Raw genomic sequence first — 137,559 nt, 5'->3', positions numbered from 1 at the left:
GTGCCCGCCACATCCGGTTCCCTCTAGGAACTACTAAATAAATGCGGCCACATCCTTGCTTCTGAGATGACCTTCTAATAGATGTCATGGATCTATCTCCCTGCTTCCAACAAGCTGAGTACAATAAAATCAATGTGGTATAAGCTTTCTTAATTACAGCGAAATCCCAGCCCTGTCTTCCGGAGGTTAACATCTGATCTCCTTGGTTAGAATTGGATTTGGAGTTTCCCTAAAACTCTTCAATCACAGCCAAGTCCGAGTTTGTGTCACTTCAATAGGTGGTTGGGCCTACTCATGACAACCCGTTTCTTTCCAGTTCTCCCCAGCATTTAAACGCGTTCACGTCGTTACCACAATCCAAGATTTAAAAAAAATACATTTTATGTGACAAGCCGATACACATGTATGTAAATACATTGAAAAGTTTCACCCCACCCTAACACCCATTCATTTCCTTTTAAAATGTTGGTCTTGGGCTGGGCAGCTCAGTCGGTTAAGCATCCAAATTCAGCTCAGGTCATGATCTCATGGTTCATGAGTTCGAGTCCCACATCAGGCTCTCTGCTGTCAGCGCAGAGCCCACTTTGGATCCTCTGTTCCCATCTCTCTCTGCCCCTCCCCTGCTCATGCCTGCTTTCTCTCTCTCTTTCTCTCTCAAAAATAAATAAACATTTTTTTTTAATGTTGGTCTTGACCCAGCAGTTTATATCACAATGTTTCACGATGCACGGTTTGAAAATTATGGGTCTCGTTTCTCCTTTATTCAAAATTTCACTTCTCAGACGCAGGTCTTTCTTTGCTCTGGTTCTTTCTGGTCTTTCTTCCAATAACTGGAGAGAGTGGTCGGCTCTCCACTTTCTCATCTTGAAGTCACTCATCAGTCGGCCACGTTTTGTCTCTGGCACCCCCCCTGCCCTGAAGCAGCCCTCCCTGAGGTCTCTAACAGCTTCCTTGTTGATAGAGCCCAGATTTTCGAACTGTTGTCTAACCCTGGGTTCCCAGAATCCTCTGGTGCTGCCAGCCACTTCCTCCTAAAAGCCTTCTCTTGCCTTGGCTTCCCGAAGCCGCATTCTCCTAATTGTCCTCCCCCATCTCTGCCGGTTCGTTGTCAAGATTCTCTTCCACTGCTACCCTAGGAGTCTCCTCGAGGCCCTTCTCTGTTGTCATTGTATATACTGTTCTTAGGTAGTTTCATGCTTTCTCATGTGGGATACCAGGGAGATCTCATGCCCTTCTCTTCGGTTCAATCTCTCTTCTTTGTATCCAGTACAAAACATAGGACACAGATGTGAAAGTAGCCAAACTTAAAATCGTGCTCACTTGAAAGCCTGAACATTGAAATCCAAAGTTTTGGTCTGCTTTTCTGCAGTGATACGTCTCCTCCGAGGTAGTAAGTTGCAAATGAGCCTCAGCGGCTACTCCGCATCAGATGATTAGCCCAAGCCCATCAGTAGCTTTCCCTGGCAACTGTTACTGCTCCAGGATTGGGCACGCCAATGACCTCAGCCACACAATCTAAAGGAAAGGACTGTATCTCATACTGGGCAGGAGGCTTTTCTCTTTCCTCCACTGGATGTGAGGAGAGAAGCATCACCAGGTAGCTACTGGCAGCTATCTTGGGACCATGAGGAGACAGGACAAAGCTTCAAGGAGGAAGGCTGAGTAGAACCTTGGACAGAACTTGGGTCCTTGATGGTATCTTTGAACTGCTGAATCAACCAACCTCAGAGCCTGCCTACCTCTGGCTCCTTGTTATGCTAGCTATTTCTTTCTTTTTTCTTAAAAAAATGAGATATTATGTTACTTGTAGCAGAATGCATCCTGATAGAGTCAGTATTTCAAAACATCTCATCACACCTGAACTCCAGACCTGTGGATCCAACTGCCTGCCAACTCTTCCTCTTGGCTGTTCCATAGCATCTCACACTCAGTCAGCCTAAAACTGACTGTCGTCTGGGCCCCCACCTCCCCCTCTTCTAATCTTCCCTGTTTCTGTGAAAGACCCACCATCTGCCTGATTTAAGCCAAAACCTTCGGTCCTCTTTGCTATTTATTTCCCGTTCACCTACAGTGTCAATCTCTCCTTGGGTATTCCAGAATCCACCCCCTGAATATTCCTCAAACCCACCCCCTTCTCTGCTCACTGTCACCTCTGGTGCGTTTCACTGCAACAGGCTCTGACCTGGTTCTCCACCTCCTTCTAGTGGTTTCTGCACACTACAGCAAGAGGGATCTTCTAAAAATGCAGATCTGAATACTTCACCTCCTGCTGAAACCCACTTTCTGTCCCTTTTCCTCGGGACATATTCTGAATGCCTCAATATGGCACGTAAGGTCCTCTGAGACCCAGCTCTCATTTCATCTTTCCAGCCTCAGCACTATTCCTCCTTCCAACCCTTCATTCCAGAATTATAGAACTAGTATAGTTCTGTACTGTCTTACCTCCTGGCTGACTTACCTACCGGGAAAGTCCTTCTCCTCTCCCTGCTTTAGCTGAACAACTCCTGCTTGCTCTTCAGTGCTCGGCGTGATGGCGTCACTTTTGGGAAACCGTGGCTGGGAACCCCAAGGCTGGGTGAGATGCTCTTCTTCATGTTCCCACAATGTCATCTTCTTTCCCAGTCATAGTACTCTTCACAAGGTTGGAACTATCTACTTGTTGGTTTCTCTCCCCCACCCCCAGACGGCCAGCTCCTTGAGAGCAAGGACTCTGGCTTATTCCTTGGCATGTAGCACTATAATTGAGTGAATAGGATTATTTTAAACTCAGAAGTGGATTTTGACTTGAAAGTGAGGGCAGGGTGGAATAGAGTCGGAGGGCAATGTAGAAACAGACGTTTTCAAGTGGAGGGCGTGGCTAATGTGTTGAGTAGGTTTAGGTGGGTGGCAGGGCCAGGCCAGTGGCAAGAGACCACTGAGGGAGATGATGTAACTCAGGCAAACGATAACAGTGGCCTGGACTAGGGGATGGGGAGAATGAAATAGACTTGAAAGAGTTAAGAAGTGGCATGAACAGAATTGGGGAGTAGGTGAGGAAAAGAAAGGGGCAGAAGATGAGGTGAGTTCTAATATGGCAGCAGAGGTTCTTGGTGGTGCCTTCTTCTAGAGTGGGGAACCCAGAAGGAAGAACATGATTGCAGATGGTGGAGAGGGAAATGAGGAGCTCTGTTTTGGACATGTTGAGTTTGAGGGGTCTAGGGCACACCCAGAAAGCACTTGGACATTCAGGGCTGTAGATGGCAGACAGAAGCCGAGAAGGAGCGGACGTAGAACTAGAAGTACAGATAGGACCATAGATGCCAACATACGGGATTCAGAAAAGAAATGACCAGAGACAAGGGGAAAATACTGTTACGCCCCCTCCCCACAGGCACCCTCACTTCCACAGACACAAATGCACTGGCGAGGTTTCTCTTGACAGCAGTTTTATTTGATTCAAAAGCGAAACTCAGACCCTGGCCCAGTCCACTGGTCATGGGATAATGGTAGGAGTAGACTCGATCGGGGGATTGCTGGCCTCTGACTAGGATGCAATAAGGGGCACATATAGGTCATATATATGTATGTCAGGGCAGGGAGAGGGCTGGCTGGGTAGCACTTGGCCACAGGCCAGGGAAGGGGTGACTTGTGCCATCCCCTAGACACATGCAGAGTGAGAGAGGACTAATTCAGTACTGGTGTTAGGGTCTGGGACTTAGAGTAGGCCTAGGGCAGGGTCAGGAAACTCTGGACCAATGGGTTCAGTAGCTGTGAGTCGAAGACTTGTCCAGCTCACTGCGCTGCTCCTTCTGGGACTCAGTCACCACCTGCTGGGGGCAAGGCATGTGAAGGGCACAAACCATTAAGCACCACACTCTTTCAATCTCCTTTGGGGTATGGTGTCTCCTTCTCCAGCAAAACCAGCTGAGGCTCCAGACTGTCCATCCACCTTCTCTATCTCCTTGTCTCTCGGCCACCCCAAGGACCACTAACCTACAATACTCTAAGATGCAGCCAGGCTGGCGCTCAGAAATAATATGTGCCATGATGGGATCCTGGGCTCAAGTGGCCCATCTCACCTCCCCATCCTGAGTCTCAATGGTCTTGATCAGAACCATCTTCCTGCTGTGGATGTCCTGGGGAGGCTCCACCTCAGGCACTGGAAAAAGTAGGATGAGGAGTGGAAGAGAGGAGGCTTGGGGTTTCTCTCCTCTTAAGCCCTCACTCCCATCTGTGGGGGGAGGGGAGTGGCAGGACATGAGGAGTGGGGTAGCATGTAGACCAGGACTCAGTAGTTCGTGGACAGAATCGATCCCTGAGCAGGGCCATAGCAAGAGTCTGGTCAGGGCAGAAGTGGACAAGGGGACAGGTAGATTGGAAGCCAGGCATGGGAGGAGACTCACCAGTCGTCTTTATACTTAAGGATGCAAAAGAATGGACTGGCACGGAAATCCTGGGAGCGAAGCCAAGTGGTCGGTTACTCAGCCCAAGCCCCTCCCCTTCCCTGAACACACCCAATCCCGACCGTCCCCTACACTCCCACCCTCCAGCAGCTTTGCCCCCCACCTGCTCTCTTCGCCCTCCAGCAGCTTCCGGTAGGTGGCGATCTCGATATCCAGGGCCATCTTGACATTAAGGAGCTCCTGGTACTCGCGCAGGTGCCGTGCCATCTCCTCCTTCAGCTGTCGCAGCTCCTCCTCGAGCCTCGCGGCGCCCGCCTGGTACCCGCCCGCCTCCAGAGCAAACTGCTCCTCCAGCTCCCGCAGCTGTCTGAGCAGCGCCTCGTTCTGGGGGGACCAGAGGGTCACCATTGGGGTAACAGCCTTCATCCTCCACCCACCCCACCCCTGCCCCCCGGGCCTGGGCGCGAAGCCTGGTACTCACCGTACCGCGGAGTCCGTCCACTTCGCATGTCAGGCTCTGTATCTGGCGTCGGGACTCATTCATCTCCTGCTTGGCTTGACGCAGGGCCTCGTGATTCCGGTTGGCGGCGTCGGACAGGTCCGCGTACTACCGCGCGCGAGGCAGTGCCGCTGTGAGCTGACGGGACGCGCCCTCCCCTTAGCGCCCAGCCTCCCCGACTCTCCCTAACCCTCCCGGGCTTTCGCACTTTGGACTTGTACCACTCCTCTGCCTCTTGCAGGTTCTTCGCCGCGATGCTTTCGTACTGCGCGCGGATGTCCCTCAGCGCCGCCGTCAGCTCAGGCTTCACGGTGGCCTCCACCTCGACCTGCTGCACCTGCTGGCTCTCCACGCTTACCTGCAGGTCTCGAAGCTCCTGCCGCCCAGGACAACAAGTTGTCGAGGTTGCGGCGCGGATCCCACGCGGGCCGCGCAGTTCACGCACAGAAAGAGAAGAAACACTCGAATGAACAGAAGGGGACGCCAGGGAGTGCAGCGCGCATATGACGGTGCGGTCTGCGCCCTGGCCTGCTCCAAGCCAGCGGCCAAGTTTTATGGGGTGCAGCTCCGCTGCTCGCCACCAGGTGGCGCAGGGGTGGGAGTCAAACCACCTGTAGAGAGGGGGTTGAGGGGCTGCGTCTGCCCAGCGAATCTCACTACTCTTGCCCAGGCAATTCCTCCTCCCCATTCGCCAGTCTTCTGAACCAGCGCCTGCCTTCCAGCTCCAACGAGACCGCCTGCTACCTTCGAAGCCTCCCCTGACACTCGGATCCACCTACCTCCTCGTGCAGCTTCTTGAGGAACTCAATCTCATCCATTAGAGACTCAATCTTGCGCTCTAGTTCCAGGCGGGACAGGGTGGCGTCGTCCACATCCTTAGTGGGGTTGGAAATGAGGGTTCAAGAGCCGGGAGGGGCTGCTCAGGCTGAGAAAGGGCCAGGACCTCCCTGCCTGTCTCTAGAGGTTTCTGGTCGCCTCCTCGCGCCCACAGATGCCACCCTAGTACAAAGGCGAGGGCAGAGGTGGGGAGTCGGAGTTGACATGGGGCCCGGGCTCACCTTGCGGAAGAGCACGAGGTTGTGCTCCGCATCCTCCCGCTTGCGCGTCTCCTCCTCTAACCTGGCAAGAAGAGTGGGCAGAAGCTGAATTGTAGGGTCACCGCGCACCCCAGGGTCTGGGCTAGAGGCTGCTTACTGTCCAGGACTCTGAAGAGGGGTCTTCATGCTGACAGATGGACTTGCCCACTATCTAACGGGCTGAGATGGTCAGATATAGTAACTCCCCCCTCCCCTCCCCTCCCCAGAGAGTCAGCAAAGTGGTAGAGGGAAGGCAGGGGTCTTAGAGCCCACAGGCGAGCATGCTGCCTGCACACTCTGGGGTGGATGAGGGGAGCCACGCCCTTCGGCGGCTGGTGGGGAAGGGAGCAGAGCGAGGAGCAGCCGCCTCGACGGCCGCCGCCCAGCCCCGGTCCTGCCCCCTGACCTCTGCTTCAGCGCCGCCAGGTCCTCCGCCAGCCCGTCGCGCTCCACCTGCACCCGGTCGCGCTCGCGGCCCAGCAGCTCTAGCTCCCTCCGCAGCTCGCGCAGCTCCTGCTGGCACAGCTGGTCGGCGCGCGCCGGCTCCTGGCCCCGGGCCTGGCTCAGCTCCCCGCGCAAGGCCGCGTTCTGCTGCTCCAGGAAGCGCACCTTCTCAATGAAGTTGGCGAAGCGGTCGTTGAGCTCCTGCAGCTCCTGCTTCTCGTTGCTGCGCGTGGCCAGGAACTCTTGGTTGAGGGCCTCGGCCATGGAGAAGTCGAGGCGCTCCGAGGGCAGGCGCAGGAGGGCGCCCGCGCCCGCCCGGGGGCCGCGGAAGCTGCCCAGGCGCACGGAGGAGCCAGGGGATGCCGAGCCCAGCAAGCGACTGCTCGAGAAGCGGGAGCTGGACGCGTAGGAGTAGGACCCAGGGGACAGTGAGGGCGGTGGCCCGAAGGTGCGGCGGTATGAGGTGGAACTGACGCTGGCTCGGAGGCCCGACGGGTGGCTCATGGTGGCCGAGGATGGGCAGTCACCGCTGGCAAAGCTGGTCCGGGAGCGGGGAAGGAGCCGCAGACCGCTGCGAGGCGGCTTTATAGCCCTGCGGGCACAGGGGGGGCACGGGCAGCTCCTCCCACTGGCCTGACGGCGGGGCTATGTGGGGAGGGGGATGCCCCACCCCTGCGGAGCTGCAGGAGCGCCGCACCCTCGCTCCTAGGTTTGCTGGCGCCCTGCCTAGTTGATTCCCCCTGTTGCAAGCGGGGAAGGAAGCAGGCCTGGCGACCACTGGCAGGCCTGGGCTGGGGGTCAGCACCCTCCAGCAAGCATCCGGAGCTGGAGCCCTGGGTGGGAGGGCCTGACTGGAGCTGGGGTTCCTGCCTGAGAGAGCTATTGAAAATCGGAGATCTACAAATGTAGAATCATTACACTGTCCACCTGAAATTAACGTTATGTCAGTTAAACCTCAGTTAAAAAAAAAATGGGGGGATAGGAGGACTGGAAGTTAAAGGGCAGGCTTCTGGCATATGAGTGGGGAGGAGATGGCCCAGGTAGATGGTGAGTTGGTCTGGCTTGGGCCCCAGGGCCTGTGCCTCCACTTGTCCCCTGAAGGCTAGGCTCTGCTTTTACCTGCTGTCAGCTACCCCTCTGCTACCACGCCCAGGGAGAAATGGGGGACGGGAGGGCAGGGGGAGCTGAGGGGGGTGGGAAGGGCTCATCCCTCCCTAGTCCCCAGGGCCCTGTGGAGGGCTGCTGCCTGGCGCCAGCTCTGCCGCTAATGGACTGGCCACTTCCCCTCCCCCTCCTCTGGACACTTGGCCAGGGGGTTGCCTGCTGATGGCTCAGCCTTAAAGACACAGCTCCCAAACTTGGACCTACACCAGGCCCCAACAGGGTGGGCACAGCAGAGGGGGTTGAGGGTGGCTGGGCCCAACTCTGGGTCCCACTCAGTCTGTGTCCTGCCAGAGGCTGAGCTGAGGGAGCTAGATGTATGCTGTCTGGCTTTACTGGATTCTCCCTTCCCCCAACCAACTGCTGCTCAGTCATGGGCCTTACGGGAACCAAAGCAATTCCTGAGGTAGGAAGGGGAGGGGGCTGAGGGGCCGCAGCTGCTGCCAAGGCTGAGAGATGAATGGACTGGCAGGAACCGGTTACCCATATCGAGAAGTTGCAGGTACCCAGGGATGGGTGGGGCTGGATGGGGAAGAGATGCGGAAAGAGAAAGTACTCATCCCTAGTGGTCCAGGGACTGAAAGAGGAGAGATAACGTCCCAAAGCAGATCTACAAGCCTGTGCACACACACAGATGCATATGCACGCTAGCCACATTACCTATGTGCACACACATTACACACACACAACCACACATCCCTTCCTGCCCTCCCCCACCCCCGTTATCGTGAAGGCTGATGTCTGGCCTTTGCATGTCTGCGGCTTCCAGAACTCAGGCACAGGCCGCCCCGGAGTGGATAGAGGCAGCTCAGATGGTCTGCAGGAGCCAGGGTGCTGAGGCCTGCTGGGTTTGCCAAGAGCCATGGGGCTGCTGCTGCCGGGGACTCCAGGGCTTTCCAGCACGGACAGGTCCACCTCGACTGGCCCTGAGGATAAGAGCTGGGCATCTGGGGAAGCAGGTTTGGGACTCCAGGCTGACTCTCTGGCAGGGGGGGATGAGGAGGGCGGCTCCTTGGCCAGCCAGCTCCTCGGCATTGCAGGGCAGAGGAGCCTCCCCTCCTTTGTGTGTCCTCTGAGATGGGCCAACGCCCGCCTGCTCACAACCCTACCGCCTTCCTTCGTCTCCTCTCCAGGCCCCTCCTTCCTTCCGGGCCATTAGTCTCTCCCTGCACAGCTGCCAGGTCCTTCTCCTTGATGGGTCTGGTTTGGTTGCCAGGGGAATGGGAAGAGGGAGGATGGGAGAGAGGGGACAGGATGGATAAACCTGGGCCTGTCCCCTCTGACTTCTAGGAGTGGGGTGGGGTGGGGTCCAGCCTGGGCTGGGGGTGGGGGCTTGGCAGCTATGTGTGGGGTGGGGGAGGGGTGATGGAGAAGCTTTGGTGTTTTCTGCTGCAACCCTAGGCTCTGAGCCCCAGCTGCCATTGGCCTGGAGTCCCACCAACTCCAGCCTAGGCCCTGCCCTGCCTCTGCCTGCTGTACCTAGGGAGCAAACTGGGAGTCTAAGCTGGTCCTTTATAGGGAGCTGCTGGTAGGTCTGGGCCTTTGAGAGTAGAGCAGAGGCCCCTTGGGCTGGGCCCAGGGAGTTCCAAGGGGAGTTCCCACCCCCTTGCTGCTTAAGCTCCCAGCTCACCACTCAGATGCCTCAGAGGAAAAGGGACCAGGACCTCCTCAGCAGGGCTCTGGGAGCTGTGGAGGGAGTAAGAAAGGCCAGGGCCTGGGTGGGGGAACTAGGCCTGCAGGCAAGTCAGAGGAGATCCCTACCCCTTTTTTACCCCTTACTCCTCCCCCCTTACGCCAGGGGGCGCCTGTGTGGCTTAGTTGATTAAGCATCTGACTTTTGATTTTGGCTCAGGTCATGATCTCATGGTCATGAGATGGAGCCTTACAATGAGCTCCGCATTGGGCTCTGCAATTCTCTCTCCCCCTCTCCCTCTGCCCACCCCTGCAACCCCCCACCATACTTAAGGAAGAAAGAAAGAAAGAAAGAAAGAAAGAAAGAAAGAAAGAAAGAAAGATCGAACGAACAAGCCAGCCCTGGGAGATCTTGAGGCCAGAAGAAAGGTAGGAAAGGGTCACCATTAAGAGCCAGGGTTCTGGGGGCGCCTGGGTGATTCATCAGTTAAGTGATCGACTCTTGGTCATGATCTCGTGGTTTCATGGGCTCGAGCTTCAAGTCGGGCTCAGCGCTGGCAGCACGGAACCTGCTTGGTATTCTCTCTCTCTTCTCCTTTCTCTCTGCCCCTCCCCCACTCTCACTGTCTCTGTCTCTCTAAAATAAATACACTTTACAAAAATTTGAAAAAAAAGAGAGCCAGGGCTCTGGCATCCAGCTGCCCAGCTTCCCATCTGATTCCAACATTCTGTGTTGTATGAATTTAGGCCTGTTACAATGTCCTTCCATGTCCCCTAGTAAAACGCGGACAATTGTAACTTCTACTGCATACTGCTGTTGGGAGGATTAAACACTTAGGATAATAGAATAATGGATGAAATGTAAGTTAGTTTTATTATTATCACGGATGTCTCAAATGATCTTGTCAGCTGCCGAATGCAGTGAGGTTCTGGATTTCTTTTGGATTGTCCCTACTAGTGGCTGAGAGCAGTTCTGGACCCAGAGTGGAAGGAGCCAAGTACCTCCTTGCTGATCTCTTCTCAATGTCAGGGACTCTGGACAGACCTGGGTTTGATCATGGCCTCCTCAAATTAATTAGCTGTGTGCTTTTGAGTTTGGGTGAGTGATTTCACCTCTATCCACTCCATTTTCTTTATCCATAAATGGGGACAATAAGAATCGTACCTACCACATAGAGTTGGAGGATAAACTGAGTTAAATATGTGAAGCACTTAGCACTTGGCACAGAATATGTGCTGTGTACGTAGTAGTCAGTGGTATTATTACCCCTCCCCCTTCCACTGCTCCAGTGAAGGCTTGGAGAGAAATGACAATCAGATGCATTCAGAGGTTTGCAAGGAAGGTGAGCAATGAAGTTGAGGTTACTGGCAAGAGTGCTACTGAATGACAGGCCACGGACTCAAAATGGTTCAGGAAGGGCGTGTGGGCAAGAGGGTGGGAGATTGGGAGAGTAAAGAGGTCCGGAGCTGGCCTCCCAGGCAGGGCCAGAAAACAGTCACAGTACAATGGAATTGAAAGAGGCACCGAGAGGGTGGGGAGTGGATGTCAGAGAGCAAGATGCATGAATTTGTGATTCTGGAGCTGGGGTATTTATGGATGATAAGACTTCCAGGGCATTTCTAAGGGAGTGGACAACTGAGGCTAAAGCCAAATGACGGAAAAGGTCATGGGAAAAGAGATCAGGCCACCAGCCTGGGCACTTACTAGCTGCATGACGCTGGGCAACTTACTTGTCCTCTCTGAGCTTTAGTTTCTTCATCTGTAAAACAGGAAAAATGACACCTTCCTTCCTGGGCATTGTGGTGTCTAGGTGAGATATTGTACATGAAGTAATTAGCACGTCATGAGGCTCATAGTAGGTGCTCAACACTGTTGATGGCCTTCTTCCCCTCCTATGTGACAGAGAGGAAGCTGAGACACGGGGGAGCAATGTCATAACCCTACTCACTTGTAACTAAGTGTCAGCTGGGGTCCCCCTGCCCTCCAGAGGTGTAGGACCAGCTCGACCTCCATTCCACATCCTGGGGAAAGTCCAATGTCATCCTCAAGATCTCTTTGCCTTCTTAGTGCTTCCTCTTTACACCCCTAGCTCCAAGTCCCTGCTGCCCCTGAATTGGCTGACTTTACAGCTGACTCTCCAGTGGTGTCCAGATGTGGAACTCAGTACCATCCCTTGGTTTCTGTGGTCCCCTTTCCCCACCACTTAGTAGCACTTGAAGCTCAGAGGGACAAAGTTGCCAGTCTGAGGTTGCACAGCAGGCAAATCGTGGCTCCCTCTGCTGGTTAGGCCCTGCTGATGTTCTGGGCTCTGGGCCTGTAGGAGCCAAGATGAACCTAGCCAGAAGGAGTTCAGCTCCACACCTCTCAAGCTGGGTTGTCTCCCAGGCTGGTCTGGCCACAGGGTCCCCACTGACAGAGTGGCTGCACCAGAGTGGAATCCCTTCCCCATTATCTCCCTCTGGGGACTCTGCTCCTCCCAGTTAGGGAGTATTCTGGGTATCTTTTCCATCCCATCACTTTTCTCACTGTATTGTATAGTAATAGGTAACATTTCCTATGTGGTATACATTTTACACACGTTATCATTTCTAATCCTCGCAATCACCCTACAACATAGGTACTATTATGATTCCCACTTTACAGTTGAAAAACCAGGCACAGAGTGGTTAAGCAATTTGCCCAAGGTCACACAGCTAGTAAACTAGCACTAATCTGTTTATAGGTCTGACTCCCCCATCCCTGATAATATGATCTTTGGGAAAGGGATCGAGTCTTAGTCACCTTTGTGTCTGTGGAGTATAGCATATGATCTAGGTCAAAAAAGTGTTGGTTAAATTGTGAAGGGAACTCTGAGGCACCTGAAAAAAAATCTTTCCCATGATAGGTGGTCTGGAAAATAAAGAGAGATGTGTTGCTGCCACCTTCTGGTCAGAAGTTAGAATGACATGCCTGCAGTCAATCCATCTAAGACTCCAGGTTGGTTCACCAACATTGGAATTTGGGGAATTCACAATTATTTCACCTTCTTTCTACAGCTAAGAAAAATTCATAAGGTTGTGTAAAATAGAATAGCAACACTGGTCTTAGGAGTTCAGAGCCCTGATTCTATTCTTCACCTGGTCTCTAGGAGCCTCCTCTGCACTGCCCCAGCAGCCCCCACCCCAAGCAAAAAGCCACGGAAGCAGGGCAAACTCTGTTCTCCGCCTGCAAACACTGCCCCCCACCCCAGCCCCATCTTCTACTATGTTCACAATCTCCAGTCCTGCCCCATCATAAAATCACGTCTCCATCTGCCTTCCTGACCTTTCCAACCAGCCACCCCTCAGCTGGAGAACAGGAGAGCAGCTTATGGCCATGGAATGCTAAGTGAATTTTCCCTCTCATAGCATGGCCTGGGGGCTTGACAGAGTCACCTGAGAGACTGTTAAAAAGCAGATGCCAGTGTCCAGTGCCTCAACCAGATCTTCTGAATCTCTAGCATCTGCATTTTAACAAACTTCCTAGATGATTTTTAATGTGCATGAAAATTTGAGTATTCCTGGATTAAGATTTTTTTCTTTAAATTGTCTATCTTTTCCCCATTTTATTTTTAAGAGTTTCAAACCCAGAGAAGAGTTGAAAGAACATTGCTAGAGGCCCCAATATACCCTTCTCCTGGACTTACAGTTGTCAGTATTTTGCCACAATTCCTTTGAAAGTAAGTTTCAGACATCATGATATTTCACCACTAAATACTTCAGCAGGCATCTCCTAAGAACAAAGACATTTGCCTACAGTACTATTTCCCCACTCAGGAAATTTAACATTAATACAACAATATTATCTAATATACAGTCCTGTTCAAATCCCCCCAGTTATCTCAAGGATGTCCTTCATAGCTATTTCCCCCAATCTGGGATCAAAGATCAAGAGTTGTATTTGGTTGTCACCTGGGCAGAGGAAAGAACCAGAGCATAAGGGGTAAGATTGGGATGAGCTTGGCATGTCTGAGGAATTAGAGAAAGGTCAGTGAGGCTGAGTGAGATGAGTGAGGAGGAGAGGGAAAGGTGAGGCTGGAGGCATGGGAGGGAGTCAGGGCACGTAGGGCTTTGTAAATCAGAGTAAAGAGTTTATAGCTTATTTTATTTTAATGCAATGAAAAGCCGTTGGAGGGTTTTAAGCAAGGGAATGACTTGATCTGATTTATGACTTTAAAAGGTCAATCTGAAGACAATTTCAGAATTGGGACATTCGATAATACAACAATTCCTAGACTTTTAAAAAAGTGTCATTTTTTTAAAGGGGGGGAGCATATGAATTTCCTAGGAAAATAGGAAGGTCATAAAAGATTACCACAACTTGGGGGCTTCAAACAACAAAAATTCATTCTCACAGTTCTGGAGGCTGGAAGTCCAAAATCAAGATGTTGGGAGGGCTGTTCCTCCAAAGGCGGTAGGGGAGAATCCTTCCTTGCCTCTTCCAGCTCCTGGCGGCTCCTGGTGTTTCCTGGCTCGTGGCGGCGTCTCTAATCTCTGCCTCTGTCTTCACATGGCCTTCTCGGTGTCTGTCTTCTCTTTTCTGTCTTGCCATTAAACTGGATGACCCGGCTAATCCAGGATAATCTCGAGATCCTTAACTACATCTTGCAAAGACCCTTCTTCCAAATAAGGTCACCATCACAGGTTCTGACACGTCGACACCTTTTTGGCGAGCTACCATTCAACCCAGTACAGTGGGAGATTGTTCTAGACAAAAAAAGAGACCGAGAGCTATAACAACTAAATGCAATGTACAAACCTAGATTGGATCGCAGATTCAGAGGGGGATAAAAAAAGCACTATTGGAGTAATTTGTGTATTATATGCTATGGAACGATTATTCTGTTTTTAGCTGTGAAGATGGGAATATGGTTGTGTAAGGGAATGTTCTTGTTCTCAGGAGGTGCCCACAGGAGCATTTAGGAGGGAAGTGTCATGACATCCCAGACCTTCTTTCTAGTAGGTCAGTCCCATTGTCTTTGACGTCCTTGTGGTGCAAGGCAGAGGCTCTAGTTACTGGGTGAGTGAGACCGGGAAGGAGCTGTTGCAGGGTTGGTCACACCGCTTATGAGAACAGAAACTGGGCCTCTTACCTTGGCCTCCACCTGATTCTGGGGTCTCTTGTAACAAGACTGTGCTTGATGAGAGTTTGTCCCTACTCCCTGGCAGAGGATGTGCTCTCCACAGTTGGAGAGCCCCTAGAGCAGAAACTCCTCTCCCCTCAGCCTATAGTCTCCACGTGGAGTTGGCCTTGTCAATCAAACATGGGTGCATGGGATATTCTGAACTTACCTCATTTCCTAGCAGTTCCCCCATGGGTTCAATGCCTTTCAGAGTCAGTTTACAATTGATAGGCCATTCACCGGTCAGTAGGTCCCTGAGGAGGAGACAGGGCCACCCCACATGAAAGGATGAAGGAGGTCAAGGCAGGGGTTCTTCCTGGGCCAGCTGATAATGAGCTCTGTAGTCTTGACAAGTCTCCTGCTCTGGTCCAACAGCATGATCATTAAGAACATTCTGTGCTGAGTTGATCCTAAGGCCTTGAGGGATGGCTGGGATTTGGATGGGTAAACTCCGGGGAACACGATGGAGAACAACAGAGACCCAGTAAGGACAGCCTGACTAGGGCCGAAGAGGTTTGTGGTACAGCTGTGGGCATCCTGAGCAGGTAGGGCTGGTTTATGGAGGGCAGGAAAGCTAGGCAGAGGGGTTTACACTTAAGATGGCTCTTGTTGGAGGCGCCTGGGTGGCTCCGTCGGTTAAGCCTCCGACTTCAGCTCAGGTCACATTCTCGCAGTTCATGAGTTCAAGCTCCGGATCGGGCGCTGTGCTGACAGCTCAGAGCCTGGAGCCTGCTTCGGATTCTGTGTCTTCCTCTCTCCCTGCCCCTCTTCCACTCGCGCGCATGTGCTCTCTCTCTCTCAAAAATAAACAAACATTAAAAAAAAAACAACAAAAAACAGATGGCTCGTATCGCATGGAAAGATGACCTAACCACAAACCAAGACACCTGGTCCCAGGCCTAGGCCAGTCACTGGGACTTGTCTTCCACATTGGTTAAAGAAAAGGGTTGGGTTAAATGATATCTGACATTTTTTCCAAGCATACATGCTGTTGAGTAGGGGACTCGGGGAATAAAGGAAGCATGTATTAAACATCCTTGTGGCTTTCAGAGCCCTGCTCCCCAGAAGCTTGACGCTGCTCCTTGATCGGGTGATGTGCCAAGATTCTCTGGAGGAGAAGGAGCAGCAGTGCCTGTACAGAGAGGGGAAGCGTGGGGAAAGCCGGGGCCCGTGTGTCAGGATGGAGCCAGGGCTGGAACATACACGCGATCTCATCTGTGGTCAAAGGATGCATTTTCAGAGGAGACCGCAGTCAGGTGGTCCAAGGAGGGCAGTGACTTCCCCAACTCTCTGGTGACTTCGATTACCCGAAAGGAGGTGTAGACTTTATGCTGGCCCACCTGGCAGACTCTGTGAGCCCTTCTGTCTGGCCTGCAGAAGCTTAGAGCCGGTGGAAAACTCTGGGATGCCGTAGGCACTCCTCCCCCACTTTCCTCAAGAAGATGCTGAGTGGTCCTCACAATTCCATGGGAACGAGGAGGTAGGCCCCCGGCTCCCAGCCCCCGCTAGAGGAGCCCTGGTTACCCCCTCTCTAACCAGGCACAAGCTGGAGCACATGCACGCGCCTGAAATGAGACAGGAAGGGGCTCCTGCCCATCAGGCCAGTCACCAGGAGGCTCTTTTGTGCGACCAGATCGTGACACTCTGCCATCCATCTCCCCCTACCTTCTGCGTGGAGAGGCCTAGTGACAGCTGAACAGTCAAGTTCAAAGAGTCTGATACCCGACAAACTGCCCTGCCTGCCCTCTGCCTGCAGGCCACACAGGCTCTCATCTGACAGCTGGGCCCAGCCGGTCCGAGCTCCTGGATCGGGAGCCTGTGGGGCTCGCAGCCAGCGAGGGCCATTGCCTGTGTCTGTTACAAGTTCTCATAGTGGGGCAAGATGAGTTTTCACAAAAAAATGTGCAACAATGTTACTAGCAACCAGAGGAAGAAATAAAATATTATTTGCATGTAAAAAAAAAAAAAAGAAGGAGGAGGGGGAGGAAGAGGAAGAAGAAGGAGGAGGAAGAAGAAGGAGGAGGAGGAGGAAGAGAGGAAGAAAAAGAAGTTTTGTCCCTCCCTAGGTGAATTCTGTCTGCAGCACACTGTGGTGCCGACACCTGGCTTGAGGGAAGGGAGGTGACCGAGCAAATGGAGATGGGGAAAGTGGGAGAGAGAGGGAAGGGAGAAATGGAAGTGGAGAGAGAAGAGGAAGGGTGAGGTAGAGAAGGCAGAAAGAGTAGGGGAAACCAAGGAGGTCAGAAAAGGTGAAACAATCTCACAGGCTTTTTCCTCTCGAGGACGCAAGGGCCTCCATGCAGGGGAACAACCAGTGGAGTGATCCCTATTTATACCTTGGAGCCCTCAGACTCTGGTTTGGTTCTTGTCCCAGGCATCATGCTCCAAGCTCCTTAGGCTGGGGAAGTTTTGGAACCGCCCTGGGATCAGAATCCTCTGGCTGGGCTTCCTGGGGGAGGTGATTCTTCCGGAGTGAGCCTCCTTGCTCCTCAACACCACCAGCAAATCAGGCTGCGGCTCCATTCACGGTTGCACCTTAAAGGAGAGAAGGTATATTTTCCAAACCTGCTGATGTTCTCTGTGTGCCTTCGATTTATGGTTTAAGTTCAGCCAAGACTCCCAGAAAAGATGGAAAGGAAGAAGCAGATCAGTTTGGTTGACCAGGAGCTGCAGGCAGAGGAAGGCCAAATGCTGAGGAAAGGAAGGGGGCATAGAATCTCTTTGCTCTCCCAGGGTTATGTTTGCACTGGCAGAGATATACATAATTAAAAGGATCTTAATATTTTTATTATTTCAATAGTTACATGCTCAGACAGCTCTTCCTGCCCACAGATCCTGCCCTCATGCTTGAATAGAATCACCCTTTTGCACTGAAGATGTCTCAAGAATTCTTTCTTGGCCGTCGGCCCCGGACCCCCATGACAGCTAAACCGTCATGGACAATCAACAATTATTAGAATGAAGAGGGTCCAACTTAGAAAAAAATCACAGTCTAATACCTCACTATCAAGAAGTTAGAGGGCGCCCGGGTGGCTCAGTCGGTTGAGCGTCCGACTTTGGCTCAGGTCATGATCTCACGGTTCATGAGTTCGAGTCCCACCTCTGGGAGCACGAGCCCCTCTTCAGGTGAGCTCAAGCCCTGCTTTGGGTGAGTTCCACTTCTCTCTCTCTCTCTCTTTCCACCCCTCGTGGGATTCTCCCTCCCCCCCCCCCCGCCCCTTGCTCACTTGCGCCCCCCCTCAAAAAAGTAAAATAATAATAAAAAGAGTTACATGCTCTAATGCTCTACCAACCGAGCCAGCCAGGCGCCCCTACGTAAGGCTCTAATATTAGAACACTTGTGGCAGGAAGCAATAGAACACCTAACTCAAAATGTCCCCAACAATCAGGGGGTTTTTAATCTCACATAATGAGAAAACAAGAGGCAGAGAAGTTTCAAGGCTGGTTAGTTCAGGGGCTCAATGTCCCATCAAGAACCCAGGTTCTTTTCATCTTTCGGCTCTGTCACACTCAGAGTGTTAGCTTTTTGTCCTCACGTTTGTCCCCTCATGGTCATAAGACTGCGACACCATCAGGCATCATGAGCTCACACAATTACATCCAAACATTGCAAGACAGAAAATCCTTTCCCTGCATTCCTTTTCAAAAGCAAGGGAATCTTTCTAAGAACATTGTCCCCCCCAACCCCCAACCAGCAGACATTACCTCACCCCTCATTTCCGTAACTGTGTCACATGCTGCTTCCTCACCAGTCCCTGGCAAGAAAACTGGAATTACCTCGATCAGCTTAGACTCAGATTCACCCTGGTGGTGGAGAGGCCCAGCTTCCCCTGCTGCACATGGGTGCCCAACCCCTGAACCAAACCAGGTGGTGTTAGCAGGTAAAACGACCAGCTGGGAGGGCTCTGGGGTAGATGTGCCATCGTGGCTGCTACATGTGACAATGCCTTCAGACAAGTAGCATATACTGCCTTGAATTAGGGTTGTGCCCGGGTGATCTGTGTCTACAGTCAGGGGGTGGGGGCAAGGGGAGACAAAAAAGCTAAATATATTCCCTATAGTACACAGCACAGAGACTTGCACCAATTAGGCTCTCCGAAAACAAGGAGTTCAGCTTAAAAAAGAAAATGATTGTTATAATAGTACAACCGGATGCGATTACCTTTGCCAAGGACATTTTAGTATTAGTTTACTGTCAGGCCAGACATCTCCTGTGAGCGAAATGAGATAGTTGATAGGAACAGAGCACGGGGAGGGAGGTGAAGGGTGACAGCGATGAGACTGAATTTGCACCCACCTACCCACCCTTAGTGAATTAAACTAATTTGCGAATGTAGACAAAACTCTTGTGTAATTAGGAAAGCTTTATATTCCGTTCTCATTTTATTTCAACGTTTATTTTTTTATTTTTTTTTATTTTTGGGACAGAGAGAGACAGAGCATGAACGGGGGAGGGGCAGAGAGAGAGGGAGACACAGAATCGGAAACAGGCTCCAGGCTCTGAGCCATCAGCCCAGAGCCCGACGCGGGGCTCGAACTCAGGGACCGCGAGATCGCGACCTGGCTGAAGTCGGACGCTTAACCGACTGCGCCACCCAGGCGCCCCCGTTCTCATTTTAAAAAGAGAATGAGAAAGAATTCTGGTGGTGAGATGAGTGCTTAAAAGCTTTCTCTGGGGCGCCTGGGTGGCTCAGTCGGTTGAGCGTCCGACTTCAGGTCATGATCTCACAGTCTGTGAGTTCGAGCCCCACGTTGAGCTCTGTGCTGACAGCTCAGAGCCTGGAGCCTGCTTCGGATTCTGTGTCTCCCTCTTGCTCTGCCCCTCCCCTGCTCATGCTCTGTCTCTCTCTGTCTCGAAAATAAATAAAAACATTAAAAAAAATTAAAAAAAAAAAAAAAAGAATGGGTTCACTGAGCTCAGAGAGCGGCCTGGATGAAAAAAGCCCCTTCACTGGGGAAGCTACAGCCTGGATAGTGGGAGCCAGCTGGCTTTGCCCCTCTGGACCTTCACACTGCCCCTGGGCCCAGGAACGGGGCTTCTAGAAAGCGCTCTGACAATCAACAGCATAACAAGATCTCCCTTCTGCAGCTGTGGCTCCAGCCAGTGCTCTGTGAACGGGCATCAGGCCCACACCACCCAGGATGTGGCCCTTGTCCTCCAGATCTGGAGTCACCGCCAGGCAGGTTTCTCTGGGAGGCCACCGGGCAGACTGGAGTGAGTGAGGGCTTTGGAGTCAGAGTTCTGGGGTCAAATTTCAGTTTGGCCACTTGCTCTGTGGCCTTAGGCTAGATACTTAAGCTCTCTGAGTTTCCGCTTCCTTGGCTGTAGAAACGGGTGTAACAATAGCACCTTGCAGGGTGTTGGGAGCTCCTACCCTGACAGAGCCTCCCCTTCCTCCTGCAGCCCCACTTGGGGTTGCCACGCATCTTCCAGAAGTCAGAGGCCTGAAGACAGGCTCTCTCCAAGTTCGAACCCACCTGGCCACCTCTAGACCAGCCCTGGGCTGTTTGACAGGCTCCCCCTGGGGCAGAGGCATTTGCCAGCTGCTTCCCAAACACAGGACGGACGAGTTAGACAGCCAGGGCACGTCCCTCACAGCCGTTCTCTCCTCCTCACCCAGGCTCAAACAAAGCAGCTATGCCTGGGCCCACTGGACCCACGGTGGCCAGCAGCCTCCAGGGGGCAGAAGTCTGCTCCTCTGGTCAGGTCAGATGAGGGCAGCCTAAGGCCTCTGTCCACGGAGGCCGGGGCCCTGGCCGATCTCGAAGGCTGCACTCTTAGGCTTTCTCCATTTATCCCCATCAAGCCTCAGCAGCATCAGCCACTGCAGCCGATCTGAGTCCAGACTTTTCCATTTGTGCTCAAGGGCAGATCAGATGATTGTCAGCCACAAAGCAGTGACCTAGACCTTGGGGTGTATTTGTTCTTGCTGCAGGCTAACTTCTATTCACTCTCTCACCAACAGAGGAGGGGAAAAAGAATCATCATTGCAAGGACAGATCCCTCCCCAACCACTGGCACTTTGCTCTTCCAATTCCCCAGGTTCTGTCCTACTGGAGTATTTTTTCTCAACTAAAATCTTCTCTCACCTTCTTTCATCCCCACACCATTGGGGCTGCTTAAAGGTTTCCAACCTTTTTCACATCTTGTCACATGCAGAAAATAATTTATCTGTAAAGGCTTATGGAGGTCATTAGAGGGCTCGTTCCTGGCCAGGGGTGATTGGCCCCAGGACCTTCAGGTTTCACAGGCTGGTTTGAAGACCTGGTAACCCCTAAACCCCGTTCTCAGGGCACTCTGCTTGGGAAACGCTGGCTTAGAGAATGGACCTCTCAGGTTCCATGAGGTGTCACGCTCGGCTGAAGCCAGATGATGTAAATCCACTCCTTCTCACATGTGAGTGTCCAGTTTCGTCCAGTGCTCCATCCAACTGTGGCAATTGGCAGATCTCCTAAATTGGGAAAAATATCCCGGTGCCCCTCTGGTGGCTGGGCTGCCTGGCCTTCCCAAGGTTCATTTTTATCCCAGACCCCCCCATGCTCTGGCTGCAGGAGGAATCTGGCCCATCAGATAAGTAGCAATAGCTGCCTTTGTGCTCAAGGATGGCACTTGGGCTGGCCCTTGCCCTGAAGGGCAAAAGACAGTGACTGCTCTCATGATAAAAGCTGTGAGACCGGGCCCACAAAGTTGAAACATCTTGGGGAAGCAGCAGCACGGTGCTCCCAGACAGAACCTGCCTATTTACTAGATGCTCTCCTCAAACAGTAAGGGGGCAGAAGTGAGCGATGTGTCAGGAGTAAACATCCCAGTGGGGAGAATAAAGAAGGCAACTGAGCCCCAGTGGAATATGGGCTGACATCACGGAGCAAAGGTGAACACACCCAGAGCTGTGTACCAGCCTCCATTTCCTCCCACTTGTCTGGCATTCCCACTCAGGCCAGCACCCAAGCCTTCCTCATGAGGCTCAGCCCTTTTCCATTGCTCAGTTCAACCTTCTAAGCCCCGCGACTGGTACCTGAATACCCATCACCACGCTCTCCAGCCACGCACTGTTCCTGCCTCTTCCTCCCCCACCCTCACCTCATAGGTCTCTCCTGCCCCCCTCAAGAACCACACTGCTCCTCACATGTACTTGGAAAAGGGTCCAAATTAGGGAATCTTTCCTCCGCAATCTTTCCCACACTCTGCAGATATTCCCCACGACATAAATTGGGTCAAGTACCAATACTGTAACAACTTGTGACTACTGTAATTTTGTCTCAGCCAGCTCCACTTTCTCTAAACAGTAACTTCTTAAAATACAGTCTTATTTGTCACTGCAGGTTTTGGTTAAGTATAGAATAAATCAGCATGATTCCATGCCCTTCCCACGTGACTCTAATAGGTTATTAAATACTGACAGCAACAGTTCTGGAAGTCTGGCTGGTTTCTTGAATCACTTGGCTCCCCCACTTACTATTATGTTACCTAACCCCTTGCTACTTCACACATAGTCACAGCAGACCAAGAGCAGAAGCTAGAAGCTTGTTAAAAAATGCAGGATCTTGGGGCACCTGAGTGGCTCAGTTGGTTAAGCATTCAACTTTTGGTTTCGGCTCAGGTCACAATCTCACAGTTTGTGGGTTTGAGCCCCACACCTGGCTCCACGCTGACAGTGAGGGTATGGAGCCTCCTTGGGATTCCCCCCGCCCCATACACACACTCTCTCTCTCAAAATAAACTTTCAAAAAGTTAAAAAAAAAAAAATGCAATCATCTTGGGGCGCCTGGGTGGCTCGGTTGGTTAAGTGTCTTGACTTCAGCTCAGGTCATGATCTCAGTTTGTGGGTTCCAGCCCTGGGTTGGCTCTCTGCTGTCAGCGCAGAGCCCCCTTCGGATCCTCTGAACCCTTCTCTGCCCCTCCCCACTCATGCTTTCTCAAAATAAATATTTTTTTTAAATGCAATATCTAAAGCTTCACTTTGAAGCTACAGATTTGGATCTACATTACCTAAAAAAAATTTTTTTTAAATGTTTCTTCTTGAAAGAGAGACACACACAGAGCGTGGGCAGGGGAGGGGCAGAGAGAGGGAGACAATCTGAAGCAGGCTCCAGGCTCTGAGCTCTCAGCATGGAGTCCAATGCAGGGCTCAAACCAACGAACTGTGAGATCATGAACTGAGCCAAAGTCGGACACTTAACCAACTGAGCCACCCAGGCAACCCTGGATCTACATTTTAATATTTACATGTGATTCACATCCACATTGAAATTTGAGAAACAATGGCCCAATCTAAGCCTGCTGCCTCATTTACAATAGGATTTTATCACCACTCATCAATCCAGGTCTTAAGTGAAACAGACAAGCCACTAAGCACAGTGTGTGGCACACAGAAGCCACTTGAAATGTTGATCAAATGACTGGGTAGACCATCTGCCAGCCTCCCCCATCCCCAACTGGCCTTAAATAAGTGAGGCTAGTACTTACTGCGATACAGAAGCCAGCTGGACATTTAAAATAGAAACATCACTTTTATTGACAAGTTAGGGCCACAGTGGACAGCTTCCAGAACAGAAATAAGACAGTCCCAAGACAACAGAGTATAAAATTGTAGAGGACAGGTTAATACTCTTCACCCTCATCCTCTCCCTCAGCACTATCTGCTCCAACCTCCTCATAATCCTTCTCAAGGGCAGCCATGTCCTCACGGGCCTCAGAAAACTCTCCTTCCTCCATGCCCTCACCCACATACCAGTGAACAAAGGCACGCTTGGCATACATCAGGTCAAACTTGTGGTCCAGGCGAGCCCAGGCCTCAGCAATGGCTGTGGTGTTGCTCAGCATGCACACAGCTCGCTGTACTTTGGCCAGGTCTCCACCAGGTACCACAGTGGGAGGCTGGTAATTAATGCCAACTTTGAAGCCAGTGGGGCACCAGTCCACGAACTGGATGGTACGCTTGGTCTTGATGGTGGCAATGGCAGCATTGACATCTTTGGGAACCACATCACCACGGTACAACAGGCAGCAAGCCATGTATTTACCATGGCGAGGGTCGCATTTCACCATCTGGTTGGCTGGCTCAAAGCACGCATTGGTGATCTCTGCTACAGTAAGCTGTTCATGGTAGGCTTTCTCAGCAGAGATGACAGGGGCATATGTGGCCAGAGGGAAGTGGATGCGGGGATAGGGCACCAGGTTGGTCTGGAATTCTGTCAGGTCAACATTCAGGGCTCCATCAAATCTGAGGGAAGCAGTGATGGAAGACACAATCTGGCTAATAAGGCGGTTAAGGTTAGTGTAGGTTGGGCGTTCGATATCGAGGTTTCTACGACAGATGTCATAGATGGCCTCGTTGTCTACCATGAAGGCACAATCAGAGTGCTCCAGGGTGGTGTGGGTAGTGAGGATGGAGTTGTAGGGCTCAACGACAGCAGTGGAAACCTGGGGGGCTGGGTAAATGGAGAACTCCAGCTTGGACTTCTTGCCATAATCGACAGAGAGACGTTCCATCAGCAGGGAGGTGAACCCGGAACCAGTTCCCCCTCCAAAGCTGTGGAAAACCAAGAAGCCCTGAAGACCCGTGCACTGGTCGGCCTGCAAAAAAAAAAAAAAGTTTTAATTTAGCCTTGGTGAAAGCTGCAATGACTTCTTTGAATCCATAATTACATTGATCAAATTTTTTTTTTAATTTTTTAAAGTTTTTATTTATTTAAGTAATTTCTACACCCAACGTGGAGATCAAACTCATGACCCAGAGATCAAGAGTTATATGCTCTTCCAACTGAGACAGCCAGGCACCCCTGATCGAGATATTTTTTAATCTCCTGAACAATATTTGCAAAGAAAGTAGTCATAAAGAGCTTCTAAGTGCTAAGATTCAGAGAAACTTTTCACAATTCCGGGGGGGGGGGGCAGAAATCTGCTAAACGGCTATTTAAAAATGAACTATTTTCATTTCCACAGGCAGAGGAATCGTGAGGTCTGGAATGGATGCAAGGCCCAAGTTTTAGCGACTGGGAAAGCAACCGCTGGTGCCCTTGCTGTGACTGCAGAACAAATATGACTTTTCAGCAGCTGGAGAGCTACTGAGGGCAGGCCTGGGACCACCAGCCCCATACAATAGAAGTCTTAGAAAGATCTGGCAGCTGCTTTCTGAGCTGGAGTAACACAGAATAGCCGAGTTCCAATGCACTGGTGTTGGGAGTCAGGCTGAGTCTGGATCCGGCTCTACCAGTTCCTTGCTGTGTGGCTTTGACCAAATTTATTTCTCAATCTCCGTCTTCGCGTTTACTGAGAATAGTAATCTCCATCAGGTCATTGAGAATTAAATGAGTACGTGGAACAGTGTTTGGCACAGTAAGCACTAGTTATCAGAGAGCCTATTGATTCTGAAAAAGGTGATTTACTATGATAGGACCATGAGACCTAATGTCAGTGGGGCTTTTCACCACTTAACTGCGCTATTCCAGTTAGCAAACTACCATTCTGTGAAAGCATTGATTTTTGACTTTTCAAAGTCTTCTGCTGACAATCCTCACTTCTCAGAAGTGCTGAGGGGTGCCTGGGTGGCTCAGTCGGTTGAGTGTCTAACTTCGACTCAGGTCATGATCTCGCAGTTGACGAGTTCGAGCCCCGGGCTCTGTGCTGACAGCTCAGAGCCTGGAGCCTGCTTCAGATTCTGTGTCTTCCTCTCTCTCTCTGCCCCTCCCCTGCTCATGCTCTGTCTCAAAAATAAATAAATATTTAAAAAAAAAAAAAAGAAGTGCTGAGATTTGTGGAATTCTCTACCAACCCCTCACTGTACTTCTCCTGTGGGTCCACACTCTGAGATCAATGTACAGGGCAGACTCTGGTCTACCAATTAAATCCACTCAGCCTCCTATGGACACAGTAATAATACTAAGGACAAATACAATTATTTTGGTAGTTAATCAACTTTACTCCAGAACCCTTGATGGGTTTTACTAGGTTTATTTGCCCCTAAAGGCAGGTCCTGATTTCCAAGTCAGTGCTTGTAGCTGAAGCTTGATTTATAAACATAGAACCATTACCCCAATTTTGCTAGGAAGGGTGTGATAAGCATCTGGAAAAGTATGAAGCTGTGAATGATGCAAAGTCATTCTTTTTAGACTAGACCAGTTGTGGCCAGGCTTAGAATGTGATTTTCTGGACAAACTACTCTACCAAAGCCTTTATTCTTGATTTTTGGTTAATTACTTACAAGCTGCCCACATGCCTCAGGAGTAGAGTCATCTGGATACCAGACTCTGAACATAAAATGATCCAGGGGCATCTGGGTGGCTCAGTTGGTTTTAAGCGTCTGACTCTTGATTTTGGCTCAGGTCATGATCTCACGGTTCTTGTGACCACGGTTCTTATGTTCGAGCCCTGAGTCAGGCTCTATGCTGACAGTGCGGAGCCTGCTTGGGATTCATTCTCTCTCTCTCTCTCTCTCTCTCTCTCTCTCTCTCTCTCTCTCCCTCCCTCCCTCCCTCCCTCTCTCCCTACCCCTCCCCCCACCCACATGCATGCTTGCTCTCAAAAATAAATATTTAAAAAATAAATAAAATGATCCTAACAGAACATTTACTTATCGACTTTTACTGATGTGAATACCGTTGCCTAAGATTTTTCTGTCACAGTGCCGGTTCACACGGGTCTGAGCTCTAGTGGAAAAGCAAGCATACTACTTTCTGTGAGTACATGTCAATACTTTCCAAGTTTCAAGGACGACACTAGCTTCCATAATAAGGGAGCTCCCTTGATTGCACTTTCAATGTTGTTGGAAGATTCCAGTGTCCACCATTTCTAGTCAGTGTTATACTGGCTTCTCATGCTCTGTACTTTCTGTATCAACATAAGGCACCAACCCTGATAGACATATTTTTAAAATACATATAAAATATAGATATACATATATTTTTTTAGGAGTTTGATCAATTAGTTACATTTCGGAGTCTGCCACCTTCTCAATGTGACTAAGATAACCTAAAAGGGGGCATTCTTAGCTTGAAGCAGGGAAGCTGCTTGATTAATATGAATAAGGATGTTTAATGGTCTTAAATGTCAAATTGCTACAGCTCCCTGGTTCTCACCTTCACTTTAGGTAAACTGCCCTGCCTTAAGCATTTGCCCAAGTCTGCTTTATAACACATAGAAATAGGCAATAGAGCATTTAACCCTGACCTAAATAGTTGTTCCATAACACAGGACCATCTGATTTAAAAAGTCTGGTTACCTGGGGTGCCTGGGTGGCTCAGTCAGTTAAGCATACGACTTCAGCTCAGGTCATGATCTCCGTTCATGGGTTTAAGCCCCACATCAGGCTCTGTGCTGACAGCTCAGAGCCTGGAGCCTGCTTTGGATTCTGTGTCTCCCTCTCTCTCTGCTCCACCCCCCGCCCCACTATCTCTCAAAATTAAATAAAATTTAAAAAAAAATTTTTTTTAAATAAAAAATTAAAAAAAATAAAGTCTGGTTACTTACTGAGCACTCAAAGGTTCATTTTAGGATACAAAGAATGATTCTTATAGTTTGGTCTCCCTTAAAACTGTAAGAGAACATTCTCATCTCACTTTAAATAAAACACTACATTGGGGCACCTGGGTGTCTCAGTCAGTTGAGTGTCTGACTCTTGATTTTGGCTCAGGTCATGGGATCAAGCTGTCAGAGCTGAGCCTGCTTGGGATTCTCTCCCTCTCTCTCTGTCCCTCCCAACTCACACTCTCCCACTCTCTCTCAAAATAAATACACTTAAAACTTATATATGTATATTAAATAAAACACTATGTTTACCAGTTTCCGAATTCGGTCCAAGACAAGGTCGATGATCTCCTTGCCGATGGTGTAGTGCCCTCGGGCATAGTTATTGGCAGCATCTTCCTTGCCCGTGATGAGCTGCTCAGGATGGAAGAGCTGGCGGTAGGTGCCAGTGCGAACTTCATCTGGAAGAGAAAAACAAAGCAGCCACCCGTCACTCACAACCTGCACACGCCTGCTCCACCCCAGGGTGTCAATGGAGCCCTCACGACAGACCTCCTGTCTCAAGAGCCCTGAGATCTCCCTTGGGTTACTGAGGCCAACTCACCAATGACTGTGGGTTCCAGGTCTACAAACACTGCCCTGGGCACATGCTTGCCAGCGCCCGTCTCACTGAAGAAGGTGTTGAAGGAGTCATCTCCTCCCCCAATGGTCTTGTCACTTGGCATCTGGCCATCGGGCTGGATGCCGTGTTCCAGGCAATAGAGCTCCCAGCAGGCATTGCCGATCTGAACACCAGCCTGGCCAACGTGGATGGAGATGCACTCACGCTGTGGGAAGAAGAAAGGAAAATGTCAGAATATGACACATCAGATGGGATGTTTAGGAATGACTCACACCTAAATGACTAATTAACTTTCAGGATAGAAAGTCACCTTTCTGGAAGCCACTCCTGCCCAGGGTTTATTTCACAAGCAACAGTCTTTGCTGACTAATTCAGAGAAAATGCTTTGCAAAACCAAAGATATGTTAATGAACTACTAGGCAAGACCAGAGATCAGACTCTTGCTTTGTAGTCACATTAGATATTCAAGGTCAGGTTTCTACCATTTTAGAAAGACCTAAACTGTTCCACAGCAATACATTTCCCCCAGCTCCTGGGAAATATGCCTGCCAATTCCTTAAAGGCATGCAAAATTCCCCCTTCCAGCTCTGATTCATTCCATGTGATTGTATAACTGTCGAGCTCATTCTGGTCCCTCTTTAATCCTATTCTTTAAAAGACAAGAGCTTCTCCCTCTCCCTTTAAAACCAGCTTAAACCAGCAAACTATAGCCATATGACTCATGGAAAAAATGCCAGATAAGCAGCAGTTAGCTGTATTTTAGAAACTGTGGTCAGAGGCAGCTTTTTAACTCTGTGGAAGAACTTAATCGCAAGGAAGAACATTTTTCCTTCACTATCAACAAATCTTCAGTAGGGGGTGGTGGTGGAGACACATGGTAATAAAAGCTGAAAGTGTCAACAAAACTTTACTAATAGCTTAAGAAATTCGCTGTTTCCTACCAAAACATACATACATGTATCTCTGGCACTGTGGAAAAGTCTATGGTGCCAAGAATTTAACGATATTGGGAAAATGTTTTCTTTTACTTGATGAACAAGATCATCTGTAAGTTACCAAATTCATTCCTGCTTAGTAAAATAAGGCCATGAACATAGAATCCATACCCCCAGATTTAAGAGGAAAACAGAAAAAATGGGTGTTTATTATATTTCATCATAAGTCAGATTAGCTACTTTGGAGATTGACAGAGGACTTTCAAAATTGATACCAAATATCTCCCATTACATTTTCCCCGAATAGGAGGGTTTCGAGTTCTTTGAAGCTGCTAACAGGAAACTAGTTAAAGAAAACTCAACACCGCTAAGATCTCAAAGGTCCTACTTTCATAACCGGAGATAATAAAAACCCCAATCACTCACAACCTTTGACTTATGGTCCCCTCCTTCCCACATACACTCATAAAACAACCATGGTCTTCTAACCACATCACTTGGCTCATTATGACCTGAGTCTACTCACCCAGGTCTAGGGCTATGGGAGAAAGGGGAGTTGTTTATTCTAATGAGTCCATGAGTATTTATAATTGCATCCTGTTTACCTTTAACTGGACTTTGGAAATTTTACAGCCTAAGAAAGCTGGAGAGATCTGCCCATGACAGCCCCAGGCCCAAGGAGATAAAGTTTTTGAGAAGAACCTTTCATTCTAATGAAGGGTTTCTTTGATGGATTTTTGAGCCCAAAAAACTTTCATTGGGCAGCAGTCTCAACAGCTTTCTCCTTTAGACTTTCGTCACTCTCCCCTGGCCACTCGGGGGATGAAGGGAGACACAGGTGATAGAGTCACTTAGTCTAACTTTCACTGGATAACCGGCCCCTGTCTCTAATTAAAAAACAAAACAACAACAAAAAATCCAAACTATTAACTTAGCCAGTGTTTGCCTAAATCATTGCTCTCCTGCCCTTTAAACAGTCCTACTACTTTCTGAATCGCACTTTTACCAGGTTTTTTTTGTTTTTGTTTTTTGTCTGCTTGGTGAAAAGCACTCAAGCAAGTTGTTACAGTCAGACTTAGTTTTTTAACAGCTGTGGTAGTCTCTGAAGAAGTGGCTGGTCTGTTCACTGTATCCCCTTTTCTTTAAAGATACTATTTTGAAACATTTGATACACAAATACTAGTTTTAAAGTACGGCTTATTTTAGGTTGACCTCCAACAGACCTTCTCCAAGAACACATTGTTAGTACTAGTTTGCTCAGAGGTTTTATACGAAAATACCTCTTCATGGACTAGTTTTTTAAAAATCTGGCTTAAGTACCAAGCTTCAGCTATAAACGTCCCACTAAGTTAACACAGAAACGCAAAATTAGACGTGACAGTTAAGAGTTCCCTTAAAAGGAGCAGCCTGTTCACATCTCTCAGGTGGACTGATGCAATTGGAAGCTCTCCCCAGGGACCAGCCACAGGTGACTCAGCAGGCAGTCACCGGGCGCTGGAGAGCGGGCGCAGGGAGCGTATGCACCTTGGGAGCTGGAGCGCACCTAGTGCTCCAGGGCGGTAGGTAGTGGGAAGGTGAGGTAGGTCACTGACGGAAATGGAGGGGAGGGATTTTTCGTTTCCACAAGTCCTTGGGGGGGCCGGTGTGAAGGCTTCCCGGTCTGCCTTAGGCTGTGGCGGGCCCTGGGGCGATGCCCTCTAGGATCAGGAGGGCTTTCCACTCCCACCAAGGGCAGTGTCCTGGCCGCGTTTTCGAGCCCGAAGAGGAGTTTGCGGGTGAACTCGGCTTTTCCAGCCTGGCCATCAGAAGCAAGTTTGCTCAGCTGCGTCCCACCTGCACCCGGGCTCCCCCGCCCCTTCGGACTGCTCTCACACCCACGCCACGTCCCAAGGACCCCCACTCACCATGACTAAGAATTGTAGGGTTCCTTGAGGCTGAAGGCGGCGAGGGGACGGCGAGAAGGCTCTCCCACTGACAGACTACCAAGGAGTCCGGGGGAGAAGTAGTAAGAGGTTGCGCCGCCGCGAGGGACTCTATATACCCCCTTCCCCGGCCACGTGGCCAGGGGGCGGGCACCTGGCCCCGCCCCGGCCGCCGCGGCCCCGCCTCCAAGTCCCGCGGCGCCGGGAGGGACACCCCGTCGCACCCTCCGGCGGAGAGAGGCGGGGCGCGGGCGCTGATTGGTGGGTTCAAAAGTTCAAACCAAACTCTTCGGAGAGAGCCAGATCTACGAAGGGAGGAGACGTCCTGGGGCCAGGGAAGGGCGGATGGGGCGGGGAAGAGGCTGGGGACTGAGACTGGAAGAAGGGAGGCGAAGCGGGGTGCGGGGGGCGTCGCGTGCAAAACCTCAGGGAAAAACGGGCGGAGTATAGGGAGCGCGGCCCCTCCCGCCAGTCTCCGGACCCTCGAGCGGCGGCCCTGCGAAACCCACAGCCAGTCCCCGCCGCGCACCTCCCAGCTAGGCGGGGCCTGGCCTGCGGGGCCGCCGCTTACGCCCTGCACAGCCCTGGCGCCGGCTCCCGTGCAGCTGTGGGATTCTGGAGAGAGAGGTCCTTGCGCCCCCTCCCAGCCCTTAATTACCACCAGCCGGCCTGAAGCCCATATTCTCATCTTTTTGCTTGTTTTTTTTGTTTTTGGGTTTTTTTTTTTTTACTCGTTTTCCCACATTCTTTTAAATGAACTCTTCGTCTCTAACAACAATCTTCCAGTTGGTGCAAAAGCAGGTTTTTCGGTTCGTTATAGTAATAGCTTCCATTTTTGATCGCTTACTATTCAGAGTAGTTGGTTTTTCACACTATATCAATCACATTTCATCCTTGCGACGCTGTGAGTTATCCGCATTTTACAGATGGGGAAACTAGGGCTCAGAGGAATTCAACAAGTTTAAGGCCACACAGCTAGAGTAATGGGGCTGCCCATAAGCCCTCATTACCTTGTACTGCCTCATGCTAAATATACCGTGCTGACCTTCCCTGCAATGGTTTACTTTTCAGAAGCAGCCTTTTCTTTAAGTTGTTATTCTTTCTCTGCAACTTCATCGTGTTATCTTAGTTCTCCACCATCTCTGGATGATAAGAGTTTATGGGAATATTCAGAGAACAAAAGTGACTGCTATACATAATAGAGGTTATAGGGATTTTCCCCGAAGTAGAAAAAGGCAAAATGACAGGAAAAACTGGGTTTTAGATACAGAATAGGCAGAACTCCAGATACACTCCAACTCACACAAAATGAATGCTGTTGGAAATATATGCAGAGACTCCTTTTCAAATTACAATACCATAGTTCCATCATTAAATGTTTATTGCGCACCTATTACTTATTGTGTGGCAGGATATTCTGAAAGTTGGAATAATTAGCATCTTGGTCTGTTGCCAAATATTTTACTCTTAATTAGTAAAGCATTTCACCTTTTTAATGCATTCCACAAATATATTCAGCATAGTTTCTAGGTTCTTGGGAATAGGTAGGTGAACAAAATTGACAGATCTCTGCTCGTAGAGCCTATGTTCTAGGAGGGATCGGGAAGAAAGACAAACAATGAACACAGTAAATAAGTAAATCATAAAATTCATTAGAGGGTGAAGAGTTGCTATAGAAAAATACTGAAGAAAGTGGAATGAGAGGGTGGAGTGGGAGAGGGGTTGTAATAGAACCATGATGATCATGGTTAGCCTTAATGATACATGAGATGTGAACAAAGACTTGTAGGTCATGAGGGGTTAGCCAAGTGGCTAAAAGCGAGCAGTTGGAGCCCAGACCCCCAAGCAAGAGTGAGCCGTTAGCGTTCCTGGAAGGAAGAGCAGTGAGGCCAGCTTGGCTGGAAGAGATGAATAACAGAGGACGATGTTGGAGAGGAAACAGGAGCCAGATCTTACAGCTTCTTGTAAGTTACTGCAACCTCTGTGGCTTTTACTCTGACATGGGGAGCTAATGTAGGGTTTGAAACGTAGACGTGACATGACCCGATTGCTTTTTAAATTATTATTTATTTATTTAATATTTTTTTCAGTGGGCTCCGCACTACGTGGAGCCCGATGCGGGTCTCAAGCTCAGGACCCTGAGATCAAGACTCCAGCTGATATCAAGAGTCCAATGCTCAACCAACTGAGCTGCCCAGGTGCCCCCGCCCCCCCTCCATGGCCTTTTTAGAAAAAGATGACTTTGGTTGTTGTGTTGAGAAAAGATTATAGGAGGGCACAGGTAGAAGCAGGAAGACATCTTAAGATGAGAACTCATTGCCATAATCCTTCTGAGAGATGAGAGAGACTCTGACCAGAGTGGTAGCAGAGGAATTAGTGACATGTGGTTAGACAGGACCAAAGTGATTTCCTAAAGGCTCACACGTGAGGAAAAGAGAAGCCAAGGATTATTCCAGTTTTTAGCCTGAATGAAAGACAATTTGCCATCAACAGAGGCAAAAGGCTGAGAACGGGGCAGGCTTAGAGGCGGTTGATACCAAGGGTTATTTTTGGTCATGTTAAATCAAGACGTTGTTGTCCATGTGGAGGTGGAGATGGCCAGGACACAGCTGGATATGAGAGTCTGGATCTCAAAGCAAAGAGATCCGGGTGGGGGTGGACATCTAAATGCCATCCTCAAGTCATGACCTTGGGTGAGATGTGAGTGGAGTGAGTGTAGAAACACGAGAGAAGAAGACCAATTTCATAGCTCTGGGAAAAGAGGTAAAACCAGTAAAGGACACTAAAAAGGAACAGCCGGTGAGATAGGAGGGAACCCAGGAATGTGAGGTCCTGGAAACAAGGAAAAAGGGATGATTAGCAGGGTCGAGTGCCACTGATAGGTAAGCACAGAACTAAAAAATGACCATTGGATTTAGCCAAATGGAGGTAATTAGTAGCCCTAATGAGAACAGTTCAGTGTGGCGATTTAAAAATAATAGGCATTTTATTTTTAGGTTATGTTTTTCAAAGGATTCATTAGCAAAACACCTTTATTTTTCTTTTCACTCTCTATCATCTCATATTCAAGCAGATAGCCCCTTGAGGGACCTCAATAGGCTTAAGGGCTTTGCAGGCCTGATTGCTCTGATGTGGGCTCTGATTTTTGTTTTCTTTTTCTAGCTGTAGGTCCTTAAGCCAATTTTGTAATCTATCTACATCTCTTCCCTTATAAAATGGGATAATGTATAACTCAGAGGTAGATACATTGTGGTGAGGATTAAATGAAATAAGTAATACAGAGCATATACACATAGCAAAGCTCTAAAATCGGTAGCTGTTACTGTTGGAGGTGATCGTGGTAGAGGACAAAATTAGAGATCAAGATGCATTCTCTTGCATTTTAAAATCATTTTAAACATTGGGATCTATATTTAACTTTATTGCCCCCTGCTGGATTGTTTTGGAGGGGGAAAAAAAGTCTCTTTCCTGGGTGGACAGTGAAAAATTCAACTTTTACGTAAACAGGTCTTTCTGAGTCTAAAAATTACCGAGAGAGAGAAGAGGCAGAAGCCTGTCTTACTTTCCAGTTGAAATGGTCTCAAATTCACCACAAACATGGTGAGTTAGTAACAGAGAGCCTGTGCTCTGCCACCTCTGGTGATATAACATTGGAGGGGGCACTTCTCTTCCTTGGGCCCCAGGTTCTCATGTGCAAAATGAGGGGATTGGACAGTTTCATTCTAAGGCCTCTTCCAGCCTTTACATTCCGTGATACTCTGACTTGAGGCTTCTGCTGTACGTGTGTCCCAAAGGGAGTAAAGTTGAAAACATGCTTCCTTCGGTCAGGGTCTTGTAAGAATCACTGGTACGTTAGATAAATACAGATGGGACTTTTGCTGGAGTCTTACAATACATTAGAGAAAGAAATGGCAGGGATGCCTGGGTGACTCAGTTGGTTAAGTGTCCGACTTTTGATTTCCGCTCAGGTCATGATCTCATGGTTGGTGATGTCAAGCCCTGTGTTGTGCTCTGCACTGAGATGGAGCCAGCTTGGGATTTCCTCTCTCCCTCTCTCTCTGCCCCTCCCTCCCTCACACTGTCCCTCTGTCTCTCAAAGATAAATAAATAAACATTAAAAAAAAAGTGGCATACCTACTCTGGCTCAGGAGAGCTTGGACTTCAAATCGCTGTTGTATAACATGTCCCCAAAACATTAGGAAAGAGGAAAGAATTCAGACAAAACCGAACCCTATCTTTTCTCAAACTCCCGGTTTCTATGCTAGGATACCAGTAGTGCTAAAGAATTGATTTTGTGTTCAGTTGCAAATTACATGTTACAATAATAATGGTATGGGGATATTTTGTGCTCTATAGCAATTTATGATAAAGTATTTTCTACTCCAATAGTGCCTTCAAAGATAAATTTTTAACAAAGGTATTCATTATACAACTGTGGGAAATAAGGTCCTGAGATGGAAATAATTTACCCTAAACCCAAGAGATGGTACTCAGAATAAATGCCTAAAATGACAGTTGCCTCTTTTCTTTCTAGGCCCTCCATGAGCCTGTTACTGGTTCTAGTTCACAAGGAAAGGAAGTCCTAGAAAAATCATTTAATGAATTTACTGTCCTAAGACAAGGATTCCACTAGTCTAGCAAGAAAAAGGAGAATTTTTCCCATTCCTAAGACCTCCAAAGGATAGCTAGGACTCCTTGAAGTTTAATTCAACCACCTTCTTCACAAGTGTATTTTAAATCTCAATTTTTTTAAATGTTTGTTTTACTTTTGAGAGAGACAGAGAGAGCAGGAGAGAGGCAGAAAGAGAGGGAGACACAAAATCCAAAGCACACTCTAGGCTCTGAGCTGTCAGCACAGAGCCTGATGCAGGGCTTGAACTCACAAACCAGGAGATCATGACCTGAGCCCAAGTCGGACGCTTAACCAACTGAGCCACCCAGGTGCCCCTTAAATCTCTATATTTTGAGGTGATTTGTTTTTTCTTCCTTTTCATTCCCCGGTAAATACAGAAAGGCAGGCAAGAGATTATCTTCTAGGTAATACATTGTTTTCTTTTATGGGAAAAATAACTCTAAGAGTCTTTAGCTTTCACTTACTGCTCCTGTTATCCTGCAAATATTTGCAAACTTTATAGCTTTCTTGAACATTCTTTCAAAGTTCTCCTCCCCTGGGATCGGAGCCATGTTTTGGACTTCTTCCCCTTCATCAGGACTCCTTATGCTGGCTGTGGCCAGGGAGATCACAAAGAAGACTTGCTTTCTTCTCAGGAATTTCACATTTTATTTTCACGCAGACATCATCTGGCTTGTTCTAATCTGCTTTACATTCCCTAAAAATACAGTACTTCTGACCCGTGGCCTCTCGGTAGTGACAAACCCAAACAACTGAATAGGTTGTGCTTCCCGGGTCTTTCCACTCCACGGACTGCAGCCAAGCCTGCTTACCTCGGGTTCTTTCCAATCTTTCCTGTAATTGGTCACCATTCCCTCTGTTTCCTGCCCTGCCCCCCCACCTTTAGGAGGGACTGGTTAAATTCTCTTCCAGAAGATTAAAAGGAACTACTGGACTCAAATTCTTCAAGTATCTACATTATTATTCTAATAAGTGGATCATATCCTGGAGTCTGGAAATCTTCCCTATTTATAGCAATGCTTATTTAATAATTTTATTTATTCATGTACCTAAAAAGCACCCAGGCAGCCCGAAGTGGAAGGCCCCTCAGAGTTTTCTTTCCTTTTGACTGTAACTTCTGGCCAGCAGCTAAGACAGGAGGGGATTTACTCGGAGACTGTGCCTCTCAGGATAATTTTTCCCCCTTTACTTCTCCAGGTTCTCTCTCTAGCTGTCCCCTCCCCCTCCTCCCAGGACACAGAACCAACTATTTTTGGGTGCACTAAGTATTGTTTTTTTTCCTACATGATCAGTATAGTAGTGCTTCAGTACAAGGGAATATCAGTGTATCTATTATAAGACTTACAGGCAAATCAGCCTCATGTTATTCAGGTAGTTAGTTTAATTTGGCTGAACGTGTTTGAGCTCTTCAAGTCAGTGGGCTTCTCCCTAATCTGAACTGCTTATGCTTTTGTGCTAATCCCCCTACTCAGTGGTCTGCCAGAGCCAATCCTTAGATTTTCAGAATTTTTGACAACCTGTCGGACCTGGCGTGGGGAGCTTGAAATCAGCAATGCTGGCTATATGTCCATCGTAGAAATAAAACAGTTGACTACTACAGATTAGGCTCTTATCCCCTCTCCCAGCCGGTTGTTAAACATCCACAGACACACAACTTGTAGCACGGCCCCTACCTCCACACTAGTCCAAATCAGACCATTTCCCTTAGTTCTTTTACTCCTGGCATAAAAAGGTTTTTTGTTTTGTTTTGGTATGGATTTTTTTTTTTTTTTTTTTTTTGTCTCGGAGCTTCATTCATTCTCTGGCTTCAGGCTGAACCCTCTCCTCACAGCCAACCAAAGCCAAAAACCCAGCCTGGTTTCTCCTCCCAATTCAGCTTTTTAGGGTTATGAAAAGGGTTAGCTCCTAGCCATCTGATCCCAATCAACTCATTCTTTCCTGATTCCTTCTATTTCTTGGGTTACAAAAGTCCCCAGATCCTTTACTGCCCCCACTCTCCCCCCCCTCCCCCCCCAGTATCTCCACCACCAGTACCAGTGTCACCATCACTCTGGGCTTTTGAAAATCTCCAGACTAAGGGTTTTCCCTGCTTTAACTTATTTATTCTGCACAATAACCCTACGGGGTAGGAACTCTTGTTACTGCCATTTTACAGAAGAGGAAATTGAGGCTCATGGGGTTAAGTAGCTTATCTAAAGCCACACACTGGCTCATTCTGTTTTCAGTCTGGTCTTCCTCTCTGGGAAACTCAACCCTTTCCTCAGGAGGTCGGTTTTAAGACTTTCATTTCTGAACCACTGTTTTCTCTCTAAAAACATTAATATGGGACCACTTTTATAGCTACGACTTTAATTATATGTTTATTTCCCCAAATCATCCAAACCTGGAATGATCCCCAAACTTTTCTTTTTTTTTTAATGTTTATTTATTTTTGAGAGAGAGAGAGTAGGAAAGGAGGAGAGAGAGGGTGAGACAGAGAATCCGTGCTGTCAGCACAGAGCCTGATGTGGGGCTCCAACTCATGAACCATGAGATCATGACTTGAGCCAAAGTCAGATGCTCAACCCACTGAGCCAGCCAGGTACCCCTTTATTTTTATTTGTTTATTTTTTAATGTTTGCTTATTTTAGAGAGAGAGAGAGAGCACCCAAACTTTTCAATTACAAGACATAATGAAGGAAGGAGGCTGGTATCGGGCTGTAATATATGTGTGCCTGTACTCAAAGCCTTTATTTTTATAGCACTTTGCTTTTTTGACCCTTTAATCCATGTACCTTTTTCCTTATCCTCCAACATATTTTGTTCCCATAGAGTCAGGAATAGAAGTTATTTAGAAATCCCAAAGGGCTTTGCTTCTTTCTGATAGATCAAGGGTTCCTCATTTTAGATTACATACTTCTTTGTTTTGGTAAGTTGTAGTCCCTGCTGACCTTGTAAATGGATTATGTGGAACAGCCTGTAACCACAAAAATCAACTTGCTTACCCTGTTCCTTCAGCAGCTCCGTTTATTTGTACCAAACCCAAGGGACAGAGCCCAGTTCACATATTGCGGGAAAAGAAAAAAGAGAAGGAAGGAATTCTTTGTGCTCAAAACAAAGAAATTTTACATTCAGAATGTGCTTTCTCTTTACACTGCCTGAAATGGCTGAATAGTAAACCAAAGTTGTTCCAAGGAAAAAAAATTAACCTGGAATGTAGGTCACCTAACAAGCTATGAAACCTGTTTCCCTGATGCTAGTTTGCTTGATTCCGTGGCAGGAGGGAGGAGGGGGTTGGTTCATGGCCTCTGGTCAAGGCCCAGCCTGCAATGGACAGAGTGTTTGTGTGCCCCCAAATTCATACACTGAAATCCTAACCTCCACTGTGATGGAAATAGGAAGTAGGGCTTTTGAAGGTAATTAGGTCATGAGGTGGAGTCCTCAAGAATGGGATTAGTGCCCTTATAGAAGGAACCCCGAGAGCTCTCTTGTTATGTGAGGATCCAATGATTAAATGGCAGTCTGCAACCCGGAACAGGGCCCTCGCCAGAACTCAGCCATGCTGGCGTCTAGAACTCCGACTTCCAGACTCCAGAGCTATGATCTGTTGTTTGTTAGCAGTTCAGTTTACGGTATTTTGTTAGAGCAGCCTGAGCAAAGACACAGCCTGCCCCCAAGCACATTGTTATGGAAGCCAAAGAAGACAAAGTCCAGGTGTCAGGGAAAGTAGTGGTTACTTACTTAGTAAGTAACAGAGTCATTCTGACCTCCAGAGACAAGGACAGAATAAAACACACCAGGAAAGACACTAAGTGTCTTTCTACACCAGGGAGGGTGTGGGTAGGGAGAGTAAAGGTTAGAATAACAAAATATTGAAGTAAGGACTTTATTGACTCCCCAGTGGCATGAGTGTAAACCTTCAGAGCCATAGGACTACTAGGAACCGGGAATTTTGGATTCTAGTGTGATTAAACAGCGTGCTTTGGCAAGGTCCCTAGCTGTATTGTATTTGAGTTTCCCCTTCTGCAGTGTGAGGACAATACCTGCTCTAAAACAGCCTTCTAGGGGCGCCTGGGTGGCTCAGTCGGTTAAGCATCCAACTTCAGTTCAGGTCATGATCTTGTGGTTTGTGAGTTCGAGCCCCGCGTCAGGCTCTGTGCTGACAACTCAGAGCCCGGAGCCTGCTTCAGATTCTATGTCTCCCTCTCTGTCTCCTTCTTGCCCACTCACTCTCTCTCTCTCTCAAAAATAAATAAACATTAAAAATTTTAAAAAAATAAGTAAAACAGCCTTCTAAATAGATTACTGGATTGTTACTTGAGAGATCTGGATACTACTTATAGCACAACTGAGTGGACAGCCTCCAAAGGTTCCTTATGTAGTTCAGTCATTTTATATACTGCTCTGAAAACATGAAGATTATCTAGAAATGCAAAATTACATTATTCTTTCTTTTATTCCATAAAGACCTATTTTGCCTCTAGTGTGTGCCAGGCACTGCACTAGTTGCTGAGGACAAGACAAAGCTACTCAAGGAGTTCATACTGCATTTGGGGAAGAGATACAATGTTGGCAGAAAAGTAAAGCCAAGTGAGAAGGCTAGAGAGTAACGAGGAGTGCCATCCTACCTGATGTGGCAGAGGTCTCTGATTTCGAGGAAGAACTGAGCCACGTAAGTGTCTGGGAGAAGAGCAGTTGAGGCCGAGGCAAAAGCTGAAGCAGTGTGAGGGAGGGAGAAAGAAGCAACAGAAGATAAAGTCAGAGATAGAGTGGGGCCCAGATTGTGTAGGTTTAGGGGCTGTGTAAAGAATTTGGCTTTTTCTCTGAGTGAGACTGCAAGTTGTTGGAGGGTCTAATCAAGTCATGGCACGATTAGAACTTTGTTTTAACAGGGTCACTCTGGCCTCTGTGCTTAGGATAGACTGTAGGGAGGTGAAAATGGAAGGAGGCAACCAGTTAAGTGGCTACAATAATAATCTGGGCAGGAGCCCAGGGTGGTAGCAGAGGAAATAGTGAGAAGTGGCCATTCTGAATAGGAGAGGAGTTTCTGATGGATTGGATGTGGGGAAAAAAGAAGAATCAAGATGGACTCCATGGGGCACCCGGGTGGCTCAGTCGGTTAAGCATCCGACTTCAGCTTAGGTCATGATCTCGTGGTTTGAGTTCGAGCACTTCATCGGGCTCGGTGCTGACAGCTCAGAGCCTGGAGCCTGCTTGGGATTCTGTGTCTCCCTCTCTCTCTGCCTCTCCCCCACTTGTGCTCTTTCTCTCTCTCTCAAAAATAAGTAAAATGTAAAAAAAACAAACAAACATTTTTTTAAGAATGACTCCAAGAGCTTGGGACTGAACAACTGGAAAAATGGAGTGCATACTAACATAAGGAACACTTTGGGAGGAGTAGGTATAAGGGAGATAAGAAAAAGGGAGATCAGGGTTTGCTCTGGACATGTTAAGTGTGAAACGCCTATTAGGCATCCAAGTGGGAACTGAGGTAGGAAGTGAACCAATATGTGTAAGGATCCCATGGTGGGAAGGGACCAAATCTCCAAACCCAGATCTTTAATAGCCCAGTGGCAGAAAATAACATGGAGACCCAAAACAAAATCACCACCATAAGTAAAGGAGAAGTCTAGGCTAGTGATGTAGTTTAAGACAAGGTCCCATGTACTTATGTGGGACCACAGGTTGTGCTCCTGGATAAACCAGATCTGGAGACTGGAAGCCCATTGGAGCCTAGCCATTCAAGTGTGTGTGTGAATTTGACCTGGGAGAGCTGGTTCTCTCTGTGCCTGGAGTGGGAACATAAGCACTCTGCCTCCCTCCCCGGCTTCCCAGTTTGGAACGTGTAAACCTCCTAAGGTTTTGGACAGTGTGTGAGCAATCCTAATAGGAGGAAGAGGAGCAAGCTTTGAGAGGTGTTTACACTGTAGAAATTGGTGTTTAATTGGATTGAGGAGTGAGGGACATGAAAAGGCTTTGAATTTTCTATCTCTGGAGCCTGGGCTGATAATGGAAAATACTGGAGGAGGTTAGGGGTTACTTCTGTTTGGTTTTTTTTGACGTGAGGCTGAAGTAAGATTGTTTTTAGCTTTCCAGCAGAGAGTTCTGGATACCTTCTGAACACACAAATAGCAAGGGCTAGTAAGTAAGTGTAAGTACGGGGGTCTGGAACTCAAGAGGAACTTAAAGGCACCATTGCTGTAGTGCTTATGGTGGCAAACACTAGTGACATTTCTATGTGATCAACCTTGTAATCCGTGTACGTTATACACATTAACCCATATAAGAAGCTTATTGTGTTTTCCACATTTACAAAGACACAGGAAATTAAGATAATCTCTCAACTTTCTCAAAGACTTCGACTTCTCACATCCTTCTCTGCCCCCCCCTCCGCCCCCGTATGATTTCTCCTACCCAACTCTTTTACTCACTTCCCAAGGCATACCAGCTGCTCCCAACCTCTTCTATATCCTTCATAGCAGATAACCTAGATTCCTAATTTAGTGATAGGATTAAGGGATCTAACCTGAGCTCCAACAGCTTCAATCCTATCCTCAACAAAATGTCTCGGTTTCTTTCTTGTTCCTGATTTTATCCTCCCTCTTGTCTCATTAGGGTCCCTTCTAATTTTATTAATATTAATCCCATGCACTTGTGCCCTAGTTTTTATTCCTGTTCACAGCCCCTGGGATCTTGCTTTATTCCTTTTCCTGACCCTTCACTCTTTGTCTACACAAATTACGACTAAACTACCATAGTGTCATTTCCTGCTTGAGTTACTACCCTGTATCTCTCCCCTTTTATTCACACTTGTGCTTTTCTTTCCAACCTCCCATTCACTTCTTAGCTCCAATAAACATCCCCACCCACAGCTCCCCCCATCATGATTTCAATTTTAAGCATCCCAGTGGCCAACGACCACCTCCACTTTTCCAGCAAGAGAAAGCCAATCCCAACAACACTTCCTTAAAGGGACTGACAAGCCATTGACCCTTCCACCTTTTCCTGTCTTTCCCCCCCTTGTGTCCTCCTTGTGTCTCTCCTTTTATGGTCCATCACTATAATTACACTCTTGCTTACACCTGCAACTCCCTTGCTCCATTTTCTTTGTTGTGCTCACTTAGCAAAACCTCAAACCTGGTTACATCTAACCCTGCCTACCCCGTGCCTGCAGGCATGGCTGTGGCATGCTGACGGAGCCATTTAAAATTCGTGACTAGAACCTCCAGTGGGCCTTACATTGCTCAGTAGTCAGAGTGTATTTCCTTAGCCTCCTCACCTTCTCACTCTCCTAAAAGTCTTTTTATATCTTCTTCACAACTTTCAAACACCCCAAATTTCCTCCCCATTGCTACTCTCAGTTCATAACCCAGTTCATAACAGCAATCAGAGGAGACTATCCACAAGCCCCCACCAATACACCTTCCTCATTAAAATACAATTTTCAAAAAGTTAAAATCACAACTCTTACAAATATAGAATAAACATAGGTCTATGGTTTATTAACTAAGAAACCAAAAAAAAAAAAAAATGGTAAAGCTGGTGCAAAGAACATCTGAGGAACAGGAGTTGATAGATTTCATCAGGAAATGTGTTTATAAATATTAGAATAAGATTGCTAGGTTAGATACAAAAGTGGTTAATGCCCTACAAGGCAAAAATACCCCCCCAAAATCATAACTTGTGAGGTTATCTTTTCTACAGGACAGAAATAATTTGTATTTCTGTCAGACAAGAACTGTTTGCATTGCTATAAGTGTTCTACAGAAAAAGACCTGCAAAATATCCTAGTCAACAGTAAATAGAGGGGCACCTGAGTGGCTCACTCTGTTGAGCATCGGCTCTTGATTTCGGCTCAGGTCATGATCTCACGGTTCGTGGGATCCAGACCCGGGTCAGGTTCTGCACTGACAGCATGGGGCCTGCTTGGGATTCACTCTCTCTTCTCTCTCTGCCCCTCCCCTACTCTCAAGTTCCCATGCACACGTAGTCTCTCTCTCTCTCAAAATAAATAAACATTTAAAAAAAAGTAAATAGAAAGTAAATAGAAGTCAAGCAAAGGTAACTACTCCAAGAAAATCAGGTAATCCCCAAGGGCCTGCTGGCCAGAGCACAGTTCTTCTCTAAAAAAGATACCCAGTAATCCTGTTCACCTATTTCCAAATTTGAGATGACTTTTCTTAACAATCTACCTAGTTGTGACTGTACCCATGTACAGTCTTGCCTGTCTTCTAGCTACTAAACTGTCCACACTCTTATTCAAGGCCAGCCTTTCCACTTGTATATTATGTCCCACCTTCGCCTACTCAGGCATATTAGTCTAGTGATTCTCTTTTCTATCTCCTGCCTCAACTTGCCCCTTCTATTCAATGTTTTCTTTTAGTATAAAGACATATTCTTCCATTTCCAAAACAACCTCTCTTGATTTCACTTCTGCCTGTGGCTACTATCCCATTTTTCTCCTTATCTTGAAAGAAAAGAAATATCTACAACCACTGACTCTGGTTTCTCTCCCTCCTTCCTTGACCCCAGTGGAATCAGCTTTTACCCCCCACCCCTTCTCCAACACTACTCTTGTCAAGGTCATCCATGACTTTGTATATATATATACACACACACACACACACACACACACACACACACACACACATATGTATCTATATATCTCCACCTTGGAATGCTTTCCAGAATTTCAGATCTGTATATCCAACTATCTGTGGGACTTTTCTGCTTGGATATCTAATCGATTCCTAAACCTAAGCTCCTAAACTTTCTGCTTAAACATGTTCCTTCCTTATCCCACTCAGTTAATGGCAGCTCCATTCTTCCAGCCGTCTGGGCCCCCAAACTGGGAGTTGTCACTGGCTTTTGTTCTTCTATCACTCCCATCAGTCTATCAGAAAATCCCGACTGTTCTACCTTTATTTTCTTTTTTTCCTTTTTTTATGTTTATTTACTTTTGAGAGAGAGGGAGAGACAGAGCATGAGCAGGGGAGGGGCAGAGAGAGAGAATCGGAAGCAGGCTCCGTGCTGTCAGTACACAGTCCGACTCAGGGCTTGATCCCAGGAACCATGAGATTACGACCCGAGCCAAAACCAAAAATCAGATGCTTAACCGACTAAGACACCCAGGCGCCCCTCCACTATAGCCACTATGGACCAGTGCCACTGTCCCTGCCTCTTCTACTCCTCCTGCCTATCTGCTGTCTTCTCCTGGCACAGCAGCCAGAAGGATCCTGTTAAAAAGTCAGATCATAACACTTCTCTGCTTACAGCCTTCTAATGGCTTCCCATCTATGTTAGCTGTCTCCATGATGGCTGCCATCAATTCCTTCATCAATTGCCAGACCATGATGGACATGCAGCCCAGTCAAGCTTGCTCTCTACCCAATGTAACCAATGATCTGCTTTCTGTTTCTATAAATTTTCCTTTTCTGGAAATTTCATACCAATAGAATCATATAATATATGGCCTTTTGCAGCTGGCTTCTTTCATTTACCATGTATTTGAGGTTAATCCATATTGTAGATGTATTAGTACTTCATTCTTATTGCTGAACAATACTCCATTATGTGAATATACCATAGTTTGTTTATCCATGCATCAGTTAATGGACATAGGATGTTAGCTGTGGGTTTTTGGTAGATGTCCTTTATCAGGTTGAGGAAGTTCTCTTCTATTCCTAGTTTGTTGAGAGTTTTGATCATGAATGGGTTGAATTTTGTCAAATATTTTTTCTGCATGTACTAAGATGATCATGTGGGTTTTGTCCTTTATCCTATTAATATAGTGTATTACATTAATTGATTTTAGGATTTTAAACCAACTGTGAATTCCTGGGATAAATCCTATTTGGCAGTGGTATGTAATCCTTTTTATAAGTGGCTGGATTCAGTTTGCTAGTATCTTGTTGAGGATTGTTACATCAGTATTCATAAAGGATACTGAACTGTAGTTTCAGTAGTGTCTTTGTCCAGCTTTGATATCAGGATAATACTGGCCTTATAAGAATTGGAAAGTATTCCCTCTTCTATTTTCTGAAATTGTTTGTCAAGTATTGGTATTATTTCTTCTTTAAATATTTAATGGGGGAATGCGTGGGTGGCTCAGTCGGTTGAGTGTCTGACTCTTGATTTTGGCCCAGGTCATGATCTCGAGGGTCATGGGATTGAGGCCCATGTCGGGCTCCTCACTGAGTGTGGAGCCTGCTTGGGATTCTCTCTCTCCGTCTCTCTGCCCCTCTCCCCGACTCATCCATGCTCTCTCTCTCTCTCTCTCTCAAATTAAAAAAAAATTTTTTTTAATTAAATATTTAATAGGATTAACAAGTGAAACCATCTGGGCCTGGGCTTTTCCTTGTGGAAAGATTTTTGAGTGTTAACTCATTTTTTTTACTTGATATAAGTTTTATTTGGGTTTTCTCTTTCTTTTTAATTGATATTGATATTTTTTATCTTTCTAGGGATTTTTCCATTTCATTTAAATTGTCTTACTGGTATAAAGTTGTTCATAACACACCCTTACAATATTTTAATTCTTATAAGGTAGACATTTATGCTCCCTTTTTTATTCCAGATATTGGTAATTTGTGTCTTCTCTCTCTCTTTCCTTGTTAAATCTAACTAAAAGTTTGTCACTATTTTCAAAGAACCAACTGTTGGCTCATTGATCTTTTTTTATTGTTTTTCTGTTTTTTATTTTATTGATTTCTGCTCTAATCTTTATTTCCCCTTGTCTGCTTGGCTTAGGTTTAGTTTGCTCTTTTTACGTTTTACTCTTTTTTTATTTCTTCCTTTCCTAAGATAGAAGCTTAGGTTATTGATTTGAAACTTTCTTCTTTTCTGACATAGGTCTCCTTCAAAGCACTTTTTAGCTGCATTCCATAAATTGGGTATGTTGTGTTTTCACTTTTACTCAGTTCAAAATATTTTTAAGTTTACCTGCTGGTATCTTCTTCAACCCATGGACTAATTAGAACTCTGCTTACTTTCCAAATACTTTGGGGTTTCCCAGACTCTTCTGTTGTTGATTTCTAATTTAATTCTACTGTAGTCAGAGAACATAGTGTGCATAATTTGAATTATTTTAAATTTATTGAATGCTTGTTTTATGTCCTAACATATAATATATTCTGGAGAATGTTCCATCTGTGCTTGAGAAAGATGTCTATTCTACAATTGCCAATCAGAGTTCTATAGATGTCAATTAGATCAAGTTCGTTGATGGTGTTGTTCAAGTCTCCTAGGTCCTCACCAATTTTCTATATAGCTGTTCCATCCTTTTTTGAGAGTGGGGTATTGGCGTCTCCTGTTTTACGTGCATGTATTTTGCAGATCTGTTGTTATGTACATATGTATAATTATTTTATCTTCCTGATGAGTTGATCTCTTAATCGTTATTAAATGTCCCTTTTTGTTTCTAGTAGCCTTTTTAAAACTTTTGGTCTTAAGTCTATTTTGCCTGATATTAATATAGTTACTCTGGCTCTCCTATGGTTACTATATCCATAGCATAATCTTTTTTCATCCTTTTACTTTTCATCTATTGACGTCATGAAATCTAAGGTGTCTCTTGTAGACATATTATAGTTGGATTTTGCCTTTTTATCCAGTCTGTCAACTTCTGTTTTTGATTGGGGTGTTTAGACCTTTCACAATTTATTGATGTGATTTGATTTACATTTACTATTTTGTTATTTGTTTTCTATGTGTCCCTTTTCTTTTTTGTTCCTCTCTTCCTCCTTTACTGCCATCTTTTGTGTTAAATAAATATTTTTAGTGTGCCACGTAATTCTTTTGTAGACTTTTCTTTTTTAATTTTTTAAAAATATTTATTTATTTTTGAGAGAGAGAGAGAGAAAAAGAGGGACAGAGAATCTGAAGTGGGCTCTGTTCTAACAGCAGAGAGCCCAATGTGGGGCTTGAATTCACAAACTGTGAGATCATGACCTGAACTGAAGTCAGAGGCTTAACTGACTGAGCCACCCAGGTGCCCCTCTTTTTAAAAAGTTTTTTATTTATTTTGAGAGAGAGAGAGAGAGAGAGAGAGAGAGAGAGCGCGCATGCGCGTCAGCAAGGGAGGGGCAGAGAGAGAGAGGGAGCAAATGCCTCCCACACTGTCAGCTCAGAGCCCAACACTAGGCTGAACTCATGAGCTGTGAGATCATGACCTGAGCCAAAAACCAAAGGCCAGATGCTTAATCAACTGAGCCACCCAGGTGCCCCTGTAGACTTTAAAAAAATTTTTTTAAATGTTATTTATTTTTGAGAGAGAGGCACAGAATCTGAAGCAGGCTCCAGGCTCTCAGCTGTCAGCACAGAGCCCAATGTGGGGTTCAAACTCACAAACTGGGAGATCATGAAAAAGCGGCCGCCTTTGGCTCAGGTCATGATCTTGCGGTTTGTGAGTTTTAGCCCCGTGTTGGGCTCTATGCTGACAGCTCGAAGCCTGGAGCCTGCTTCAGATTCTGTGTCTCCCTCTCTCTCTCTGCCCCTCCCCTGCTCACATTCTGTCTCTCTCTCTCTCAAAAATAAACATTAAAAAATTATAATAATATTATTTATTTATTTATTAAAATTTTTTTTTAACATTTATTTATTTTTCAGACAGAGAGAGAGAGAGAGCATGAACAGGGGAGGGTCAGAGAGAGAGGGAGACACAGAATCCGAAGCAGGCTCCAGGCTCTGAGCTGTCAGCACAGAGCCCGACGCGGGGCTCAAACCCATGGACCGCAAGATCATGACCTGAGCTGAAGTCAGACGCTTAACCGACTGAGCCACCCAGGCGCCCCAGTATAATATTATTTATATTAAATAATATACACATTGCTCATTGTTATCATATATATCACACACATTACAACCTATCAATATAGAATTAAAATTATTACCTTATACGATTTCATATCTTTTAAAGAAGCTTTTGTGAAGAAATAAGAAAATATATATTTATAGAGACTCTATAGTAACCTACATATTTTACCATTTCCAGTGCTCTTCATTTCCTCCTGTGGATTTGAATTACCATCTGGTGTCCTTTCCTAATAGCCTGAAGGACTCCCATTAGCATTTCTTGTAGGGCAGGTCTACTAGCAACAGACAAACTCCCTCAGATTTGTTTATCTGGGAATAAATCTCTCTCTCTCTTTCTTTATTTTATTTAATTTTTTTTAATGTTTATTTATTTTCGAGACAGAGGGAGACAGAGCACGAGTGGGGAGACAGAGCGCGAGTGGGGAGGGGCAGAGAGAGAGGGAGACACAGAATCTGAAACAGGCTCCAGGCTCTGAGCTGTCAGCACAGAGCCCGACACAGGGCTTGAACCCACCAATCGTGAGATCATGACCTGAGCCGAAGTTGCACGCTTAACCGACTGAGCCACCCAGGCGCCCCATCTCTCTCTCTCTTTTTAAATGAACATGAACACCTCATTCATGGTTTCATCTTTAAGTTTATTTATTTATTCTGAGAAAGAGAGCACACAAGCAGGGGAAGGGCAGAGAGAGGAGAGAGAATCCTAAGCAGGCTCCAAGCTGTCACCACAGACCCCGATGTGGGCCTCCAACTTAGGTCTCATGAACTGTGAGATCATGAAATCAAGAGTCAGATGCTTAACTGACAGCCACACAGGCACTCCTCTCCTTCATTTTTATTTACTTATTTTTTTGTTTATTTATTTTGAGAGAGAGAGTGGGAGTGGGAGTGGGAGAAGGGCGGGGGGGGGGGGGGAGAGAATCCCAAGTAAGCTGCACTGTCAGCACAGAGTCCCATTCAGAGCTCAAGCTCACCAACCATGAGATCATGACCTGAGCTGAAACCAAGAGTTGGATACTAAACCAACTCAGCCACCCAGGTGCCCCAACTCTCCTTCATTTTTAAAGAATAATTTTGTGGGATATAGAATTCTTAGGCGATAGTTTTTTTCTTTCACACTTTGAATATGCAATTCCACTGCCTTCCAGCTGCCATTGTTTCAGATGAGAAATTAGCTATTAATCATATTGATGCTCATTGTTACATGATGGTGGTTTTTCTCCTGATGCTTTTAAGATTTTCTTTTCGCTGTTAGCTTTTAACAGTTTGCATCTTGTATTTAGGTGTGGATCTCTTTGTAGTTATCCTAGTTGGATTTGTTGAGCTACTTGGATATGTAGATTAATGTTTTTAATCAAATTTGCCAAGTTGGGGGGACATAATTTCTTCCAAAAATTTTCTGACCCTTTCTGTCCTCTCCCATTACACACATACCAACTATGTAAGATGTCATCCCACAAGTCTCTGAGGCTCTGTTTATTTTTCTTCAATTTTTATTCTTTCTATTCTTCAGCAGGTAATTTCTGTTGATCTCTCTTCTAGCTCACTGATTCTTATCTTCTGCCATCTTGAATTTGCTTTTGAGCCCCTCTGGTAAGTTTTTCATTTCAGTAATTACTTATTTTCACTTCTAGAAATTACATTTTAAAAATGTTTAATATTTTCCTTAATAAGCACCTTTGTGGATTTGTTATTGTCCTATTTCTTTTGATTCTTTTTTTAAAATTATTTATTTATTTATTTATTTATTAAAAAAATTTTTTTTTAACATTTATTTATTTTTGAGACAGAGAGAGACAGCATGAACGGGGGAGGGGCAGAGAGAGAGGGAGACACAGAATGGGAAGCAGGCTCCAGGCTCCGAGCCATCAGCCCAGAGTCCGACGTGGGGCTCGAACTCACAGACCGCGAGATCGTGACCTGAGCTGAAGTCGGACGCTCAACCGACTGAGCCACCCAGGCGCCCCTCTTTTGATTCTTTAAACATGAGTTCTTTTAGTTCTTTGAACATATTTATAATAACTACTGTGATGTCTTTGCCTGCTGAATCCAACTTCTGGGGACACTTAGGGATAGTTTCTATTGACTTTTACTTTTCCTGGGTGAGTCACACTTTCCTATCTCCGTGCATATTTTATTGAAAACTAGATTTTTAAATACCATATTGTAGCAACTCTGGATTCTGATTTTCCCCCCTCAAGGCTGTCTTTTGTGTCATCCACTTAGTGGTTTGCCTGGGTTAAACCTACAAAATATGTCCCTCTGAGGTGTGTGGCTGCTGCTACCTCTGCTCAGTTTATTTTTATCTTGTTTTTATTTTATTTTTTTATTATTTATTATTTTTTAATGTTATTTATTTTTGAGAGAGATAGAGACAGCACAAGTGGGGGAGGGGCAGAGAGAGAGGGAGACACAGAATCAGAAGCATGTTCCAAGCTCTGGGCTGTCAGCACAGAGCCCGACGCAGGGCTTGAACTCACAAACCGTAAGATCATGACCTGAGCTGAAGTCGGTCGCCTAACCGACTGAGCCACCCAGGCTCCCCTCTCTTGTTTTTATTTTCATCTGGCTGCATAGGGGTCACCCTTGTGTCTAAGTAGCCCCATGGTCAGCAAACCATGGGATGGAAATTGTGCTCAAACACCTCAAGCCAATAAGGCTTCCGTCTTCTGATAATGAATTTGTGTGGGGAGAGGGGAGCACATTCAAAGTTCACGCTTTTACTTTTTACTTTCCACTGGGCCCTTTCAGAGCTCCTCTATTCCAGAATCCTCAAGGTCAGCCAGGAGTGTGGGGTGATCTTAGGCCCTCTGTTCTCAGCTGTAAATGTGCACAATCTTATCCAAGAATACACTTGCCCCGACCACAGCTGTAACCTCAGGTTAGCAGAACCACTGGCTCTCTCCTGCTCCAAATCAAGTGAGCCTACTTTGGCTGCGGCAGCAAGGCCGCTGGTCCTTATGGCAAAATCTCCAGGTGACTGGGCTGGAAAGTGGGAGCATCCCCAGGCAAACGTGCCACAGATTCCCACTGTTATTACTGAATTTCACCTGTGGCTCAAGCACAAACACTTCTCGTATTGTTATATACCTCTGACCGATTTCCAGAGTGCTAAAAATGGTTGTTTTCATCAATGTTTTCCAGCTTTGTAATGGCCTTTTCAGGGAGAGGATTTGCCCACCCCACCTCTTCACTCTGCCATGGCTGGCAGTCCCACCCTCCTCAATAAATATTTGAGGAAGAGTAAGTGACTAAACACTGTGTCATCTGTCTTCTCCCTCTACCACTCTACGGAAACTGTCCCATCAAAAATTATCAGTTGCCTTCCAGGCACTAAAACAGGTTCTGAGAAAGACAGACCTGGGTTGAATTCCAGCTCTGCCACTTAGTGACTGTGCACTTGGCAAGTGTACTTACCTTCTCCAAGTTTTGTTTCTCTTTCTGTTAAATGGCTAAAATAATGCCTATGGTGTTTGTGAGGACAGTGAGGTCTGAGTAAGCGTCTGGGCGGACACTTCAGGGTTCTTTCCAACAGTGTCTGTTCTGTTCAGACTGTGAGTCTGGGATGCCGCTTGACCTTTTTCTAGCCCTTACACTCACCGGACCCGTGATGGGTGGAAACACAGGATAAGTTCATGAAAATCCTTTGAGATGGGATCTATTATCCCACAACTATAAGGTATTATTATGCCTTCTTATGTTGTTCTCTGGGAACTTTTTAAAATCCCTCTCTCTGGGAAATTTTGGTTATAGAATTTCTAAAAATAGGGAAGCTACTGAAATCACTTCTCTAACTTCCTTTTATCCTGGACATTTTAACCATTATACTGTGGACATTTTCTGAAAGATCAGGACTACAGATGTAAATCTTTCTTAATATGAAACTCTCACATTTTCAGGTGTTTATTCCTCTAAGAACTGAAGAACATGCCCCCCGCCCCCACCTCCAAATCAGAAATAAAACATCAACTTGGGGGTTAAAGATGGAGAAGAATGAACATGGCCAAATAGAATGCTCGGAATTTGAAATAAAAATAGTGCGGTGAGGCCTTCACCATTTAGGGCCTTGCTGAAAGTTCAGTTTTTTCTGCAGGAAATCCATGTTTAAAAACAGAATATTGGGGTGGCTGGGTGGCTCAGTCGGTTAAGCGTCCAACTTCAGCTCATGTCATGATCTCGTGGTCTGTGGGTTCGAGCCCCGCATTGGGCTCTGTGCTGACAACTCAGAGCCTGGACCCTGCTTCGGATTCTGTGTCTCCCTCTCTTTCTGCCCCACTCCCTTGCTTGCGCTCTGTCTCTCTCTCCCTCTTAAAAATAAACATTAAAAAAAAAAATTTAAAAACAGAAAAAACAATTGTTTTTTCCATTGCTTAAAATCTCCTCCTTATTGGTATCCCTGTAATTAGAGATGCACTATTTATTATTCACTATTGTTACTTGTTTTTTTTCAACAAGGCTGCCAGCGCTCCACAGGCAGGGATGGTCCTTTTGCGTATCTTCCTTTATGCTTGCTATCACCCTTGCTATCACCTACAGTTGATGATAATGCTCACTGTCACTCCTTTACTCAGAAACCTTCAGTGATTCTCCACTGCACCAAAAAGTGGTCCTCAGACTTTTTTTGATTCCATGTGCTTATCAGTGAACCGATGCTTGCACATCCTCTAATACCCACATATAATTTATTTTAATATCGTACTACCACCTTCCATAAGTGATAAACATCCACCGATATAGGAAATTTAAGAGGATGACATAAAAATGGTATAAACAGAATTTGTAGTATTTTCTCTCTGTACCTTGTAATACTCCACTCTGGAGACCATTGGTCTGTGGGATAAAATCCAGGTTCTCTAAAACCACAGCCTTCAAACTGGAGTCTAGGTATCCTGAGAGTACAGTTGAGCCTTGAACAACATGGGTTTGAATTGCACAGGTCCTCTTCTATGCAAATTTTTTCCCAGTACAGGACTGTGAATGTATTTGCTCTTCGTTATGGTCTTCTTAATAACACTTGCTTTTCTCTAGCTAACTTTATTGTACTAATACGGTTCATAATACATATAACATACAAAATACGTGTTAATCAATGTTTTATGTTATCGGTAAGGCTTTTGGTCAAAGGTAAGCTATTTGTAGTGAAGTTTGGGGGGGGAGTTAAAAATTATGTGGATTTTCTTTTTTTTTTTTAAGTTTCTTTTTTTTTTTTTTAAGAGAGAGAGAGAGAGAATGCACACAGGAGGGGCAGAGAAAGATGGAGAAAGAGACTCCCAAGCAGGCTCTACGTTGTAAGCATGGAGCCCAGTGTAGGGCTCGAACTCATGAACTGTGAGTTCATGATCTGAGCTGAAGTCAAGAGTGGACACTTAACCAACTGAGCCACCTAAGCGGCCCATTTTTCTTTTTTCTTTTTTTTTTTTAAGTGTATTTATTTTGAGAGAGACAGACAGAGAGAGAGAATGAGTGGGGGAGGGACAGAGAGAGAGAGAGGTAGAGAGAATCCCAAGCAGGTTCTGCACTGATGGTGCAATTTGATGCGGGTTTCGAACTCACAAATCATGACAGCATGACCTGAGCCGAAATCAAGAGTCGGACGCTTAACCGACTGGGCCACCAGGTGCCCCACAAATTATGTGGATTTTCAGTGGCATGGTAGAGTCAGTGCTCCTAACTCTATGTTGTCTGAGGGCCAACTGTATATACTATAGACAGCACAGTATTAAGTGGCTCAATTTCCAGATTCTGAACTACAAAATGTACCCTCTCCTGAAAGTGATCTGCCTGGGAATGGCTGGCATTGAGCTGATTTCTTTTTTCTAGCCTCCCCTTCCCAATTGCTCAGGCCCACCCCTCAGCCATCTGAACTGTGCTTTGCCCCCAAACGAAGGGATAACATGGGAATGCACTATACTTGAGAGAGAATTTCTTGAGAGCCAAGTAAGAAACACTGACAGGGCAGCACCTTATTTCATTCCCTGGACAAATACTGGCAAGCCTCTGTGATGCAGACAATTCCTTGTAGGAATATAGTGTTTTTAATTTTTTTTTTTTAATTTTTTTTTCAACGTTTATTTATTTTTGGGACAGAGAGAGACAGAGCATGAACGGGGGAGGGGCAGAGAGAGAGGGAGACACAGAATCGGAAACAGGCTCCAGGCTCCGAGCCATCAGCCCAGAGCCTGACGCGGGGCTCGAACTCCCGGACCGCGAGATCGTGACCTGGCTGAAGTCGGACGCCCAACCGACTGCGCCACCCAGGCGCCCCTATAGTGTTTTTAATTAAAAAAAAAAAAATGAAGTTAGGGTGCCTGGGTGGCTCAGTTGGTTAAGCATCCAACTTTGGCTCAGGCCATGATCTCACAATTCATGAGTTTGAGCCCCATGTCGGGGATTTTCCCTCTCCTTCTCTCTCTCTGCCCCTTCCCTACTTGCACACATGCTCTCTCTCTCTTAAAATAAATAAACAAACCTAAAAAAAATGAAGCTAAACTTTAAGCCATGCAGGTTGTTTTTGCCAAATGATACTCCACAAGCAGAATGGGCTAGATCTCTGGCTCCATGTTTTTGATGAAAATATAAGCAAAGCACTTATCCAATACACAATACACTAGAAATGTCATCATTTGCAACTATTTCATCTTTTGATGAACGCTGCCCTACACTAACATTCCCAATATTCACGACTGCCCAGACTCTTTCTCGTCTCTTCTCCTGTCAGCCCCCTCAGGCTGCAGCCACACTACCTTCATGCTCCTGGGCACCCTTCCGGGTCTATGCCTGTGCTGTGTTCACGCCAGTTCCTCCCTTGGAAATACCCTTCCCTCCCATCTCCATGGGTTGAGTTCCTACCTAACATCTGTGTGATCTGAGGCACTAATTAGGTGCTGAAGATGGAAAATGAGCATAATGATAACCGTGACCCTGTTTTCATAGGATGTAAGAGTCTAGTATGGGTGACAGACAGATAAGCAGTGACGATATAATATTACAGAACTGTGACGGGGAGCCATGAGGGCACCCTCCCTTCACCTGGGGCTCAAGGAAGTCTCAGAGGAAGTGACCAGAAAGCCAAGACCCAGCGCTAAGCACAAGTCAGCCTGACATTTTGCAGGAAGGGGAAAGAAAAGGACTGATCTATGCTGACAGAACAAAACTGAGTTCAACCGACACTGTTAAGACAATTCCTCCGTGAAGTCAGGATTTTGACCTGGAGAGACACACTTACCTAACTGTAGGGTCCAGATAGAAATTCCTACGAAGTTCAATCTGTTTCATGCTCTTGAGAGATTGGTCACATTCTCTCTCTCTCTCAAAAGCCCAATTTAGAATAGGCCAAAAGTCAAGGGAGAGGTCATCCCTAGAAAAATTTTCTCTTGCTTTTTTCCAAAAACAAAAATATTTGAACCCCAGGCTCTACTGCTGGGGGACCAGGCAGCCTTTTTATATTAAGTTCACCAGAAATAGCGCAAAGTGAATACTCTTGGGAAGTCTGTTAAGAAAGTGACAGGTGGTTTATATATGTGGCTCTGCTCTAAGGATGGAGACACCCGCTAAACAAACAAGTTAATGAAGTAAGTAGAAACACAGAAGACACAACATTCCGTTTCCAGGGACTGCCTTGTGCCACAACAGAGGTAAGACGGTGAAGGCTTCGGGTATCTGGTTCCTCACTGCTCCACCTCTGATCCTGTCCCTCACTGTCCTGAGCCAGAGGCTGTGGAAGGACCTTCACTGAGCGATGTTCGATGCTCCACTTCATGCCATCACTCACAGTGCTGATTTGTTATCAAGCTATTCATGTCTATGAAAGACTCTCCTTTTATAGTAGAGGGCAGCCTGGGTGGCTCAGTGGGTTGAGCGTGGGACTTCAACTCAGGTCATGATCTCATGGCTCATGAGTTCGAGTCGTGAGTTCGGGCCCAACATGGGGCTCACTGCTATCAAAGGGGAGACTGCTTTGGGTCCTATGTTCCCCTCTCTCTCTGCCCCTCCCTCACTTGCATGCGCACGCACTCTCTCTCTCTCTCTTGCCAAAAATAAACATCTTTTAAAAACCGCAACTACATTAGTAGGAGAGAGGTGTGATAGATGTAGTATCAGCCATCAAATCTTTCCTATACTGGTCACAATTTGGTACCCCAAAACCTCTTTGTTGATTCAAAACATAAAAAATACGCAGTCTTGTTCTCTGATACAGTCCACCCAAGCATCATTGCAGTAGATTTTTATTTTATTTCTCATCTGTTTTCTTAGTTGTGTATCTTCTTCAAGTGGCCATGTGGAGGCTGAACATTTTCTCTATGAAACTACTCACTAGGGCAGTGGAATCTGGTAAGTCTCAACCATGAGGGCTTAGTCATTGAAGCACCAAAGGATGTCATTTTAAAACATTTACCGCATGTGGAAGTCACATGACATGGACCCGGAGGACGCACATAACTAGTTATGTTCCTGTAGACTATACTGTTGGTAAACCCACTTAATCTTTCAGGAAAACCATTATAAACTCACCCCAGAACACAAAAGTTCATTTGTGCTAGAAAGTTATCATCAAGCGCTGGAGGGTCAGAACTATGTGTGCTAACATTGTTCCATTAGAAATGTATCCTATCAGTGATACCACATTTTTTCAGATGGATGGGCCAACTGTAGTTCTGCTCTAAAACTCTGCTTTCTATCAGTCCCCCAAGCATTTTCTGATTATGGCCTATAACAAAGTTTGCAACAATGGTGAAAACAGGTCTGCGTGGAAGTTATGTATATAAATGCATTTGCAAATGGGTTTAGACCTTTGTGGGAAAAGGGCCTGAAGTCTCCTAAATAGAAAAATCTTCAAGTAAATCAGAACTGACTCACAACTTTGGAAAATGGTACAGGGCTTAGTGACCTTATATCAAACCACAGCCAAGGCCACATTCTAACACGTCCCCATTCCCAGATTAATTTTATTTCTGTCACCCTCTTCACCTTTGAAATTCCTTCCATTCAGCAAAATCAGTTCCATTCAGGAGAACAAATACATTTTGACTTCTGTCCCCGATGCCTCCCTGTGTGCCTTGATGAAAAATACAGTTTTAGTTTTCAGCCCTGCAACCTGAGAGATGTGCCGGTGAAATGAAATGAATCACCCCTCCTCTTTTCCCCCAAGCCCCAGGTTTTCCTAAGAGAACACTCATATAACATATGCCAGTACATTTAGGCCTGAGGGCTCCTCAAAACTCTGCCCATTTTCTTGCAGAGGATCAGTTTAGTCTCTTTTTAGATAAGCAGACCTGCATGTGAATGCTACCTTGGTGCCAGAGCTTTTCCTGGGTAAAAGGCCAGGCCTTCTTCACCTGCAGCCGACACCTCTCCTTCCAGGGCAGGGAGTTGCAGCGGCGCGGCGCGTCCAGCAGATGGAGCCGCAGCTGAATTTTCGTGAGCTGCTCTCTACACTGGAAGAATCTGGAATAAACAGGAAGGGGAATTTTTGTTTGTTTGTTTTTAAGCATTCTAAATTTCAACATCTATTGCCTTCTTTGTCGGGTCAGAGACCCTTTTTATTTAACTAGGTTGAAATGCGTTAGAAGTTTAAAAAAAACAGTGATTACGCAATCCCAAATACATGGTTTTTTTTAAGATTTCCACTCTCTCAGAGGACCCAAGCAGCAAGTTTTAAAGTAGCATAAACTATCATTAGAGCATAGTGTTTCAGAAACGTTAGTAGGCAGCCCTGGATAAAGAAATCCTGCCTCAGAAAATCACCAGAAAGGAGTGGCATGAGGAGGGAAGCCTCCCCAGGCCGCGGCGGAAGTGACCTCCGAGCTGGGCGGTGGCGGTCGCCGCGAAAAACAGCGCCGCCTGCTGGGGAAGAGGGAAACAGCTCGGATCTCCCCGGAGGCCGTGGCGTCGCCAAGGGGACCGCTTGGACCGAGCCAACATTCCAAAGTCCGTTGCGCTTAGGATGCTGCAGGATATTACCGCCCCCCCCCCCCACCCAACGAAACTGAAAGTAATGGGCACAGCCCGAGCAGCCTTTCTGTCGAGAAGGGAAACCTACAGGACCGTTATGGTTTTGGTACACAGTGTTTTAAAAGGCTTGACTGTTTTTAATGCTTCCTGAAGCTTAAAAGGATAATTGCTATTTAAGACCGTTCTAAAGAGTGAAAATAGAACCTGATAGAAGCTCTCTTTCATTTATCCTGTGCTGCTTTAAGTTATTTACAAAGTATTGTAAGAGGTTATCAGAAGCAAATTGGGAAAAAACGGGCAAGGGACTGAATTTCAAGGTGATTGTGCTTATCATTTCCCATAATGGCCCCTCATTTTTATTCCAGGGTTGTTGCAGTGCTGTTTCTTGAGTCCCTCCTCCTCTCCCCACTTCCCTTTTCTCTCCACTCATTTGACAGGAGCCTCTGCAATCATCTGCTTAGAACACGTCATCATCATCCACTGGGAGAGAGTTGTGGCACCACCTTTCTCCCCCTATGGCTGAAGCCCACAGAAGAAAGATGAGGAGTTGTGCTTCTGCGCTGGAGCCGCGCGACTGCCCGGAATTGTAACCTGCAAGATGATGCCCAAGTGCAGCTTCCCCCTTTTTGTGCCACATAGAACTGTATGCTGCCCTTCTTGAAGCTGATGCTTTCTCCTTTAGAGCCATGCCCTCCACATTGCCCAGATGATGTGCTAAGTCCCTTCCACTTGCAGAGATTCAGTGCATTAAGTGTAAAAACCACACATCTCTGTTTTTTCTTTTAGTAAGGGAGTAAAGACCCAGAGGTGGATGGTTTCATTTGGATTAGTCATGCTGTTTATTGGGTCCCTGTCCTCTGACATGAAAATTCCCATCTCCCATCGGGGTATAGCTGTCGGCATAAATTATAGGCTCTGGTTCAAAACAGGGCCCTCTCTTTTGTCCAGTAGCACCAGAAACACATTAATTAGGGACCTTGCTGGAACAGAAGGCTTCTCAAGGCTCCTGGAAAAGGAAGGTTGGGCCCCCAAGTCCTGTATGTGATCTCTTGGGCTGTAGCCTTCACAATCTGGATCCAACCAGATGAGCACTGAGAGCTCAGTGTTTGGAGCACAAAGAAGAGCAAAGAATATATAGTAACTTAGTGAATCAGGGACAGGATCCAAGAGGAAGCCTGACATTTGTTTATCAGCAGAGAAACAGAAGTAAAGGAGGGAATGTCTCCCTAAGTGCTACTGTGTTATAAAAGTGTCCTCTAGAGAGAGGCTACATGAACAGGGAAGCTGATAACATTAATACTGTGCAGGTAGGCACACATCTTCCCACATGGCCAGGACTGCTGAACCAAGTGGCCCTAAACTAATGGGCAGGGATACAGCTCTAAGCCTTTCCTGCGGCAATCCTCAGAGGGAGTTGGCTCAGACAAAGCAAAGCAGCTTCTCCCTCGGTTCTTTGTTCTTCCTTGGAAAATGGGCTCTCTCTCAAGTCTCATACCCCAGCTGCTTTCCCCTCTTGTACAAGGGCAAAATAAAGTAATCGCCAATAATGATTTGGACAGCATATTTTTGGAGCCCTGAACTCTGTGAAATGCAGGGTCGAATTATTTTTAGAACTCTAATGTGCTGTACATTTTTATTCTGGGTTCATGGGGGAAATTTTCAGAAAGGTGCCCCTCTTCAGCAAAGAAAAAGAGATCGCCTTCAGAAAGGGGTAGTGGAGACAGTGTTTTGAATCCCACTTAACCTAACAACTACGTGCGCTGCACCTTATGCTTAAGAATCTCTTTCTCACAGGGCTTATGATTTAATGAGCAGATTCCTTTGTCTGCTAAGAAATTCCTTCAACAGTAAAAAGGCTGTCTGGGAAATCACACCTTTTTATACGATAAGTGACTTTTTGCTAATAAGAATGATTTTAACATAGGTCCTTTAAAAGTAAAGACATTCAGAATGGTCTATCCCAGATTTAAGTGTGGAATTAAGACAAAGGATGCTTGTTCTCATATCAGAAATAGGCATGCCACTCCCCAAGCACTCAGAGCATCTGCTGGCTGGACTGATTCTTAAACCAAAAGCCACACATGACTTCTGTGCTTGACAACTGAGGTGGCCTTTTATGTCCTTTTGGAACTCCAGTCTGGGCCAGCCAGAATGGGTTCATACACACGACAGAAAATGGGCTCTATGGGTCCCAGAAAGTTTACTGGGCTGAGAAGGACTAGGCTGACGTTTTGGAAATATTGTAGGTTTACTTCTTGGGAATTTACTCCCCCAAATCAGTACTTTCAGGCCCTTTATGTGGCATCCTCAGGCTCTTTACAACAGTTCCTACATTTTTGGGATTTTATCTGCTCACTAAATATCAGCTATTTTGTCCAGAAGAACAGAAAAATCTGCATGTTTTTATTCACTCAAGACTTAGGCCGAGTAGAGAGCAGCTTCTCTCTGCCAGTTCCTGGTGACTTCATTCTTTCCAGCTCTTTCCAGAGGGAGTGAGAGCAACCCCCAGCCTGGAGACTGGCCCTGCGTTAGCAACTAATTTAATGCTCAAGTTCCACAGATGAGGCCCAGATGAGCTTCTAAAATAATCCTGGGGGCACCTGGGTGGCTCAGTCTGTTAAGCATCCGACTTGATTTCGGCTCAGGTCATGCTCACAGTTTGTGAGTTTAAGCCCCGTGCTGAGCTCTGTGCTCACAGCGTGGAGCCTGCTTGGGATTCGCTCTCCCCCTCTCTCTCTGCCCCTCCATGGCTTGTGCTCTCTCTCTCTCCAACAATAAACATTTTTTAAAAAGTAAAATAATTCTGAAGCTAGGTAAGGAATGAATAAGCAGGAGTTAAAGGAGTATGTACATATACCTTTGTAATTAACAGAAAAATTTGAGAAAGTAGTCACTGGGCATGTATATTCATACTACTACCCTGGGTTTATGTTATTATCTGTTACCCAGACAGCATATGACATCAGGCCTTTCATCTGACAGGTCCTTTCCTGTGTTAACCTGGTATATTAAGGTACTTCAGCTTAATAGCCATAAGTATTTTGAGGGCAAGAGTCCTGTCATGCACTTCGTTTATGTTTCACACAGTACCCAGCAGGGTATTAAGACATGCAGTAAGTGTTCAGGAAAGAGCTGCTTAAAAAAAAAAAAAAAAAAACAACTATGGACTAAAGAAATGATGAATGGCTGTGCTTTAATTCTGAGATTAGGCCTGCCTTTATTGTCAAGTCTGAGGAAACTCGACAGCATACTTTACAGACAGAAAATGGAAGTGGAGATATTTCAGCTTCTCTAGCTGATAACGGTAACAGCAGCTGGCTTTCCTACATGCCAGCAACTATATAAGTACTTCACGTACATTATCTCATTTATACTTCGCCACAGGCTAAGTTTACTATTATTACTGCCCTTATTTTACATCAGACAAAACACCACTAATCAATAGCCTCATCAGGACTTGAATCCAGAGATAAGTCAGTCTCCAAAATCCATGCCTTCAGGCACATTAACGCTCCAGAATATCTAATAACAACATTTTTAGCTCTATTTACTCACAACACAATATCTGAGGCGGGAGGGAAAGAGGGTAAGCAAACAGTTCATAACTTACAGGTCTCAGTCGGCTCAGTTTTGATGTTCCTTCCTGGGTGTTACCCATTCAATCCTCACAGCACTCTGTCAAGTATGTTACTATTCTCTCTTATATATAAGGAATGTAGCTCTGGAGAACAGGTGGGTTTAAAACAACAATGACAAAAATGCTAAAATTCAGAGGCTGAGAGGTAACAAAACTACTGATAGGTAACACCCTTCCTGCCTTAGGCCCTTCCCTCCACCCAGAGTGCTCATTAGGTGCTTGCTCTGTCCCCTTCCTTTCTTACTTGTTAGCACTCAGTGGGCTTAGAAAGCTTAGGCCCACCTTTACCTGCCCCATAAATACAAATATGGTTAATCGTGACTTGATGTGCCACTAAGTCATTTCAAAAGCAGAGGCAAGGTAGAAAACAGTAAAAGTGACAATGCAATGCCATGTGACAAAAAGAATGAGTTACGGGGCGCCTGGGTGGCTCAGTCGGTTGAGTGTCCGATTTCAGCTCAGGTCATGATCTCACAGCTTATGAGTTCGAGCCCCACATGGGGCTCTATGCTGACAGCTCGGAGCCTGGAGCCTCCTTCGGATTCTGTGTCTCCCTCTCTCTCTGCCCTTTCCCTCTCATGCTCTGTCTCTCTCTCTCTCAAAAATAAACATTAAAAAAAAAAAAAAAAGAGTTACATTTAAACAGACTGCCACAAAGCGATCTCCACCGGCATAAGAAGTTGAACAAAATAAGGGCAAATTACAGAATAAAAAATATGGCATGGTACCATGTATGTTTTTATTTTATTTTTTTTTAATTTTTTTTTTCAACGTTTATTTGGGACAGAGAGAGACAGAGCATGAACAGGGGAGGGGCAGAGAGAGAGGGAGACACAGAATCGGAAACAGGCTCCAGTCTCTGAGCCATCAGCCCAGAGCCTGACGCGGGGCTCAAACTCAGACCGCGAGATCGTGACCTGGCTGAAGTCGGACGCTTAACCGACTGCGCCCCCCAGGCGCCCCCCATGTATGTTTTTAAATGACACAAAACAATATGATACAGGGGCGCCTGGGTGGCGCAGTCGGTTGGGCGTCCGACTTCGGCCAGGTCACGATCTCGCGGTCCGTGGGTTCGAGCCCCGCGTCGGGCTCTGGGCTGATGGCTCAGAGCCTGGAGCCTGTTTCCGATTCTGTGTCTCCCTCTCTCTCTGCCCCTCCCCCGTTCATGCTCTGTCTCTCTCTGTCCCAAAAAATAAATAAATGTTGAAAAAAAAAATTAAAAAAAAAAAAACAAAAAAAACAAAACGATATGATACACACACACACACACACACACACACACACACACACACACATCTATGCAAACACACAAAGAAAACAGTTGGTTATACCCCAAACTGATAACTGATTTCTCTGGAGGGAGGACTAGGTCTGGGGTGAGATGGGTAGCACTGGCTGACTTTATCTTTTTTACAAGATAATTTATTCAAATAACATGCATGTAAAAGAAAAAAAAAGGAAAGATTAGAAAAGAAGTAAGTGATGCTGTTGGAGAAGAAAAAATTAGCAACATGCAGTAAAGTGCCAGCAGTGGTACAAACAAGGCAAACTAGCTTTTTTCATGTCCAGAAGACACCAATGGATTCGAAGAGAGTTCTCATGTTGGCATTATTATTATGAATTGGATGATTTTCAAAATGCAATGTCTCCAAACTCTAGCAGAAATACAGTGCATTAGACCTGGAGCCAGACAGCCTAAGTTCAAGGCCTGACTCTGCATTTCTCTGTAACCTTGGGCTAATTTCTCAGGGCCTTACTTTCCTATCTGTAGAGTGAAGATAACAGTAAGATACTTCATAAAGTGCTTCAAGGGTCAAGTGAGATATCACACCAGAAAGAATAGCAAAATCATGCAGACTGACACTTAGAACTTAGAAATTATGTTTGTGTTTACTACCTCTCCAGTCTTTCTCTCCCACTTTAGAGAATTCCGTTTTTCTCACACCTTTAAGTATGCCCCACACTGAGGCAGAGTTAAATGAACACACCATTGGTCTTCAATATAATATTTGCTGATAACAGGCCTCCATTATTTGAGGCTTTAGATTATGTACGTGCATAGTTTTTAAGCTTCAGTAATGTGCATCCGTGTATTTATTTTAAGGAATGTATTTCTTTGATTCATTTATAAAACATACCCTTTACCCGTAAAACCTACGTTTGATGCAAGGACTAAAATATCCAAATCAGAGACAGCATTTAAAGGATGAGCCAAAAATATAATTAATATTTTTTTTTTGCATGTTAAATGTGCTTATTTGTGGTCCTGCTAAAATTTCAAGCTGTTCTGAAATTTCGAGAATCCAATTACCAGCTTTATAATAAGGATTTCAAAAGTAATAAAAGAAACAGTAGCATCACCAATATAATTAAACACGAAGGAGAAACATGAACAAATTAATAAATATCAGTGCATGCACACAGCACCGCATGGTGCCCCGACAGCCCATGATGTAACTATTTTCAATTACAGCCTCACCTTTGAAACAGAGCCAGGTTCTCTACTTTTGCTGGATGTCCCTGTGTTAAAAAGCGCAGGGACCTGAAGATTTCTGGCGAAGTCAAGAAGGATCCAGTTGAAGTTGTTTTGCAGTTTGAGTTCGGAAAGGATCCATTTGAAGGAACCAGTTCCGAGCACACAAAGCGCACGTCCCTCCCAAGCTCCTCCACCCCATTAAACTGGGCTGTCATTTTAGAGCTGGGCGCCCATTGTTCACTGGTTCTACTCTAATTAGACTTGACAGATTGCTCTTTCTAGCTAGACTGGCTATTGCCAAGAACAGAGAGAGAAGAGGTGAGGCTGACCTTGTTATTATGCCCTTGGGATCAGTGCCCTGCCCCCCATCCTAGTCCACTAACACCGAAAGGTATCCCCAGCAGCTCAGATCTGTTCCCCCTCTCCTCCAGCCTGGTTCTTAAATGCCCCCTGGCAGTCTCCGCACCACTGACTTGTCTTTCAGTACTGTGAGATTCAAGCCCTTGTCTGTGGGAGTGGAAAAAGTGTGTTCTAATATTTTTCATATTAATCCTCTGACCCTTGTTGTTTTTTTCTTCAGGCCTGGTGGGGGAAAAAAAAAACAGACCATATTTTCTTTTTTTTTCTTTTATGATTTTTTAAAAAAGTTTATTTATTTATTTTGAGAGACAGAAGTGGGGTGGGACAGAGAGAGAGAGGGAGAGAGAGAGAGAGAGAGAGAGAGAGAGAGAGAGAGAGAGAATCCCAAGGAGGCTCCACATCATCAGTGCAGAGCCAGGTGCTGGGCTCAAACCCATGAATTGCGAGACCATGACCTGAGCCAAAACCAAGAGTCAGACACTCAACCGACTGAGCCACCCAGGTGCCCCCACAAACCAGCTTTTCTGAAGGGAAAGATACTGCAGTTCTGCCCAGGAGCCAGGAAATTTTTAATTTAATTTAATGAAATAGCTCTGGAAAGATTCGGGCCCTGACATTACCTACACGTATCTGAAACAAATCTCTTGCCCCACTGCCCTCAGTTTCCATATCTGTAAAATGCCATCAATAGTTCTTGAACCTTTGTCCTATCAAAAACATGTTATACTGGTATTATATAAAAAATAGATAATAAAATGGTAGAGCTGGAAATGATTTTAGAGATCATCTAGTCCAATATCTTCATTTGGAAGATTAAAAAACAGAGGCCGGGGTATCTGCATGGCTCAGTCAGTTGAGCATCTGACTCTTGATTTCGGCCCAGGTCATGATCTCAAGGTCATGGGACCAAGCCCCGCATCAGGCTCCTTTCTGAGCGTGGAGCCTGCTTAGGATTCTTTCTTTCTCTCCCTCTGCCCCTCTCCTCTGCTCAGACACTCTCTAAAAACAAACAAGCAAACAAAAACAAAAACAACACAGAGGCCAAAAGAAGGAGATGAGGGAGGTGACGTGCAGTGTCATGAAATTAGTTCTTAGACTTTAAACATCTGGCACTGAACAATAGCTTGCTAACTAACTTTGTCACTAGCCTGCCATCCTATGCCTAATAATAAACCATATTGGCCAGGAAAGCAACTTTCTTTCTCTGAGGAAGGAATTCTCCTCACCCAAGGACTATGTTTTCAGAAATGTTTCCCTTTACTGAGAATCCAGTGGTCTTGTAACAAATGGTTCCTGCTCACCCAATGCCACATTCCTCTTACAGGGGCATAGGATGGGACTCAACAGACATCAAGTCTGGGGCCCAGCTCTCAAATAAGAGTGACCTTGTCCTTGACTTAAGTCTGGCTTATACCCATAGCCTCAAGAGCTGTAAGCAGGAGAGACTATTAGAAATTTCTCCTTGGAGCGTATCTAGTTGTAATGTAAACCCGCTCATTTATTGTTAATCTCTGTATATTTGAAAATTATCAAAATGAAAGCTAATATATTAGACAAAGGAAAATGAGATCCTAAGTTAAAGCAATTAGAATGAAAATAGACAGGAGAGAGCTATGAGATATAGCAAAAAAACAGAACGAACAATGCTCGATGACTGGTTAAAAGTGGTTATTGAGGGGCACCTGGTGGCTCAGTTGGTTAAGCGTCTGACTTTGACTCAGATCACGATCTCATGGTTTGTGGGTTCAAGTCCCGTGTCAGGTTCTGTGTTGACAACCTGGAGCCTAAAGCCTTCAGATTCTGTGTCTCCCTGCCTTTATGCCCCTCCCCTGCTCATGTTCTGTCTCTCAAAAATAAATAAATGTTAAAAAAAAATTTTTTAAAGTTATTGAAACTGAAGAGTTGAAGTGACTTCCAGGCTTTTGCTTGGATGCCTGGGTAGACAGGAAATAATTTACTCCTTCAGGCATGTGGAATTGGAGTTTCAGGGAAACACTACGTTAGTGGTGTCCAGTAGGCAGTTGGACACAATAGATTTAAAGCTCAGGAGAGAGCCTGGGGCTGGTGTGGACTTGTGAGCTGTCAGCTCACTGACACTTGGGTAGTGATTCAAACCATTGGAAGAGCACGGCAGATGAGAAGGGAAGATGGCTGAGGAAGAAACCCAAGGCACACTGATATTTAAGTGGGGAGAGAAGAACTTTCAAAAAAGACAGAAGAATGGCCAGAAGGGTATGCAGAGAAACAGGAAAAAATAATTTCTGGAGAATCTATCAAGAAACAACGGTCAACAGAATCAAATACCTCAAGTTAAAATTTGAAACCCATTGGATTTAGCATCTAAGTGACAACTGGCAAGGAGCTTTCAGGAGAAAGTAATGTGTTGAAAAGTGAATCAGGGAGAGTTAGTGAATCTGAAAGATGGGAGAGGGCTGGACTGCACTGCCCTCACAGGAGGAGGGTGCTGGCAGGGAGGTGCTTAGAAATGGTTTGCAAATGGGTGAGCTCTGGGTCCAATGGGATGATTAGTAAATTCTGCTCAAGGAGGCTTAGGAGAAATAAATTCCCGAGAGGAAAAAAAAAAAAAAAAAAAAAAGAACACGTTTTAGTTAAGGCAAGGAGGAGAAGGGTGCATTCTATAAAGAGATTAAGAATATAGGGGGCAGAAAAAAAAAAGAATGTAGGGGGCCGTTCAATGAAACAAAGATCCCAGAGGGCACCATGGAGAGACAGAGAAGGTCAGCAGTGTATGAGCATCAGGGAGAAGGATTCTTTTGGTCTCTGGCTGGTGTGCCTTAGCAACCTCTTCAGTGGCTCCCCAGAAACAATTATCCATTCCATACCATCTTGTGGGTATCAAATTTGGAACACGTTTATAAAGCATGACCTTGATCATGTCAAACCCTTGCCCCCAAACCTGTATTAGCTCCAATACCTACTGCATTAGGTATTAGGTATAACACGGCCCTTCCATAATCTGAGCCCAACCTGCTTTTTTTCAGTCTGATCTTTCCGGGTTTGCTTGTTTTTGTTTTGTTTTGTTTTCCTTTTCATGAACCTTCCTTCCAGACGCCAAGCTATTCACTATTCTTTGAACATATTAGTTACATAAAATATTATAGAAAAGGGGCTAAGAAGTATCTAGCATATAATAGCATTCAACAGATGTTAGTTTTGAGGTAGTAAACTATTTATAATTCCCCTTCAACCATTTCATGCAGTTCTCTTTCCCCTAAAGTCTCTTTCCACCTTCCTTTACTGCATACAACAAGATTTGCTCAGGTGTCATCTGTTGTAGGGAGCCTTTCCTGGGTTCTCAGGCTGGCTGTGGGTGCCCTTGTCTGCAGCACACCACCTTTCTACCTCTGTTGACACGCAGCCTATCAGACCTGCTTATATGTCTGTTTCCCTCATTAGAGCATAAAAGCACGCATGCGCAAGTGAGCAGGGAGGGGCAAAGGAAGAGATAGAATCCCAAGCAGGATCCACGCTTAGTGCAGAGCCCAAACGGGGCTCGATCCCTCGACCCTGGGATCATGACCTGAGCCAAAAGCAAGAGTCGGATGCTCAATGACTGAGCGACCCAGGTACCCCCTAACTTCATTTTTCCATGCTCTATGGTATGGTTTCTTATATGATAGTCTCGCTGTACTCCTGAATGGCAGTGGACATTGTGCCACCCCAGTGTCCTTCATGTTCTTCTGGCAACAGGCTTGATTTTCTTTGTGAATTATCTGCTCTTGGTCTTTGTGATCCAAAAATTTTTTAATGTTTATTCATATTTGTGAGAGAGAGAGAGAGCCCGCGTGTGAGCGCGCGTGAGTGGGGGAGGGGCAGAGAGAGAGGGAGGCATAGCATACCAAGTAGGTTCCAGACTCCCAGCTGTCAGCACAGAGCCCGACACGGGGCTCGAACCCACAAACTGTGAGATCATGACCTGAGCCAAAGTCGGACGCTTAACCCACTGAGCCACCCAGGCGCCCTGGTCATTATGATTCAGATGGGGCGCCCCCCACCCCTGGGGTCAGGATGGAGGAAAAGTCACAGGTCTAAATTAGCCACTTATTGTCCCATTCCTATGGCCTTCCTGATTGGTTTGGGTGAGATATGCTCTGAATCTTTAAAGTTACTGAAAGAGGGGTTCTTTCCCTCCCTCTCTTTCTCTCTCTCTCTCTCTACTGGACATGGAATCAATAGGGTGTAGGGCTGCTATAGTCATTGTGATATCACAAGGGACAAACCTGTTTGAGAATGAAGGCAATACTTGGAGAGAACACAACCAAGAGAAAGACTGAGAGAAACAGGGTCCTGGTGATAGAAGCAGAACTTAATTCTGCCATACTTGGAAACAAAACTATTGCCTGTCAGTTCGTGTTAGGTTTTCTGTCGTTTGCAACAAAATCATCTTAACTGATACAATGTTTATGGGTAGCTAGTAGATTGCTTGACACATGAGACTATTTAATAAATGTATGGGGGTTTTTTGTTTTTTGTTTATTTTTTTTTAACGTTTATTTATTTTTGAGACAGAGAGAGACAGAGCATGAACGGGGGAGGGTCAGAGAGAGAGAGGGAGACACAGAATCTGAAATAGGCTCCAGGCTCTGAGCTGTCAGCACAGAGCCTGACGCGGGGCTTGAACTCATGAACCACGAGATCATGACCTGAGCTGAAGTCGGATGCTTAACCGACTGAGCCACCCAGGCGCCCCAATAAATGTATGTTTAATAGAGAAATAAGTTGTTGTGAAGAACAGCAATTTTTTTTTTATCTCTATAGGGCAACATGGCAATATGTATTTACAACCCTAAAAAAGATCATCCTTCTGGAGATGGATGGTTGTGACAGCTGTACAATGCGAATATCCTTAACGGCACTGAACTGTACACATAAAGATGGTTAAAATAGTAAACTTTACATTACATATTTTACCACAATAAAAAATGAATAAAAGATTTAAAAAATCATCATTAGACTACAGACAAAGGCTTACAGTCCAGTCAACAAATGAAAACATAAGGGGGCACTTGGGTGGCTCAGTCAGTTGAGCACTGACTTTGGCTCACATCAAGATCTCACAGCTCATGAGTTCGAGCACCATCTCGGGCTCTGTGCCGACAGCTGGGAGCCTGGAGCCTGCTTCCGATTCTGTGTCTCCCTCTCTCTCTCTGCCCCTCCCCCACTTATGTTCTGTCCCTCTCAAAAATACACACACACAAAAAAAGAGTACACTTATTTTTTAAAAAAATGAAAACATAGGGACAGAAAAGCTTGTTGTATTATACCAGTAATACTAGTATTCATTCTCTACTTTTAGCAAATGTACCATAGGAAAGTAGATAAGTACACAAAATTGGTTTCTCTGGGCATTACTGATAACATCAATAGGGACTGGGTAATAAAATCATGATATACTCAAATAATGGAACATTATACAGTCATTAAATTGATAAAGTAGATTCCTATGCTACTTAGGAACATATCTATCAGAATGCTAGAAATATTGGAATTATATTAATATCAAATAGTTTCACAAAAATAAAGACTTCTTATAAAATTTATGAATTGGATGGGGTGGCTCAGTCGGTTAAGTGATCGACTTCGGCTCAGGTCATGATCTCGTGGTTTGTGAATTCAAGCCCCACGTCTCACTCCCTTCTGTCAGCTTGGGGACTGCTTCAGATCCTCTGTCCCCCTCTCTCTCTGCCCTTCCCTAGGTCATGCTCTCTCTCTCTCTCTCTCTCAAAAATAAATAAACATTAATAATAATAATAAAATAACAAACATTAAAATGTTTATTTCTGAGAGAGAGCAAGTATGAGTGGGGGAGGGGCAGAGAGAGACAGACACACAAGATTAGAAGCAGGTGCCAGGCTCTGAGTTGTCAGCACAGAGCCTGAAGTGGGGCTCAAACCCATGAACCATGAGATCATGACCTGAGCCAGTCAGTCGCCCAACCAACTGAGCCACCCAGCTGCCCCTAAAAAAATTTTTTTTTTTTAATTTAGGAATTGGAGCCAAATACTTGGATGGAAGTACATCATTCAGTAAGTGGTAGGAGGTAAACTACTCACTCAGAAAGAACTTACTGTACTTCATTGAATTTCAGATACCATTGGTTGTAAGATACTTCCTGACTTCAGAGATGTTAGAAAGTGAAAAAGTATATATCTAGAATTGATCAAATATAATACGTTTAGGGGCATAAAAGTGTACGTGTTGATGATTGGGGTGATGGGAAATGGGACATGAAAATCACTAGACAAAGTGAACTCAAGCGGAGAAGTGGTTTTCAGGTTTATGGAATAAAATTATCTTACACCAAGTGAAGAGAAGCTAGTGAAAGGTTTTGAGGAGAGGTATAAGATGACCACAAAAACATGCACTGAAGGTTAATTTTGTAACTAAACTAAAGGAAGCAGGCAACTATCCCTGCTAATTTGGACATTGTGTAATAGGCAACAATGAGTGTTGATTCATATACATTTGGGGGATTTCTTTCTCTACTGTGTCTTAGGTGGAGGCCAGGCTTGTAATTTTTAAAAAAGGTTTTATTTTTAAGTAATCCCTACACCCAACGTGGGGCTTGAACTTACAACCCCAAGATCAAGACTTGCATGCTCTATGGAGTGAACCAGCCAGGCACCCCTGGCAGGCCTGTAATTTTAGCTGCCCCCTCCCTTGTTTTAAGAAGGGGTTTGGCAGCTGAAGAGAAGCAAAAAACCATGAGAGTAACAAACTGGAGAAGAAGGATCAAAGGTCTATATTTTTTTATGTAAACAGAATATACGGAATGTAAGTTCCCTATATTCCGTTTCTGCGTACAGAATATAGGGAATTTATTTAAATTCAATTTAGTTAACATATAGTGTAGTATTGTTTCAGGAGTAGAACTTAGTGATTCACCACTTACATAATAACACCCGGTGCTCATCCCAAGTGCCCTCCTTAATGCCCATCTGCCATCTATCCCATCCCCCACCCACCACCCTTCCAGCAACCCTCAGTTTATTCTCTATCATTAAGACTCTCTTATGGTTTGCCTCCCTCTCTGTTTTTATCTTATTTTATTTTTCCTTCCCTTCCCTATGTTCATCTGTTTTGTTTCTTAAATTCCACACATGAGTGAAATCATTCTTATGTCATTAAACTCAACCACTTCTATCCAAGCAGCCTCACAAGTTAGGAATTTGACCAGCTGTCCATGGGGAAGTGGGCTTTAAAAAATGTCAAGCATGTCTCTCTCTCTCTCTCTCTCTCTCTCTCTCTCTCTCTCACATACACACACACACACACACACTCATAGACTTCAGTGGTTAGCGATAGAACATATATATGCTATTTATTCACATAATTTGTTCCTTATTTTCAGTTATTTCTGTCCTCTGTGAAGTGGGAAGCATTAGGGAAGGCAAATTGCTCTTATTATTATGACTCACAGTGAGTTCCAGTCAGGCGCCCGGGATCACTGACCAGCAACAGCCGCATCCATAGCATCACCAAGAAGTTGTCCTATTTTATGTAATTACTGATTACAGACAAAAGGACTTGACCAAAAGCCACAGGTATGGCTCCAGGCAAAAATGCATTGGTAAATACATGTACCGTATAGAATGTCAAATTTATTAGGAAACCTAAAGAAGGCGTAAGCTCTGAAATTCCTAACCTTTGGTAAACAACAAACTCAGGAGCTTTTGAAATATCTCAGGGTGAGGTCCCAGGGTCGTATATTTTTCAAAAAAGCTCCCCAAGCAATTTCTGTGCATTAAAAGCTGAGAATCACTGTTCAAATCCCATTCCTCTTATTTTACAGATGGTAACCTGTGGCCCAGACAGGTTGCTGCCTTGCCCAAGATCACACACTTGGTTAAAAACAGAATTGAAGGGCCCCTGAGTGGCCCTGAGTTATGAAAATAACTCTTGATTTTGGCTCAGGTCATGATCTCCCTGCCCTCTCTCTCAAAAAAAGAAAAAAAAATAGACTAGAAGTAAATCTCCTGATTTCTGGCCCAGGGTCTTTACTCCTACACTAGCATCCTGCCCCACTGATTGTGTTCCAGATTTTTACTATTATTTCTTCCTAATACACTTGAAAATGTGTGATTTAACCATTGGTCATTTAATAACAAACCATAGGGTTGCAAAATCTAGCACTGATGAAAGAAGCCAGTCACAAAAGACCATATGTTATATGATTCCGCATATATGAAACGCCCAGAATAGGCAACCGTACAGTGATGGAGATAGATGAGTAGATTACCAGGAACTGTGGGGAGGGGTGCAAATAGGTGCAAGGTTTCTTTCTGGGGTGATGAAACTGTTCTAAAGTTAATTGTGGTGATGGTTGCACAACTCTGTGAATATGCTAAAAGCCATTGAATTGTACACTTTCATAAAGTGAGATGTATGGTACGTGAATCATATCTCAATAAAGCTGTTAAAAATCTAGCGCTGACTTCTCACCGGATTCTGAAAGATAATTTAAAATTTTCACTTACTTCCTCAACATTTCTCTACAATAATAAGCAGTCCTTAAATTTAGGTTAGCCCTACTTAGGTCCACTTCCCGGTGTGCTGTACCCCCAGCAACAGATGAATCTTCCGAAAGCTTGTCTGGTGTTTAGGATCCTTATCCTTCAAACCGTCAGACTCTGCCTTGGCCAAGATCATTCCCTCCACTGAGAAGGCCAATTTACGTGTTTAAGGCATAGCTCATATGTCACCTCCTCAAGGGCCTTCCTCCCACCACGCTGGAGGTGCTCTGCCTTCCAGGGTATAAAATTTTGACCAGATGTTTTTGATATCATGTAATGAAGCTCATCAGCCTTCCAACCTGGACTCTGGGCCCTCCTGTACCCCCTCCCCCCCTCACCTCCCCCTGCCCCGAGCCAGCGGTCCTTCACTAAGTCAATGCCACATCTAGTTTTCTTTACTGCGGCACCCCAGGGCTAGCACCATATTCAGGGACGGTTGTTTTGTTGTTGCTTTCTTTTGCCCATTATGCTATCCTTCTCCTGCTCTTCCCAGTTCTTCCTTTCATTTCTGGCTAACTCTTGTGAAATATTCAGGACTCTGGAAACATGCCATCTCTTCCAGAAAGGCTTCTACTGCCTCCCCTCATCCTTAGGATGGTGGCCAAACTAAAGTAATGGCAAGGAAGTGTAGAAAAGTATTAAGTAGGCACAGAATTGGTAGAACTTGCTAATGTAAAATAAATGTAAAAATAAATCATAAAGATCAAACAGAATAGGGGCACCTGGGTAGCTCAGTTGGTTAAGCATCTGACTCTTGATTTCGGCTCAGGTCATGATCCCATGATCATGGCCCCACTCAGCTTCATGCTAAGCATGGAGCTTGTTTTGGAGTTTCTCTCTCCCTCTCTCTCTGCCACCCCCCACCCAGCTTGTGCGTGTACGTGTTCTCTCTCTCTCTCTCTCTCTCTCTCAAAACAAATAAATAGGGGCACCTAGGTGGCTCAGTCAGTTAAGTGGCCAACTTCAACTCAGGTCATGATCTTACAATTCGTGAGTCCAAGCCCTGCATCGAGCTCTCTGCTCACAGCGCAGAACCTGCCTGGGATCCTCTGTCCCCTCTCTCTCTGCCCCACCCTCTCTCGCACGTGCATGCTCATGCGTGCTCTCTCTCTCTCTCTCTCTCTCTCTCAAGGGTGAATAAACATTAGAAAAAAGTCAAAATAAATAAACATCTTTTAAAAATATCAGACAGAATAAACAGTGAACTGAAGAATAAGAACGGTAACAATTTAGAGTCATTTCATATATGTTTTTCCAAGCTTTATGTCACTTGCAATTTTAAAAAGATGGATTCTCTGTGTCCTGCCAAGTACATCTTCCTTAAACATCCCTTTTCTAATATTGCTTTATTGATCCAGGGCCTTTAATGACTCTCTCCTTGCTAATGCACCAAACCTAAACTCCACTTGCTTTAAAGGCTGTCCAAGCTGGCCCCGCCCTTCCCATCAGCTCCACCCAGCTGTGGTCAGGCCAGCTGCTTCATCCTCCAGCATGGGTCTTGCTCACTTCTGCTTCAAGCACTTTTGCCACCTTCTTGCCTGAGGCAGTCCTTTGCCTGTGCACATCTTAGGGACCATTCGATGCTCAGCTTCATGAAATCCTGCCTGCCTGGTCCATGCCTCCCTGTGCCCTCTGATCTCCTGACGCATTCATAGTTAATAGCATCCAATTTAGCATTTAATTATATATGTTCACCTCACATAATTTACTGTTGTTTTAATGTGTGTTAGTCATGTTTCCCCCAACTAGATTATAAATCTATTGGGGGAAGGAACCATGATTTATACTCGTTTAAAATCATAAGTTCTGGAAGCAGAACTAGGTAAGGTTCCTCATCAGTAAGAAAACCACTGGCCCTCCTGCTTGCCAGCTGTGTGACATCGAACAAATGGCCTAACTTCTCTATACCTTCATTACCGATATTTAAAATGGAGATGATAAAAACACCTATCTCATAGGAGTGGCTGTACTGCTAAATGCAACAACTCATATACAGTGCTCAGCAGATACCTGGCACATTGTAAGAATTCGATAAACGTTAGCTAATACTATTATCCCCCACATTGTTTAGCATATCATTGAACACTGAATAGATGCCCCCAAATTAATTTTTGCTGATTTAGTAGGTTGCAGACAAATCTCTTTTGGATGCCTAAGAGAATGAGAAACTCTTATCTTAAGACAAAAAGTGTGTGTTTGTACAGACAATAATTATTTTCCAACATTTTTCAAGACAACTTTGTCTCCCAAGTTTTGGGGAGCGTCTCACCATGGCCCTGCATGTATTCCCTCGCCTGGGTCCTGGAGTCCAGGTCAAGAAATCAAGAGGATCTCCCTCATCTCATAAGGAAACAGGGAATGACCATGAGATGGCTGGGGTATTCTGGATGCCAGGTACCAGTCATCTGCGAAGAATCCATACTAGAGTCCCCACGTGTGTCATCCTCTATTTTTGGTTGTATACACCTCAAGGAAACAAACATATACGTTTCTGTTGGAAGTTGCGGCGACAGTGTGTCTAGTGGCGGGCAAGACATGATAAAGGTGAGAAGAAGGTAATTAAAGGCCTGAGGCTGAGCTCCAGACACACACTATTATTATACTTTATATTATACCAATTACCATGCCTGCCCCTCCCTCCCAATACTTTACAAACTAAATGGCTTCAACCAGCCTACTTGCAAGAGCCAAAGTCCCAGGGGCTGCACCCTGGTGAAATCCTGGGGACTCAGGTTACTATGGAGAAAACAAAGTGTTGCCGTGGGGGGAAGAATGGGAGACTGTAGCAGCTGGTACTACCTGGATGGTCCTGGGACATGTGCGAGGATCCATATCATAAAAGATCGTAGAATGTGAATTGCATCGTAAAGCAAACCTTTGGGGTTATTCTTCCTCTTTTACATGTAAGTGGTATGTTGTCCAAATGAAAGATTATTTGAAAAATGGGTTGGCTGAAAAATGGAATGGAATTATTTATTTTACGACGTGAAGATATAAGGCACAGAGGCTAGAAGGCAATTGCACTGAATCACAATCATCAGCTGACTATTTCCTTTGTCCAAAGCTCTCAAAGTGATGAACGAGGGGCCACAGCTATCAGGCAAGGTGAGAATCAGATGCAGATGTGGTGGGAGGCCAGGGGTATCATGAGAACAGTGAGTACACCTAGTTTCCAGCCTGGGTCTGCCACCACCTGGCTTTGCCTCTTTGGACAGATCATCTCACTTTTCTGATCTAAGTTTCCTCATCAGTAAGGTGACCAATAAGGGACAGGGAGATCATCTCTAAAACTCTTTCCAGTGCTGAGATTTTACGGTTCTGTTGAGTCGAAGAAAATCTACGAATTTTTCTGCATTTTGCATTATCCTTTCCCTGAAAGATCCATCTTTTCCTCTCCCCTGCTCCTTCCCTCTTCCTTCCTCCCAAACCATCCGAGCATGCACACCCTGTCCCTTTCTCCCTCTGACTTGCACTTTAGAATCTGAAAAATATTCTCAAGCTTAAAAATATTGGTGGCAATGATGTGTTCCTTAGATTTTTTTCCCCTCTGGAGGGGTCTCAGAGGCATTTGCTGAAAACTTGAATTTAAATTTGTAGTTTCAAAGGAAAAGGAAGGAGGATGATACTGAATGCCTGGCCAGGCGGAGCTAGCTCAAGACGATTTCCCTATACGAGCTGAACAGCAGTTCCACACAAAGCTAACGAATATGTGGCTTCCCTGTTTCCCTTCAAATGGTTCCTTAGAATTAGGATCGCCCTAAAGTCTCCGTAATTGTTCCAAATCACACTAGGTCTTTCAATACCGTTCTCTGGTATAATTTCTGAGCAAGCAGTCAGCATAAAAAAGGACTAGGTCAGCTCTCTTTGTGTGTCAGCTCTTGGCAAAACAGCTCCTTTGGGACGTGTCTCCTGGCATCCACCCAGCCTGACTATCAACAATAGAAGCTTCTCTTTGTGCTTCCAGTAAGTCATAAATAAACCTCCTCAATCCTACCTGTTTTTTGAGAAGAGCTTCAACCATCCTTTACCTTAGGGTAAAAAGAGAGAGGAGAGAGACATGATTGCTGCTTTAGGAAAATAGTTTTTAAATACTCACTTAAGCAATTGTTCATTTTCGTCGTTCTCTACTGCCAAACATTTACATGTGTCATTTGGGTTCCAGTCCCTTTAGTTGCCAGGTTTGAGACTGAACTGCTTTCCCACCTTATGCAAATTGCCTTTTCTGAAGCAGCAATCCTGTGTATGGAAAGCTTTCTTCGTTGTAGAAGAAGGGCTCCTTATCCAAGCAGCAGGGAAAGCATACCCTACGGTAGGGTAACACCACACAAGCAGCAGGGGCAACGACTTACCTGGCTGCTTCAGAAACCCTAATAACTATCCCCAAAAGGTGAGAGGGCCAGGACTGTGGAGTCCCAGGCAGCAGGTCAATACTAAAGGAAGAACAAACTAGCATTCCTGTTTAGCTAAACAAGAAAACAACCAATCTCAGTTGCAGCTCAAACAGGTTAGATTCCTTAAACACCTCTCATCCAAACCTCCTCTGAAACATTAAGCCTCACACTACTGTTCTGAGGTAAACGTTAATCCTATTTTCCGGCAAGATGTAGAATGAGGTCAAACACATTATTTCCTACAGCAGTCAATGTTGGAATTAAAGAAATCTGCTGAATCCATTCTCAAAACTATGTAAATTAGTCATTTCAGCTGAGTCATCATTGAGTTCAAATGAACAACATGTTTCCTGGGCATGAAAAATGGAAGTATGGATTTTTTTTTTCCTTCTGTCACATTCCACTGGCCATGAAAGAGGTCCAGAAGGACCAGAAGTGAGTATTACCAAAGAAAGTCTCCTATCTGCACTTTGGTCCCTAGGAGGAGAAACAGATTTCTGTGTTTATTCATGCTTTCTTATAATGCCAAACTCTGCAAGAGAATTTTGCACATGTTCCCACGATTCAGACAGATTATTTATATGACTTTTTTTAAGTTATGAAATATTTTATATAAAGATAAGAATTTAAGTAATGTAGAGGCGCCTGGGTGGCTCAGTCGGCTGGGTCCAACTCTTGATTTTGGCTCAGCTCATGATCTCACGGTTTGTGGGTTTGAGTCCCTGCTTGGGACTCACGCTCTCTCTCTCTCTCTCTCTCTCTCTCTCTTTCTTTCTCTCTGCCCCTCCCCAATGCACATACATTCTCTCTCTCTCTCTTTCAAAATAAATAAATAAACATTAAAAATATATAAAAAAGAATTTAAGTAATATAAGATGCATTTTGAAGCATAATAATAAAACCAGTATTCATGAGGGATGCCTGCCTGGCTCAGTCTGTGAGGCATGGACTCTTGATCTCAGGGTCATGAGTTCAAGCTCCATGTTGGGCATGGAGCCTACTTGAGAAAACAAAACCAGTATTCATGAAACTACTAGCATCCCAGGGAGCAAACCACCACCCACTGATGAAGCTCCCTGTTTCCCCTGCATGGCACCCCTGACTCCCCCATGGAGGAATGTGCTTCTCGCTCTTGCTTTTCTTGATAGATTTGCTACATATATATGCATCTCTAGATAAAAGTGTTTAGTTCTGCTTGGCGTCCATACTAGTTTGCTAGAACTGTCATAACAAAGTAGCATAAACTGGGTGCTTTAAACAATAGTCATTTATTGTCTCACAGATCTGGGGGCCACAAGTCCTAGATCGAGGTGCCCTCAGGGTTGGTTCCTTCAAGGGCCGTGAGGAAAGGGGCTGCTCCAGGCCTCTCTCCTCGCCTGCAGATGGCCATCTTCTCTCTGAGTCTTCACATCGTCTTCCCTCTATGCCTGTCTGTGTACACATTTCCTCTTTTTTTTTTTTTTAATTTTTTTTTCCAATGTTTATTTATTTTTGGGACAGAGAGAGACAGAGCATGAACGGGGGAGGGGCAGAGAGAGAGGGAGACACAGAATCGGAAACAGGCTCCAGGCTCTGAGCCATCAGCCCAGAGCCTGACGCGGGGCTGGAACTCACGGACCGCGAGATCGTGACCTGGCTGAAGTCGGACGCTTAACCGACTGCGCCACCCAGGCGCCCCCACATTTCCTCTTTTTATAAAGATACCAATCATCCTGGATTAGGGCCCACCCTAACAACCTTACTTTCACCTGATTACCTCATTAGAGACCCTGTCTCCAAATAAGATCGCATTCGGAGGTACTAGAGGTTAGGACATCAATATATAAGTTTTAGAGGGGGATGGGGTGTCTGGGTGGCTCAGCTCATTAAGGGACCGACTTTGGCTCAGGTCATGATCCCACAGTTTGTGGGTTTGAGCCCCGCTCTGTGCTGACAGTTCCGAGACTGAAGCCTGCTTCGGATTCTGTGTCTCCCCCTCTCTCTGCCCCTCCCTAACTTGTGCTCTGTCTCTCTCTCAAAAATAGATAAACATTAAAAATTTCTTTTTCATTTTAGTAGGGGGACATAATTATCCCATTAGACTCTCACAAATAGGTTCCCAGGGAAGCAGACTCTGAAAAGCAACCACAATATTTATTAATATATTGGAGATCAACATCTAGGGAAAGGAGGGCTAGGAAGCAGAATTTTGGCAAACAGACAAGTCAAGTTGTGATACAGGCTTAACAACTGCCGCAGTCAACCCCACAGTTTGCTCAGGATGACCCTTTAGAGTTGTTTCACCTTGGGCTGAGATGACCAGGGCTTTTACTGCCACATCAATGTCATTGGGCCTAGCTGCCTGAGAAAGGGGCGTGACCTTGGGCAGAGAGCTCTCTGGAGGGGCTAACAGCCGAGGGCATACACCAACAGCATTCCCAGCAGGAGGAGCAATAACCACCAGTAAAGGCAGATCTGGGCAATGCATCACAGAGCCCATCACACTGGATTCTATCAAAATGAAATATGTTGTATGTTTTCTGCAACTTGCTTTTCAAAAATTTTAATGAATATTCTGAAACACATTCACAAGTAGAAGAGAGGCGCCTGGGTGGCTCAGTGGATTGAGCGTCTGGCTCTTGATTTCCATTCAGGTCATGATCTCATGGTTCATGAGATCAAGCCCCACATCGGGCTCTGCTCTGGCAGTGTGGAGATTGCTTGGGATTCTCTCTCCCTCTCTCTCTCTCTCTCTCTCTCTCTCTCTCTCTGCCCCTTTCCCACTGGCATTCCTTCTCTCTCTCAAAATAAATAAAATTAAAAGAAAAAGAAGAGAGAATAGTGTAATTAACTCCTATATACCCATCAACTAGATTCATCTATTATCAAGATTTTGCAACACTTGCTTCATCTAGCCCTTTCTCTATCTCTGGCTCTCTCCCTTTTTTTTTGGCAAATCACTTTATTTTATTTTCATCATTATTATTTTTTATTTTAGAGAGAGAGCGTACACACACATGGGGGAGAGGGGCACAGGAAGACAGAATTGTTTTAAAGAATGTTTAGGGGCGCCTGGGTGGCTCAGTCAGTTGAGCGTCCGACTTCGGCTCAGGTCATGATCTCACAGTCTGTGGGTTCGAGCCCCGCATCGGGCTCTGTGCTGACAGCTCAGAGCCTGGAGCCTGCTGCTGATTCTGTGCCTCCCTCTCTTTCTGTCCCTCTGCTATTCATGCTCTGTCTCTCAGCAATAAATGTTAAGAAAAAAAAAGAAGGTTTAAATGTTTACTTATTGAGAGAGAGACAGACAGAGAGAGAGATGGCAGGGGATAGGCAGAGAGAGAGAGAGAGAGAGAGAGAACAGGTTCTACAGTGTCAGTGCAGGGCCCGTCCTGGGGCTCGATCCCATGAACCGTGAGATCATGACCTGAGCTGCATGGAGAGGCAGACACTCAAACCACTGAGCCATCCAGGTGCCCCTAGAGAGAGAGAGAGAGACAGACAGACAGACAGACAGAGAATTTAAGCAGGCTCCACGCTCAGGCTGAGCCCAATGCAGGATTTGATCCCATGACCCTGGGGTCATAACCTAAGCTGAAATCAAGAGTCAGGCACTCAATTGACTGAGCCTCCCAGGCGCTTGTCTCTCTCTTTCTTTATGGCAGACTTCATGTTGTTGTACCTCTTCACACTTCAGTATCCATCTCTAACAATATGGACATTTTCTTACATAACCTCAATGTCATTATCACATCTAATAAATTAACAACGATTCCTTGGGCCATATTCAGATTTACCCGATTATCTCAAAAATTTTATTTTTATAATTTATTGGTTTTAAGTAGGATCCAGACAAAGGGAACATGTTATTTTGGTTATATCTCTTATCTCTTTTAATCTAAAACCATTCCCTTTCTTTTTTATCCCCATGCCATTGTCTTGTAGATTAACTAAAATACAAATAAATTAAGAGTATGGGCCATTTTTTATTTTATTTGCTTCTTAGTGGCTTCTTTAACTTATTCTTACATTCTCCATATCTCCTATAAATCAGAAGTTAGCTCTAAGGCTTAATTAGATTCATGTTCAAGGATCTATGTCATAGGTAGCACTGTATGCTTCATACTGCATCACATCAGAAGGCACAACTGCTGGTTATCCAAGGTTATCTTAGTGATGCTAAGACTCACGGGTGGGTTCAGGTTGTGACAGCCTGAGGCCCCCTCATTGTCAAATGCCTCATCAACCTTCCTGGCAATGGTATCTTTCTTTGATGACCTTTGCCTGAATCAATGATTTGACATTAAGAGTTGCAAAATGGTTATTTTCAAATTCTGTACTTTTTCCTACATTTATTAGCTAATAATATTTTTTAAAGAAGTACTATGGGGATGTCTGAAACAGTTCATGTGGAAAAAAACTAGGATAACACTGAATTCTTTCCTTTAAATTGTCAATTTTCAGAATATAGTAATGAATGTTTTCCATTTGTCTCTTTAAAATCTCATTACAAAATCATTATTTTAAAAATATATTAAGTGTGTTTCCATCAGTTTCAGGAATTGTTCTTTTGGATGCTTTTAGTATGCCATTTTTTAGCAATAGGAGCCTCTTCATGATAGTTTCTGTGTTCTTTTGACACAATTCTGCTAATTAAAAGAATGTTTTTAATGGTTTTTTATTTTTGAGAGGTGGGAGGGGCAGAGAGAGAGGGAGACACAGAATCCGAAGCAGGCTCCAGGCTCTGAGCTGTCAGCACAGAGCCCAACACAGGGCTCAAACTCATGAACCACGAGATCATGACCTGAGCCAAAGTCGGATGTTTAACCAACTGAGCCCCCCAGGCACTCCCACAATTCTGCTAATTTTGAAATAATTTCCTTGCTTTCTGGAATAATAAAATGTCTTAGGGTCACCTTATACTTTTCATGCCCCATACCAGGAATAAACCATTTCTCCAAGAAGTCCTGATTCTTTTTAGTAGAAAATAGTTTTTTTTAATACACTTTTTGTTATAGAATAGTTTCAGATTCACCAAAAAATTGTGCAAATAGTACAGAGAAATCTCATATATCCAATATTCCATTTCCCCTATTATTAGGATCTTACATTATACATTTGTCACAATTAATGAACCAATATTGCTACATGATTATTAACTGAAGTCCATACTTATTCTAGATTTCCTTAGTTTTTACCTAATTTTTCTTTTGTTCTAGAATCCCATCCATGATACCACATTACACTTATTTATCATGTTTCCTCAGGCTTCTCTTAGTTATGATAGTTTCTCAGACTTTCTCTCCCTGTTTGTGATGAATGACCTTGACAGTTTTGAAGAGTTCTGGTCATATATTTTGTGGATTTTCCATCATTTGGGATTTGTGTGGTGTTTTTCTCATGACTGGACTATAGGTTATGGGGTTTGGGGAGGAAGACCACAGAGATAAACTACAATTCTAGGTGTCATTATCAGGGATACATACTATCAATATGACTTATCACTGATGTTATCTTGATCACTTGGCTGAGGTTATGTTTATCAGGTATTTCCACTGTAAAGTTACTCTTTTCTGTGGAGCTGGGATGAGGCCAGAGTAGGAGGATCCTAAGCTCACCTTGTCCCATGGATACAACTAGATAGCAAATACAGAAGAAGAATGGAGTCATACCGTGCATCTTTTCTGACCACATACAATGAAACTAGAAATCAACCACAAGAAAAAATCTGGAAGGAGCACAAATACATGGAGGTTAAATAACACGCTACTAAACAATGAACGCATCAACAAAGAAATCAGAGAAGAAATTTTTTAAAAGTACAGAAAAACAAATGAAAATGAAAAAACAATGATCTAAAATCTTTGGGATGCAGCAAAAGCAGTTCTAAGAGACAAGTTTGTAGCAATACAGAACTACTCCAAGAAGCAAGAAAAATCTCAAAAAAACAACCTAACCTTAACCTAAAGGAGCTAGAAAAAGAACAACAAAACCCCAAAATCAGCAGAAGGAAGGAAATAATAAAGATTAGAACAGAAATAAATGATATAGAAACTAAGAAAACAATGGGTCAATGATACTAGGAGCTGTTTCTTTGAAAAGATCAACAGGGGCACCTGGGTGGCTCAGTCAGTTAAGCGTCCAACTCTTGATTTCAGCTCAGGTCATGATCTCATGGTTCGTGAGTTCAAGCCCTGCGTCAGGCTCTGCGCTGTGGCACTGCAAAGCCTGCTTGGAATTCTCTCTCCCTCTCTCTCTCTCTGCCACTACCCCACTCATGCTTGCTCTTTCTCTCTCTCAAAATAAAAAATAAAAAAAATTAAAAAGATCCACAAAAATTGACAAACCTCCAGCCAGACTCATTAAAAAACAGAGAGAGAGAGAGAGAGAGAGAGGACTCAAATAAACAAAATCACCAATGAAAGAGGGAAATAGTAACCAAACCATGGAAATAGAAACAATTATAAGAGAATATTATTAAAACTATATGCCAACAAATTGGACAGCCCTGAAGAAATGGGTAAATTCCTAGAAACGTATAACCTCCCCAAACTGAAGCAATTTTGAACAGACCAATTACCAGCAATGAAATTGAATCCATAATCAAAAAATTCCCAGCAAGCAAAAGTCCAGGACGAGATGGTTTCACAGGTGAATTCTACCAAATGTTTAAAGAAGAGTTAATATTTATTCTTCTCAAACTGTTAAAAAAATACAAGAGGAAGGAAAACTTCTCAATTCATTCTATAAGGCCAGTATCACCCTGATACCAAAGCCAGATAAAGACACCATAAAAAAAGAGAACCACCGGCCATTATCTCTGATGAACATAGATGCAAAAATCCTCAACAAAATACTAGCAATCCAAATCCAACAATACATTAAAAAAATCTTTCATCAAAATCAAGTGGGATTTATTCCCCGGATGCAAGGGTGGTTCAATATTCACAAGTCAATCAACATGATACATCACATCACTAAGAAAAAGTATTTAAAAAACTATATGATCTTTTCAATACATGTAGAAAAAGCATTCAACAAAGTACAACATCCATTCATGATAAAAACCCTCAACAAAGTAGGTCTCAAAGGAACATATTTCAACATAATAAAGGTCATATATGAAAAACCCACAGCAAACATCATACTCAATGGGAAAAAACTGGAGTTTCACCACTAAGATCAGGAACAAGACAAGGATGTCCACTCTCACCACTTTTATTCAACAGAGTTCTGGAAGTCTTAGCCCCAGCAATCCAAGAACAAAAAGAAATAAAAGGCATTCAAAATTGGTAACGAAGAAGTAAAACTTCCACTATTTGCAGATGACATAACGCTATGTATAGAAAACCCTAAAGACTCCACCAGAAAACTACTAGAACTGATAAACGAGTTCAGTAAAGCTGTAGGATACAAAGTCAATGTAAAGAAATCTGTTGCGTTTTTATACGTTAATAATAAACAGCAGAAAGAGACATTAAGAAAATAATCCCCCCCAAAAAAGAAAATAATCCCATTTACAATTGCATCAAAAATAATAAAGTACCTAGGAATAAACTTAACCAAAGAGGTGAAAGACCTACACTCTGAAAACTATAAAACATAGATGAAAGAAATTAAAGATGACACAAAGAAATAGACACTCCATGCTCACGGATTGGAAGAAAAAAATGTTAAAATGTCTATACTACCCAAAGCAAGCTAAATATTTAATACAATCCCTCTCAAAATACCAACAACATTTTTCACAGAACTAGAAAAAACAATCCTAAAATTTGTATGGAACCACAGAAGACCCTGAAGAGCCAAAGCAATCTTGAAAAAGAAAAACAAGGGGCGTCTGGGTGGTTAAGTCGGTTAAGCATCTGACTTTGGCTCAGGTCATGATCTCAGGGTTGTGGGCTCGAGCCCCCCTTTGGGCTCTGTGCTGACAGCCTGGAGCCTGGAGCCTGCTTCGGATTCTGTCTCCCTCTTCTCTGCCCCTCCCCTGCTCACACGCTCTCTCTCTCTCTCTCTCTCTCTCAAGAATAAACATTTTAAAAATAATAAAAGACAAGAAAAGAAAAAGAAAAACAAAATTGGAGGTATCAGAAATATGGACTTCAAGTTATATTACAAAGCTATAGTAATCAAAACAGCATGGAACTGGCACAAAAATAGACACATAGATCAATGGAACAGAATAGAAAACTGAGAAGTGAATCCACAATTATATGGTCAATTAATCTTCGACAAAAGATGAAAGGATATCCAATGGAAAAAAAAGACAGTCTTTCAACAAATGGTATTGGGAAAAACTGGACAGCTACATGCAAAAGAATGAACCTGGACCACTTTCTTACACCACACAAAAAGAAGAAACTCAAAATGGATTAAAGACCTAAATGTGAGACCTGACACCATAAAAATCCTAAAAGAGCACAGGCATAATTTCTCTGACATCAGCCATTGCAACATTTTTTTTAGACGTCTCCTGAAGCAAGGGAAATAAAAGTAAAAACAAACTATTGGGACTACATCAAAGTAAAATTTTCTGCACAGCAAAGGAAACAATTGACAAAACTAAAAGGTAACCTACTTAATGGGAGAAGATATTTACAAATGACATATCTGATAAAAGAGATATATATAAAATATATATTTTTATACAAAATATAGATTTTTTTCTTATTTATTTATTTTGAGAGAGAGAGAGAGTAAGAGAGGGGGAGGGGCAGAGAGAGACGGAGAGAGAATTCCAAGCAGGCTCCACACTGCCAGCACAGAGCCTGAGGCAGGGCTCGAACTCACAAACCGTGTGTCTGTTGGCCATTTGTATGTCTTCTTTGGAGAAGTGTCTGTTCATGTCTTCTGCCCATTTTTTACTTGGATTATTTGTTTTGGGGATGTTGAGTTGTATACATTTTTTTAAAATACATTTCAGGGGCACCAGGGTGGCTCAGTCAGTTAACCAGCTCTTGGTTTCAGCTCAGGTCATGATCTCATGGTTCGGGGTATCGAGCCCCAGGTCAGTCTCTGCACTGGGCCTGCTTGGAATTCTCTCTCCCTGCCCTTCCCGACTCGTGCTCACTCACTCTCTCTCCCTTTCAAAACTAAATAATTTTTTTAAAAACATGAGAAAAAGAAAAGGAAATTGAAATTCTTCTCCATGGGAGTTTTGTCTAACTCACCTCTAAATTAATTATTATCAGATGTACTCATAGATATTTTATATTTTGGGTCTTAATTTAGTACTACTTCATTTAGTTATTGCTCAGATTGCTCCAGCTTTGACCACTGGGCTCCTTTCAAGTGGCTCCTGTGTCCTTTTGACATACTTCACCATTGTGGGTTTTTGTTTTTGTTTTGTTTTTTGAGCAATTCATTACTTTCTGGCACTATAAGATGCTCCAGGATCATTTTGTTTATTTCTTGCCTTAGTCCTAGAATCAGCCATTTCTCCAAGGAACTGTGTCCTTTTATTGGAAAATGTTATTATAAACACATGATTGGTGGGGGGGGGGGGGTGCCTGGCTAGCTCAGTCGGCAGCATCTGCTACTCTTGATCTCAGAGTCATGAGTTCAAGCCCAACGTTGTGGGTAGGGTTTACTTAAAAAAAAAAAAGAGGGGCGCCTGGGTGGCGCAGTCGGTTGAGCGTCCGACTTCAGCCAGGTCACGATCTCGCGGTCCGTGAGTTCGAGCCCCGCGTCGGGCTCTGGGCTGATGGCTCAGAGCCTGGAGCCTGTTTCCGATTCTGTGTCTCCCTCTCTCTCTGTCCCTCCCCCGTTCATGCTCTGTCTCTCTCTGTCCCAAAAATAAATAAACGTTGAAAAAAAAAATTAAAAAAAAAAAAAGAAAAGAAAGAAAAAAGAAAAGAAAGAAACACAGGATAGGTGTGCTTGTTGCTATTGGGGTGTCATTGCTTCTATGCACTTTCAGCTGACAGAAAAAGGAAATATATATATGTATACTAACCTGTGTACATACACACATATTTATTAATATTTTATATGTAATTACATGTATATTACATGTATATTAAGCTAAATATGGGTTCATATGGATGTCTCCAACTCGAATCCATTATCACGTTTTAACTTTCTCTTCTTGTTTGCCTATAACCTCTAACTCCAATAGTAAGAAAGAAACTTGGCTCCCACCATCCACCATACATATTTAATTGTTCAGTTCCAGTATAGATATATAGTGGTTTCAGGATTGTTAACTTGTACCCTCTTGGGAAACAACTTTATTGCTTAGAATACAGGACTTATGGACAGTTCCTCTTGCCTTTAGTCTTATAGATTCCACCCATCTCCAAAGTTATTTGGATCAGCACTTTTTCTCCCTATTCTCTTCAGGGAGCTTGTTTCATACATTTGCAATGCAGTTAGATTCTTTTATCACATTCTATTCTGAGATCCCCTGACCTCCTTAATGGCTTGGGAATAGTTTTTGAAACTCACTCTCTTGGTGTCAAGGGAGTTCTTTCCTACTAGGATATCATTATTTGTATTCAGTGAGCAGAATCAGGAAATTTTTTTTTCATGGTTATAATCTTTTTTTTTAATTTCTTTAATGTTTATTTATTTTTGAGAGAGAGAGACAGACAGAGCACAAGCAGGGGAGGGGCAGAGAGAGAGGGAGGCACAGAATCTGAAGCAGGCTCCAGGCTCTGAGCTGTCAGCACAGAGCCCGACGCGGGGCTTGAACTCATGAACCGTGAGATCATGACCTGAGCCAAAGTCAGCCACTTAACCGACTGAGCCACTCAGGCGCCCCTATAATCTTTTTTTTTAAACAACAGCTTTATGTAAATATAATTAATGTACCATATGATTCACCATACGATTACAATGTAATGGTTGTAAGTATATTCATAGAGTTATGCAACCATCACCATAATCAATTTCAGAGAACTTTCATCACCCCACTAAGAAATCTTGTATACATTAGTAGTCACTCCCCCTTTTCTCCAACTTCTTTCCACATACCCTCTCTCCACCATCCCCAGGCAACCACTAATTTACTTTATGTCTGTATGAATTTGTCTCTTCTGAACATCTTACATAAATGAAACCATACAATATATGGCCTTCTATGTCTAGCTTCTTTCACTTAGCAACATGTTTTCAAAGTTCATCTCTGGAGAGAAACCAAGAAACAGACTCTTAACTATAGAGAACAAATATGGTTACCAGAAGGGAGGTGGATAAGGGGATGGATGAAATAGATGATGGAGATTAAGAGTACACTTATGATGAGCACTGAGTAATGCCTAAAGTTGTTGAATCACTATATTGTACACCTGAAACTAATATAACACTGTATGTTAACTATACTGGAATTAAAATTAAAAACTTAATTTAAAAAATGCAAAAAACCTACATTATAGTGGAGTCACAAACGATAGATAGATAGATAGATAGATAGATAGATAGATAGATAGATAACCTTCAGGTAGCTGTAAATGCTATATAAGAATAATAATAAGGTTTGAGAGGGGAGGGTAATGTGTGGAAACTGGGTGGCTCAGTTGGTTGGGCATCTGACTCTTGATTTTGGCTCAGGTCATGATCTCACTGTTTGTGGGATCAAGTCCTATGTTGGGCTCTGTGCTGATAGCACAGAGGTCTCTAACTTACTTGTTTCACGTTTTACCTTCCCTTCTTGTTTCAGCCATTTGGATTCAGTAATTCAGCTTTAGAATGTGGTAACCTTAGCACCACTAGCCTGAAAACCTGATAGACCATTGCATCTGGCTATTGTCCCATGGCCCCATACCTTACATCTCACCTCTCTGCCCATCCTGGACACTTAGGACATCACTAATTGTATCATCTGGGGAGGGACACTAGTCACTCATGTCCTGTCAAATCCTGAAAGTCTTCCTCTAAAACTCTCATGTCAGATTCTTCCTTTCCATTTTCACTGCCATCAGCCTAGTCCAGACTTCCATTATCTCTTGCATCTTTTTTAAAACATATGTCCATCTTCACGTGACTTTGCCACTAGACCATAGGTTAACTGGAAAGGAAATAGAATACCGTGAATTCTGCTCTAAAATAGGATACCAGTAGTAAACCAAACCATGGCACGGGACCCCATATACAAAAATTTACTACAGTGAATTTCAGACAGTAGGTTTACCACTCATTAGCATGTCAAGAAATCAACTAAGTGACTTGTGACCAGTATTTTAAAAGTGATATAGAATAGGAAGCGACCCAGAAGTTGTACTTGTAATGCTGCTTTCCCTCTCCCACAATACCTCGCACTCTTCCTTTCCAATCAGGGTCCAGCAGAAATGATCCCACAAAAAAGGGTGGCAAGAGGAAGGGCCATTCTGCCAGCAAGGAGGTAGTGACCAGAGAATACACCATCAACATTCACAAGCGCATCCATGGAGTGGGTTTCAAGAAGCATGCACCTTAGGCACTGAAAGAGATCTGGAAATTCACCATGAAGGTGATAGGCGTGTTGACACCAGGCTCAACAAAGCTGTCTGGGCCAAAGGAATAAGGAATGTTCTGTACCATATGCGTGTGCAGTTGTCCAGAAAACCTAACAAGGATGAAGATTCACCAAACAAGTTCTATACATTGGTTACCTACCCTATGTACCTGTCGTCACTTTCAAAAAATCTACAGACAGTTAATGTGGATGAGAACTAGTCACTGATTTTTCAGATTAAGGTGCATAAAAGAAGGGAAATAGGATAGGATAGAAAATATCAGAGAATATTATGCATAATAAGAGTATTATTTTGTTTGGGGTATATGATATGAATGCAAAATGTATTTTCTACAATGCATCAATGGCCAAAAGGTTGGAAAAATACTGACTAGTGGTATTGTAAATGCTCTGCTAAAAAAAAGTCATTAGAAATAACCTAAATGTTAAGCTTGATCTATATTTAGCATGGAAAAGTATACTAGAAGGCCTACAAAGGCCTTCAGACTTTTTGGGTTTGAACTCTGGTTCTGTTGCTTACTTGGTGACCTTCAGCAACTTACTTAAACATTTTGTGCAATTTTATCATCTGTAAAATGGGGATAATTATAGCACCTATCTCTGAGAGTTATAATGAGCTATAAATGAGTCAATACAAGTAAAATGCCTAGAACAGAGCCTAGCACATAGCAGTAAATTAAGAAATGTTAGCTATTATTATCAATATTCTCAAATTACTCGGCAATAGAAGTCATATTTTTAAATCCCATTTTTCTAACAATTACCATTTCAAGTCAGGTCATAAGGCTTCCAACACATAGAGACTAGGCCTATCATCTATGGATTTCAATACAGAATCTTTGGGTGATCACCTCAGGATCCAAAAGCCCCTTATAGGTGCTGTTCTGAGAAAACTATGTTGTCCCTGCAACCTGCTTTGTATCTCTCTCTTAGACACTGCCAAACATACCCAAATGTTCTGAGAAGATGTGGATCGTACTGTCCTGTTCATGCCTGTGAACACAATTTCTACCAAGTCTTTTGTTTGAGGGCCCTCGTTTAATAAAACTTGTATTAATACACACTGAGCAGATGACTTCTTTCATTTATACAGTATGAGAATCCAGCAACATGATGCTTAGCAATACAAGGATGGACTATGTTTCACTGCAATTATACTGCTGACACATTGCTCTTTGAGAGCTCCTCTCCTAGTGGTTTAACAACTAGCTCTAAGATAAAGAGGCAAAAAAAAAAAAAAAAAAAAAGCGCCCAGATTTGTAGCATGGCCAATTTCTATGGTGTAAATGTTCCCATCATGACCAATTTCAAGCTACCAGTGTGACGTCCCTGAATACAGAGTTGGAAAGAGCTGCCTATATTCTGCTCACGTGAGCCCTAACAAGCAGTCCCCAGCATACCATCTGCATGTGACTATTTCATGTTTTCTGCCCAGTGTACATGTAAGAATGAAAGCATTTTTAATTATCAAACGTTTCTTTGTTCTGAAAATACCATTCAGTGGACTTTTCGGTTATGCCAAGGAAAAGGAAACATTTTATTCTAAAATGAAGATTTTGAGACAATGTGACTCCAAGGCACTGAACAAAGGTCTGGATAATGTAAAACGTGAATCTCTCCAGACTCTTCTTTTTTGAAGTTTATTTACGTATTTTGAGAAAGAGAGAGAGCATGTGCAGGCAGGGAAGGGGCAAAGAGAGAGGGAGGGGGAGAGAGAGGGAGAGAGAGAGAGAGAGAGAGAGAATCCCAAGCAGGCTCCGTGCTGTCAGCACAGAGCCTGACACAGGGCTCAAACTCACCAACTGTGAGATCATGACCTGAACCAAAATCCAAGAGTCGGCCGCTTAACCAACTGACCCAGCCAGGTGCCCCAGGCTGTTCTTTTGAAAAGGCATTCTTTTCTAAATTAGAATTCAGATCACGCAGTCCCTAAAAATGATCTCCTGTTCTTATTAGATAAGCAAATGAGAAGGAGAGATCAGATGAATGTAGAAAGGCTTTAGGGGCAAAGTCTTTGCCTCACATTGAAAAAGAACTACCAGATTGAATGGGCTGGGATTGCAGAGCCCAATCTGAACCACTCACCTAAAGACCTCAGGGAGTGTTATTACATATTGAATAACCTAGATTTGGGGAAGTGCAAGGATGAGGCATCACGGGGTTCTGAAGGATTGTCCTGGTAGGGCCTTTATGGCAAAGTCAACTCCAGGGGGAGCAGACATTCTGAGTCTCCACTACCCCATAAGGGGACAGTGAGACCCAAGACCCTACAGTCTTCACCTTGACACAAGTGTGATGTACTACATAATTTATTTCCATATAAAGAGCATTCTCTATTAAACAATACATAGAGTAGTGGTTCGAAGTCAAACGCTGGAGACAGGTCCAGGTTTGAATTTTCATTTTGTCACATATCAGCTGTGAGAGACCTTGGGCATATTATCTAATTTCTCTGAACCTCAGTTTCCTCAAGAGAGGAAAAAAAGTGAATATAATTGTACCTACCCCTAAGAATTATTTTGAGGATTAAACTAGATAATATAGTATTTAGCCTTGATAAAGTACTCAAAAATTAGTAATAATCACAACAATAAATATCTCTTCAGACCCACTTCGGAGGCTAGATGCCTGATGGAAGTAGATATTTATGTCATCTCAGCATCAATGTTTACTAAATCTCAGCCCAGATTTGCAATTGTTTCCAGGTAAGTTCAGAGCTATAACCGTCTACATCTGGGTAGGAGACACACAGGAAGCAAAATTTGAAGTCTATATTTGTATAGGATGGCTTGAGTAAGTGGGTTGTACTGGTCTCTGAAGCTCACCTAAGAGCAAGTATTTCATTTCAAGAGAAATGAAGGTTATTTCTGGAGATCTTTATCAGAATCTCTGGACTCCTATTTGAAATGGTGCCATCATTCGCACCAGGACTTCTGTTGTCGCTAAGGTGACCTCAAGCTGTCAACAAATGTTGATGCGACCTCAGAACTGGAAGTCATCTAAATCTGATGAAATCTTTCTTGTCTGTGTTCTTCTCTCAGACTCTTTATTATGCATTTAGTTAAGCTGGTGACACCAGATATAAGCTTTACTTTAATTAAACCATTCTCCAGTGTCCTCTCACCGCTCTGCACTGAAAGAGCAGGCATTCACGGAGACGACACTGAGGATGGAACTCTTTGTGTCAAGTCTCCATTTTACACTGATTTTCACTGAACACAAGATGGACTGTTTGCAGCAGGACCATTGGGGATAACGGGCACTGGATTTTGTGCAATGATTTTTATCTCTGGTGTTTCTGGCGCTGATTAAGGTTTCAGGCAAACAGAGGCACTGAGGACCTAGCAACAATTGCTACGGAGCTTCCTGGTTGCCAGCAACAGTAAATGCCACAGAGACACAAAGACTCAACCTTTCACATGTACACAATGAAACCTGGAGCTTGGTTTCCTATTTCAGACACAACAGAATCTTCCAGGTAGAGCACAACAGCTTCTTCTTTCCCCCATTTATACTAGATTTTTAAAATTTTGTACAGAAACACACTGCCCGGGAGCCTGTATGACAATCTTGCTTCTAAATTTGTTCAAGAACACTTACATTCTAACCTCTCTCTTAGTACTGTCCGTTTTCACTATTTTGAGAGATAAATGGAATGAAATAGTATTGTGTATCTGATTTGGAATTTTAAATAAGGTGTGACTTGTTTAATGTGTTTGGAATTGGCAATCTTCTCTACAAAGTTACGGTTAGTTTCTACCCTTCTGATAATATTCAGGAATATTATCTGAAAGATCTTCTTCTCCAAGTACAGTCTCTAATTTGTTTTTAGAAAAGGTAGAAGCATACAGAATATGAAATAGAGCACTGGCAATTTAAGGTTTTTCCATGACTCATTCAAGGAAATTGCATAATAGCCCTTCCTCTGCCAACCTCACACACTCTTCTCAAATACCTTGCTCTTTTCTTTATTCCATTCCCCCACCCCTGTCACCTTTTCTATCCTTTCTATATGCCATTATACTTTTTCTCTCTTTTCTCTTAAGACTGTAAAACTCTCTAGGGTATAGTCATGTGTTATGCAAGGTGATAAGGGAACTGAAGTGCCCCTAAGCTTGCTAGTCTGTCTCCTAGCAACGTATGACATGTTGCTTAGTAACATGAGGGGTGAGAGTGAAGTCTCTCTCACATATCTAAAAATACTGAAATCATTAACAAAAAATAATAGCGGGTTTATTAAGATATACCCTGTTTACCATATAAGTTTACCATGGAGGGAACTTATTTCAGGCCATGCTATCTTGAGTAAACCTCTATAATTCTTATAATCAGTATACTAGAAAAACAGATAGCTTTTCTTATAAAGAGATAAAACAGCCTTTTCTAATCCTTTCTTTTCTACACATGCATAATCAATGTTTCTGCAGAATGAAGAAGTGTTTCCTAAATGATCTCTTAGGCTGAACAGATGAAGAAAAACACAGCCATTCCTCTTCTCTGCACATGCATAATTGATTTGTAAATCTAAATGAAGACTGAGAAATGTTTCCCAAAACACCTCTCTAGGCTGGGTGTCATTTGGGAGTTATGTCTTTTAAGATTAACAGTCTGGAGAGTAATTCTCTGCGAACTTATTCAGTGGTTTTCAGAATTCAGAAATAACTGAATCATACCACCCCAAACCATTACAACTCTTTAGTTCCAAAATGGTAAATATTAATCCTAAGGGAATACTATTTACTGAATTAGATCTACTCAGTCTGACTCTGGTGCAGGATGCAGGAACTGGGAATCAGTTAACTAGCCCCCTAGTTACTTTAGCACTTTTAGGAAACACTAGTATAGAGGGTGATTCTAATATATTACAAAGGGTTATCCTCCACTATTTTGTCTCTTGGATTCATACGTAGGCATGGAGCCTACTTAAAGCAAACATTTCTAAATGAAATAAATAAGTAAAACCTTAAAAAAATAAAAATAAATTTAGATCTTGAGCTGTGTTTTTGTTAGAGAATTTAGGAGAAACGTATTTGCTTGGATTTATCCTTTTAAACTCAAACTTGCACGAGGCAGGCAATGTGAGACAGACAGCATGATCGTTTTGTAAAGAATGTAGAGGTGGTGGTATGGTGTGAGACAGTGACCACTATCCTGGGATGAAGTTGGGAAATGTGACAGTTCTTTGTGTCAGCAGCTCCTGCACTGTCCTCTCTCACACAGCACTGGACACAATGTATTGTAATAGCAGTTTCAATCACTAGACCTTGAACTCCTCTGGGCCAGGAAAAATGTTTTATGTCTTTTGTGCCAATGCTTAAAGAAGAAGCTTCAAAGACCAAGTCCTAAATATTCTGCCACATCTTGCCCTTGAACTAGCCCCTTTGGCTAATAAAATTGGCCAAGCTTTAGAGGCACCTGGGTGACTCAGTTGGTTAAGCATCTGACTTTGGCTCGGGTCATGATCTCATGGTTTGTGAGTTCGAGCCCTGTGTCGGGATCTGTGCTGAGAGCTCAGAGCCTGGAGCCTTCTTCAGATTCTGTGTCTCCCTCTCTCTCTCTGCCCCTCCCCTGCTCATGTTCTGTCTCTCTTTCTCTCTCTCAAAACTAAATAAATGTTAAAAAATGTTTTTAATTGGTTAAGCTTTAGAAAAATAGTTATTTGTTCATTATGCAAATATTTAGTAAGACAAATTGAAATATAATGGACAGAATTTAGTGATCAGTTGGGAGTAACTTGAAAGAGTTGATATACATAAAGTGCTAAGAATAGTGCCTGGTATATAGTAAACATATAAGGTTATTCTTATTTTAGTCTAGCTTGGGAGACTAGGCAGATGACAATGAACTGATATTGAGGATATAGAATAATGAAGAATATAGAACACTAAAGAGGGTAACGGAGAAGAATAACTAATTCCATTTAGATATGTTGAACTTGAGATACCCACAGGTCATCCAAAGGGATAAAGCCAAGTAAGAAATATAAGTCCTGAAGACGGGAACATGTTGTATAAGACATTTTAAAAGTGAATTCTGACTTTTTGTGTGGCTAGTGCTACATAAAAATAGACCAGTTGTAATTCCTCAGTATTTTACTTCCTACAACATGAAAACATCGATTCTGTTGTTCACTAGTAAATCAGCGTCACCCTGATTTATCTATGCTGTGGAATTAGTTAAGACAGGGATTTGAAAGAAAGAAGAGAAGTGCACATTTGGATGGTTGGGGGAAGGGACTTTGGGGCATCTTTGACTACTATCAAATCCCTGCAGCCAGTGCACCATGGCAACCTTCCCAGGCTGCCACCTAATTTCCATATGCTTTAAGGGGAGGGTGGGGTAGGATGGAAGTGAAGCCTTCAGTGTGCATTCTTGTGAGTGTGTGTAATTTGGGCTATTAAAATGCAACCAAATTATAAATTGTGTTTTATGGAAAACTGAGATTATCTGCTGCCTCTCCACTTTCTTCTTTTTTTTTCTCTTCTCAGGATGCCTTTGAGCCTCTTCAAGTTTTGTCAAAGGTTGGATTTCAATAGTAGGCTTGCAGCCAGAGCAAAACTACAAATTAAAATGGGTATGTCAGGACATAAATATGTTGTTCAAAAGAGTTCACTAAGTGCCTGAACATCAATGAGCGACCTCAAAGCACTGTATTACAATACAAGAGATACATTTTTAATATTATAGGGTAGAGGTGTTTGCATTATTTCATAAGTCTTACTTCTGGAATCGAAATTCATTAATATTTCTCTCTACTATACAACAAAAGTCCTTCCCAAAATAGATGAAACTCAGTTACCAGAATCACCACTGATAATTCTTACCACTGTTATTCAGAAAAACTTATTATTTAGTAATATTGCATTGTGTTGACCAGAGTTTGAAAAAGATAATGTTAAGCTTTAAATAAAATTCTGAATTCAGGTGTGGGTCATATTCTTACCTAAATTGTTAATGAGGAATTTGGCCAAGGTGAATGTAGCAGGTAGTCTTTAAGGGCCATACACAGTAAGAGCCAAATCACTCAATACATCGATCAGTACTGAACCCTACAGTAAATAAATGTAAATTCACCATGTCAGCATAATCATGTCCAGGAAGACTAGCCAGTCTCTCTGCATTATGTTCCCCTGTAACCAACTCTGCTCTATTCTTTCTGCACATAACAGTCAGAAGGATCTTTCTGAAATGCAAAGTTTATTATTCCTCTTTCCTTTAATGGCTCTCATTGAGTTTGGAATAAGGTCCTTTCATAATCCATTCTTTGCTATAATCCTCCAGCCACCCAATCCCTTTCTCCTTACACTTCATGTAATAAACCATAACAAACCATTTCCAGTTTCTGAAACTAACCCAATTGTCTGTGTATTTGCATGTGCACTCTCTTCTCCATTTGTACCTGCTACTTCTATTTATTTTTCAAGACAATCCCAAGAATTGCCTCTTCCAGGAAGGTTTCCTGCATTCTTTATACCACACCATCCCCCAAAGACCTAGAGGTTATAGGTAATATATATCTCCTTGCACAGGACCATGCCATGCCTCTTTCTTGGGACTTATCAGAATACATTATGTCCAATTAAATCTTAGCCAAATAAACATTTATTTATCCTACACTATACCTAGCCCAATATATGCAACTTAGTAGGCAATCTTATGTGTTTCCAAAAAAAAGAAACAAATGAATAAGTGTTTGAAAATATAGGGCTGATCATTCATATGAGTTAATTACTTGGGTTAAAAAAGATAATTTAGGGGCGCCTGGGTGGCGCAGTCGGTTAAGCGTCCGACTTCAGCCAGGTCACGATCTCGCGCTCCGCGAGTTCGAGCCCCGCGTCAGGCTCTGGGCTGATGGCTCAGAGCCTGGAGCCTGCTTCCGATTCTGTGTTTCCCTCTCTCTCTGCCCCTCCCCCGTTCATGCTCTGTCTCTCTCTGTCCCAAAAATAAATAAACGTTGAAAAAAAAATTAAAAAAAAAATAAAAAAAAATAAAAAAGATAATTTAGAAAATAATGAAGTTGAAATATGTACGAGCTACTGAGAGGAGGGTTCCCAAATATACATATGGTAGCTTGATTCATGACAAAAGTGTCACTGGAGTCCAGTGGGGAAGTATGGTCTTATAAATAAATAGTGTTGGGCCAACTGGATATTCATATGGGGAAAAACAGATCTGACCTCTACATCACATCAAACACACACAAATACATTCCCGTATGTATTGTGGAACTAAATGTAAAAGTTTAAACAATAAATCCTTTAGAAGAATATATCCATGACCTGTGGATAGGCAATTTTTTTTTTCTTTAAGTGTTTATTTATTATTGAGAGAGAGAGAGAGAGAGAGAGAGGCAGAGAAAGAGGGAGACAGAGAATCCCAAGCAGGCTCCCTGCTGCCAGCACAGAGCCCGATATGGGGCTCAAATTCACGAACCATGAGATCATGATCTGAGCCGAAATCAAGGGTCGAATGTCCAAGTGACTGAGCCACCCAGGTGCCCTGGCAAAGATTTCTCAAATGTAACTCAAAAAGTACTAACAATAGGGGCACCTGACTGGCTCAGTAGTAGAGCATGTGACTCTGCATCTCAAGGTTGTAGATTCAAGCCCCACATTGGGTGTAGAGATTACTTAAAAACAAAATCTTTAAAACAATGCTACCAATGGGGTGCTTGGGTGGCCTAGTTCTTTGAGCCTCCAACTTGAGCTCAGGTCATGTTCTCATGGTTCATGGGTTGGAGCCCCATATAGAGCTCTCTGTGGACAGCACAGAACCCACCTCAGATCCTCTGTTCCCACCTCTTTCTGCCCCTGCCCCCCCCCACACTCTCTCTCTCTCTCTCAAAACTAAATATTTTTTTAAATGCTAACAATAAAGAAAAAGTGATAAACACAACTACATTAAAATTAAGAACTTCCGTTCATCAAATGACATCATTACATCATTAGGAGAGTAAAAAGACAAGTGCAGAGTGGGAAAAAAAATTTTTTTTGTAATCTTCAAATCCAAAAAGGACTCTTATTCATAGTATATGATGTACTCCAACCAAACACTAAGATACAGACAGGCAATTCATGAGAAAATATGAAAGAGCCTTGAACAGGCATTTCACCAAAGAGGACATTTAAATGGACAAAAAACACATGAAGAAGGTATCAACTTCATTAGTTAACAAATTGAAGTCACAATGGATAGATATTATTACTATAAACTCTCCTGGATGGCTACAATGAAGGAGGATGAAAAACAGAACTCTCCTACACTACTCATGGGAGTATACATTGCTACAATTACTCTGGGAAAATTTGCTGTTTTTCCATTAAAGCTGAACATGCACATGCCCTATTATCCCACAATTCCACTCCTAGGTACACAGCAGCAGAAATATATATAGCAGATGGGGCGCCTGGGTGGCGCAGTCGGTTAAGCGTCCGACTTCAGCCAGGTCACGATCTCGCGGTCCGTGAGTTCGAGCCCCGCGTCAGGCTCTGGGCTGCTGGCTCAGAGCCTGGAGCCTGTTTCCGATTCTGTGTCTCCCTCTCTCTCTGCCCCTCCCCCGTTCATGCTCTGTCTCTCTCTGTCCCAGAAAATAAATAAACGTTGAAAAAAAAAATTAAAAAAAAAAAAGAAATATATATAGCAGAAATCTGTAAATATATTCACCCAAACACAGGCACAGGAATGCTTAGAGCACTGTCATTTGTGTTAGCCAAAAACTGGAAATAATGCAAATATCCATTAAAATTAGGAAATGGATAAATAAATTATGGTATGTTCATACATTAGGACACTACACAACAATGAGAACAATTTACAATTACATTCAATGGTATGAGTAAATTTCACAAACATAGTATTTGTGTGTCATCCTTGTGCAGGGGCCACGCTAATCTCCTCTGTATCATTCCAATTTTGGTATGTGTGCTGCCGAAGCAAGCACCACAAACATAGTATTAAGTGAAATAAGCCACATATAAAAAGAATCTATTTCCGGGTGCCTGGGTGGCTCAGTCGGTTAAGAGACCGACTTTGGCTCAGGTTATGATCTCATGGCTCTGTGAGTTTGAGCCCTGCATAGGGCTCTGTGCTGACAGCTCAGAGCCTGGAGCCTGCTTCAGATTCTGTGTCTCCCTCTCTCTCTGCCCCTCCTCTGCTCAAGCTCTGTCTCTCTTTCTCTCAAAAATAAATAAACACTTAAAAAAAATCTATTCCGGGCGCCTGGGTGGCTCGGTCGGTTGAGCGTCCAACTTCAGCTCAGGTCATGATCTCGCTCAGTTCATGAGTTCAAGCCCCACGTTGGGCTTTGTGCTGACAGCTCAGAGCCTGGAGCCTGCTTCGCATTCTGTGTCTACCTCTCTCTCTCTCTGCCCCTCTCCTGCTCATGCTCTGTCTCTCTCTCTCTCAAAAATGAATAAATGTAAAAAAAAATTTTTTTAAAGAATCTATTCCATTTTTATAAAGTTCAAGAACAGGCAAAACAAATCTATTGTGCTAGATGTCAGTGGTATTACCTTTGAGGGCAGATTGTGACTGGGTAGAGGTACAAGTGGGAGGCTTCTCAGATAGTGATAATATTCAGTTTCTTAATCTGCATGCTGGTTACACTAGCAATAATGTTAAGTTAGCAACAATTCATCAAATCGTACATTTATGATTGGTGAGAATTTATGTATGTATGAAATCCTTCAAAAAGAATTTTCAAAATAAAGAAGAAAAAAGAAAAGCTTTTCACTTGGTGAACATAACTGCAGGCACACAAACTGTGTTTCCCATTCGGCAGCATAGCTTGAAATTTTGGGTTATACTTGGAGAATTCTATCCTCATACCATATCACCAGCACATAATGCTGTTATCAGGTTTCAATTATGCATCTCCATGCCTCTAGTCCTGACCTTTCTCAGATTCCCAGTGGCCTCCAAGACTTTTGCCCTGAATCCCTCTATCACCTCAAATGTAACATTCAACTGTAAGACGACATCAACTGATTGGTCCTACCCTCAACGACCCCCCACCACACACACACCACAAAAACGTAATTCTCGCTCCGACTTGTGTCCCTTCTCATCTTCCCTATTTTCTTTTTCTGTTTTTAAATTTTTTTTAAACGTTTATTTATTTTTGAGACAGAGAGAGACAGAGTATGAACGGGGGAGGGTCAGAGAGAGGGAGACACAGAATCTGAAACAGGCTCCAGGCTCTGAGCTGTCAGCACAGAGCCCGACACGGGGCTTGAACTCACTGACCGTGAGATCATGACCTGAGCCGAAGTCGGCTGCTTAACCGACTGAGCCACCCAGGCGCCCCTTCTTTTTCTGTTTTTTAAGTAAGCTCTATACCCAACATGGGGCTTGAGTTCAAGTAGTGTTGAACTCACTACCCTGAGACCAACAGCCGCATGCTCCACTGACTGAGCACTACCATCAACTTACCCAACAGTACCCACTACTACCGGTTCATTCTCTTAGTCTGCCAAGTTCAAAACTTTAAGGGTTAATTTTTACTCTCTCCTTTTTGCCTCATGTCCAACCAGTCACTACTGGGATTTTGTCCTTTGGATGGTCTCTTCTATTATTCCTTTTATCCATCCCCACTGTAATTATGAAGGTCTGAGAACTTCTGCTTATATTATTGCAATAACCTCCTTATTGATGCCATTATCTCCAGACTCTTTCCCTACTCCACTTACCTGTCAGATTAATTTTATAAAAATTAACACAGTGATAGTAATATTAATTTTATTAAAATGTTGTTCACTCTTTTCTATAAGAATATAAAGGCTTCCCACCATCCGTGGACTCAAGTCCAAACTCTTTCTTTAGACTAGAGCTCAAATTGCTTCATTAACTACTCCACTCCCCACATGGAACACATCACCCACAATTTGTTTGCATACCCAAATCAAGACAACATTTTTGCTCTCCCTTGTACAGGCACCAGATCAGCATGATACTATGTCTTTGCTAATATTATGTTCATTGTTTAAAGTACTCACTATACTCCTGTCCCATTTGGTTACCAGCCACCATTCCTAGTAAAGGTTTCCATAATAAACCATAGGTCTTAATATAAGGACTTTTTCCTTCTTTTGAAATTTCTATATTCATAAATATAGAAATTAGACTTAGAATAGAATTAGAAATTAGAATAGAATTTCTTTCTATTCAAGGTAGTACAGAATAAATTGTGAAGTAGATAAAATTTGTCTTCAAATCCACTGTTTTCTCTTTTTAGTCATTATTTTATTAAGAAATTCTTAATTTATTAAGAAATTTTCAAACATACCCCAAAATAGAAAAAAGGGTATAATGAACTCCATATACACATCATTAAAATTCAAAAATTTTCAAGAGTTTGGCCACAATTTTTATCTATCATCTCTTCCCTTGTTTCTTTCCTGAAGTATTTTAAAGCACATCTCAGACCTTATTTAATTTAATACACCATACTTCTGTATGCATCTCTAAAAATTATGGAAATTTTCTTACATTACCACACTGCCATCAGCACATTTATTTTTTATTTTTTTAATGTTTGTTTATTTTTGAGAGAGAGAGAGAGAGAGACAGTACGAGGGGGGGAGGGGCAGAGAGGGAGACACAGAATCTAAAGCAGGCACCATGGGGCGCCTGGGTGGCGCAGTCGGTTAAGCGTCCGACTTCAGCCAGGTCACGTTCTCGCGGTCCGTGAGTTCGAGCCCCGCGTCGGGCTCTGGGCTGATGGCTCAGAGCCTGGAGCCTGTTTCCGATTCTGTGTCTCCCTCTCTCTCTGCCCCTCCCCCGTTCATGCTCTGTCTCTCTCTGTCCCAAAAATGAATAAACATTGAAAAAAAAAAAATTTAAAGCAGGCTCCAGGCTCTGAGCTGTCAGCACAGAGCCCGACATGGGGCTGGAACTCATGAACCATGCATGAAATCATGACCTGAGCCAAAGTAGGACATTTAACCAACTGAGGCACCCAGGTGCCCTGCCATCAACACATTTAATAAAATGAATAATAATTTGTTGGTATTATCTAATGATCAGTCCATATTCAAATTTTGCTGGTTATCTCTAAAATGTTTTACACTTGGTTTGTTGGAATCAGAATCCAAACAAAATCCATTGTTATACTGGCAATTAGTCTCTAAAATCTCTTCTAACTTTCAGCAGTCCCCCTTTCCCACCTTCTTCACCCCATGCTACCACTCAGTTGTTGCAGAAACAAGATAATTTGTCCCATAGAATGTCCCACACTTTGCGTTTTTCTGTTTGCCTCCCTGTGATGTCATCTGACTTGTTCCTATAAATGGAAGTTAGTTCTAAAAGTTTGGTTATAGGTTTAGCACAGCTGTTTCTGATGCACTTTCATAGGTGATGCTGTGTGCTTCCTATCAGATCACATCACAGGGTCGCAGGGTCTGATTGTCCCACTTTTAGTGATGCTAATATTGAGCAGTGAGTTCACTTAGTAATAGCTGAATCCTTTCATTTAAAAATTCCCCAACAGGGGCACCTGGGTAGCTCAGTTGGTTAAGCATCTGACTTTGACTCAGGTCATGATCTTAAGGTTCATGAGTTGGAGCCCTGCATGGGGCTCTGTGCTGACAGCTCAGAGCCTGGAGCCTGCTTCAGATTCTGTCTCCCTCTCTCTCTGCCCCTCCCCTGCTTGCATACACTCTCTCTCTCAAAAATAAACATTTTAAAAATTCCCCATCAATATTTTATCAGAGTTGTTATCCACTGATGATCTTTGCTTGAATAAATTACTTCATTAGGGGATGCAAGGGTAATTTTTCTAATTCTATTACTTCCATATTCACTAGTTGACATTACTCTATAAAACTCTATAAAACAATGATTTTCCCTAATTAATTTAGGTCATTTGGTTACCTTGAAATAAAGTTTATACAGGAAATGCAGGACAAATGCTCAAATCTTTATCTGATTGCCAATGTGTAGAGTATGGAATTGCTGCCCTAGTTACTTCCAGTGGTGCAATGGTATCAGATGTTATTTTTAATTCACTTTTCTCCTATTTTTATTTTTCCTTTGTGGAATATCTTTATAAACTCATGGGTTTATATCATTAAATTTTTTTATTATAAATATGGTATAAATACAAAAATAAATAAAACATAATTTTATAGCATAACAAATAATTATAAAGTGAATATCTAGCTTTTATAACTCCTTTGCCTCCCTCCTCCCTATCAAAATCATCTCTCAGGAAATTAGCTGAATTTTAAAATAATTTTAAATTAATATGTCCTTTTGCAGATTTTGAAGTATAAGATTTACTTCCATTATGGAATTAAAGCAGCCATATTAAGGATATGGGATCTTCATCTTAAAACTAATAGGCAGCCATTGATCTGCTTTAAGCAATGGTGTGACATGATCTGTATTATGTTACATGATCTGTGATATGTATGATAATAAGATCACTCTGGCTGTTGTGTGAAGACTGAACTGGGTGGGGTTAGGAGTATATGCAAAGAAAATCTAGAAGGGCACTGCAGTTGTCCAGGCAAAAGATGATGTACTTAGAGTGAAGGCAATAGAGATGGAAGAAAAGAATAAGATCTGAGAGAGATTTAGGAAGTAAACCTGATAGGACTTAGTGATTGATTCTATGCTGGTCAGAAAAAGAGAGGGAGCTATCAAGAGTAATTCTTCTTTCTGATTTGAGAAATCAGATATATGCTGCTCCATTTACTGAGCAAGAGAACCTTGTAGAAGGTGCATGTTTATGGGAAGGTAACTAGTTCAACTGGGGATACCTGTGAGAAACCCAGCCTAAGACTGGAAGTTTACTACACAATCTGAAACTAAGAAGAATTGTTAAGAAGTGATGGGCATATGGGGCGCCTGGGTGGCTCAGTCGGTTAAGCATCTGACTTGGGCTCAGGTCATGATCTCACGGCTTGTGAGTTTGAGCCCTGTGTCGGGCTCGGTGCTGACAGCTCAGAGCCTGGAGCCTCTTCAGATTCTGTGTCTCTCTGCCCCTCCCCCACTCACACTCTGTCTCTCTGTCTCTCAAAAATAAACATTAAAAAAATTTTTTTAAAAAGAAGTGATGGACATATAGAAAGGATTTGCAGCCTTGGAAATGAAAGCACTTACCATCTATTAGGAGTGACTAAGATCATAGAGAATAAAATGAGTTAAGAGTCTAGGACTGAACTTTGAGAAACTCCAACATTTAAAGACTGGGAGAGGAGGAGGAACCAGCAGAGACAGAGAACAAGCAAACCAAAAATATATAAGAAGGAAACCCAGAAAATGGAGAGTTTTGGGATGCCTCGGTGGCTCAGTCAGTTAAGCGTACGGCTCTTGAGTTCAGCTCAGGTCATAAGCTCACGGTTCGGTTCGTGAGATCAAGCCCCGTGTTAGGTTCTGCACTTAGATTGGGGAGTCTGCTTGGGATTCTGTCTCTCTCTCTCTCTCTCTCTCTCTCTCTGCCCTTTCCTCATTCGTGCTCTCTTGCTCTCTCTCAAAATAAATAAATAAACATTTTAAAAAGGAAAAATAGTTATTAAATACCTTTAAATTACTACGCATTATAATAGTTAATTAAAATATGCACAGAAAGAAACCGTTCATTTAATTCAACAAACGTGTGTAATGGTTAGTGTATGCTTGGCACTTTGCCAGGGACTAAGATTCACATTTTAATGGAGAAAAGGCGTAGACACACAAATAATTTAAATTCTACAAATATTATAAAAGAAAAGATGTTTTATGCTAATCTTACTGTGGACAAGAATGAATCCTTAGTAGACAGAATACTTATGCATATGTAAATACTTATGTTTATGTAAGTTAAAGAAACTGACAGAAAAAAATAAGAAGCGAACTAGTAAAAAAATTTTCTAATAGTTTGCATGTCATTAAGTCAGATAATGAGGGAAAAAAGAACAGATTAGTTATTTCCCCTGCTCTCCCATTTATATATTTAAGGTTATCAGTGCTCAAATAATCTATTTCTGACCTAGATCTTATTGTTACTTATACCCAAGGGGAGAAAAAAATCCTCATTTGCATACGGAACAGAATAGCTCTGAGATAGAATTACAAAGAATCACTTGCATGAACACACCTCTCTTTTGTTTAATCCTCAGTAAATTGCACAAGGAACTGAGACTATTGGGGAAATGACATATTCCTTTTATACTGTAAAGAAAATAAAATTCAAGACTGTGCCTCTCTCTCCATAAGGAAAGCTTTGCATACTTTACCATGGTCCAGCGGTGTTTCATTTATTTGATTATTAAAATTGTATAACAAGTACTTTCAATGAGCTACTTATAAATCCTTAGACTGCTCAATGCCATTTAATTCCTATTTTTATTAAATGTACTTCTGGGTCCAGAACGAAGCATTCAAGTCGTCCTTAATTCTCCTGTCTTTTTACTGAAATAAACATTTATTTGGTAAAGGGACGGAGATAAGATGATGTTGAAGATTGTTTTTCCTATGAAATATGCAAGAAATAGATAAAATAATTTGTGTGTTGGGTTTTATTTTTTCTAGGGAGACGACTGCAGCAAATTTGAACAAGTAAAGCAGAGCTGTGGAAAGCAGGCTAGAAAAATCCATGGCAGCCATTGTCACACCACAACCTGCAGCAGCTGTCTCAAGTCCCTCCCTCCCACGCCTGCTGGGCTCGGCAGCCCAGCAGGAATGAATGGGCTCTGCAGAGCACTGTAAATGGTGCTGCAGACCCCAAAAATCTGTTGCTAAAAACCAAACATAAAAATTACCTGTCAAAATATAAATTTTCAACTTTGGTGGACATAACAAACCTTTTTACCTCTGAAATTTCATTAGCAATGTCAGGTGGTAATCAGTCCAAAGTCTTATTCTGCATAGCCCATCCTTGTTGATAATAGAGTCTTTCTAAATAGCAAAAGAATGTTACTGCAATCCATTTCCTAGGGGTGAAAGCAAAGCCTTTTTGTCTTGAGACGCAATTGAGCAACCACCAGAGTCTAGCTGAATAGCAAGGGTGTGAGGCTGGCTACATTTTCCACAGTTAGAAGCCCAATCTCTGAAGAGATTTACTGAATTCACACAAGAACTACCAAAAAAAAAAAAAAAAAGCAGTTATTGAGCTGACATGGTTGTCTGTGGATGGAGGCAAAATTACAAAATAGTATTTTTTACATTGTATACAGCTCTCCTTTTTAATTTGGTATCTTAGTTTTTCTTCCCTTTCCAGCAAAAAAAAAAAAAAAAAAAAAGAAAGAAAGAACAATGCAGAATATTAACTACATGCACAGGTAGTAGCACCAGCTTCTGAACTCAATCCTTTCTCCTTGTATTTTCTCAATTCTATATCAGGAAAGACAATTCATTTTAAGGAACAATACGCTACATAAAATATATTACAGGGACTTCTGGTAAAGGAGTATTTCTAGGAGACTACTTAACTATGGTATGTTCATTAGATCTTAATTATCATGTTATAACTACTTGTGTGCTTCCATATTTAGTATGGTTTTCTTCCACGTTCCCTTTTTGTTTAGCTCTTTGGGGGAGGAGTGCATAAAAGGTCTTACGATAAATTACTTGAATCTGAAAAACCATTTTGGATGACTCTTATTGAACCTTTTTTATATTAAAAAAATTACATTTACTCAAGCCATGTTAAGCATCATTCCCATCTTCTCTCCTACATTATTTGTAAAGCAATTAGAGATGTTGAAGCCGAATGTAGTGAAATTTAGAATACTCTGAGAGAGGGACTGGGAGTAATTTTCCGTTAAATATTTCATCTCAACACAAATTCTGCGATGTAAGTGTTGGGGAAAACCTACATTGGTGATTTTAGCTGTAGTGTGAGGCTTAAGCAATATAAAAATCATACAATTCAAGTTCTCTTTCTTCTCTTCCCCCCGCCCCCCCCTCCGCCCCAACCCCACCCCATCATGGATGCTCGGCTGACTGTTTTTGCACAGTCTCTTTGTCTGAAGGATGCAAACAGTCTATGGATGCTAGGGAAAAAGGGGTGGGGGAGAGATTACCTCATCCCATGTCGTTTGCACCAATCACCACTCTCCTGTCGTGGCTTCTCCGGGCAGATTGAGGGGTCTGGACCAACAGGAAAAGGCCCCAGCCCATCCCCATGGTGACCGAGTTGTATATAGGGAGCCGCATCCGCCCATGTGCCGCAGGTTCTCTTACATCGACCGCCTAAGAGTCGCGCTGTAAGAAGCAACAACCTCTCCTCCTCTCCGCCATCTGCTCGGCAGCCGCAAAGCAGCAACCATGGTAAGAATCTTCTTTCTCTGGCTCTTTGTGGCCGTTGGGTGGGGTCGGTCCCCCAAGATCTACTTGGAAAGTCTTAAGCGCTCTTTCCAACTTCTTTGGGTAAGGGTAGCCTTACGCTTTGTTTGCGAGGTTTGGCTTTGGGGCCCCAAATCCTTGAGTCTGGCCGCCGCCGCAGTGCGGGGTGAGGAACTGCGCCCAGGGCGCAGCAGAACCGTGGGGGAAGAACAAAGGCGGCGCAGAGGGAGTTCTTGTTATGTGAGCCCTTCCAAGCTGCAGGCAGCCCATCTGTCGGTGACGAAAGGGTCTGGGCAGGGAAAGGCAGTCGTGGCGTCGCCTGCTCTGTCCCAGTGTCTGTGCGCACGGTTTTCGTGTGACTCGGGGAGGCTCTTTTCTTCCTGGCGTTGTTCCCAGGGGGAGGGAGAGAAGTCCCGAAAGACCCGGGCTCAGTGGCTGTAGCTGGGAAGGGGGGGAGGGGAGAAGGACAGGGACAAAGCGGAGCCTTGGGTTAGTATTAAAAGATCCCTCCACGGTTCGTTGGCAGTTTAGGAAGATACCCGTATATTAACGCGAAAAAAAATGGTTAGTTTCTGTTCGAGCCTCTGGCAGCCGGCGTCAGGGCGGCGCAGGGGCGGAGTTGTTTGTTTCTGCCTTCTCGGGCCTTAAAGCCACTGGGCGGGGTTCCCCCTCACAAAACCTCTGTCATAAGACTTTTAATAAAATGCTTTCATCATTGTGGAACTGTAGGCGTTAAAAGGTTTTTCATTCACTGTTAAAGCTTAGATGAGATATTTTTTCTTAAGATGCAAAATCGCAATTCACTTGACAAGCACTTTAAAGTCTGGTCTGGGGCCGCCCCGCCCTGACTGACTCCGCGTGTGTGTGTGTGTGTGTGTGTGTGTGTGTGTGTGTGTGTGTGTGTGTGTGCGCGCGCGCTAGCCGCACTTTCTGCTGGAGAGAAAGCCTCAGTTTGAGAGCCAAGGTACCCTAAAGCCCAGGATCCAGGGAAACGCCCTTCCCCTCCCCTCCTCTCCCCTCCCCCCCCCCACCAATATGTCAGTGAGTAGACAATGGACAGACAATGGAAGTTGAAGCCATAAAGACAGTAGAGAAGAAAATCTCTTATTGAACGTGATGAGTATGAATATTCGGTGGTGAGTAGAGAATCTCAAAATGAAAATACTATTTTGTTGTTTTAAATAAATACTTCATTATCCCTTCACTGGGCTTTTATTCTTTGGTAGTTCTCGTGTGATATTTTTCTAATTTAGGAACTATTGTTTTAAAGATACTAACAATCTTTCAGTTTTTGCAGTGGAGAAGATTCTGGAAAGACTTCTTTTTAAGTAATGAAAATGCTGCAGACAAAGAACTATACTCTGTCCAGCTGTCTTTTGTTCTAGTGCATCTTCATTAATTCATTTCAATTTAGGCATATGGTCCCAGCTTGGGTCAGAGGAGGAAAACTGGCAGAATAGCACAATGAGATCATGTAGGCAGTTTCTGGAAATAGAACTTACTCTGTTAAATAATGTAGCAGACAGAACAGTCTAGTACCAGGCACAGCAAATGCAGCAATGCAGGAGGCAGACCTTATTTAGCTTCCAGTCCCCTAGGACTAATGGATCCTGCAGATAGACTGCAAAGGGGTGTGGCATCTAGCCTCAGCTGCAGCGCAGATGTCCATGTTAAAATTCCAAGTCATATGTACAAGAAACTCTCATCTTTATTTAGAGGGAATGCAGTAATACTGATTCCAATTAACTAATGATTGAATTTAATTTACTGCATCTTACTAAATCTGTGCTTTAAATATTTTTTACATATGAAAAATTTCTCTTCAAGCATGGCTGGGGGAACAATGGGCTTGCACATGTATTGAACAGTGCAACCTTATTCAGACCACACCCATCTGCAGCATTTGGAGCAGGTGCTTTTCCTTAAACATTTCTATCGAGTTAGGGATAATCTCAAGTAAACTTGAAGAGTACCTGTATATGACTAGAAATATTTTCAGAAATTTACTGAAAATTCAAAATGCTAACACAATCTGATTTTAAATTTTCCTCTTTTCCTTCCCATAGCGTGAATGCATCTCCATCCACGTTGGCCAGGCTGGTGTTCAGATCGGCAATGCCTGCTGGGAGCTCTATTGCCTGGAACACGGCATCCAGCCCGATGGCCAGATGCCAAGTGACAAGACCATTGGGGGAGGAGATGACTCCTTCAACACCTTCTTCAGTGAGACGGGAGCTGGCAAGCATGTGCCCAGGGCAGTGTTTGTAGACCTGGAACCCACAGTCATTGGTGAGTTGGCCTCAGTAACCCAAGGGAGATCTCAGGGCTCTTGAGACAGGAGGTCTGTCGTGAGGGCTCCATTGACACCCTGGGGTGGAGCAGGCGTGTGCAGGTTGTGAGTGACAGGTGGCTGCTTTGTTTTTCTCTTCCAGATGAAGTTCGCACTGGCACCTACCGCCAGCTCTTCCATCCTGAGCAGCTCATCACGGGCAAGGAAGATGCTGCCAATAACTATGCCCGAGGGCACTACACCATCGGCAAGGAGATCATCGACCTTGTCTTGGACCGAATTCGGAAACTGGTATGTTTGTTTTCCAGAATAAAGTAAATAATGACCCTAAGGAAGACATTTGAAATACGATCTTTTCTTTTCAAACACAGAATAGAAATATAATGGAGTGAGGACAACTGGTAAATTATTCCTTGATAGGGTTTTTAAATCTTCAACTACAACATGAATTATTTGGTGTCATTTTATAAACGTCAATGAAGATATTTTAAGTGAAGAAATGCTTTGTAATTCTGGGAAGGTCTATTATAATCTGTCTTCTCTGTTCCTTTTTTCTCACAGGCCGACCAGTGCACGGGTCTTCAGGGCTTCTTGGTTTTCCACAGCTTTGGAGGGGGAACTGGTTCCGGGTTCACCTCCCTGCTGATGGAACGTCTCTCTGTCGATTATGGCAAGAAGTCCAAGCTGGAGTTCTCCATTTACCCAGCCCCCCAGGTTTCCACTGCTGTCGTTGAGCCCTACAACTCCATCCTCACTACCCACACCACCCTGGAGCACTCTGATTGTGCCTTCATGGTAGACAACGAGGCCATCTATGACATCTGTCGTAGAAACCTCGATATCGAACGCCCAACCTACACTAACCTAAATAGGTTGATAGGTCAAATTGTGTCTTCCATCACTGCTTCCCTCAGATTTGATGGAGCCCTGAATGTTGACCTGACAGAATTCCAGACCAACCTGGTGCCCTATCCCCGCATCCACTTCCCTCTGGCCACATATGCCCCTGTCATCTCTGCTGAGAAAGCCTACCATGAACAGCTTTCTGTAGCAGAGATCACCAATGCGTGCTTTGAGCCAGCCAACCAGATGGTGAAATGTGACCCTCGCCATGGTAAATACATGGCTTGCTGCCTGTTGTACCGTGGTGATGTGGTTCCCAAAGATGTCAATGCTGCCATTGCCACCATCAAGACCAAGCGTACCATCCAGTTCGTGGACTGGTGCCCCACTGGCTTCAAAGTTGGCATTAATTACCAGCCTCCCACTGTGGTACCTGGTGGAGACCTGGCCAAAGTACAGCGAGCTGTGTGCATGCTGAGCAACACCACAGCCATTGCTGAGGCCTGGGCTCGCCTGGACCACAAGTTTGACCTGATGTATGCCAAGCGTGCCTTTGTTCACTGGTATGTGGGTGAGGGCATGGAGGAAGGAGAGTTTTCTGAGGCCCGTGAGGACATGGCTGCCCTTGAGAAGGATTATGAGGAGGTTGGTGTGGATTCTGTTGAAGGAGAGGGTGAAGAGGAAGGAGAGGAATACTAAAGTTAAAAATGTCACAAAGGTGCTGCTTTTACAGGGAAGCTTATTCTGTTTTGAATATTGAAAAGTTGTGCTCTGATCAGTTAATTTGTATGTAGCAGTGTATACTCTCATATACAATTACTGACCTATGCTTTAAAACACAACGCTTTGTTATAGATCCAAGCTGTCCATTTCTCTGATGGGTTTGAATAAAGTATTCCCTGTCTTAAATGAATTCAGTCTTGTGTTTTCTATTTGGGGGTCTGATATTCATGTATTTAGTTCTGAGAAAGGATAACTGTTGACTGTGGTTTATACATGTTCTATAAAGTGACCTGTTTTTTTATTTTAAATTTTAGTGTATTATAAAACTTATTCATTAAATACAAAATAACTAAAAATTACCATTATCCATGCAATTCTTAGTTTTCACTCCACTATATGTTAGTTAAACTGCTAGTACTCTTTAGAATTGGTATTTACTAATACACAGCCAAAGGTCTGGTTGCCTGCCAAGTCTCATACGACCCACATGAAATGATGAATATTCCAAATACATTATGTCTTAAGCTTATTTTCATGCATTCTCACCTTGGCTTGTGTCTAGTGCTGTCAGGCTTCCTCTTCTCTGGGTTCTCAGAAGTTTGCTCTCCTAGCAATTGCTCCCTTGTTCTCTACTTTCTTCTTTCCAAACTTATTTTCAGCTAAATGTCACAGTGGAAAAGCCTGATAAATGTATTCACTCTAATGTGTTAATTATATATCTTAATTTTAGCTTCCAAGTATATTATTTAAATTGGGCCAATAACTTCAAAGAACAAAACTAATAGTGCAGTTGTAGGAACCAGCACCAACATGGGGAGAGGAACAATTCTGGACCAATGGTTTCTTCAACAATAGAGTTCAGCTGCCAGTCCAACTGAACAAAAAGACCCAAGAATAGCAAATTGTCTTGTACCATCACATTATCTTGTTCTACAATAATAGTTGTAATGAAATGATTTTTTGGTATTAACAGCTTATTTGATCTATTTTTCCTTTGACACTGCCAACAAGGGGGTTTAACACAAATATATATATATATATATTTAATATGTTACATATATATATTAATTTTGAGCGAGAGAGAGAGAGCACAAGCAGGGGAGGGGGCAGAGGGAGAGACAGAACCTTAAGGAGACTCCGTGCTCAGCACAAAGCCCAATGTGGGGCTCCATCCCATGATCTTGGGATCATTACCTGAGCCAAAATCAAGAGTCAGACACTCAACTGACTGAGCCACACAGGTGCCCCTAATACTACTATAGTTCCTGGAATCTGAGTTTAATGTAAGTTAGTGGAAATAATGAAAAATAAGAAATAAGCCGAAATCAACTAGTTTTAAAGCCAATCCAATAGTGCTCAGCAGTTTTAACTAGAAGCCAATGTGTATAGATTTGGAAGAAAAAAAAGGAAAAGGCTTCGCTTATTCGAATAAAAAACAATGTGAAAACTAGATCAAATGTAAATTTTTAATATGCATTCCCAGCACCTAGCAAAATATAAGGAACATGGTAATGTATGTACAATGATTATTGGCTGAATGAGTATAGTGTAGGGTAAAAGAGATAAAACTATAAAATTTAAAAATCCCTATAATCTTAATTTTTATGGCAAATGACAGTATGAATTTATTATATATGTTCTATTATGAAAGAAAAAATTCCATAATTTTGCCCACTGAAAAGGCCTAGGACCAATTTAGGAATGAGCATCCCTACCACTCAGATGGTGGTCTCTAAATACTATTTTCTACTAAAAGGAATCAATGTTTAGAGATGTTCAAGCCTGGAGAAGAAAATATACAAACTCAGCCCCAAATAATTTCTCATTCCAGAAACTGAGGAAGATATCAAAGACTCAAAGTCATATCAAAAGGATACAGGAGTCAAGTAGAAGGGACTCTCATAGATGGTACAATGTAAGCATTGAAAATAATAGTGACTGCAGTGGGTTGAATCATAAAAAATATGTTAAAACCCATGAGCTCATAATATTCTTTGCGTGATTTACTTTTTACTTGAGAGAGAGAGAGAGTGCCTGAGTGGGGGAGAGGGGCAGAGGGAGACAGAGAGAATCTTAAGCAGATTCCACACTCAGCACAGCCCAACTCGGTGCTCGATCCCATGACCCTGGGATCATGACCTGAGCTGAAACCAAGAGTGGGGCGTTCAACCTAGGCACCCCTATTTTCTGTGTGATTGAAAAAACAATTGGGGGTGTCTGGGTGGCTCAGTCAGTTAAGCGTCTAACTTCAGCTCAGGTCATGATCTCACAGTGAGTCTGAGCTCTGCATCAGGCTCTCTGCTGTCAGCACAGCACTTCAAATGCTCTGTCTCCCTCTCTCTCTCTCTGCCTCTCCCCTGATCTCTCTCTCTCAAAAACAAATAAACATTTAAAACATTTTTTTAAACAATTAATAGGCCCCTGGGTGGCTCAGTTGGTTAAGCCCCTGGTTCTTGATTTTGGCTCAAGTCATGATCTCACGGCTGGTGGGATTGAGCTCTCTGTCAGGCTCCATACTCGAAGTGTGGAGCCTGCTTGGGATTCTCTCTCTCTCTCTCTCTCTCTCTCTCTCTCTCTCTCTCTCATCCTCCCCTGTTCATGCTCTCTCTGTCTCTCTTAAAATAAATACACATTTAGGGGCGCCTGGGTGGCGCAGTTGGTTAAGCGTCCGACTTCAGCCAGGTCACAATCTCGCGGTCCGGGAGTTCGAGCCCCGTGTCAGCCATCAGCCCAGAGCCTGGAGCCTGTTTCCGATTCTGTGTCTCCCTCTCTCTCTGCCCCTCCCCCGTTCATGCTCTGTCTCTCTCTGTCCCAAAAATAAAAAAAAAATTAAAAAAAAAAACGTAAAAAAAATAAATACACATTTAAAAAAATATGAAGACAGTATGGCAGTTCCTAAAAAAAAAATTATAGAATTACTATATGATCTAAGAATTCCACTTCTGGATATATACCCAAAAGAATTTAAAGCAATGACTCAGACAGATATTTGTGTACCTGTGTCATATCAGCTTTATTCACAAGAGCCAAAAGATGGAAGCAACCCTAAAGTCCATTGATGGATGAATGGATAAACAAAATGTAGTATATACATACAATATAATATTATTCAGCCTTAAAAAAAATGAAATTCTGACACATACTCCAAACGGATAAACTTTGAAAACATGAAGCTTAGTGAAATAAAGTCAGACACAAAAGGACAAATATTTTCTGATCCTACTTGTATGAGTTAACTACAACAATCAAATTCAGAGAGACAGAAAGTAGAATGGTGGTTACCAGGAGCTAAGGGGAAGAATATAATAGGAATTGTTTTTTAATTTTTTTAAGTTTATTTATTCATCTTGAGAGAGAAAGAGAGAGCTGAGGGAGAGGCAGAGAGAGAGAGAGAGAAGCAGAGAGAGAAGCAGAGAGAGAATCCAAATCCCAAGCAGGCTCTGAGCTGCACAGAGCCCAACGCAGGGCTCAAATTCACGTACAGTGAGATCATGACCTAAGCCAAAACCAAGAGTCAGGCGCTTAACTGACTGAACTATCCAGGTGCCCCAGAAATTTTTCTTTTTTAAGTTTATTTATTTTGAGAGGCGATGGGAGGAGAGGGGCAAAGATATAGGGAGAGACAGAATCCCTAGCAGGCTCTACACTGTCAGCATAGAGTTTGACTCCGGACTCGACCTCACGAACCATGAGATCATGACCTGAGCCGAAATCAAGAGTTGGACACTTAACTGACAGAATCAACCAGGCGCCCCAATAGGAAGTTATTACTAAAGAGATACAGAGTTTCAGTTTGCAATGACAAAAAAGTTCTGGGGGTACCCAACTGGTTCAGTCAGAAGAGCCTGCAACTCTTGATCTTGGGGTCATGAGTTGTGTGTAGAGATTACTAATATAAATAAACTTAAAAAATTGTTTCTGGAGATGAATAGTGGTGATGGTTGTACAACAATAAGAACGTACTTAATGCTACTAAATTGTACTTCAAGAGGGTTAAAATGGGGGCGCCTGGCTGGCTCAGTTGGTAGAGCATGCAATCCTTGATCTTGGGGTTTTAAATTCAAGTCCCACGTTGGGTAAAGAGATTACTTAAAAAAAATAAAATCTTTTCTAAAAATAATAAATCAATAAAAATAAATAAAAGTGTTAAAATTATAAATTATATATAATTATAATTAAATATCATATAATTATATATTTATATAATATATATTTTATATAAATATTATATAAATATTATGTATATTTATAGTTATATTATTTAAATATATTTATATTATATATTATATTTATAAATATATATTTTATAAATATATATATATTATTTATATAAATATATACTTATATATTATATAATATATAAGTATAATATATACTTATATTATTATAAGTATATTATACTTATTATATATTATATATTATATATTATATAATATATAAGTATATATTATAAGTTATATATACTATATTGTAAATCATATATTATAAAATTATATATTATATATATAGTTTCACCACAATTTAAAAACAACCAAAGTATAAACCAAAAACTAAAAATATATGGTTACCTGCAGGGGAGGGAACGTGGTCTAACCAAACTGTATTTCTTGTATAGAAACATGTAATTATAGGGGTGCCTGTGTGGCTCAGTCGGTTGAGTGTCCAAGTTCAGCTCAGGTCATGATCTCCCAGTTTGTGGGTTTGAGCCCCACACTGGGCTCTGTGCTGACAGTTCAGGGCCTCCTAGAGCCTGTTTCAGATTCTGTGTCTCCCTCTTGCTCTCTGCCCCTCCCCCGCTCATGCTCTTTCTCAAAAATAATAAAATAAACATTAAAATTTTTTAAAAAGAAATGTAATTATATTACATAATTTTAATTACATAATTATACATATTATAATAAAGTATTAAATCAAGGTGGAAAAATCTCTAAAAATTAAAAGCACAATGAAACAAATGAATATAACCATGCATCAAGTTGTAGCTTAACTACAGAGTTAATTCAGAATTATTTCACCTGACTTTAATTTTTGTAAGTTTATTTTTTTCAAGAGATAGAGTAGAGAGAGAAAGCACAAGTGGGGGAGAAGCAGAGAGAGAGGGAGATAGAGAATCCCAAGCAGACTCCATACCATCAGCACAGAGCCTGATGTGGGGCTTGATCTCACAAACGGTAACATCATGACCTAAGCAAAAATCAAGAGTCAGACTCTTAACCAACTGAACCACCCATGTGCCCTATTTCACCTGACTTTAACACACAGTAATTTGCTTGTACATTCATAGTGAAATCTATCCCCAAAAAAGGACATCCAAAAGAACATAGCCATTTTCAGTAATCATATTATTAGTAATATTTATACTTTTGAAATTATTTATATTAGAATAAATAAAATTAATAATTCATTAATGTTATCAGTATACAAAAACCTTAAAAGTTAGAATTATATTACATATTCAAGAAAGTGGATGAGTTTTAAGTAGAGCTATGGAGGAAAATCCAATTCTAGAGATGAAAAATCTGAAATAAAAAAGATACCAAATGGGTTTAACAGTAGATTAGACACCATAGAAAAAGATTAATGAATTGAAGAAAAACAGTAAAAATTATCCAAATAAACACAGAACAAAAAATAAACTGGAAAAAAAAATGAATAAATGGATAATAAATAGAACACAAACAGAAACAGACTGAAGATGACTCAGCATTTTTAAACAGTTTGTAAAGCTTCAGGAATGAGACTTTAAACTTTTGGGTATTATTACATTTTCTCAATTACAAACTGCTTTCAACATAAAATACAGTGCTATACATAAATTTAAAATAAATTTTATAAATCTATAAAGAGATTTTTAAAATGTTTATTTATTTATTTTGAGAGAGACAGAGTGTGCGTGCGTGTAAGCGAGGGAGGGGTAGAGAGAGAGGGAGAGAGATAATCCCAAGCAGGCTCCATGCTACCAGGGCAGAGCCCAATGCAGGGCTTGAACCCACAAACCATGATATCGTGACCTGAGCTGAAGTCCAACACTCAACCAACTTAGCCACCTGGGCGCCCCTAAAAAGATATTTTTAAGATTGGAATTACAAAATATTAAACACAAAATATTATATACACACACACACACACACACACACACACATATATACATTTTTCTTTTTAGTTTATTTTTAACTGTGCTAAAATACACATAGCATAACACTTGCCATCTTAACCATATTTTAAATATACAGGTCAGTAGTATTAAATGCATTCACATGGTTTGTACAACCAATCTCCAGAACTCTCCTTATCTTGCAAAACTAAAACTCTATACCCATCATATATAACTCCCCATTTCTCCCTCCCCAGCCTCTGGCAACCACCATTTTACTTTCTGTCTCCATGAATTTGACTATTCTAGGTACATCTTTTTGTGACCAGCTTATTTCACTTAGCATAATGTCGTTAAGGTTCATCCATGTTATAGTATGTGTCAGAATTTCCTTTCTTTTTAAGTCTGAATAATATCCCATTCTACGAATATACCACATTTTGTTTATCCATTCATCCATCTGTGGACATGATGGTTGTTTCTACCTTCTGGCTCTTGTGAATAGCACTGTTATGAACATGGATATATAAATATCTCTTACAGACCCTGCTCTTAATTCTTACGGTTATATATCCAGAAGTGGTATTGCTGGATCATGTGGTAATTCTATGTTTAAATTTTTTGAGGAACTGTCATACTCTTTTCCATAGAGTTTACACCATCTTACATTCCAACAGTGTATAACAGTTCCAATTTCTTCATATCCTTGTCAACATTTGTTATTTTCTATTGTTTTGTTTTTTGATGATAGTCATTTCAATGGGTATGAGGTGGTATCTCATTATGGTTTTGATTTGCATTTCCCTAATGAGTGGTGATGTTCAGCACCTTTTAATGTGCAAATTGGCCATTTGGATATCTTCTTTGGATAAATGTCTATTCAAGTCCTTTGTTCACTTTTTTTTAGCATAATTCTTTTTTATTGAGATACAATTGACATATAACATTATAGTAGTTTCAAGTATACAACATAATTACTTGATATTTATATATAGTGCAGTGATCACCACAATAAGTCTAGTTAGTATCTGTCAGCTTACATAGTTACAAATTTTTTCTTGTGATAAGAACTTTCAAGACTGGGGCAGTCAGTCAGTTGAGCATCTGACTTCAGCTCAGATCATGATCTCATGGTCTGTGAGTTCGAGCCCTGCATTGGGCTCTGTGCTGACAGCTCAGAGCCTGGAGCCAGCTAAGGATTCTGTGTCTCCCTCTCTCTCTGCCCCTCCCCCTCTCGTGCGCGCGCGTTCGCACGCTCTCTCTCTCTCTCTCTCTCTCTCTCTCAAAAATAAACATTAAAACAAAAATTTTTTAAAAAAGAACTTTTAAGACTTGCTCTCAGCAATTTTCAAATATGCAATATAGTATTGTTAACTATAGTCACTATGCTGCATGTTATATTCCCATGACTGATTTATTTTATAACTGAAAATTCGTAACTTTTCACCACCTTCATGCATTGTGACCACTTTTGACCCCATCCCCCTACCTCTGGCAACCACTAATCTATTCTCTATGTCTACTAACATTTTCCCACTTTTTAACTGAGTTAATATTAAAACATTAAAAATATTTTTTTAATTTTATTTAAATCCAAGTTAGTTAACATATAGCATAATAATGGTTTCAGGAGTAGAATTTAGTGGTTCATCACTTACATATAACCCAGTGCTCATCCCAACAAGTACCCATCACGCATTTAGTCCATCCCCCTACCCAGCACCCCTCCAGGAACATTCAGTTTGTTCTGTGTCTTTAAGAGTCTCTTATGCTTTGCCTCCCTCTCTGTTTTTACCTTATTTTTCTTTCCCTTCCCTTCCCCTATGTTCATCTGTTTTATTTATTAAATTCCACATGAGTAAAATCATATGATATTTATCTTTCTCTGACTGACTTATTTCACTTAGCATAATACATTCTAGTTCCATCCACATTGTTGCAAATGGCAAGATTGCATTCTTTTTGATTGCCAAGTAATATTTCATTGTTTCAATATTTCATTTCATATATATATGTATGTGTGTATATGTATATAATTGGTGTGTGTGTGTGTGTGTATATATATATATATATATATATATATATATATATATATATATAACACATCTTCTTTATCCATTCATCAGTCAATGGACATTTGGACTCTTTCCGTAATTTGGCTATTGTTGACAGTGTTGCTATAAGCATTGAGGTGCATGTGCCCCTTCGAATCAGCATTTTTGTGTCCTTTGGATAAATACCTAGTACTGCAATGGCTAGGTCATAGGATAGTTCTATTTTTAATTTTTTGAGGAAACTCCATACTATTTTCCGGAGTGGCTGCACCAGTTTGCATTCCCTAAAACATTTTTAACTACTCTTCAATCTCTGAGGTTCTAAGAATCTTGAGATAATTAAAATGTAAAAAATTAGGGGTATCTGGGTAGCTCAGTCGGTTCAGCATCCAACTTCGGCTCAGGTCATGCTCTAAAGGTTCGTAAGTTTGAGCCCCACGTTGGGCTCTGTGCTGACAGCTGAGAGCCTGGAGCTCACTTTGGATTCTGTGTCTCCCTCTCTCTCTGTCTGCCCCTCCCCTACTCATGCTCTCTCTCTCAAAATAAATAAATAATTAAACACTTTTAATGTAAAAAATCAAAAATTGACAGTAAATATTTTAGTCTTGAGTCTTGAGACTATCATATGAATTTTATAATTCTCCTCTGTGTATTAATTCCTTCAATTAAAAAGTAAAAAATAACAATACTTACCCTATCCTTTTTCTGTCTTTAATTGGAATGTAGCTTTTGGCCTTGAGACATTATAAACAAAAAATATTATAAGTTTATCAATATATGGAAAAATATATATCAAGGTAAGAATTTTATATTATTTACATGTTAAGAATATCAGAAAGGATGTTGAATTTTATTAAATGTCTTTTCAGTAATATTTGGAGATTGACATGATTTTTCTTCTTGAACATATTATGATGAATTATTTTCAAAGCTTTCCTAATGTTGGATCATCATTGCATTTTCCAGTACAAAAATTTTGGTTATGGTGAGTATTCTTCTAATGTGCTGCCAGATTCTATTTGATAATGTGAATTTTCACTCCCACCAGTAGTTTATATAAGCATACTGCTAAGTCATTTATATTATCTTTTAATATAGACTGTGGCATCACACCAGGGCACATTCTAGAAAAAAAAAAAAAAAAAGTGATCCTACCCTGAGTTTATACAGTGCAGTCCAGGCAAGTTGGCCTTTGACGATCTAGCTTAATTGAGAGACAGAATTTAGAGTATCAAAAGCAGGAGTTCATTCTTGATGACTAGAGGGGTGAAAACAGATATCCTTGTCTTGTTTCCAATCTTAGGGAGTGTTAAATATTTCATGATTGAGTACGATGTCAGTTTTCAGTTTTTCACAGATGTTCTTTCTTCTTAAAGTTTATTTTGAGAGAGAACGAGAGAATGAAAATGAGAGAGAGGGAGAGAGAGTATCCCAAGCAGGCTCCGTGCTATCAGCATGGAGCCTGATGTGGGGCCTGATACTACGAATTGTGAGATCCTGACCCAAGCCAAAATCAAGGGTCCGATGCTTAACTTACTGAGCCACCCAGGCACCCTTCATAGATATGCATTATTGGATTGTTGAAGTTTCCTTCTATTCCTAGTCTGCTGAAAGTTTGGAGGTTTTTTAATAAATGGATGTTAGATTTTGTCAAATTCTCTTTCTGCATGCATCTGTTGAGATAATCATGTTTTTTTTAAATTCTATTGATACAGTGAATTAGATTCATTGCCTTTTGAATATGAAATCAAAGACAAATCTACCATGAGCATTTTCAAATTTCTAACCATTTCCCTCATTTCTATAGGTACATGATATTTCTCCTATCAAGAAATAAAGCCTATTCCTCTCTCCTTAAATCTTCATTGGACTTATGATTGAGCTGATTAATAGAATGTGACAGAAGGAATCTGTGCCAGATCCAGGTCAATCTCTTAAGAAGCCTGGCAGCTTGTTTTCCCTCAGAGAGGTCATGTGGAAAACAACCAGGGCACCCCACCCAATAGCCGCCACAAAGACCCCAGACATGTAAATGCAACTATCCTAGATATTCTAGCCCCAGATGCGATCCGGCTGAATGCAACTATGTGAATGAGCCAGATAACACCACATGAAACACAGCAACCATCCATGACCCATGTAATCATGAGAAAAAATGAACAACTGTTTTAAGTCAGTAAGTTTTGGGGTGGTATGATAAGTAGCAACAGATAACTGAAACAAGGCTTACACACACATCTGGGGGGGGGAATACAGTTTTCATCAGATTCTCTAAAGTGATTAAAACTACTAGAAAAATTAAAAGCTGAAGATTATTTAGGGAACACCTCATAAATATTCCTTTTTTCAGTGTTTTTGATAGTTTTAACAGCAGTGTGCTTAAGATATAATCTTTGACCTCTGTAAGTAGAGTAAAGGTATTGGATTTGGCAATTAAATGAAAGGTCATATGCTTAACAATCTAAAGGGACTGACAACCTAAGGTGAAAAATGAGAAAACTTACTGGACCATTCCTCTTCTGTTCTGAAGTAAGTTTAGGTAGTATTTTAGAGCTAGACCAAAACTCTTCACAAAAAACATGCGAAAATATACACACAAAAGTTATACAAGAAGAAATGAACAAAAGCAGACCCAAAATTCAACATAATAAAATATGGTAAAAAAAAAAAAAAAAAAAAGAAAGTAGTTGCATACACGAACCAGCCAGATGTATTCAACTACCATCATAAGTAGCACAGCCACAGTGGAGAGTGTGATCTGAAACTGAGTTAGAGCCTGTCCCCATAGAGTCCAGATAAAAATGACTAAGACATAGCATTGCTTCTATCTGGTAAAAATAACAGTACTGTAGACCATTAGTTCCAATCCAGTAAAAGATGTAATAAATCAGAAGGGTACAAGATAATGTGACAAAGAGAAGCTAATAACCTTGGAAAAAAGAGCTTGAAGAGATCAGGCGAGGTACTCAGAAACAGTTCAAAGAGAATGTATCAGGTACCTAGGTGGAGGCCTGCTAGGCAGTCTGTCTGACTCCCATGTTGGCATTATTTAGGGAAGCAACAGCTCTTTCAAGTGTCCAGGATGCTGAAGGCCAATATGTGCAAGGTCAGACCTGGAGAGGGAGGCAAAACCAAGGATTCTGGGTGGCATTCTCAGGAATCCTTGCTGCAGCATATCACAGAAAGGCCCACCCCAGTGACAATTTCCCAGAAAGCAGACCAAATGAGTTAAAGGCCAAAACTTGTGAGGAAACCCTCAATGATGAGAAAAATGAGGTAAGAACTAAGAAAGATGATTTGAATGCTACACTGGAAAGACTAGAGCAACAAGCACTTGGAGAGATTATGTAAGGATCAGAAATATGGGTGCAGCCAAGCTGGGTCCCTCTGACTTAAGATCTCTCATAAGGTTTCAACCATCCTGTTGGCCAGGGATGCAGTCAATATGAAGGCTCAACTGAGGGAGGATTCACTTCCCAGCTCATTCCTCTGGTTGTTAGCAGAATTCAGTACCTATTTTGAGAGCCTCAGTTCCTTGCTGTTCAGTTGAGGGCCTCAGTTCTTTGCTGCCTGTTGCCTGGAGACCTGTGGTTCCTTAACACATGGGCCTCTTCAAAGGGCAATACACAACATGGCAACTGGATTCCCTCAGAACAAATTAGAAGGAAAGCAAGAGAGAACCCCCAAAACAGAAGCCACAGTCTTTTTGTAACCTAACCTTAAGTGATATCTTATTATTTTTGCTATAGTCTATTAGAAAAATCAGTAGATCCAGCCTATAGTCAAGGAGAAAGAATTACATAAGGACATGAATACTAGAAGGGGAACAATGGGGGCCATCTTAGAGGCTGTGTATCATAATTACTCAGCTCTAAAAATTGTATCTCTGTATTTAATTGTTGCAAATGTCAGATTACTGGGAGTTAGGATCTCATTGGCCCAGTCTGGGTTAGAGTTTTTTCCTGTGGGTTAGTCAACCTTGGCTAGAGGGGGCAAGATCATATAGTACAGGCCATTTCTAGGGTATAGGAAATTGTTGTAGGCTTGTTAGCCACATGAAAATCTGTTATAAAGATAACGATCAAGCTAGTATTAGAATTGCATAAAAACTAACAAGATTAACTTGAGATTTAGGATTGAGAAATAAAGCTATGACATGTTTTCACTCAGTTTCATTGATTATTGCCTTATTCTCTAGAGCTGAAGGGAGAGAGTAAGCATTATTTTGTCACCTGGAGATGCAGATACAATTTGATGGGATAATTTAGATGTGTCTTGTCTAAGCAAAATTGGAAGACTCCCAGAGTTATGAAGGAGGTGGTAGGGAAAATAATAAAGAAAATAGTGGCTATAGTGGAAAAAATATCAATAAGGAGATCAATTTTAGGGGCACTTGGGTGGCTCAGTCGGTTAAGCATCCAACTTCAGCTCAGGTCATGATCTCACAGTTCATGAGATCAAGCCCCACGTCGGGCTCTGCTGACAGCTCAGAGCCTGGAGCCTGCTTCAAATTCTATGTCTCCCTCTCTCTCTGCCCCTCCTCCACTTGCACTCTGTCTCTCTCTCTCAAAAATAAATAAACATTGAAAAAAATTTTAAGATAAATTTTAAATGAAAAATTCACTTGATACCCTTGAAATTCAAGCATCTCAAAGGTAAATAGAAAATCATATTTGGGGAGTGCCTGGGTGGCTCAGTCAGTTGAGCATACAACTTTGGCTCAGGTCATGATCTCAAGGTTCATGAGTTTGAGCCCCACATCGGGCTTGCTGCTGTTAGCACAGAGCCTACTTCAGATCCTCTGTCCCCCTCTCTCTCTGCCCCTCCCCTGCTTGTGCTCTCTCTCAAAAATAAATAAACATAAAAAAGAAAAGAAAATAAATCATATTTGGGGCACTTGGCTGGCTCAGCCAGTAGAACATGTGACTCTTGATCTCAGGGTTGTGAGTTCAAGCCCCACGTTGGATGTAGAGATTACTTAAAAACAAAATCTTAAAAAAAAGAAAAGAAAAGAAAATCATCTTTGCTGACACTGATACAATATTTACAAAAAAGCAAATAACTCAAGGTAGGCTGAGTATCCCTGTTCTTCTTCAATTGTCTTATTTTTATTCTCTAGGGCATTCTGCTGTCAGTAATGGTGGAATATCTTGTTGCAGGCCAACCCTGCAGCAAAAAACAATCAGAAAATATGAACAAAGTTAAAAATGTAAAAATCTATTCACAGGAATCAGAGAGCTCCCAAGCCAATTGAGGAGCTAAAATCTCAGACTTCTGAAGTACAAAGAGGTAAACCTGACATTAAATGTCTCTTTTCCCTTAGAGGCACTGCTGATTCAACAGTAGTAATGAGAGGCTAAGAAGCTGAGCAGAAAGCAGAAGCTAAAAGGCTGAGAACTGGTCTTCCTGTAGTCTTACAGAGCTTGGGGGGAAAAACTGCTCAGGACCCACCAAGATAAAGGAACTCCACTTCCCCCTATACTTGTATATTTTTTTTAATTTTTTTAAATGTTTATTTTTGAGAGAGAAAGAGAGAGACTGAGAATGAGTGGGGGAGAGGAAGAGAGAAAGGGAGACACAGAATCTGAAGCTCCAGGCTCCGAGCTGTCAGCACAGAGCCCGACACGGGGCTCAAACTCACAAACTGTGAGATCATGACTCGAGCTGAAGTCAGTCGCTTAACTGACTAAGCCACCCAGGTGCCTTCCCCCCTTTACTTTTAGTTGGGACTCCCAAAGGCCTATACATTAGAAGACACCAGCCCTTGTAAATACTAAAGCTCAGCTTCTCATCAACTCAATCCCTGGTTTGATTAAGATGGTCTAATCTTACCCTAACTGACTTCCAGAAGCAAAAGTAACCTCTTGCTGCAGAAATATAACACCATCCAGGGACTCAAATTATCTCTTTAATTTTTCATAAACCACTTTCAGTATTAAACAAAAAATACCAGTATTCCACAAACAAGATCAAATGACAAAAACTGAAGCAGAAGAGAAAAGGATCCATAGAAGAGTCAGATATTGGAATTATCAGACATGTACTTTAAAATAACCATAATGAGGGGCACCTGACTGGCTCAGTCAGTAGAGCATGTGACTCTTGATCTCAGGGTCATGAGTTTGAGCCCCACAATGAGTGTAGAAAATTCCGAAATAAATAAATAAATAAATAAATAAATAAATAAATAAATAAAGCAACCATAATGAATAGGTTTAAGAAGTTAAATGACAAGATAGAGAAATTCAGCAGAGGAAACTGTATGAAATATTAAATGAAAATTCTAGAACTGAAAAATAATCACATTTAAAAATTCAATGGGGCTTAACAGCACATTGGACACATACAAAGAGCTAACTAGCGAAATTATCCAGAGTGACGATAAGGGGGGAGAAAAGAGGAAAATAGAGAAAAGAACATAAAATACACATAAGACTGTAAAAAATAAAATCTTTGATATATACCTGATTAGAGGACCAGAAGAGGGAGACAATGGGATAGAAACACTATTTGAAGAGAAAATAACCAAAATATTTCCAAAAGTAGTGAAGGAACCAGAGTCACAAATATAAGAAATTCTCTGAACTCAAGCAGAACAAATACAAAGAAAAGCATACTTCAAGCATATCATAGTGAAGTTGCTAAAAACCAAAGATAAAGATAAAATCTTAAAAGAAGTCATGGGGGAGGGGGTTGGTAGAGGGACGTACCTTCAAAAGAGCAATAAAGCTAATAGGTAGCTTCTCAACAAATTGATGGAAGCCAAAAGATAATGGAATGATATGTACAAAGTATTGTAAGATAATAACTGCCAAACTAGAATTTTATACTCAGTATAAAAAAGTTCTTCAGAAATGAAGCCAAATTAATATATTTTCACACAAACAAAAACAGAAAACTTGCCAGCAGGAGATCTTCATTAAAGGAACCCCAAAGGGAGTTCTACCAAAAGGAAAAGGATCCCAAATGGAAGCACAGATATGCAAAAAGAGATTTCGAGCAATAAAAAGAGCAATAAATATGAAGATAAATTCTGATGAATAAGAGCTTACATGTAAAGATTATGAGAGCAGATAAAAACAAAGAATTTCTGGAATGAAAACTATGATCTCTCAGGGAAAAAAATGCAGATGAATTGAAGGAGAGAATATTTACTGGCAAGATCTGAACTAGTGACTGGAAAGTTGAGCAGAAGAGCTATTTCAAAGCAAAGAGCTGAAATACAAACAGAAATCATAATGGAAAATATAAGACTTAGACATAGATCCAGGAGACCTAGTATGCAAGTAATAGCAGGAAAAGAGGACAGATGGAGAAAAGGTGATACTTTAAAATGTAATATAGGGGGCGCCTGGGTGGCGCAGTCGGTTAAGCGTCCGACTTCAGCCAGGTCACGATCTCGCGGTCCGTGAGTTCGAGCCCCGCGTCAGGCTCTGGGCTGATGGCTCGGAGCCTGGAGCCTGTTTCCGATTCTGTGTCTCCCTGTCTCTCTGCCCCTCCCCCGTTCATGCTCTGTCTCTCTCTGCCCCAAAAATAAATAAACGTTAAAGAAAAAAAAAATTTTAAATGTAATATAGATTTTTGCTGGATACAAAATTATACAAAAATCAGCTGCATTTTTATATACCAAAAGTAATTGGAAATTTTAACTTAAAAAGGATATCATTCATAATAGTATCAAAAAACATATAACATGCCTATGAATAAAATTACCCAAATTGTTCAAGACATACTTTAATGAAACTTTATTGAAAAACACTAAATCAGAACCTTCAAGAGGAGGACAGGGCACTTGGAGAGTACAATTCAAGAAGGATCAGAAAAACTTTCTTGGCAAAGAAAATAATTAAACATGGGCAAAGGAGATCCTAAGAAGCCGAGAGGCAAAATGTCATCATATGCATTCTTTGTGCAAACTTGCTGAGAGGAGCACAAGAAGCAGCACCCAGATGCTTCAGTCAACTTCTCAGAGTTTTCTAAGAAGTGCTCAGAGAGGTGGAAGACCATGTCTGCTAAAGAGAAAGGAAAGTTTGAAGACATGGCAAAGGCAGACAAGGCCCGTTATGAAAGAGAAATGAAAACTTATATCCCTCCTAAAGGGGAAACAAAAAAGAAGTTCAAGGATCCCAATGCACCCAAGAGGCCTCCTTCGGCCTTTTTCTTGTTTTGTTCTGAGTATCGCCCAAAAATCAAAGGAGAACATCCTAGCCTATCCATTGGTGATGTTGCAAAGAAACTGGGAGAGATGTGGAATAACACCGCTGCAGATGACAAGCAGCCTTATGAGAAGAAGGCTGCGAAGCTGAAGGAAAAATATGAAAAGGATATTGCTGCATACCGAGCTAAAGGAAAGCCTGACGCAGCAAAAAAGGGAGTCGTCAAGGCTGAAAAAAGCAAGAAAAAGAAGGAAGAGGAGGAGTATGAGGAAGATGAAAAGGATGAGGAAGAGGAGGAAGATGAAAAAGATGAAGAAGATGATGATGATGAATAAGTTGGTTCTAGTGCAGTTTTTTTTTTTTTTGTCTATAAAGCATTTAACCCCCCTGCACACAACTCACTCCTTTTAAAGAAAAAAATTGAAATGTAAGGCTGTGTAAGATTTGTTTTTAAACTGTACAGTGTCTTTTTTTGTATAGTTAACACACTACCAAATGTGTCTGTAGATAGCCCTGTCCCGGTAGTATTTCCAATAGCCACTAACCTTGCCTGGTACAGTATGGGGGTTGTAAATTGGCATGGAAATTTAAGGCAGGTTCTTGTTGGTGCACAGCACAAATTAGTTATATATGGGGATGGTAGTTTTTTCATCTTCAGTTGTCTCTGATGCAGTTTATACGAAATAATTGTTGTTCTGTTAACTGAATACCACTCTGTAATTGCAAAAAAAAAAAAAAAGTTGCAGCTGTTTTGTTGACATTCTGAATGCTTCTAAGTAAATACAATTTTTTATTAAAAAAAAAGAAAAACACTAAATCATACCTAAATAAATGGAATTATATACTTAGTCTGTGGATTGGAAGAGTTATCTCATAAAAATGTCAGTTCTTCTCAAAATGACCTATAGATTCAATATAATTTCAGTCAAAATCACAAAAGTCTCTGTATGTGTATGCATGTGTACATGTTATCTAAGTACGCACTTAACACAGAACATATATCACATACGGCACCATACTAGAGGATTTTCAAAATATGGAATGAATAAGGGGCACCTGGGTGGCTCAGTTGGTTAAGCGTCCAACTTCAACTCAGGTCATGATCTCGCAGTTTGTGAGTTTGAACCCCCAGGCTGGCTCTGTGCTGACAGCTTGGAGCCTGCTTCGGATTCTGTGTCTCCCTCTCTCTCTGCCCTTCCCCTGTTCGCACTCTGTGTCTCTGTCTCTCAAAAATAAACATTAAAAAAATTTTTTTAATAAAAAATATATAAATAATAAAATATGGAATGAATAAAAGTCCTTGCTGAGCATTTTATACAACACAGGGAATAGTGGCACTATGGGACAAAGAAAGTGCTGCAGGTGTTTGCTTCTAGGGCAGGCCTTCTGATCCTTCTAAGGCTTGGGTAAACATCATGAAGGCACTTTGTTTATCTAGACATTAGGCTATAAATTGTTTTTCTCTGTATTTATAGGAAACCTAAAAAATAAGAATATCAGGAAGGTAAATACAGATCCTTTTTATCTGGCTAATCAGGCTAAGGTGAAAGACTTAAGTAAGATTAAATTTGGTTATTTCTGTTCTCCATGATACATTTCATATTTTCTTTCTGTTATGTTTTCTTGACAGATCATGTAAAGAGATATGGATTATTATTATTATCATTATTATTTGTCAAACTTTTATGTTACAGAGTCTGTCTTTACCATTCTGGAATGTGGCCCCTTAACTCCAAGACTTAAGGCTAACTGCAAAATCTTTATGATTTCCAGAATTAAAGAGAATCATAGATATGCCTATTATTGGATTTTTACTAGTTCACAAATTGTGTGTGCATTAATCAAATAAGCTATTAAGATTATCTTACTAGCTTTATATTAATTTTATCAATTAACTATAAATATTGTATAAATTCTCTAGTTAGATCCAATTATAGATCTTGGATCTAGTTTTCTCTTGGAAGGCTTGCAAATTATAAGTAAGTAAGAGAAATGCCTCTAACAGACTCATAACCAAATACAATGCCAGGTCTCGTTTTTCCACAATATATATAGTGTAAATCCACTCACATAAAATAGTAAATATTTAGCATTTACTATTTAGTATATGTTTATACTAAATAGATGTCTACAAGGATCTTTATCAAATGTTAACAGTATTGTTAATAATGATAGGATTTCAAGTAAATTTACTTCCACTACAACTTTCTAAGTTGTCTGAATTTTCTAGAATGAGTAGATAGAACAAAGGAAATGGGAAATGTTTAAAAAGAATGAAGGAATTTCTCTGGTTTGAACTTAAAAGCCTGTTTATAGGGTCACCTAGCTGGCTCAGTCGGTAGAACAATACGATTCTTAATCTCAGGGTCAGGAGTTCCTATCATGAGTTCAAGTTCCACATTGGGTGTGGAGCCTAGTTAAAAAAATAATAATAATAATAATAAAGGAAAAAATAAAAAAATAAAACCTGTTTATAGTGGATACATAGGCTGGGTGTCAAAAAATACAGGATAGGGGCGCCTGGGTGGCGCAGTCGGTTAAGCGTCCAACTTCAGCCAGGTCACGATCTCGCGGTCCGTGAGTTCGAGCCCCGCGTCGGGCTCTGGGCTGATGGCTCAGAGCCTGGAGCCTGTTTCTGATTCTGTGTCTCCCTCTCTCTCTGCCCCTCCCCCGTTCATGCTCTGTCTCTCTCTGTCCCCAAAATAAATAAACGTTGAAAAAAAAAATTAAAAAAAAAAAATACAGGATATTCCTTAATGATGCATTCTATTAGTTTTACAAGTCTATTTATAGTTGATGTTACCATGTTCTAGATGCCACTTCCAGTTAAGAACCTCTCCAAATCATTATTCTATAAATCACTTTGTGGCAATGGGTCAGGAAGCTTTTTTTTTTTTTTTTTTTTTTTAAGATTTTATGATTGGCGTGCCTGGGTGCCCTGGCCGGTTAAACATCTGCCTCTTGATCTCAGCTCAGGTCATAATCTCATGGTTAGAGGGATGGAGCCCCAGAGAGGGGCTCTGTGCTGATAGTGCAGAGCCTGTTTGGGATTCTCTCTCTCCCCTCTCTCTGCCACTCCCCTGCTTGTTCTCTCTCTAAAACAAATAAATAAACTTAAAAAACTAAAAAAAATGCTTTAAAAAATAAAAAATAATGTGTACAAAATAAATAAAGTATAGAAATCACTGGTGTTTAATATATTCAGAGTTGTGTAACCATCACCATAATCAATTTTACAACATTTTCATCACCTCCCCAAAAGAAACTCTGCAACCTAGGCAACCACTAATCTATTTTCTGTCTCTATATATTGTCCTGTTCTGGACATTTCATATAAATGGCATCATAAAGCATGTAGGCATTTGTAACTGGCTTCTTTATTTAAAAAAAAAAATCAACTTAAGTAGATATATTTTGTAAATATTTCCATTTCAGTGATCCAAATTGTTACAGGAAACACTAGAAGGGCATGAAATTTTTAAATACAGCAATTTCTTTGTATTGTTCATTTAAAAAAAAATTTTTTTTAACGTTTATTTATTTTTGAGACAGAGAGAGACAGAGCATGAACGAGGGAAGGTCAGAGAGAGGGAGACACAGAATCCAAAACAGGCTCCAGGCTCTGAGCTGTCAGCACAGAGCCCGACGCGGGGCTCGAACCCACAGACCGCGAGATCATGACCTGAGCCGAAATCGGCCGCTCAACCGACTGAGCCACCCAGGCGCCCCTGTATTGTTCATTGATATATAATTCATATACCATAAAATTCATCCTTTAGTGTATAATTTAAAATTTTAAATATAGTCACCAGGTTTTGCAACCATTACCACCACCTAATTCCAAACATTTTCATCATTCATCATGCTACAAAAAAACCCCCAAAACTTCTGTACCTGTTAGCAGTTATTCCTCATTCAATTACCACCCCTTCACCCCCAGCCCATGGCAAACACTAATCCGTATTTTTCTGTTTCTGTGGATTTGCCTATTCTGGACATTTCATGTAAATTGAATCATACAATATGCAGCTTCTTTCACTTAGCATGTTTTCAAGGTTCATCTATGTTATAGTATGTATCAATACTTCATTTATTTTTACTGCCAAATAAATATCAATTGTGTGGATATACAACATTCTCTTTATCCATTCATCAGTTGATGGACATTTGGATTGTTTCCACTTTTTGGCTACTATGAATAATGCTGTGAAGGATAGCAGAATTTGCCACCCCACAACATACCACTTTCACACAATGATTGTTTTGAACTGAAGGCAATTGAGAAGCAGATCAAAACAAAACAAAAACAAAAACAAAAAACCTCTCTGTCCTTTCCCTATTTGCCTAAAAGCAAGATATCAATTAATCATTGACAACCCTAGACATTTATCAGCCCAGAAACAGTACAAGAGAGCACACATCAAAAACCTTACTGACCAGCTCGGTTATCTTCCATTAGGCCCGCTTATATTTACAATGTGCTACCCCTAGAGACTCACGATTCTTTTCTTTTGTCTTCTCACTTCTCTAAAGATTTATTGTTTCCTTGCTATGATGCTGTATAAGCCCATGCTTTAGCCAAACCTTTGAGTTATTATGCCTGAGTTTCTCCCATGTATGTATGAGATAGACATGCTAGTAACCTTTTATTTTTCAAGTTTATTTATTTATTTTGAGAAAGAAAGAGAGAGAGCATGGGGTAGGGGGGGAGAGAGAGAGAGAGAGAGAGAGAGAGAGAGAGAGAGAATCCCAAGCAGGCTCTGTGCTGTCAGCTCAGAACCTGATTCAGGGCTTGATCCCATGAGATCATGACCTGAGCAGAGATCAAGAGTCTGATGCTTAACTGACTGAGCCACCCAGGTGTCCCAGTTAACTTCTATTTTTTTCTCTTGTTAATCTGTCTTTTGTTACAGAGCCCTAGCCAAGAACCTAGAAGGGTAGAAAAAAAAGTATTTCCCCCCATTACAGCTGCTATGAACATAGGTGTAAGTTTTTGTGTGGCTATATGTTCTCATATATGCTTTTTCCAAATTGGTCACACCATTTACATTCCTTTCAGTAGTGTATGAGACCCCAATTTTTCCAAAACTTGTTATTACCATTTTTTTTATTGTAATCATCCTAATGGTGTGATATGGTATCTCGCTGGGTTTTGATTTGCATTTCCCTGATGGCTAATAATGTTGAGCACCATTCCATGTGCTTATTGGTCATTTGTGTATCTTCTATGGAGAAATGTATATTGAGACTCTTTACCCAATTTTTTGCCCATTTTTAAATTATATTGTCTTCTATTTTTTAGTTGTAACAGTTCTTTATATATTCTAGACACAAGTATATAATAATATTTTTGATTTGCAAATATTTTCTCCAATTCTGTGGGCTGTCTTTACACTTTCTTGATAGTGTCTTTTGAAGCACAGATATTTTAAATTGTGATGAAGTCTAATTTATCTATTTTTTTCTTTTGTTGTTTATACCTTGGACATCATTTCTAAGAAGGCTTTGCCTAACCCAAGGTCATAAAGATTTACTTCTACAGTTTCTTGTAAGTTTTATAGTTTTATGTATTACATTAGGTGTATGATCCGTTTTGAGTTTTTTAATGTATTTTTTAAGTATTTTATGTGTTTTTATACATATTTTTATGTATGTGTGAGGAAAGGATCCAATTTTATTCTTTTGCATATGAATATCTACTTGTTCTAGCATTCTATGTTGAAAAAACTCTTCTTTCCTAAATGATTTGTCTTGGCACCCTTGTCAAACAATTAATTAACTATGAATGTTAAAGATTATTTCTGGACTCTCAATTCCATTCCATTAATCTGTTATATCTATTGTTACACCAGCACTGCACAGTCATGATTATTGTTGCTTTTCAGAAAGTTTTTAAATCAGGAAGCATGAGTCCTCTAACTTTGTTCTTTTTCAAGATTGTTTTGGCTACTCTAGGTTTCTTGAATTTTCACATGAATTTTAGGACCAGTTTTCTAATTTCTGGAAAGAAGCCAGCTGGGGATTTTGATAGGGATTACAATATATCTATTTACCAACCTGGGAAATATTGCCATCTTAATAATATTAAGTCTTCCAATCCTTAAACATGAAATATCTATTTATTTAGATTGTCTTTGATTTCTTTCAATAATGTTTTGTAGTTATTCTATGATTTCAACTGCAATATTATCTATTATTAGAAAAAAGAAGTAATTATAATTCAAGTCTCTCAGTTCTTTTTCAAGATTTTGAAGAGAGATTTATTTGTCATACAGAAACAAAAACTTTTAAATTCTTAGTGGATCTCCAATTTAAATTTTCTGCCCCATCTCCATGGTTTTTTTAATTTTAGGACCACTAAATCTCTGTCCCATGTTGGTAGGCAAGGTTTCTTACTTTTGCTTGGTCTTAACTTGATTGAAGAAACACTGGTGTGCCACACACACAACATATTCTCTATACTCACTGGGGACCCAGTTTGCTTATTCCACTGGGATGGCTTTTTGGATCTGTGATAAGATGCAGGGACTTTTTCCCCTTTGGGTTTATTATTAAGTAGAACATCTTATTCTGTGGCCGCAATAGAGAACAGCATTAAGACACCTTCTGTAGAATGAGTTAAAAAGGACACGGTATGTTTCTAATTTGTTTAAGAGAGGAAGAGTTAACTTTATTTATTTATTTATTTATTTATTTATTTATTTATTTACTTATTTATAAATGTTTACTTATTTTTGAGAGACAGAGAGTGCAAGCGGGGGAGGAGCAGAGAGAGAGGGGGACAGAGGATCTGAAGCAGGTTCTGTGACAGCAGAGAGCCTGATGTGGGGTTCAAACTCACATACTGAGAGATCATGACCTGAGCTGAAGTTGGACACTCAACTGACTAAGCCAGCCACCCAGGCACCCTGAGAGAGTTAACTTTTAAAGAATCCTTACTTAATATTCTGAACCTTAACTTCTGCCAGAGGGGAAATTTAAACACAGCACAATTTTCTTCCATATACACATATACACACATACAGAGAGGGAGAGAGAGAGAGAGAGAGAGAGAGAGAGAGAGAAGCAAAAAATCTGCCTGCTTCCCCTATAGAATCATACGTTGGTTGGGGCGCCTGGGTGGCTCAGTCGGTTAAGCGGCTGACTTCGGCTCAGGTCATGATCTCGCGGTCCGTGAGTTCGAGCCCCGCATCAGGCTCTGTGCTGACAGCTCAGAGCCTGGAGCCTGTTTCAGATTCTGTGTCTCCCTCTCTCTGACCCTCCCCCGTTCATGCTTTGTCTCTCTCTGTCTCAAAAATAAATAAACGTTAAAAAAAAAATCAAAAAAGAATCATACGTTGGTTAATTAAATATATGCCAACATTCTTTATAACATACATGGCTTCAGTGATACATATTTCATAAGTCTCAGTTTATGGTTTCAGGGGTACTGAAGCAAGTATAGTCAGGGAGTTATAGATTTCATTAATTTTAAAGAAAACCCTTTCTTAGGGGTACCTGGCTGGCTCAGTCAGCAGAACATGTGACCCTTGATCTCAGGGTTGTGAGTTCAAGCCCCACGTTAGGCATAGAGCCTACTTTAAAACGTAAATAATATAATATAATATAATATAATATAATATAATATAATACAATTTAAAAAAAGAATTTAAAAAAAAGAAAAGAAAAACCATTCTTAGATAATTCTCCCAAAAAAACTGTACAGAACATTCTCTTCCTCCATATACATATATTAAGCTTATTTATTTATTTTGAGAGAGAGTGAGTATGGGGGGAGGGGCGACAGAGAGAGGAGAGACAGAATTGCTGTGAGTGTGGAGGAATCCCACGTGGGGCTCAATCTCACAAACTGTGAGATCATGACCTGAGCTAAAATCAAGAGTCTTGACATTTAACCAGCTGAGCCACCCAGGTTCCCCCTCTTCCTTCATATATAAATTAATATTGTTTTAAACTTTTATTAATGATAATTTAACTTGAATGAGTACTTCAAAATTACCAGCTTCTCATCCATTTTTAATAGCTTATTCTCCCTTCAAGAACACCAGAGGTAAAATCAGCATTCTTTACTACTGACCCAACATAATTGCTATTCTTTCTGAGTTACCAAGTTTAATACTTATGTGTAATTATGTTAGATAATGTGATTGGTATTTTTACTGGATTTTTTCTTTAATTATTTGTTTTTTCCTATCATGTGGAAATGAGCATTATTTGACAGTAAACACAAGAATTAATTCCTGAACCTGGATTGTGCCAAAATGACAAGTAATTCCATTTCACAAGATGAAATCACTATATAATATTTTCTGTAGGACCAAAATGATCATAGTATAGGCAAGAAAAGTGGCTCAAGGACATTTGAATTCATTTGGAAGGCAAAAACAAAAAACAAAACAAAACAAAAAATTCCACACTCTAAAAATCTAAAAAGTAAATTATTGGCCTTTTAAATTTTTCACTGGGGGGCGCCTAGGTGGCTCAGTCAGTTAAGTGTCCGACTTCAGCTCAGGTCACGATCTCGCGGTTCATGAGTTCGAGCCCCACGTCAGGCTCTGTGCTGACAGCTCAGATCCTGGAGCCTGCTTCAGATTCTGTGTCTCCCCCTCTCTCTGCCCCTCCCCTGCTCGTGCTCTGTCTCTCTCAAAAATAAATAAAAATTTAAAAAATTTTTAAATAAATAAATAAATATTTCACTGGGAAGGCTTTCTCTGGAACCATTTTCCTCATTGTTAGAAATTGTGGGACAGAGACCCTAGAGAGTCATTTGAGGTGCTGAGGATTAAGATAGATAACCTGGGGGCACCTGGCTGGCTCAGTCAGAAAAGCATGCAGCTCTTGATATCAGGATCATGTGTTTGAGCCCCACATTGGTTGTAGCGATTACTAAAAATAAATAAACTTAAAAGAGAAAAAAGGAAAAGATCGATAACTTGGGTTGCTATCTCAAAGCTCACCAAAATGAAAAGAAACTAGTCCTTACATGATGCAAAATGTAATCTTCCCATACAAAAGGAAACAATAAAGTACATGACTGACACTATATCCATTCATCCATTTAGTATCTTTTCAACACCAAACATATCTGTAAATAGACCTATGGTAAGCATTTGAGGATACACAGTTCTACATTTAAGAGCCTGATGAGGGGCTTGAACTCATGAACTATGAAATCATGCCCTGAGCTGAAGTCAGACACTTACCAACTGAGCCACCCAGAAGCCCCTAATTCTTTTATTTTTTTAAGTTTATTTATTTATTTTGAGAAAGAGTGTGCACACATGGACACACTCACATGAGTATGCAGGTGAGGGGCAGAGAGACAGAAAGAGAGAGAATCCCAAGCAGTTTCCATGCTGTTCCCATGTGGGGCTCATTTCCCATGACTAAGCCAACCAGGTGCTCCTCTACATTCAACTCTTATTCAAGACCAAAGCGGGAGGCATCACAATCCCCTACTACAAAGCTGTAATCATCAAGACAGCATGGTACTGGCACAAAAACAGACGCATAGACCAATGGAATAGAATAGAGACTCCAGAATTGGACCCAGAAAAGTATGGCCAACTAATCTTTGACAAAGCAGGAAAGAATATCCAATGGAAAAAAGACAGTCTCTTTAACAAATGGTGCTGGGAGACCTGGACA

The 137,559-nt window shown here is 42.6% G+C and overlaps 4 protein-coding genes, 1 non-coding gene and 1 pseudogene across 5 annotated transcripts; 3 read left to right on the top strand and 3 right to left on the bottom strand.

Moving 5' to 3' along the window:
• Positions 1–3,419: 3,419 nt before the first annotated feature.
• On the bottom strand, positions 3,420–8,839 carry PRPH (peripherin). The gene is made up of 9 exons (XM_047067238.1): positions 6,364–8,839; positions 5,940–6,000; positions 5,661–5,756; positions 5,090–5,257; positions 4,864–4,989; positions 4,546–4,766; positions 4,383–4,432; positions 4,059–4,138; positions 3,420–3,806 (listed from the first exon to the last, which is right to left on the bottom strand). The coding sequence occupies exons 1-9, from the start codon at positions 6,903–6,905 to the stop codon at positions 3,741–3,743; spliced, it is 1,410 nt and encodes a 469-aa protein (XP_046923194.1). The 5' UTR covers positions 6,906–8,839; the 3' UTR covers positions 3,420–3,740.
• Positions 8,840–22,826: 13,987 nt separating this feature from the next.
• On the bottom strand, positions 22,827–30,355 carry LOC124501003 (tubulin alpha-1C chain). The gene is made up of 4 exons (XM_047064892.1): positions 30,263–30,355; positions 27,406–27,628; positions 27,114–27,262; positions 22,827–23,912 (listed from the first exon to the last, which is right to left on the bottom strand). The coding sequence occupies exons 1-4, from the start codon at positions 30,263–30,265 to the stop codon at positions 22,938–22,940; spliced, it is 1,350 nt and encodes a 449-aa protein (XP_046920848.1). The 5' UTR covers positions 30,266–30,355; the 3' UTR covers positions 22,827–22,937.
• Positions 30,356–32,204: 1,849 nt separating this feature from the next.
• On the top strand, positions 32,205–89,684 carry LOC124501898 (60S ribosomal protein L31-like; annotated as a pseudogene).
• Positions 89,685–99,319: 9,635 nt separating this feature from the next.
• Positions 99,320–99,424, bottom strand: LOC124502749 (U6 spliceosomal RNA). Its single transcript, XR_006960010.1, has one exon. It is a non-coding gene; the product is annotated as a U6 spliceosomal RNA (small nuclear RNA).
• An 8,203-nt stretch (positions 99,425–107,627) lies between these two features.
• TUBA1A (tubulin alpha 1a) lies at positions 107,628–111,797 on the top strand. The gene is made up of 4 exons (XM_047064891.1): positions 107,628–107,736; positions 109,818–110,040; positions 110,184–110,332; positions 110,603–111,797. The coding sequence occupies exons 1-4, from the start codon at positions 107,734–107,736 to the stop codon at positions 111,581–111,583; spliced, it is 1,356 nt and encodes a 451-aa protein (XP_046920847.1). The 5' UTR covers positions 107,628–107,733; the 3' UTR covers positions 111,584–111,797.
• Positions 111,798–127,593: 15,796 nt separating this feature from the next.
• On the top strand, positions 127,594–128,246 carry LOC124501547 (high mobility group protein B1-like). The gene is given in 1 exon segment (XM_047065814.1): positions 127,594–128,246. A coding segment is annotated over 1 exon segment (639 nt). The 5' UTR covers positions 127,594–127,607.
• Positions 128,247–137,559: the final 9,313 nt, after the last annotated feature.

The sequence above is a fragment of the Lynx rufus genome, unplaced genomic scaffold (assembly GCF_022079265.1).
Source record: "Lynx rufus isolate CCGP_SWC_20201006 ecotype Redwood Valley unplaced genomic scaffold, mLynRuf1.p SCAF_7, whole genome shotgun sequence".
NCBI classification, from domain to species: Eukaryota; Metazoa; Chordata; class Mammalia; order Carnivora; family Felidae; genus Lynx; species Lynx rufus.
The sequence above is the reverse complement of the archived record's forward strand: the minus strand, read 5'-3'. Positions and strand labels throughout refer to the sequence as shown.

What these genes read in the sequence shown, in the direction of transcription:
- LOC124501003 (XM_047064892.1), bottom strand. An exon ending in CCTGGAACCCACAGTCATTG is followed by an intron (nt 27,263 to 27,405) that starts GTGAGTTGGCCT and finishes TTTCTCTTCCAG; the next exon opens with ATGAAGTTCGCACTGGCACC. An exon ending in TGGACCGAATTCGGAAACTG is followed by an intron (nt 23,913 to 27,113) that starts GTAAACATAGTG and finishes TTTTTTTTGCAG; the next exon opens with GCCGACCAGTGCACGGGTCT.
- PRPH (XM_047067238.1), bottom strand. Translation starts at nt 6,905, where the DNA reads ATGAGCCACCCGTCGGGCCTCCGAGCCAGCGTCAGTTCCACCTCATAC. An exon ending in ACCTCGTGCTCTTCCGCAAG is followed by an intron (nt 5,757 to 5,939) that starts GTGAGCCCGGGC and finishes AACCCCACTAAG; the next exon opens with GATGTGGACGACGCCACCCT. An exon ending in TGGACGGACTCCGCGGTACG is followed by an intron (nt 4,767 to 4,863) that starts GTGAGTACCAGG and finishes TGGTCCCCCCAG; the next exon opens with AACGAGGCGCTGCTCAGACA.
- TUBA1A (XM_047064891.1), top strand. An exon ending in CCTGGAACCCACAGTCATTG is followed by an intron (nt 110,041 to 110,183) that starts GTGAGTTGGCCT and finishes TTTCTCTTCCAG; the next exon opens with ATGAAGTTCGCACTGGCACC. An exon ending in TGGACCGAATTCGGAAACTG is followed by an intron (nt 110,333 to 110,602) that starts GTATGTTTGTTT and finishes TTTTTCTCACAG; the next exon opens with GCCGACCAGTGCACGGGTCT.